This window comes from Corvus moneduloides, chromosome 20 (assembly GCF_009650955.1).
Source record: "Corvus moneduloides isolate bCorMon1 chromosome 20, bCorMon1.pri, whole genome shotgun sequence".
NCBI classification, from domain to species: domain Eukaryota; kingdom Metazoa; phylum Chordata; class Aves; order Passeriformes; family Corvidae; genus Corvus; species Corvus moneduloides.
In genome coordinates, this window is record NC_045495.1 from 7,254,304 (window position 1) to 7,376,049 (window position 121,746).

Sequence of the window (121,746 nt, forward strand, 5' to 3'; positions counted from 1 at the left end):
CACTGTACATGAAAGAAGTTCTTCCTCATGTTGAGGTAGAACTTCCTGGGCACTAATTTCTGCCCATTGCCTCGTCCTATTTCTTGGCACCACTGGGAAGAGCCTGGTCCATCTTCTTGACATCCTCCCTTCAGATAGTGACAGACATGGATGAGGTCCCCTCTCAGTCATCTCTTCTTGGGGCTGAATGGGCCCAGTTCCCTCAGCCTGTCCTCCTTAGAGAGATTTCCACCAGGTGCCTGGGAAGAATTGATGTGATGTGAAAATATTAACTCATAATGTGCTCCTGGCCAGGGGCACAGAGGACCTGATGCAATAGATCATCCCCAAAACTTGGGAGCTGCCCTCAAAGCAGCTGCTCTGGCAGGGATGGGACAGGACCCCTCACCCCCCAGCCTGCAGCCCATGTGGGAGCCCATGATAGGCAGCTGCTCAGGCCTTGTTAGCCTATTTCACAGCAAACATGCTGCTCTTAGAGCAAGGCTTTTGGAAAGAGGGTTCTTGGTGTCCTCCTGGGTGTGATTTAGGCGAGGTCCTACTCCACAAACTCCCTCACCTGCAGAGAGAAGGTGAGGGTCTGGTTTAATGCTCATTGTACAGGTAGAGAACAGAGACAAGACACAGATAGCTCAAGCTGTGTGACTGTGCATGTACCACCTGGAGACCCTCATTGCTCTCCCCAGCGTCTCCTGACCCTTTTGTCACGTTCTCCCACACTGGCAGTTCCTCCAGCCCAGCAGTGTCCCACTCCACACGTGAGTCCCTACCACTAGGTCAAGTGCAGGGTGTTGTTCCTTCTTCTCCCAGTTTCATCGGATGATGCCAGTCCTTGTACTGGAAAAGAGCACGAAGGTGATGTCCCTGCTGCAAAGGTTCAAGTTTGACATGGCTGGGAGTGATTGAGGTGGGAGTTACAAAGGGAACACCTGGCAGCCCTGGTAACAAGACAGCGCCATCCCCCCCACCTATAATTAAGCAATCCATAAAAACCATTAGCGACCGGAAGTGGTAAATTAGTCAGTGAGGGAAAATGGACTGAAAACACACTCAATATTGCAAGCAGACATCCCGGGCTGTGGAGGGAGCTGGGCTCCATCCCTGGCAGTCCCTCGAGTTTGGGGGTTTCCCTTCTGTAGCAGGTCAGCCCTGAAACAAAGCGCAAACCTCCTTATTTATCTTGGCTTCCCCCACGATAATAACTTTTGGAGGTAGACAATCTTAAGAGAGCCATAAAAAGAAGAAAGGAATGGGTTTAACACCTCCCAGGCTACGGAGGAGTTTTTTTTGCCGTGGCTGCAGTGTGGGAGGAAGAGCAGGACCCAGCCAGGGCTGACTGAGTGCTGAACAAGACATGGAAGTCTACAGGCAGTTCTGATTTTAATCTTGCTTCTACAAAAGGAAATCAGGAGTAATTCTCCCCAAAGCTGTGGATTTGCACTGCTCTGCTCCCTGGCTGGGGGTGAGGGGAGTGGGATGGCTGGAGCCGCCCCAGAGTCTGTCGGAGTCAGCAGAGAGGCTGCCAGCGGCGCTGAACCGACGCCACGCTCCTCACTCCAAGGATTTTACAATCCATGGAAGATGAATCTTTTGTCTCCACTTTGTTCCTCTGAGATGGGGAAAAAATTATGTTCGCTGGAAAGGCTGAGAGAGCAGCCTGTGTGCTGGGAACCAGCGCCAGGCTCCGGCTCGGCTCGGCATGCGAGGCAGCGATGGGCAGCAGGCGCTAGCGGAGCCCGAGCGCAGGCACGCCACGGGTTTAAGGACTGTCAGCGGCAATTGAGGGGAAAGTACAGGGCTTTTAGCTGACTATTTCATCCTCTTTGTTTCTGCGCCAACGCGGTTTAGCGTCCACATCTCCCCACCTCGCTCAGGTCAAGTTCATCTTAATCCAGAGGGCGTTACAAGTGGGCGGCAGATGCAGGAGCCAGCCCTCGGATGGGCATTTCGCACCTTTTCAGGGGTCTCATTGCCACCCCCTGAGCTCACCACAGCTGCACGCCCGCAGGAGAGGAGCCGAGAGCCCAAGAAGAGCGAATTCAGGGTTAACCACCCCAAACAGAGCTCCAACTCTCTCCCCTGGCCCCAGGGCTGTCACACTCAGGGGTATTAACTAATTAGAGGTGACAGTGCCACTGCCATTTGTCCTGCTCCAGGCTTCCTCTCACTGCCTACCCCAGTTCACAGACAGCAAATGCCCATCCACAAAGGAGAATCAGGAACGGCTTTTTTGTTCCACGGCAGCTTAGATATTTGCTTTTCCTACGGAGAAAAGAAAATAATACTCCTTGAAATAACAGTTTGAGGCTTTTCTAAATGTTACACGCCAGGTGACCTTTCAGAGCCAGGCTTAGGGGTTTATTTCTAATCCCCCAGCTAGGACTTGCAGCAGCTCTGGGTCTGTCCTGCTCCCTGAGGGCTCAGACATCAATCCTCACCACCACGATGCCCAGGACTGGAGCTCGGTGCTCCCACCCTTCCTGGAAATATATTCCCGTGGCTGTGCATCCTGTGCTGCCCTGTGAACCTTAAGGTGCTGTGGGAGTGTGGTTACCAGCGGGATTTGGCTTCTTAGAGCACAAACACACCCACTGAAGGTGGCAGGGAAGCACCAGGCCTGCCATGCATCCCAGCAGGATGCAGGGGATGATGTGGATTTGCAGCACAGGGCTGCAGCAATCCCAGCTCTGCAGAGCCCACCTGGGGCCATGGATGAGAGAGATGGACATCCTGGGAACACCTGGCCAGCACAGGATTTTGAGGCAGGCAGGATGTTACGTCTAGGAAAAACGAGGAGGAACAGTCTGTCTGGACAAGGATTTTCTGTGGGAGGCCATGGCTGCATGAAAACAGAGCAGTCACCCTGTTTCCCAGCTCTGATCCCACTGCAAATGGCTCTGAAAAATAGGATTCAGTAAAGTGTCAGACTTTTACAGCAGCAGCTCTAAAGCATGTGTTTTGGGGTTTTCTTCCATGGCCCTGTCCACAACTAAGCTGGAAGTGGAGCTTTCCCAAGTGCAATGCCCCATCTGGGGCATGTCTGGAATGGTTGCCCAAACTAGATTTGAGCTTGGATCCTGTGGTGTTTCCAAACTCCCCGGCATTTTCCCCCAGCAGCACACTTAGGAGCCTCTGTTTATGAATCCAGACCTGTATTGGCCCATTATTATTTTTTTTTAACTGTATTCCAGTTCCTTTCAAAGGCAGGAAAATACATTAATATCCATTAAAGGGGGAACACCATGACCCTCCCTCTGACACTCAAATGGGTTTTTTCCTGATGCAAAATGCGTCCTGGAAAAAAATGTGCCTTTGTGGTGTGTCATTCCTGGGATTTTGCTGGAGTTAAGGAAACAGAGAAAACAAATAATACAACAGGAGGCTCCTGGGCAGCGCCAAGAATCCCTCACATACCTGGGGCTGGGCTGATGGTTGAGGTGTTTAATTCAGCCCTCTCCCTGTGGGCAAAATTTCACTCCATGTTTCCTTCTAGCAAAAGCAGAAGCCAAAAGTGGAAAAAGGTCTGGTTTTCACCAGGCAGAAGGAACAATTCCTGCTCTCCATGGAGATGTGATGTTCACCAAGGGGAGGGTGAGGGCTGGAGACTTGCATGGCCCTGGACCAGCATCACCAGGCTTTGCCTCTCTCTTTCATATCCTCAGCACTTTCCTCTCCCCTGCCAAGCAGGAATTGCAGGATATCACTACACCAGGAACTGGCCCCCTCCGACTGCTTGTGTCCATTGTCAGGGGACAAACATCACAGTGGCTTGGAAGCCAAAAATGCCCACAGGATGTGGGGATGTAAACAGGGGCGCAAACCAGCCTCATCCCTCCTCATCCTGGCCCATGGAGGGTGGGTGCCCTGGGGCTGGCAGGAGGGTGCTCATCCCAGCACGGAGCTTTGGAATCCAAGGGGACATCAGCACCCAGCACGCTGCATGGGATAATGAGCTGGTTTTTTACCACGTAATTTCTTTTTAAGACTGAAGAGTGGGAAAAGGGGAAACAGAGGGGTTCTGACTGCATGAGTCCTCCCTGCAGTTTCCTAGGAGATTGGCTGCCCACACTGAGGCACGCTGAGGACAGGACTGGAGCTTGTCCCCTGCCCTGCACCTGTCTCCTGTTCCCCTGCAAGTCACCAGGGTCACCCTGCTGAGACCTGGGGCTGCCCTGACCCCAGCCAGTAGCTGACCTGCACAGCACAATAATAATAAATAAGTAAAATTTAAAAATACTTAATTTAAAAATAAAACTTAAAAATATTTTTAAGGAATAATTAAAATAACAAGATTTTAAAAACAAAAATTTAAAAAGTAATTTGAAAAATATTTTTTAAATATTAAAAATAGAAATGAAAAGCCACTGGGGGGCCAGGCCCTGGGCACCAGCCAGCGTGGGAGAAAGGGAGTCTGGATGTTCCAGCTTCATCTCTCCAGCTGCAGAGATCCCACCAGGGCTGTCACACCCTGACACCCAGGAGAGCACCCTGGATGTGTCACTAGGATGGAAAATTAACTCCATGCACAGCCTGGAGCCGAGCTGGGCAATGAGCATCCTGCCTTCCTCCAGGCTCTTTGCTGCCCCTGAACCCTCAGAAATGTGCCCAAACAGGTCATTTGTGACATATTTGCAGCAGTGGGGCTCAGGGAAGTGACCTTCAGCGAGGCTGGGAGCCCTGGCCCTGCTATTTTTAACAGAGCAGCAGGCGGGCAGCAGCGCCTTTCCTTCCTCTTTCTCCTCCATGAGCGCTGAACAAAGGGAAACCAGATAAACCTCCACAAGCCCTTGGCTTCGGGGCAGGGAAGCCCTCGAGAGACAAAAAAGGCAACCCAGCACATTGCTGTGCAGTGTCAGGATGGATGGTTCAGGCAGAGAATTGGGAAAACACAGCAGTGACTGTACAGATATGTTCGTAGCCAAAAAAATACAACTGGGTGTAAAAGGGACTGGTTTGACTGAGGAATCAAGCTGGAAGAAGCAGGGAAAAATAAAAGCAGCAGCATTTTTTATTCCAAACGTCCCAGGATTTTGTTCCAACACTTCTTAAGGAAAAAAACGGGATTTCTTCTCGTTTTTTCCCATAGCACTATATAAGAAGGGGAGGAATCCCAAATGATAAAAATCATGGGACTGTTTGGGTTAGAGGGACCAAAAGGAAAAGTTTTATTCATTGTAGCTCCCTTTACCAAATTTTTTACTGCATTTTTCATCTTGAAAGGAGAAGCCAAGTCACCACCACCCCAATTTGACACCCACACCAAGAAAATTTCTCAACCATCTGAAAATCTGCCATGAATTATCCAACACACTGCTACAGCTCCAGGAGACCTTATTCTTCTGGGTGCATTGATACCCAAAACACAGGGGCCACATCCCTGCGCCATTACCCAGAAAACACAAAGGTGTTTTGCATCAAAATCTTGGAGGATGGGCTGTCAGTCAGTGTAATGACTGCACTTACAGCTTCAGAGGGTGTCTGTGTTTTGCAGGTAGTCTGCAAAAGAAGTGGAAACAATATGTGGAGGGAGGTATATAAGTGTGGGGCTATTTATAGCTCGTAAATATATCGAGTGCTACCTACACGCAACATAAAAGAAGTCCTTTGCCAGATACTTCACATGCTGCTGTCAGCTTCTCCATTTCTCTTCCCTGGAAAAAAAATCTCCTATATTAATCAGAGAGCAAATATATAGCCTGACAGGAACAGCTTTTGGCTCCACAAGGAAAAAAATGTGTGTGATTGCTCAGTTGGTTTCGGTTTGGATTCTGAGCCTGGAATTGCTGACGGCTGTTCACACCAAGGCTTTTGTGGGAGATGTAAAGCCTTTTTTCCACCATTTTTTCCTTCCAGCTTGAGGAATTGGTGATGGTTTCCCGGCTCCAGACATTACTCCTGAGCATCCCTCCAAATCAAGTTGCTTTAGTTGTTCTTGCTGGGCTTGGGCCAAGCGGGTTCAGGCTGTGCCTGCGGCCAGAAACCAGGGATAAAGTAGGCAAAAATAAAGAAAACAACCTAGAAAAACCAACCTTTTGAAATTCTCCTCTTTACATTGCTCTGGGGACTGAGGCTTTGGGAGAAAACACATTCCTGAGATCAGAGAACCATGGAATGGTTTGGGTTAGACGGGACCTTAAAGGCTGTCTGATTCCAACCCCCGTGCCATGGGCAGGGACACCTTCCACTAGGCCAAATTGCTCCAAACCCCATCAAACCTGGCCATGGACACCTCCAGGGATGGGGCAGCCACAGCTTCTCTAGGGGGAAATGCCACATCTCATCCTTCTGAAACCAAGGGCCAGCTACTTGCCTTTATTTATTTCATGTGTTTTTTATAAAGGCACAGCTCGCTTCGCTCTCCTCACCTAAGTGCAGAGGCTTGTCCGGCTGCTCCATCCCAGCGGGCTCCTTCTATTCCCAGGTTTTCCCAGAGGAAATGTTCTGGCTTGCACACCATTCCGTGCCGTGGCAGGTGGCTCCCAGGGGCCTCTGAGGTGCCACAGCTCCTGAGCCGTGCATGGATGAAAGGGAAGAGCTGGCAGCCAAGAAGATGTGTCCACCTTCCCCATGGTGACCAAGGGGCTGAAAAGCACATTCTCAGCTGAAATTTGCCCCCAGTCCCCAGCTTGTGGGGCAGGGGTGAGGGGAGCTCTGGGATGGATGGGATGGAGCCAGGCTTCGCTCACCAGCCCTGGCACCAGCACGCAGGGGCTGCCCTCGGCGTGGCGTCACTGCGGTCGGGACGTCAGGAACAACCTTCCCACAAAAATTGAAGCCGGGAATCTGGAAATAAAAATATCACAGATGATTTCAGGCTTGCTGAAAGCATGATTGACTGTTTAATTCCCCCACACACACACTCCTTTCCTCACGACCAGGGTGACTCAGCCCTGGCATGGACGTGGAGGCTTCTCCTGGCTCCTGCCCTCACCGCGGGAGCGGAAAAGGTCCCCTCACAGGCGCCGGCAGTGAGGATGGATCCCGGCACCTGGGGGCCCAGCGGCCACTGCCAATCCAAACAGAGCCAGCGGCTTTCTCCCACACTTGGCCTGGGTGGCAGAGACACCCACTGCCAACAACACCTTCTCCATCGCCCCGGGATGCCACTGCTCCCACTCAACCCCAAATCACCAGGGGACTGAGGCTGCTGAGCAGCTCTGCTGCTGGGCACAGGACATGGTGGGGTGGGAAAGCCAAACACAACGGTGTTTAGAATGTCACTGGGCCAGAGCGCTGGTGCCAGGGGATAGCCTCTAATTCCAGTAGTGGCCATGGGAAATGCTGCCCATAAACCCATGCCTGTGCTGGGCTCAGCAGGTCCAGGCACGTGGAGGAAAATAAACCCCACAGCTCAAGGGAAAAAGAAGAGCCCCTCAGGATAACTCATCTCCCAAAGCCACTTCTCTTATTCCTGGACAAAGCTGTGAAGAGGAACGGCAGGAAAAGCAGTCCAGTGGGGACCAGCATTGGTCCTGCATTGGGGTATGAGAAAAGACACTGTCAAAGGAAAATGGGCTCCTTTGGGGCTGGCTTGATATAGGGCTGCCTGCTCGAGGGCCATTGGGGCCAGCATGGTTTTGGTCCACATGGATTATTTTTAGTATCTGCACCAAGCACTAAGTACAAGCAGCCCTACTAGAGGTAGGGAAATCCTCCCTTGGCTGGCCCAGCTTCCCTTCCTGGCAGCAGGGATCAGGCAGCGATTTTCAGGCTCACCTTGTGCCAGTGGTGCTGCAGTGACTGAGCACAACCCCAGGGATTAAACAGAGCTGACCCCAACCTCCCCTCTCACTGCTTCATTCCCCACTCCCAGCTGGTTTTTGCTGTTTCTGTCCCTTTGTCTGCAGCCCCCAGTGCAGGATCCTCGTGGCACCTGCAGCCCCACAGCATTTTGGGGCTGCACCCTGTCCCCTGTGTGGGGGACAAGTGGTTTCATGTGAGTTGGCGTGTGCTGTGCCTGCCTCTTCTCCTGGAGTCTCTCATGCCAATCTTGGCTTTTATGCTATTTTTACACTCCAAGTTTCAAGCTGTAGACATGCAGCAAGTGCTCTCCAAATATAAACCCCAGGATGCATATATTTAGAATCCAGCATTTCTTTAAAAGCAAGGTTTGGTTGAATTTTTCTTTAAGGTCTAAATTCACAGCTCTGGAGGAAGGACCACGCAGGGCATCTCCTGGTACTGGTGGGATGCAACTGTAGGACTTGGCTTCCTTCCTCCCACCCTGTGAAATGACACGTGCCTGTTTTCCAGCTTCCCTGTGAAGCCAGAAGCTCTCTCCCCTCAGCCAACCTGATCACACAAGCTCATGAGTCCCCAAGTGCACTTTAAGTAAACTAAAAGAGCCAAATCAACATTTAAAATACAAGAATCCCCAGGTGCATAAAGACTAAGAGGGTTTGCAAGCCACGCAGCTGCATCTCCTGAAGATGCAGCAGAGCTGAGCCCTTGTCTCCTACATCAGAAACAGCCTAGGATAAAAAGATTTTTTAAAAAATCAAATCAAATCAAAAAAAATCACAAGAACATTTGCTGCTGGAACTGTTCATTGGGAGGGCGGGATGTCTGGAAGGAGCCTGTGTGCACAACGTGTGCCAAGGAAAGGGACGAGATGTGACGTCTCTGCATCCATGCCCAGAGAGATGCAAGGAGTACCCCCTGCATCTGGGGCCACCCCGGGCTCCTGGCCAGGCACTGTGGTGCCCACCACGAGCACCCTGAATGCCGGCCCTGGGGAAGCACAAACCAAACAGTTCAGAAAATTTGATTTGAAGCCGGTGTGGAGGCGGCTCTCTGCAGATGGCATCAATCCCGGCTCCACTGCCAGCTCCACGGTGTGTCATCGCTTCTGCTCAGCCTTAAGAGACGCAAATATAGAAAACAATGTCATTGTTGCTAGGATTTTCATGCTCCGACTGCCTGGCCAGGCTGAGAGCCCCGGGCTAGGCTGGGGAAGGACAGCCACCAGGAATGGTGTTATTTCAGCTGAAGAGGAACATGAGTAACTTTTCCAAAGGTTGAGTCCCTTCAGAGCACAAATGAATTTTTTAAATGGCTCAGATGATCAGTAACACTTTTGGCTCCTGTAGGTCTCCAGGACATCAAAGTGTGTCTGCTCTGGGGCTTGGGATGGTGGCAAGAGTCACCTCGAGTGACCCAATGCCCTGGGTTTGCTCAGCCCTGAGCTCTGAACTCATGGAAACATCTCAACCTCAGTGCACAAACTGACCAGAAATTGGCATTTATAGAACACCAGACATTCTTATTTACCTCTGAAACTCTCCCTCAGTGTCACACTGACCACAATGCCGGGGCAGCAATGAGGGGCGAAGCCCTGTTAAACCCTTCTACGCCTTCCCACTGCGTCTCACCACGCGGCTGACACACAAGACAGGGCACAAGGCCATGCACAAGTTCCTGTGGCAGTGACTCCATCTCAGCTTTTCTGCCCTGGCAGCAGCAAGGACACAGGACAGTGGCTTTGTCATCTTCTGCCCATGCAGCTGCCCCAGTGCTGCCTCCTAGTCCCTGTTTTTCAGGGGGAGTTGTGGGCAATACATTCACTCCACTCAAAACCAAGGTTTTTCTTTTAAAAGCTCTGTGCCCAATGCATTTGTGTGCCCAAGAAGGGCAGTGGAGCTGGGGAAAAGTCTGGAGCACAAGTCTGATGAGGAGCAGCTGAGGGAGAAAAGGAGGTTCCAGGGGGACCTTCTCACTCCCCAGAACTCCCTGACAGGAGGGAGCAGCCAACGCGGGGTCAGGCTCTGCTCCCAGGGAACAGGGACAGGACAAGAGAAAAGGGCCTCAAGTTGTGCCAGGGGAGGTTTAAGTTGGATGTTAGGGAAAATATCTTCAGCCATAGGGTTGTCCAGCCCTGGCACAGGCTGCCCAGGGCAGTGGTGGAGTCACCAACCCTGGAGAGATTTAAAAGATTGTAGATGTGGCACTTGGGGACATGGGTCAGTGGCCGCCTTGGCAGTGCAGGGGGAACAGTTGGACTCTATGATCGCAGAGGGCTTTTCCAGCCTTCATAAATCTGGGAATCTATGATTCTAGGACTACCCACTCCAAAACCCCTCAGGGAGGCACACAGCTCCCAGGGCTGATGCACCCTCCTTGCACACCCCACGCTGCCTGCAGCAGAGTCCTGCTGCAGGGACACACCAGGAAAATTCATTTCCACCTAATGAATTGCTGATCTGCTGTGCAGCCAGAGGCTGCTCCAGCTGGGAACTTCCAAGCCTCTCGTTCCATCCAGCAGCAGCAGGACACAGGGTGTCCCTGGCGCGGGGCCGAGGGGACGGGGATGGGGAGGGAGAGGGGAAAGGCCTCGCACAGGAAAGCCTGGGGTGCTCCATCATCCATCATCTGACATCCAGCCTCAGCCTAACCAGCTTCTCATCCCTGGAAATACACAACCCTGACCTATTTCCAGGGAACATGAGCGCCCTTTTAAACAAATCCCTGACAAATGAAGGCAAGAAACCATTTCCTCCCTATTTCCTTCCATTAGAAACGAAACACTGCCATTAATCACCAATAAAGAAATAAAACTCCTAAATGATTTGCTAGTGACTGGTTGAGTCAGGTCCCTCTCCTCGAGCTCACCACGGACCCAACCCCAGGCACAACTGGAATCATTCTGGCCGTGCTGAGCCAAACCATTGCTCTCTCCCACATTCACTGCATTAAAAAAAATCAGAGCTGCTGTTGGAGGACAAGCTGGGCTTGCTGATGCTCAGCCCTATGTGCACCCCCACTTTATTACTCCAATTATTTTCTTTTTATTCTGATTACTTTTTTTTCCTCCCTCCAGGAAAAGCTCTTGCAAGAACCCTTTAGGAAAAAATCACACCCTGCACCGGGTACAAGTTATTCCTGGGGAGATTCCAGTTGGAAACAAGAGGAAAATTTCTCACAATGAGAACAATCAGCCATTGGAATAATTTCCCCAGGGAAGTGGTGGTTTCCCCAACATTGGGCTGTTAAGATTTGGCTGGATGTGGTGCTGGGCCATCTCGTCTAGACTGTGCATTTGCCAAGAAAGGTTGGACCAGATGATCCTTAAGGTTCCTTCCAGCCCGGGATTCTAGGATTCTATAAAATATCAGGGTCTCTTAGCAAGAGCTGTTGTTTTGCAAACCCTCCAGCAGCCTCCAGCCCCAGTGACTGATCCCACTCCCTGCCTGCCCTGCTCCAAAGGTAAATCCCAGGACACAGCAGGCAGCAAACACCTGGTGGCTGTGCCAGCACTCACAGCCCCAGGGAAGCAGCCGGTCCCGGGGACACCATGTCCCAGCCAAGCACTGCCAGGAGCAGCTTGCTGGTAGATGGAGCAATTATCCCTGGCAAGGAGGAGGGCAGACGCTACTGGCAGAGGGTGCAGGAATTCTTCCTGCATTTCCAGGCTTGGTTTGTGAAGATAACTTTGGGTCGATTTGCTTTTTTGGAGCTGGATTGGAACCCTCCTTTTGCACCACGGGCAGGGCTGTTTACTGATCGCCGTTGGCAAAGCACAGCCCACCACAAACCTCAGTGGCCGTGCTGGCTGCAGCTCCCAACACGTCCTGCAGCATCCTGCTCTGACACAATCACTGGGGCAAAGGGGTTTTCTGTGCCCCACATTTCGGAGATCCCTGAACAGTGGTGCACAGCATGCAAAAAGCTCTCTTTCCGCAGGCAGGTTGGCTCTCACAGTGATGCTGTGGGTGTCAAGCATATGGAGATGTCCTTGTTTCTGTGTCTGGTCAGAGCGATGCTGCATTCCCCTGGGAAATGAGGAGACGTCGTACAGGCATGGAATGATTTGGGTTGGAATGCACCTTAAAGATCATCTCATTCCAACTCTCCCTTCCAAGTGCAGGGACACCTTCCACTATCCCAGGCTGCTCCAAGTCCCATCCAACCTGGCCTTGGACACTTCCAGGGATACAGAGGCAGCCATGGCTTCTCTGGGCACCCTGTGCCGGGGCCTCCCCACCCACACAGGGAAGAATTTATTCCTAATATCCAATCTAAATATCTCCTTTTCCAGTTTAAACTCATTCCCCCTTATCACCTCCAACTTGCCTCGCTGGGGTGAGTGTGGACCCGACCCTGGAGTACTTGTGCTACAATGCTTGTGTTACCTGAGTGGTCACAGCCAGGATGGTTACGTGGCTGCAGAATGGGGATGTTGGCAGGTGCTGCCCCACCTCCTGCTGCCTCCTGCACCCTCTAATCCCACCACAGCCACGCTGGGACTGTTTCCAGCAGGGGATCTCAAAGGAAAGCAGGAAACAAACCCCACCACTGCTGAGGGACTCAGGTGCTGCCCTTCAGCTCCCAGCCCAAGCCAAAGCTCCTCCATCTCAGCATGGAGTGAGACACTTCCTGCTCTGGTGCTTATCTCCATGGCCAGGCGGCTTGAGGAAGCCCAACACCCTCGTGCTGTTGCTCAGTGGCTGCTGGCCAAGGGTGCACTTGTGTTCTGCAGAAACACAGCAGGGCTGGTCCCTCCTGCTCTGAGCACAGCCCCCAGAGTTCAGCTGGCAGCAACCAAGGGTGGCAGCGTGTCCTGCAACCAGCACAGACTGAGAATAAACATTTCTGACCTGATTTCACTCTTACATTACTCAACCCCACATGGACACGTTCTTGCCATGAATCCCAGCCCTGTGCACAAGATGGGATATTTGAGGTCCCAGGATACTGTGATGCACCCCAAGGTGCTGCTGCAAAGCCTTCAGAAACCAACCATCAGCTGCAAGTAAGCTTGAGCCCCTCAGCAAACCTTGGCTGACAACTCATGAACAGAACAACAGGGAATTTACTAAATAAATTGTGCTGGGAGTCATTTATCTTCCTTAAAATACCTTCACACAGGCAGCGCATCCCTACAAGGGGCTGGAGGCACCTCGGGGTGAGGTGCCTGGTGCCTTCGATGTTTTGCACCCTGCAAGTGCATGAAGAAATGCCAAAAACATGCAGAACCTCGATAAGGTCAGCGGGTAGGAAACGTAGCTGAAATCCTTGAGTTTCATAAGGGGCCATGACAATAGGCCGGAGAGCTGCCAACTTTCCTTTCACGGACTGAGCGACAAGTGCGCTTGGAAACTTCAGGCTCTCTGCAAAAAAAAGAGATGGAAGAAGAAGAAATGTTGGAGGAGAGAGTTTTGGAATGGTTTTCTGAATTTCAGCTAGTTTTGCTGTAAGATGGTGAGAAAGGTCCCCTCCAGTACGGCTAAGCTGAGGCAGCCTTTGCTCATCCCCAGCCCAGGATGGAGCAAAGGAAATAAATATGAAATTCATGAGCAGAGGAAAAACACAATGTTTCTAAATAAGTATTCAGGCTTTGCTGTAAACTCCCTGCTGCAATTGCTTCCATCACATCACTTTTTGCATCTCAAAGTTGGGATTTTCAGTGCAAATGCTGCTGAGCAGCCAAACCTGGCCTCTGGTAGGTTCCAGGGGATCATAGGGGTAAGGGCACCCTCTGCTCTGCTGGGATCTGCCACAGGTTTGGCTCCTGGGGAAATCCTCAGTCCAGCTGGAGAGTTGGATGGAGGTGAAAACCCTCTGAGGAATTTGCTCAAGGAGGTGTCCAGATGAAGCTGTTTCTCATCCCTAGTGGAGATGGGGAGCTACGAGGGCTGCAGAGGTGATCACACCACCCTGCTGGGGAAAAGGCAGCTGGAAGCCAAGAGTCCTCACGCAGCAACAGAAATGGGAGGAAAAGCAGCATATTTGGGAGCTGAGCTCTGCAGTGGGTTTGTGCCCTAATTGTGGCTGCAGAGATCCAGCTTCAAAGCCCCAGTGAGCGTTTGGGCCCTGGGGGGATGCACAGGTCACAAAATCCTCCCTGAGCTCCCTTCCTGGGGCTGGAGACTCTGTGTGTCCTCGATGTTGGGCAGAGCCAAGAATGGCCATGGGGCCACCCCTCCCCACCACTCCCAGCAGGGACAGAGGGCCTTCCCAGGGCGGCAAACAGCATCCCCAGCCAGAGCAATTGACATCTGCACAGGTCACCGGCTTTCCAAAGCGTTCGGGATTTGCATTTGATTAAAATTAAGTGTTAGGAAAATAAAGGCAGCCAGCTCCTTACTGCAGCTGGGCCAGGGCAAAGTCCGATGGTGGGACCTGTATGAGGGAAAGAGAGGGGATAGGGAGGACAAAACCCCCAAACCCGGTCTAAAAGGGGCAGGAGGAGGGCTGGGACTGGGGGATGCTGAATGTGGCCAAAGCAAACACGCCCCGGACACCTCACAGAGATAGTTGGGATTTGTCGCCTCCGCTCTGACACAGAATTTGTATATGGAAAAAACATGCCAGGCGCATGACACCGGAGCTGCTCCATCTGGATAAATAGTTAACTGAGTAGTCAAAATAGCCGGTGCTACAAAACAGCTGCTGGGACAGGAGACAGCAACAGAAGCACCGCTGGAAAAACGGGATGGGAGGAAGGAAGTGATTGAGTGAGAGGATGTGCCAGAGGAGAACAGGCAACAGGCAGCAGCATAGAGCCCTGTGTGAGCCAAGACCCTCCAGCACTGCCAAGGCACAGCAGTGACCCACACCAGCCTCCCCAGGGCTTTGCTGAGCCTCTTCCCTGGAGCATCCCAAAAAACAGTGCTGAAGAGGGTGCCCATGATCCTGTCTCAAGCACTGGTACCCAGCCCATGCCACGGGACGAGGACAAGAGGGTGTCTCACAGCACCCAAGGGGGACACAGCAGAAAGCCTGGTCCAGGGGTTCAGCAAACCTGCTCACCAGGAGAGCTGAAAGCAGGAGATGCAGGGTGGGAGGCGGTTCTGGACCTGCTGGAAACAGAGGAAGATCTCACACAAGAAATGCTGCACACCCCACTGTGGGCAGGACATTGCACATCACCAGGGCTGTGGGCTCCCTGCAGAGGGCTTTAAAGGAGGGACTGGACCTTTTCCATTCTGACTGACTAAGCAGATCTTAGCCCTGTTGACACACCTGAACCAGCTCCCTACACCTGCAAGCCTGGACTAACTTTCCCCACTGCTGCACAGGGCGTGGTGTCACCAAAAGGGAAGGTTTCCAGCAGAAAGCTCATGGATACTGAGGTGTTTGTCCCACAGTCCATCCCCTGCACCCCATGCAAACCCTCCAGCCCTGGGTGAGGAATGAGCTGGGAGCCAGGGATGCCATCAGGACCAGTTTCCCCGGCCAGAACTCCCAGCTGTGCTCATTGCTCACCGTGGGATGGGCTCAGCACCTCAGCATCAGCTCTTCCCAAGCACATCCCTGAGAACAGGGAGGCTCATGCTGCTGAGGAGGGGCTGGCATAGCTCCCCCATCCCCAGACCCCTGCAGCAAAGCTCCCGATGAGAATAGCTCTGCAGGATGAAAGGGATGGAACCTCTCCACATCCACGGGTGCTGGGATGCATCGCAGCAGGCTCTGACTGCAGCAGGAGAGTGGTTGAGGTTGGAGGAGTTTGTGCAAGAGCCAAAGGAGATTTTGGGAAGGAAAGGGATTACAAGCATTGTGACCCTAGAGCTACTGCCCTGGGGACATGTGTGGTGTCACCAACTTTGGGATGCAAAATGCTTGTGTCCACCTTGCTGCAACCCACAGAAGAGCTATGGGGACAGCAGCGCTTCAATGCGTCTGTAATCCCAAAGGAAAACCCCGAGGTAAGACTGGGTTTGGCCATGACGTGATGCCACACGGTGGATTAAGAGACACTTCAGAGCCTGAAGCCTTCCCAGGACCTCTCCCATCCCTCACCTCTTATCTGCTTCTCCCACCATGGGCCGGGATGTGACGCCCCAGCCCTCCCCTGGCCCTGTTAGCTGTGGTTGTATTCCCAGCACCGCTCCATCCCCTCCAGCGCAGGGAAAACACCTGGAGTGATGCACATGCCTGGAGGGATGTTACAGGGAGAAAACACACCTGTGCTCACCCAGCCAGAGATGGGTTTGCCATAGGAGAAGATTTTCTTTTCAAATGCTATTTGCATGGTCTCTAGGTGTGACCTGCAGTGCTCATTTGTTAACGATTTCTAATTGATTTACTCAATCCTAGCAGTGCCACTGGTGGGCGCAGCAGATGCTCCGGGTGGGTTTGAGCACAGTGATAGGAAGTGCTGCAGATGGCTCCAGTCCCCAGAACCAGGCAGTGCAGGATGGATTAAAAAAAATATTATAAGATTTATTAACCCTTCAAGAATAATTTTTCTATGGTACAGCTGGAGAAACAGGGACAAGAGCTCATGCTGAAATTTCCAAGCTGGAAAAGGCCCCAAAATGTCAATGCTCCCAGGAAAAATTAGGGGGGAAAAAAAGTTGTTCTTCTTTAGCCAAAACATCATATTTCTGCAAAGTCACTTTGTTTTCTTTGTGATTTGTCAAAGCTGGTAACAGAGTGCAAAATAAAACAAATTATTTCCAAACAAGAGTAACTTTACAATAAAAAAATGTAAATATTTGTCCTGACGGAGTGAAAAGGGCTGCTCCAACATTTTCAAGATCTTCCCCAATCCCGACTTCCCCACCCAGCATGTTTTGCTTTAGTTTTTACAAGAAATCAACAGCTGGAGAAAGCTTTTGGATTTTCCAATGGAAAAGAGCTGGAGGGACACTCTTCCTACAAGTTCCGCCAATTAGCGCCTGGCTCCCCAACACGCGGCTGCGGTGAATTTTCCACTGCTGGAAATCCTAAATATCAAAACTGGCTGTTTTCCTCCAAGACAAATGGGACTGTGTGCAGGGCAGCTGCTGCCACACGCTGCTCCCTGCAGCCCTCTGGGCTACAGGAATGTCCAGCTGAGCGTGACCCATTTCTCCTGAAAAAGCTCATTTTCCACCCAACAGCAGCTTGGTTTTGTCTGCCTGTGGGCAGGGGGAGAGCCAGGACATCCCTGAAATCCTCCAGCTGTTCCCCTGCCCTTCCTCCTTGTGCACACAAGCACTGCTCTGTCCCTCCCGGAGCAGCTGGCCAGATGTGCCTGTGCTCCAGATGTGCAGCATCACTGCAAACCTGCAGCAGTGCGTCCCCACAGAGCTGCAATTGGGGACATGAGTCATGTTACATCTTGAATTTCAGGCAAGACCTGACAGCTGGAACACGGTGCCAGGGATCAGAGCGTGCATGGGGGCTGCCCAGCACAGGGGCAGATGAGGTGCAAGGCCTTAGCGGTGTTGCCGAACCCAGCCTTGTTTTATTAAGAGCATTAAAGGTCATCTTTTTTTCCCTTTTAAGACTATGACCCACACAACACGCACCAAATACATCCCATTAATCAGAACTACAATTCCCAGCACATTAAATATTTAGAAGCGATGCCAAAGCAGCAGGACAATAAAGAGCAATAACATTCAGGTGGGATAAGGAGGTCGCATTTAAACATTTTGTTGCACAAAGTAGGGCCACATCCTAGGAACTGCTCCTTGCCCCAGCCCATCCTTTTCACCAAGACCATCAGGTGTCCGTGCCTGGCTGGAGTTGTGCATCCTGAGGTGTCTCCCTGCTCTTTGTCAGCATCACTTTGGGTGCCAGGAGGAAGCGCTGGGGCTCTGGCCCAGGGGGATTGAGCCTTGCAGCCCGGGGGTGGCTTTCTCTGCCTGCCTGCAGAGGCTTCCCGGAGACGTCCCGGTGATGCCGGTGCGGCGGTGAGTCAGCAGCAGCGGAGAGCATGACTCAGCCGTGCTCAGGAGCAGAGCAGGGAGGCAAAAACAGCGGATCCTACGGCCTTAGTGATGCGATCAAACCTCAGCTACATCTGGAAGGGGAAGAAATGAAACATGGGAAGACAAAAGCAAGGACTCCTGTGGTTAAGTCACCCCTTAAAGGTCACAATAATCCCTCTGCTCATAGAATTGCTGTTGAAACCCATCGCCATCCAAACCTGGTGCAGGAGAAACACCTTGCAAGTGAAGGGCAACTTCCCTAGGATAGCTTCCATCTCTGGGTGTTTTTCTCTGAGAACACAACAACCACAGCTCATGAATGTGGAATATTTTCCTTTTTTAAGTGTCTCTAAAAAGCAACGCAAACCCTTGAGAAGACTCCAGGTGCCAGGGAAAGCCGAGTCCTACAAGGGAAAAGCCTTTCTCCATGCTGTGCTGAACCCAGGGGCTGGGCACTTCCAGCCGCCCAAGTGGACACATGAGGTTGATACTCAAAAAGCAGTAATTTGGGGGAATTTTATGCATGAGGAGAGGAGCATTCAGTGAGAAACCCTCATGATTTATCTGCAAAATCTCTGCTAAGGGGCCATGGGGACATCACCACTCCTGACCCTTCCCAAGGAATCTGCTTCACCTGGGGACCTGGCTGCAAACACCATCATCTCCAGCCCTGCTCCACACAGTAATTTTAAGGGTAATAACCAGAAAACAAAGCCATACCAAGGGTCCCTGGCTGAGCAGGCTGCTTTGAGCCCACTGCCTGCAGAAAACTGATCCCAGGGAAGCAAGGAGTTTCCTTAATCGGGAAGGGCGAGGAGGGCGCAGGACCAGGGCAGGGCTTTTCTCAGCATTTTTATTGAGGTGGCAGAGAAATCTGACGGCAACAGAAAGGAGCTGGAAAAACAAACAGGTGTGTCCGGCAGTAAAGGGGCCGTAGCTATAGCAATGGGACAGGCCCTGTTGACAAAAGGCTGCACAAAGGACCTTCTTGAGAGATTAAAAGTGGTTTATGAGCTGGCAGGGTTTCCCGGGAAGGCGTTGGGGCTGGATCACGGCCGTGGGAGGCAATTGCTGAAAAAGCAGGATGGGGGTACAAGCACTGAGCACAAATCTGCCTCCTGCAACATCCCCCAGAGCCAGAGCTAGGGTGGGGTTTCTCAGCAGCCCATGGAAATGTGTGGGTGTGCACAGGGCTGCTCTATTGCTCCCAGGGCATGGTGGGGTCTCTGCTCTGCAGCAGGCACCCCAAAGGGATGGGTTATTTTGGGCATCACCCAGCTCTGCTTGCCAGATGCTGCTTTTCTGGTGTCACCCTTTGCAGCTGCAGCCTGAGGCTGCTGCTCTCGGGCTTGTAGCGGTGTCCAGGGTTTGGCTGGGGAGTGCAGGTGCCCTGCTCAAAGCTTTAGCTGGACACCACCCTCAAGCCTCCCTTGCTCCCATCCCAGGCACCTGCAGTGGGAGAGGTGAAATGCTGCTGCTGGGTTGTGCAGCTCTTCCAAGAGGCCTGAGGGCAGCATCCAGAGCAAAACCATGAACAACAGCAGGTCAACCCAATACCCCTCACATGGTGTCTGGTGGTGCAGCACCCCCAAACAGCCCGAGGCTCCTGTCTTGTCTTGTTTCTTCTACAACCCCTGCAGAAAGTGGAGCTCTGGTGCAGCAAAAACCTGCTGGGAGGTCCAGGGGCCAGAAGAGACGTGTCTGAGACAGGAGTTTGGCTGTGCCACCAAAGAGAAACTCAGAGGGTCAAATTGCAGAGCCAGGCTTGGGAGCCAGGGACTGTTGGGGATGAGTGGTGGGACACCAACAGCAGCCTTTGCCCAGAGAGATTCACACTCGGGTCAAGTTCTGCCACAGACAGGGGCTCCTGAGTGCCCAAGTGAACCAACTGCTCACCAGCTGGGGTTGGGCTGCAATTGTCTGGCTTAATTTATCCGAGGCTTTCCAAAGGACTAGTTTGTAATTAAAGCCAAGGGTCAGATGCACTGACAACTGTGTGACCTCATGTACAGCCACTCCACTCCACATCAAGGAGAAGAAGTCTTAAAAGGAAAAAGCCAGAGGTTGCCTTGGGCAGATGATGGACCACTGGCACCGGCAGCCCATGCTGGCATCGTTGCTGTGTCCATCAAGGTTATAAAGGGCTGGTGGGTCACTCGTGTGCCACAAGGCTCATCCTGAGGAGAGAACAAACTGGACACAAACCAGGGGTTGCCAGGGCTGCCCCCGAGTGCTGGCCCAGGGTGAGGTGAGGGGTAGGGTGCTGCTTTCTGCGGGAAATCCAGAATTCCCCCGGGGAATGCAAACTCCTCGTTCGCAGGAGCCCAGGAATAAAACACACATTGCAAAAGGCAGAGCTGTCCCAGCAGTGTCCCACACGGGGTTTGCAGCTCGCAGAAGCCTCAGAGCTGCTTTTGGCCAGGGGAGCGGTGCCTCTCCAGCTGCCCCGGGCCCGCAGAGCCGCCGCTCCCCGAGCCGGGGCCCTGTGGCGGTGGCGGCTCCCGGCGCTTGCCGGGCCCCGGGCGGGACACGGCGTTCCCGGCTGGCGAAGCTCCGTGCTCGGCTGCCTGGAGAGGGCTCGGGGTGCGCTTGAGGCAACGAGCCAGGGAGGAAACGTGATTTTAGTGCGTGAAAAACTCCCTAAGAGCAGCAGCCCCTCAGCCTGGAGAGCACCGGCACCGCGGCTGCCCTGAGCCTTCGCTGGCCCCCACAAAGGGGCATCAGGCGTTGGAAAAAAGCAGAGGAAAAAACCCAGGGAGCTGGAGGGATCTTTCTTGCGCCCTTCTAACACTGGTTTTAGCTGTGTGGAAGCCTCGTGGAGCAGAGTAACTCCTACAGTGCACGGCAAGCACAAGCACAGGGGACAGGCCCCGAGACCTCCTGGATATCAGGCCACGCTCCTCATCCATGGATATCCTGCCTCAATTCTATGTCGGCTTAATTAAAGACAAGCTGTAAGCTCCCAGCAGCATCTCTGCTGGTGCTAAGCATTATTAGTGCAAAAGGGAGGAGAGATTTGCTTTACCATCAGAGAGGCTTTGAGTTTCTGGTAAATAAAGCAACTATTTTCAGCTCCCCAGGTTTGCCCCCATAGGATTGCCTTCCTCGACCTAAGGGAAAGGCAGGAGCCAGAGCAGTGAGCACTGAGCACACCTTCCCAGATACCATCATCTCTGAAGAGGCTGAGCCATCTTCTGCAGAAAAATAAGGTGGCAAAAGATCAAACACATCACACTGTATTTTGAAAGTGGCAATTGAGTGGGGGGAAAAGAATGATGTCATTTAAAATCCAGTAGTGTATCCAATACTGACCCCACAGAGGATGAAATGTTCTTCTTAAATATTAACAGTCACAATATGAAGGAACAAAACCAAAAACCAAAACAAGCGAACAAACAACCCCACGCCTCACTCCCCCACCGCTCCCCCCAAAAAACAACATTGATGGGGAGAAAAGAGCCCAACCTGCTACTCAGAGGAATAAAAACCCCAAAGTGTAAGTGAAGGAATTTCCGAGAAACCATTGACATTTTTGATGAATGAGCTTTCTGTGGGTGGTTGATGTAGAAAAGAAGGTTAAGAAACGCAGACGTGATTTATTCTCAAGCAAGATGATGAGACTAAAGGTCTCCTGACTCAACACTTCTCCTGACTCAAGAATTCATCCTTTTGTTTTGTGCCTTTGCAGATTCTGCTGGATGCGAGGGAAAGCCACACGATTTGTGCACCTCCCATCAACAGCACGGGCTGTTTAGGCTCCAAGGCAACAAAACCAATTTAAAGCCTACCTTCAAAAGCTGAACTAGATGTGCTTAAGATTACACCTTAATTCCATATTTAACTTGATCCAAGCACAGTGATGAACTGAAGCCCCAGTAAATGTCTACCTACACACGCACATTGAAGTCCTATCATAGATGACTTACTGGAGAGGAAAATCTGCACAGGATGCTTTGCTGATTAGAAAGTGTAAAATCATAAGGGAAAGCATTTCCTGTGATTCCGCTGGTGTTTTGTTGAGTCTTAGAAATGTTATGTGGTTGAGGAAGTTAAAACCTTTGGGGGCCTGAAAGGCAGCAAGGTGAGAACAGAGGTCCAGCCCACAACACAAAGGTGTGTAAAAGATCAGAGAATCATGGAATGGGATTGGAAAGGACCTTAAAGTCCATCTTCTTCCACACCCTGCCATGGGCAGGGACACCTTCCACTACCCCAGGTTGCTCCGAGCCCCATCCAACCTGGCCTTGGACGCTTCCAGGAATGGGGCAGCCACAGCTTCTCTGGGCACCCTGTGCCAGTGTAAGGGGAATGACTCATTATACAGAGCTAAACAGAATTTAGCGTGGCCTTACCAACACCTCCTGGATGTGATGATCCAGCTGTGAGGAGGTGCCAACAAAGTGTTTTAAAAATGAGCCCCTAAGAGACGATACCACTGACAAACATTTGCAGGCACTTCAATTCACATTTCCTTAGGTTTCATAAAACTGACTTTTTCCATGCAACACAAGTTTAAATATTTGTTATTTGCACTGCAAATGTTAAGAAAAAACTCCAAAATGCAATAAGATTTATGCAGTAAGATTATGGAAAGTCAGACAGTAAAGCGGGGAATGGAAAGAAGAAACCAGCTGAAAAAAAATTCATTGCAGTTGTCAGAAAAGGAATAGTAGGAAAAACTCCCTTGCTCAGCACTTGCAGGGAAAGACCCCATCTTCGACACAGACCAGTTATCCCTTCTCCCCCTCTTTTCCCATGCTCCCTAAACCCAAACATTGATTATTTTTATATTCAAGGAATGGGAAACTCTAAATGCTAAGTACCAGTACAAAACTGCCCAAGATTTCCATCTATTTATCAGGAATGTCTGTGGATGTTTCCAGTTGGAGGAAAAAAGAGTTTGGGGTTTTTTTTTTTCTTGAAGTGTTTATTCCTGCATACCCACATGTGAGGCTGACTGCAGTCTGGGCTGGAGCTGGGTACCAGCTTTTTATTATTTGTTCTTTCTTAGGTAAAAATCAGGAAAGATTTTACTGCAGAATAGACCTGATTACATTAGACCTGACCGTCATGGAAAGAATGAGCTTTAATCTTACTTCCTTCACCTCTTACTTAATTTCTTCCTTATTCACAGTGGATTTCTCTCTTATTCACTTGAATCAGGGTTGACTACTTTGCTTTAAATGCAGAGGTGAGGTGGGCCAGACTTCAGTTTCCCCTTACAAATCCCAGTACAGTTCCTGTTTCTCCAGGCCGTTTTACCAACAGCCATTCTTTGTTCCAGTTATTATCCAGCCTGACCTCCTGGTCCAGTGCTGAAAACCAACCTCTTTACTTATACCAATGTATTTTCCAACATTTTAGAGCTTTCCCTAAAGGCCAGGTCATACTTTTAGAGGCTCCCCTGGTTGTGGTTTGTCCCCTGGAAACAGGAATGATGCTTGTGCTGGTGCCTCCCCAGCAGACCCAACACAATTCACTTCAGGGGGATTCACCATTGAAAAGGGGAAGAATGAAATCAATTATTGGGCCTTGCTCTGCCCCAGGGTGCCCAGATTTTACAGCAGGGTACTCCAGGGATTTGCAGTCATTCCAGGTTTAAAAGGTAAAACCAGGCAGGTCTTGCCCTCATGTTTGTGAAGGTACAAAACCCACTGGAAACACCAGACCTGAGCTGGGCTGTGAAAATGCAGGGATTGGGCCAGTTCTGTTTTAAACACAGCTCAGCCTTCTCCTAAAAGTAGATTTTTAAAAGTCACCCACTTCTAAGCCAACTTGCAGCCTACCTTTGATCTCTTGGAAGAAAAACAGTCTTAATGAACTTGATCTGAAAAGCAGATCCAAAGTGCTATGGATGTGCCCTGTTACATTCCAATGCCTGGCACCACACTGCATTTCAGAGCAATTACACTGAATTTTTTCACATTTATCAGCTGAAACCTCAAACCTCAGGGAACAATCCTCGCTCTTCCACACCCTCAAATCCCATTATTTGTGTTTAATAAAATTACCTAATTAGACCATTCTCCAAGGAAACAACGTGCAGCTTTAGGCAAATACAGAAAGATGTTGACTTCGACACAGCCCTTTCCTTGAGCCAAACCCAAGGCAAACAACCTTTTCAATTAAACCCACTGGACCAGGTAGGCACAAGCACTTCCGCTAATAAATATCAGTAATTAGAATCAACACCTACCAACACAATCCCAGCTTTACTGGAGACATCTGGGGTCTCCAGATGTGCTTTTTAGGTCTCAAAGTAAATACACACAGGCACTGAAACCACTGGATATCCACGGGAAAACTGAATTTTTAGGGTAAGGCCACTGGAATGTAAACAGCAGGGCCAGAATTTAAGAGATGACTCCAGAAGTCTGGTTCCTGCATAGCTCGATGCAGTATCAGATATTTACCAACCACATGGGGACAGGCAGGTTTGCTTACAGGCATGGAAAATAAAGATTCCTAAGAAAACCCTGGATCTCACTGCAAACTCCAGCATTAAACATTCAGTGAGGAGAAGAGAAAAACAAACAAGAAACAGACACCGTGTTGTACTTTTTTTGATTTTATAGAATTTTTACAATATATTTCTCTTCATTTGCATATTTTACCCACATCTGTAGCTTTCTTTTTACATGTTGAACTGAACTGGAATAAATCTAAAGGTCTGATATATTTTAAACAACTGATAAAAATTGCAAAGTAGTAAACCCGTAAGAAAAGAAATTATAAAACTCTTGTTTTTAAGTGTTTAATGAAAGCAAGTCAAATGTATCATTAGGAACAATATGGTTTGTTTTAAATACATCATAGGTGATTCAGGCAGGACAACTTTTTTAGTTTTTCTTATATTAGGCACATTTTTTTTTCAGCATACCTGTTTTCCAGACAGTTTTATACAATTCAATAGCATCATTCACATCCGCTTGGAACTTCTGCATAATTTTCAAAATGTGATTGATCATGAATATTCATTATTGGTATTCTATTCCTCTTTCTTTAGAGCTACCAGAAGAAAAAAAAAATCAGTGTTTCTTGTCTGTTAAAAAATCCATAATTAATGATTTGAGTTATAAGGCAGCAACAGATTCAGTGTCAACTCAGGTCACAGTCCTTCAGTTCCATCTAGTGGGTAGAAATTATATTTAGTGGACACTGTTCCTAGACAGTTCCTTCAGGGCAAGATGACTGACTCACGAGGCCAGTCACTGCTGGTAGAGTAAGTTGAGTGGTAATGCCTAGCAAGGAATTCTGGCCACTCCTGTGTCATCCTTGCAGCCTTATGTCTTCATCCAGAAAGCAAAAGGACAGTCCAACAGAAAAAAACGTGACTATGACAGAGCTGTGACAGGTTCTATGAATGGTTTATTTACAGTCTTCATCCCTGATGTGAAAAAAGAAAAAGCCTTCTTTGACTGAACAGGCAGATCTCAGCAGCTGCACGGCCCAGCACAGCAGCCCATTGCATATCCCTGATTCCCCAGCCACGGATGCCCACAGAGGCAGTGAATAGGAAGTCCTACTGCTCCAGGAAAGCCATTTCCAAGTGCTCACCTGCCCCATCCATACAACTCCCTGGCATCAGTTTAGGAACGTCTCCTTTTGGTGGAGCAACTCCCGTGGCCAGAATCTGCTCAAACAATTACAAGGTGTGAAGCAGTTGGCTCCCCAGGGATCTCTGACTCCCCTGCAGGGAGGCTGCAAACTCCAACACCTTGCTTGGATGTGGGAACAGAATGATTCGTGCGTTAAAGGTACACCACAACCTTGATAATTCCCTTCCCATCATGATGTCTTTAAGGAAATCAACTCAGGATGCTCAAGGAGGGCTTTCAGAGCAGCATCTCTCTGCTGCCTTTCAGTCTTTGACAAATACTACACTTTTCCTGAATCCTGGCATTCTCATTTGCTAAGAGAGCCACTCCATTCCTGAAGGCAATGGCTTCAACATGGTGCTTCTCGTCTTCATTTTTAAGTCTTTCAGGCAGAATACTCATATTCTGATTCAAGCACTTGTTGTGCACTCACCTGGCTGAACAGAAGTCAAAACAAAACTCTACAGCACTAGAGGCCATCAAAAAAAAATCTGAGGGATGTATTACTGCATGTTTCCCTCTCAGAGGGAGACTGGGCCACCCTTAAACTCCAGCCCCAGCTGACAAGACCATCAGTTCAGAGGACACCCCTCAAAGCAGGGCTCCTGTGCACTGGTATTTAGGCACCACTCAAATTTAAGACAAACAGGGTCAATAAATACATTCCCTCCTGACAGAGCCACTGCTTTATACAACTTGCATTCTTTTACTACTAGAGCTATTGGCTGCCTTTTTTTTCCATAGTCCAACATTGGGGCGAAGAAGGGAAGAAGAAAATAATTAGCATTAAAAGTAATCTGAATTTATATTTTACAAGACCAGCTCTACAAACTGTGCAATGGTATACAAAATACACGCCCAAATCTTTCAGTGTTAACTCTTTGGAAAGGGAATAACCAATGTACCTGTGCAGGAAGAAAGCCAATTTATTTCAGCATAGAAGGTCTGCCATTTATTCCATGTTCACTAGGAGGAATGTGGTTATTGCTCTGTAAGATAAGAGTGGATTGATCATTAACCCTACCCTGAGTGCTGGGAGTCTGGGTTCCCAACATTGCCAAGAAGGACCTCCTAAGCCACTAATATTGAAATAACTAAAGGAAAAAACGCCTTGTGAATAATTTCTTGTAAAGATGCGGTTTTTGAGAAACATGTAAGTTCCCCACGTCTTCATATCACCACTGCCTTGTGACTGAGGGCCAGCCTTTGCTCTCTGCACTACAATAATGGGCTATTTGGAATAATACACTGGAGATAAAGCAAGGTGAGAACAGGTGACCCAGATGGATGAATCAAAGAACAGGAGAAACAAAGCTCTTGCACGAGGATGCTCTGAAACTGGAATCCTTCAACTGCTTTGCAAATCACCCACAATTTCTTTTACAACCTGTAGTTTAGTAAGAATTGAAATCCTTTTCCTTGGGTAGTAGCCTCCAAAGCAAAAATGACAGGATTCAAGTGTGGACCATTTCTGCAGCAGCCACCAGATTCTGGTTTGCCTGTTTCACTTTGAAGATGTACAACAGATGCTGCTGATGGCATCACCCCGAGTTCAGCAGTACTTTCTGAAGCTGACGCATTCCAAACGGATCAAGTTTCCTCGGGAGCAGATGATACCAACATGGGGGCCTTCCATTCTCATACTTCAGCTACCTTCTTTCCTTTACTTCCTCTGAATAAAAAACAATATTGTTCTGTTTACTCTAACATGCTACAATATGTGCATACATAACTGTAGGCGACGCGTGAGTTACTTCAGGATGTGCTTTTTCATTGAAGTGCGCTGTTACTTTTACAAATTCTACATCAAGGTGGAAGGAAGGAAGGCTGCAGAGTGCTCATACACTGAAGCTGAAGGAACTTTTCCTGAACGAAGTTAAGATGTTTGTTCCAATGTCCTATGGACAAACTACTCTATCCCATGCACTCCGGCCTGAGCCAGTATTAAACATTCCAGAAACTTGTTGATTTGTTTGGATAGTTAATGGCAAGGCTGATAGCAGCAATGTTTTTCAGGGCCTAGAAGAGAAAAGGAACAACAAAGTCACACCGAATATTCTCCTCAATCCCAAAGTGTAAAGAAATGCTTGTATGAAACTGAACAGAAATAGAAACCCAGAATCATAGAATGGTTTGGATTGGGAGAGACCTTAAAGATCATCTCATTCCACTCCCTGCCATGGACAGGGACACCTTCCACCAGACCACATTCCCCCAAACCCCATCCAACCTGGCCTTGGACACTTCCAGGGATGGGGCAACCAGAGCTGCTTCGGGCAGCCTGTGCCAGGGCATCACTACCCTCACGGGAAGAATTTCTTTCCAATATCCCAGAAAAGCTTTTGTGCACAGTTCACTCACAACTTTCAGAGGCCTGTCAAGGTACTGTAATGCCCAAGTACATTAATATCTCTTTTATAAACTCCACTGGGCAATGAGAAATCATTCAGTGTCTGCCACAAAGATCACAGACCCACCCAGCCCTGTGGCTGTGCAGTCCTACCTGTGCTGTGCAGCGATGAAGATGATCTTCAGTATTTAAGGCAAGCAAATACTCCTGTAGAGATCCAAGCTCCTGCAGCCAGAAAATATGCAATGAACACCAGTGGTTCTGCCAAAGGTGATATTCTACTAATTAACATGAAAATGCTGATCATTAGAGCAGTCCCCGAGAACCAAAGGTATCAGAACTGCACACCAGACTCTCCTGGACTAGAGCAGTTTGTGATCACAGAAATGAGCTCACGACACTGCTCATATTTAAAGTTCAAAATCAACTCAATGAAAACCACATGCAAATACCTTTAAATTAATTATTAAACCAGCATTCCTCTCAGAATAAACAGTGGCTTTAGGGCCTTAATAGTCATGACTATTACTTAAAGTCTCATGATGGATAAGGTAACAGAATTCCCCTCTAATTAGAACTTGCTGCCACACTCCTTAAGAGAAAGTTGTTAATGTTTCTGTAGCTCTGAGGGATAAAGGAAAACTGCAATTAGTGTAACACTGAATTCTCTGTCAATCCGAGCACTGAGGAAAAGAGGGATACAAATACAGGAACTGCTTACAGTAACTCTGTTTTCTGTCACAAAGAAGAGTTCTGCCAGTGCACGATGAAGAGGAAGGAGAATACCAGGCTTGGCTGTATCGTGACATGAATTGTTTTCCATATGGGTGAAAAGCTGCCAAAGTGGCTTCAATAAGGTGAGGTCACAGTCTCTGAAAAAAAAGTAATTTAAATGAAATCGTGATGCAATGGTGAGTAACCACCATGCCCGTTTCTGGGAATGGGGAGGTGGGACAGAAACCAAAACCAAATCAAATTTAAGAGAACAAAACCATGCATTTGTGACAGTTAAAAATAAAAAATAACCACTTTGCTAAATGCTCTTGCATCTAGAGATACTCATGCCATACATACATAAGCTTAAGGACACATATCCCCTCTAAAACTGAATTACAGGCTTAGTGGTACAACTAAAAATAATAATTTAAAATCTATTTACTTTACAGAGAATCAGAACATCACCAGGTTATTATTTCATCCTTACCTTAATTCTGCAGTGTAACTAATACAAAGAGAATAATTTCTAGAAAATTAATTGAAATCTACCTTCATCCTGTTTTGGGGTGATTTTTTTGTCTTTACAACATTTGAATTCATTGGACTTTTTTAAAGGCCAGGAAAGAAGAGAAAGTAATAAATTTCTGCTACCAAAGCACTGTAAATTGTATCCATCCGGCAAATTAAGAATACCTGCTTCAAATTACAAGGGGTTTTTTGCTTCAAAATCGTATCAGTTTAGTGCCTTTTTGTTGCCCTGCCCTTTGCCATTGGTGCAGGGTGTGGAGCAGTGCACTCACCCCTGGGTGCTGCACTGCACTATCTTCAGGAGCAGGTGGATGGCCTTCAGACGCTGGTGACCCGTCTGGCGACACGCCACCCCCACCTGCCACTCCCAGATTTTGGCCAGTGGGAGGTGAGGAATTACCCTTTCCTCAGACAGCATCTGCTTTAGAATTTCAAACCCTGGAAAAAAGAAAATTCAAACAGCTGTTACATTTTGTAGGGGGACATTCTGTTCACATAGTCAGTTTTCTCCATACACCAAGTATTGCTCTGGCAAGCCAGAAATATTGAATTAAAATACCAACAAAGATCTGAGACAATTCTGGATTACATCCTGACATGGCAACTCTTTTCTGAGGCAAAACATACATAAAAATTAGAATCATATCCAACATTAATTTTTTGCCCAAATAAGGCAAACAAAACACATATTATGTGATGTGCAGTAGAGTTTTGCTGATAGCAAATTATCCACCAGCCTCAATTTCATTCAAAATATTTAAACTCTAAAATAAACTAACAAAACATCTTATGCTAGAAATTAGACCCAGAACCATCCTGTTTTAATGGATAACCACTTTTGAAAAATGCAATTACCATTATTTCTGTTTCCAATTACGGAATCCCAGAGTGTTTACTAAATACTCTTTGTAATTACTATCATATAATGAGATTTTGGATGCAAATTACATTATTATAATTGTAATCTCCAAGTCTCTGTGAAGATTTGTATTTCTACCCCAAAGTCACAGGAAGTAAGAGACATCAGTTGAGTTTCAACTTGAACAAACCTGATCGTGTTATTTCTAAGACATTGAATGCAAATTCTAAGTCAAGAAAAAGGGATAACCACGAGTTTCTCAAAGCTCAGCAAAATGACTAAAAAAGGCCTTTTCCAAAACATTCTGAGCATCTCTTACCTGTCTGAAACCTTCCCAGATGACCTGCTGTCACCGTAAACTTATAACCCCACTCAGTGTTGCTCATGTCAGAAGTAAATCGGTAGTAGAGTGTGTCTCCTATGTGCAGGGAAGGAAGAAAGCCCACATTACTACCTTCTGAGTTAGTTTTGCCATCTCAAACACAATTTAAATGAAAACTCTGAAATTAATTCATCCTAGATGTCTTCACTCAACAGAGGTGGTCTTTTATTTTTTGGTAACTATGAAACACACAGAACAGGGTGACAAAGAGGAAGCTGAAGCAAAACCCACAATGGTTTCCCCTGTCTAAAGATACTGGATAGGAAGGATAATGTCTTCTAGGAAGAATAATGTCTTTTACATTTTTGACAACTAAATAGAGGAAATTAAAGAAATTCCATATTCTGCACATGTAACTTCACTTTTCCAATTGTGTTATTGGATCAGTTATGATTTATGAAAAAAGAACCCCTATATAGGCAGCCAAGTTCTTTACAACAACACTCGAATTCATTGGACAAAAGGTTCAAAATATTTGAAAGTAAAATTTTTACACATCAGAAAATTAAATTGAACATTTTCACTCTAGGGAAGAAAACTGTTAAACTTAATCACTTAAAACCAGAAGGACTATCAGAACATTTGACCACTTAACAATCAGGCAAAAAAGATTCAAAAGGTTTTTGTCATTGTAGCATCTACACCTTCAGAGATAAATCCTGGTAGCTGGCTGTAATGCTGCACAAAACATCTTCTTACCTACTGTGCTATGTAATATTAGAGCTGTTAAAACTTAAAATATCTTTCTGCCCCATGAAAAAGCCTGTCACCCTGGGACAAGCAGGCTAGTTTTCACTGGGAAGCAGAATTTCAAAGTTTCATGAACAACAAAAATTTTGAAGACATTTTTTAGGATTTAGAAGGAAATATCTAAAAAAGAATTTCCCTTTTTATCATGAAATGGAGACAACGTTCTCTCCTACTCATAGGAGAAAGCCCTGCAATCAAATTAAAAGCCCAGAAGCCTTTAAATGTCTGTTTTCAGCTAAAACCTGCGGAAATCAAGAGCCTTAACGCAGACAGCCTAGGCTGGAAATGAACTTTCTTAAGGTGAAATTCAAGTTTCACAGCCAAAGCTGCTTTAAACACTGAGCCTCGAAGTTCAGCTCCTTGGCAAACCTCCACAACTATTTGGGGGGAAAAAGAAGACAGAAGTTCACAAAAATCTAAAATATTTCTACAGAACACACATTTGCTTCTAACTAGGACCTTGTAACTCAAACCCAGCACCTTGTAACCCGAATTGGTTTGCTAAGAAAGTTCCTAAATCTCTTTACAGGTGCTGACAGTACTTGGAAGTCAATAGTTTCCTGCAGTGCCCCAGTGCTCAGGGGTTAAAACACTTTAAAATCAGAAGCAGGGGACTGTGCAGTCCTCGAGCTCCCTGGCATTTGCACTGTGCTCTCCCAAATGTGCTCAGAGAATCCAGAGTGCAGCTGGCAGTCAAATCCTGGGTTTTTTCCAGGTGGAAATTTATTCCAGCTCTGTGGCACCAGCTGCAGCCAAGGCGTTGGCACTGGTTCTCTCTGCTCAGAGCAGCAGCAGAGCACGGAGACAGAGATAAGCCTATCTTTTTTTTTTTTATTAGAAAATGTGCTTCCTGTGGAAAGTAAGACAAGGCATAAACAATGTAAGTGAGTATCGTGCAGAACAAGGACTGTGCTGGAACAGAACCAAGATCAAATTTGTTTCCAGTAGCTGAGTGCATGCTTTGACTGAGGGCTGGAAAGAAAAGGTCACAGCACAACAACAGATAAGCCACTTTTGAGAAACAAATGCAAGAGTAGCACGTGAGAGCAAACAGAGTGGGACAAGGAAAGGATTGGCTTTTTTCCTACACATCTCAGGAACATCCACATTTAACTCATCAGGAGTTTCTCTCAGGAGTCCCAGCAATATCCTATATAACCTTGAATCAGGGCATATTCACCTGGAAGCTCAAAATCAGTCCATTTCTGTGGAGACCCACTGAAGCTGTGCCGATCCTGCTGGAAATCACTGCTGCTGGACATGAGCAGCTCATCACAGCCCTCCTCTGTGTTACACTGAGAGTCAAACTTGATGGAGAGGTAGATAGCACCAGGAATGTGAACTTTATCCTGAGAAATAAACACAGCAGCTGTGTGTCCTGTCACACTGTACCACCCAGAACCCACTTAACTTTCACCATACAAACAAGCGAGATATAAAAAATATTACAGCATCTCCGTGAGTAAAAAACTGTTTGATATTTTTACCCGGAGCCAATTTAATAAATGTAAAGCATGGCCTGTTGTTCACATTAGCTGTTAAGCATGTAAAATTAATTGCCAGCAATGCTTTCCTTTTTCAAAAGCAGCAATTGTTGCTGATATTGATCTCACTGCCAGAACCTACGGGGTTATATGCATTTTAAAAATAAAAATCAGAAGAGTCAGAGCAGCAGGGAAAATTAAAATTAAAAATCCCAAGACTGCCCAGAGGCAATAATTACTTATGAAACTATATCAGAAAAATGCTTTCAAACAGTATCAAGAAAAGAAAATCAGAAAATCCCCTGTTTGTATCAGAGGAAGAGTCTCAAATGAGAAATACAAGAAAAGACACCACTCCTACTTTCATCTAACAGCACAAGGGAGTAACAGGCCAACTGAAACAAATCTTTGGATGGAAGGATAGATATATCTGATCATTAAGGCCTTGAAACCATTTACAAATCTGATCTACTTCAAATACATGCACAGTAAAACCATGTAAGTTATGCACTTTTCATATGATTGAATTACAACAAATTGAGCACGTGATTGAACACGTTTCTTTGCAGGGCAAGGCCTCAGCTATCTGACATCAGCCTTTCTCAAGCAAGACTGAACAGACTTCACAGCTGCTTCAAGCACAGGAGTCCCACAGATACCCATGTGGAACTCTGAGAGGCTTCTGCTCCAACTCCTTGGTGATTTCAGCTTCAAGTCATGCACTGCAATCCATGCCTGCCTCACCTCAAAGCTCGTGTTGTTGTTGTAAGGATGCTGAGATTCCCGCATCTGCACTGCCATCCCTGGCTCCTCCATGAACTGACAGGCTGTCAGGGCCATGGTCCCCAGCATGTTCTCCTTGCACCCGTGCAGCACTTTCTGGAGAATCTGGGGAGAAGCAACGTCATGTAAATACAATTTACCATCAAAAGAACATTTACAGCTGTACATGCTGATGGCTGACACGAGTCATGTCCAGCCACACAGTATTTTGCAAGAGGGAATCAATGTACCAGCAAGAAACAAGATAAATTCACAAATGATGCCTACCAAGTGTCATCTCCATAAGCACAGAAGATTTCATTCTGTCCTCTGTTCTGAATCTTTCATTCTTTATTTGATAAAAACATGGCAGATATTGGCTACATCTCTTCCCACAACTGCTAGAATCAAGGCTAATCCATAAAGTAATTAACAGCAAACTAAAGCTGTCATCAAGTAAGATAGACAACTTTGTTAACATACTAAACAGGCACCTTTGCCTTCTGTACCTACAGGTTTTGATTTGAATAGAATATGTCATACATTTTAGCCTTCAAAAATGTACAACTCTGTGCCTATGAAGAAATGATTAAGTATCAATTAGGTGGCTGAAGTTTTGAAAGCAGCAGATGCACATTTTCTGCCCTTAAAACCTCCCAAAAATGCCCTTTAATCTGTATCAGGACACACTAAATATAATTCAGAACCACCTGTGTCTCCCCTTTCCTTACTTTTTCAAAGTGCACAAAAGCCCTGAATGGAGAGTTCTGTCACTTGAGGCCCTTTCAGGTCATCAGAGCAACTCATTACATCTCTTCACCTGCCATCTCCTAACTCCTCCTATAAAATCTAATATACCAGCTCAGACCAGCAGGTTCATCTCCAAATCAGCCAAAAACTGATTTCTTGGGAGAAGGAATTTGAAAACCAAAGGCAGCATGTAGCAGTTCCCTGAATGCACTCCTTGCCTTGCACTTGCAGAACAGCCTAACACAAAGGCTACACTTTTGCATTTAATATGTCTTAATAGATTTTATTCTATCAGTTCATCCTGCCCTTTTCTGAACCCATTAAAACACCCTGGGGCAACAATTCCATGACATACTGTGTCAAGAACCTGTTCTTTTGGTTTGTTTTGGACCTGCCACTTATTACCTTAATCTGACACTCCTTTGTTTTCTTACTGGGAGGGCCAGTGAATAATACTTGCTCTTAGCTTTTGCATGCTATTTACTGCTTTAAATCTACAGAGAAAGAGGAACAGACTTTTCCATTACTCCTTCTCCCTCAATGCCCCACAGGGGAAAGATCCAGAATGTAGAAAATGAGTTGGTTCCTCATACTGAAATTATTCCATGGCTGTAATAACCCCTGCCATTCTTCTCTAGGCCTCTTCCAGCTGTACTGCATCTGTATTTTTTAATGAGATGAGGGAGTCACTGCAGTCCAAAAGACTGCACAGTATTGGTTCAGTGGTATATCAATGCCTTCTGCTTTATTTTTCATTCCTTCTTCGAAGATTCCCAGCACTTGATTTGCTTTGACTGCCGTGAAGCCTTGAGCTGACACTTTCATTACAATATTCTATTGTAATTCCAAGATCACTTCCACCACCAGCTCATCAGTGGAGTAGCAGGTATTACAATATACACATTGAGATCTAAGTAAAAGCAGCTTTTAAAAGGCACTGCCTATTTTACCAGTTTCTCTAGATTACCATCTAGATTGCCTATTTTCAAAACAGACTGCCTATTTTACCAATTTCTCTTTCATAACTGAAAGAGCTCTCTCCACAGAGCTAGTTTTTCCATTTTCTGTTAACAAGATCAGCACATCAAGATACTGACAGATCCCAACTGGTTTTTCAGAACTAATTTAAATTTTGGAGTTTCAATTTAGTTAAAAAAAAGGAACTTCAAGTATTTTTGTTAGTCAGAGTCTCATGGCATGTAGGCACAGGTTTTGCTCACATGTCTAAGTGAAATCCACTTACTCTTTCCCACAGCTGCTTCTCCTCTAGCTGCATCAGCATGTCCAGGATGTATGTCATATGGGCTGGGCCACTGAGGTCTAGGATTTCCTCATTTATTGCCACATCATCAGGCCACTCAGCTAACAAGGATGCCAGCACATGCCTGGCATACAGAACTGCAATTGCCTCATTCACACGATACAGGTAGTCCCTCACAGCCTTTTTACTCCTGGAGTCCAGCTCCTTGTGCAGGAGAATGGAACTCTTGGTGCGTCGCTGCTTGGCATAGCTGAGCTGCAGGTCACTCTCTGTGTTGGTGATGAGTTTCTGGGCAACAGGATTGGTTTCTTCTGTTGCTTTATCACAGAGTACAGGCTTTGACTGCAAGAAGAGAAATGCAAGTTTGAAAACAGGCTGTCAATAATTTACTGCCTTATGTTTGGATATCTGACCAGTCAAACTGCGAGCTGAACTTACAGATGAATTTTCCAAAAAACCCACAAAAGTGGGATCTCTCACACAGCTAGAGGGACATATTTCCTGAGAAACACTGTTTATGTCAGCAGACCTCACTATACACTGATGCATTTGTGCAAACAGCAGTTAGAGTTCTAACCAGAAGCGTTAGCTGAAGCTGACCTACAGAGGCAAAGCTAACCAGGTGCCATGAAATGAGGCAAGTTGGGAGGGACTTTTGGAGATCACTTGGTCCAAATTTGACTTAAGGCTGAGATAACTTCAAAATCAGGGTATTGTCCAGTTAAGTTTGGATTATTTCCAGGAGTGCGTATTTCACAGCCTGTGCAGAAGCTGTTGAAAGGCCTATTTTTTTTTCTTATAATTATGTGAAACTGCTTCAGGAAGCTCCTTGCCCTTAGCTGTACAACTGATAAACAGCTGTGCTGGTGACACCACACGGCCAGGAACGAGCCCCCAAAATAAAGCAGAGCTGTGGGACCCTGCTATTGAATGCAAAACCTAAAGCTTGTGAGTGTAGTGTCTGTCTGCAAGAAAAATTCATTGCTTCCTTGTTCTGCTGAACTTACTGTAAGATAACAATGATATGCTGAAACAGTAGCATGGCATAAGCTTACAGCAATGAGATACAATCTCTCTTGTGTAAGGGGAGGAAATTACAGCCTGTAATCACAATTTGTTCTCCTGACCTGGGAATCAAGTTCTTTCTCTTCCTTAAGGAAGGAATAACAAGGAAGAAATACTTGCTTCTTGTACCTGCTCACTCATTTTGACATAAAACATTGGTAACAGATTATTTCAGATGTTTAAAAAAGATTTCTCAGGTTTGAAGTTACTAAACAGAAGCTACTCAATGCCAAAATTCATTATTTCCCAATTGCTCCTGTTTGTAGAGATGTCCATACCAAACAGGGTAAGATGATCATATCTGTATCCACTGCCTTGGAACTCTGTTCCTCCAGCCTCAAGCGTTTGCTGGGCTGCCACTTCTGAGCCAGCGTCCGGATCCTCTCATCCGTTGTGATTACATCCCCATCAAACCTTAACAGAGGCAAAAGAAAATCAAAAATACACAAATGTGTTTCCAAAGTAATGCAAACTCAGTTAGGGCAATTAAAAGCAAATTAAATCTTCCCACCTTCTGTTTTGGAAGGATTAAACTCTACCTATTTTTATCACGTTAACTTGTTCTAACAAGCCAAAGGATTTAAATGTTACAAAATCACTCATTTCTGTGAGAACATGGTGTCTCTGTGAGATGCTTTGAGTACCAGAAGCCACATGTGAGCTCTTGACTCTTCCTCAGTTCACAGAACTCAGAGCCATAGCAGCTCTTGATATGGGAGCTACCACATAAAGAAGAGCATGTGATGTGTTTCAGAAGATGCTGACTTGCTTCCATAAATACAACTTAGCAGGAGTTTATTTCCTTACTTTTTTAAACATGAAAACCAAATCTTATCCTTGGAAGAATTCCTATTCAACACCGAGAGGATTTTAGATTTTCACCCACCACTGTTCCTCTGCAGCACCCAGACTCTCCGTACCTCTTTTGAACTTCCAGGAAAAAAGAATCTGTTCTTTTCATCTGCAGCTCATACATGGCTCGAAGAATATGGAGAGGTGCATTAAGTGCATCGTGTGTCATCTGAGCAAGGAGCAAAAAGAAATGAAAAAAAAAACCAAACAGCATTAGAGGGGGAAAAGAAAGATGAGTTTCTTTAAGGATGACCTAGGCATTATTCTCCACTTTGTAGGTAGAGAATTAATGAACTTAATATCTGGATTAGCAATAATGAGAAGCAATTTAGCAACATACTGTATAATGATTTTGTAGCATTCATTAGTAGTTCTATTTTATTTTCTTTAAAGAATGATGCATTGAAATCATAGACCCATATTCTGTAAATCTAGAAGAAAAACAACCATATGAACTACCAAATGTTTTATGCAACTAGCAAATGCTCATTTACCCACAAGGAGGTAAAGTAATTTAAATACCAAGAAGCATATTTTGGTGGCTTCATCCAGGCCCTCCAGAGGATCAAGTTTATTCTGCTCTAAATCAACAGGACCAACAACAGGCTGCTCCACATCTTGATCTTGTTCCCTGTCTTCCAGTTCAGTATCCTCCTGTTCAGCCAGGGAACTGATATCTTGCTTTGAGGAATACAGCATTATTGACAAAATCTACACAGAAAAAAAGGTAGCATATAGTGTGAGACCTGTAGGTATGATTAGTTTATTGCAATCAGCATTTTAGAAGAACATTATCAGACTTGGACAGTGCTTAACACATGCTATTTTACAAAGCAGCAACACCTAAAAAGAGAAAACAACCCCCAAAACACAAACCAAAACCATTTCCCACTTCACTAATGAGTTACACCTTCCGTGCTGCTGCAAAGACAACTTCACTGATTAGCTGAAAGTGCAGAGAAAGTTGAGAAAATAATTTTTTAACCATTTCAGTACATCAAAGATTTGAAGATTCCCAGACAAAAACAGAGCAAAGGTAACTATCACCAAAATGCCACTAATGCTCCTACATACCCTTCTCCTTTGAAAACAGCCCTTTGGCTTCAGCATAGTCCTAAATATGAATTAACACAACTCCTGCCTAAGATAAAACATAACTAATAGTTGAACCACACTTACCTTTCAGCAATTAACAACTACCGTGAAAGAATATGCCCACATGTGCATTGATCTCCCCACCTGCACTGCAGCAAAACCTTGTGCAAATCATGCTTTTCATGGATATTTTCTAAATTGAAGAATGGAATTTTCAAGAACAATCTAAATAAAATCCATTAAACAATCTGAGTAGGTGAGGAATGTCTCATCTGCAAATTTTTTTCCAAATAAAATCAGATTAGTGGAAAACCAGTTCCTGTTTCAAAGAATTTAGACTATTACCTACATGATTACGATGGGCAGAAGGAGGCAGATTCAGGGACACAGTTATGTGAACATTTTTTAAATTAGAGATAATTAATTAATTAATTAATTAGAGATAATATTGAGTGTTTCTTCCCAGGAGGGCAGTGCACTGCTATAACCTTTCAGGCCACTGTGTGAAGCCTGATTTTTTACAAAATGTCACTTTTCTTACCTCCAAGTCTCGGAGAAGCCAAGTCTTACTGAAGCCAGTTCCTTTGCTACACTTCTTCACTAGAAGTTTGAGTAAACCAGACTGCAGAAAGGCAGCTTGGATCTCCTTAAATCCATGAATCTGCACACATAGACACACACACAAATAAAGAACTAAGTAAGGAACAATGCATCACAGTGCCTGCAAGGCACACAGCCTCGGGTGAATTTCCTGCCCAGATGAACTACACGAGGAATCTTTTTCTTTCATTTCCCTAAAATAAAAATCACCACTTCAAATCCCTTAGGGGTATCATCTATGACATGCACAGAGTGGTAACTGAGTATCTGTTTTGATCTGACAGTCCAAAAAAAAAAAAAATACTTCAGGAGTGAGAGAAGTGAACTTCACTCCATAAAACGTTAACTCTACAAATTTCTTCCTGCACTCTCCTGAATGGCTGGCCCCCACAGAGGAGAAGCAAAACAGCTTCCAGCTCAGACTCACAAAAGCTATCTAAAGCCCAACAACAACATTTTCAGCTCCCTACAGACTGGGCATAAAGGGATCCAGCTGTGAGAGAAATACCCTTGTGGTAATTCCCCAGTGCGCTCAGTCAATACCCAAGCTCCTGTAGCACAGGGTAGAACATCAGTTTTTATTTCTCTATCATATTTTATGTGCCAGGTACCTTCAGAGTTCTGTAAAGGCCCTTCAGAGCGAGCGACAAGACCCAAGTTGTTTCCACTGCCTCAGCATAGCTACTGTCCATGCTGGTCTGCAGGAGGTGGGTGGAGATGAGGACAAAGTGCTGCAGGTACTGTCTCAGCTGGGTCTGGGAATCACTGCCTTCTTGCCCACATTTCTGAATCAACTGATAGTCTTTCACTACAAGAGAGAGAAAATACAATTCACTTGATTGACTTCAAAATGTTGTGGAGTCATCTCTTAGATATGAGTAGGTTGAGACATGAGACATCCTTACATCAATTATGTTCTAATAAAGGTCTTATACAAAAATTATCTCAGATTCCCTGAACAGTCAAGAAAGTATTTCATTTTTCAGTACAAGTTTCTTAACACCTATTCCCATGTCACTTCTGGCAACAACACATATTTGCAGGTTAGCAGTACAGCATGCAAAGCAGCCCATGTTGTATTTTACAATTCAAATGGGGAAAATTCTGACCTGCAATCAATATGATGAAATAAATATTGCTGACCTTACTGTTTAAAATGTCAATAGTTAAACAAAAAGAAAAGCTTTTATATTCAAATCTTCCTTCAATATCAAAAAGCAGTTTAGTCTGTTGATTTTTCCAAATTTCTTTTACACAACTTCAGTACTCAAATCTTAGGACAACCTTTGCTTTATTAACTTCACAATATTAGGTCATACAAAACAAAAAGCCCTTGCTCCTAAAAATCCAACTGATTTGTTGTATATTAAATGTTTCACTTGGTCTCAGATTTTAGGGATAGCCATACTGTTTTTAAACTAGCAATTATTTTACAACATTAAGCACACGTTTGTAAAGGGTAAGACACAAGCAGTACACAAATATTGAAACAGAAACAACTGCTTCATCAAAAGCCTATTTCTGAGATTTCTCAGTTACCAGAATGGTCTCAACAGTTTTCTAAATCCTTTTCTGAATAAAGATAATTGAAATAATTACTGCAGAAGCTTCGCAATTTGGCAGTGACTTGCAAGCAGAATTTGGTAACCTATGAGCAGAAAGTCAGGCAACTTACTAATAATGGAATTCAAACTCTGCAGACCTGCACAGAGTGGTCTAGTTAACATTTGCTTTTGGGTATCCATAACAAACTGTAAGGAAATACTCTGTGATTCTCTGATAAAACAAAAATGTCACAGAACCTGTTTTTCTCTTTCGGGTTTTGATGTCTACAACCACTGCCCTGTTTTTCTCAGTGAAGTGCTTCAGGATGATCACGTTATGAGGCTCGTTAGCATTATCCATGTACACAGAACGAGTGCCCATACACAGCACCTGAAATGGCAGCAGAACTTCAGTTAGGATTTGGAACACTTATTTACAAATACACAGCCATGTCTTATATTGGTTATATTTGCTTATTCTTGGTATTGTATTTTTTAGCTGAACCATTGCTTGCTGCCAGGTATTTGCTGATCTTTAGAAAATGGCAGTTCGAGTCTATAGAAGAAATGCCTACAACAACCAACTTAATGTTACATAGGCAATGTATCAGTTATGAACATCAAGATGGAGAATGGATTGTTTTGCTTGTACAAAAGTCCTTTTTGATACTCAAACAAAGCTGGTTTGCTTGTAGCAGTTATAAAGAAATGCCAGGCAAAACCAGCTCATTATTCCTCATTAGACCGACGTTAATTGTGCACAAGTGAAAAGATGCAAACTCTGACACACACCAGGTTTTGAGAGTTTATACAGGGTGTCCCCAATTGATGGAATCCAGAGTATTTAGAAAGAGACACCTAAAAGCTTTAACCAATTTCGTTTCCTTTAAGACTGACAGGCCACTTACCTCAGGAAAGCCAACCAGCACCAACAAAGTGAAGATGTTGGTGTGCTTTAGCTGGAAGGGCAGCTGCTTAACGCAGTGGTCAGTGAAAGCAGCAATCACATCGTGCCACTGCGCAGAGGCGTTCAGAGAGCGAAGGATGTCAGCCATGGAGCTCGCCCAGTCCAGACCTACACGACTGCAAAGCAAGAGCAGGCTGCATTAGGAGGGCTGACTGCAGACTTACCTGAAGCTATTTTTCCTCAAGACAGCATATCACTGGTAATCTGGCACAGCTGCAGCTTTCAAATCATTAGGGAACTGTTTTTCTAAATACTTGAAGCTTTCATGCCAGCTGACACATGAATTCTGCTTTGTTTGCCATAGAGCATAAATACTACTCTGTTTTCTGAGAGCACTTACAGTCCCAAATCAAAGTGTGCCTGAACATTGCCACTGTTAATTCTCAATTTTAGTTTAGAATTCAGAAGTTTCTGTTTGGATGGCAGCAAGAGGTTTATTTCCCATGTATGTGACTACCTGCTTACTCTGTGGATCACACAAATAACCTACAGGGACTGGTCTCCTCACACTAAAGTTAGTTTTTGAGAAAATCCTTTCCCTCAGCTTATGATCTGGATATTCTGCCTTTAAATTTCATATGCTTTTCTATTTGTTTATGAACTCCCCCCTGTAAAACACAGCTACAGTAAAAAATAAGTCACATTTAACGGGCATGACATTAATCTCAGAATGCTCGAGTGCTTTCTCAGGATCTTCAAAATCAGTCCCTCCCTGATGTTTCCAGTGCTATTTTGCTATAAAAAACCCTTTCTCTCAAATACTCTCAGACAGAAGGGCCACATCCAGAACTCAGCACTGGTGATAGTTACGTGACACACCCTCGTCCTTTCCCAAGTTACACAAGGGATTTGTAACTATGTGAGAGAAATAATGTCACATAAAAAATAAAGGACTGTATTTTTGGTTTTCCTCGTAGTTTCCAAACCTCACTTCCTCCTCCATGACATGCTGTGTAGGCAAGCACAGGAAATCAGGCCACTCTTCAGCAGCCAGCCTTCTTCTGGAAGGAAATTAAGATTCCCACTGCAACAAGGGCTGCAGATGGTAAGCTCCTCCATGACCAGGGTACAGGTTTAATTACCTTTCTATTAAAAAGCCTCTGTGCACAAGGCACACATGAAAACAACTGTTCAGCAGAGATTAACTAATTGGGTTAAGGTAAGAAGCACCTGTCTAAACACACAGCTCCCAGACTGAACAGAAGATGAGTTGTCTTCCATCCTTCTGGCACTGTAGACCCATCTCCTGGTACAAACAAATTATGTTTGGCTGAAAGGATTTTAGTCACAGCAGCATCCACTTCTGCAGGCATAAGCCTGAGGATTAACTGGCCCAGAAGTCCCAAGGTTAAATGATAAGTTTCATTCAGGTGGCCAGCATTTGAGATTACAACATGAAACATCAGTGGAAGTATTTGCTCCAGGTTGATCAGAGACATTGTGGAGCCCTGTGGAGAGAGAAAAATCTCAGTGAGGCAGGGAAAGAAAACAAGATTTTTAGTCAAAGTCAGCACATGCAAAAGCTTCTGTTCTAAAGGTCTTTCAAATGGGACAAAAGGAATGAGGGACTATGTTCCTACTTTGGTTACTGGCCTGTTAGTGTGACCTGACATGTGAAGCTAAACTGAAGATTTAAACTCTGCTGAACAGTTAGGACACCACCTCACAGATAGAAAAATTCCCTTCCCTCTCCTCCACCCAGAAACAAGCCCTTACACTCCTTAGTGATGTCAATGTCTGATGACATTCTAATTCACAGTTCCTAACATGTAAGCAACAAGGGCCCATATCCCACATTTAATTCCTATGAATTTTATTCATGTTATTTGTGCACCTAGAAAACTACCCAGATGGAAGTAAAAAGAACTAACTGATTTGAAAGGTGGTAACATAGCTGCCAGCAATCCCAGAATCCTCTTCTGAGAGCATTCAGCAAAAACTTGTTCCTGGCTCTGTATTAAAACCTTCTCTGTTGGCTTTTGGGCCAAATCCTCTGAGAGGGAGTCACCTGCTTTTAAATAAAAACAAAAGAAGAAAATCCCCTAAGTGACATTAAAAATAAAAGAAATAAGTGATAGCTTAATTTTTATAATCCAAATCGAAAAATAAATAGAAATTATAAAAAGAAGTATTACAATTTGAAAATAAAGTCTTTATAAAAGTGTAGGGAAGACAGAAGGCAAAGAAATTTATACCATCTAGTAAAAACATATAAAGGACAGTGCTACAGACAGATCCATTTAACTATCATAATTCTTACAATCCCAGTCTTTAACAAGATAATACAATTTCTGCTTCCAAGTGCATCAGAACACACAAATGTTGTGTTAGCCCAACAGGAATGATAATCTCTGTAGATGGATAAATATTTGTGGAAATCTACTCCGATTCCCAGACTCCTTTAAACCAACTGCAAGGCAGTTGTTCAAAGCAATGTCTGGCAGGTTTTCACAAAGCAGACAGACATTTGAAAATACACAAAACTGGATTAGGAATAAAAAGGACAGCTGTTTGTTTGCAGATGAATGGGTATTTCTGTAACAGGGAAAATGAAAAATCATTTTTTACCTGTTGGAGGAACATTCCTATCCACAGACAAGTCTGACTCTTGTCTCACAACAGCTTTCTTTGCAGAGATAGCTTTGATTTCAATTTCTTGTTTTCCTACTTTATCTTCTGGAGGAGACTGGATTTCCTTGTGAGTATCTCCTTTCCCCTAAAAATAAAACAAAAGTACTAAAAGATTAAAACAAAATTTAATATCTGCAGGAACAAACATGGAAAGAAGTCAGTCATCTGCACTTGACAAACATTTTCCTTTGAGTATCAAAACATTTTACTGAAGAATGTATTGATGTATTCATGTCTTAAGCTTCCATACAATTAAATTACGGTTTTTTATTTTGCTCATATCTCTCTGCATAAAATTATTACACTACAATAGTTTTGAACACTGTATAAAAGTGTAGGAAAGTCATTCTCCTACTTAACAGTGCTAACAACCAGGGGAAATGACAGCTCTTTCACAAAAAATGAGACATGCCCCTCTCCCCCAACACTTTTGTGAATCAGTTCGGAACAAGAAGTTTTTGATCAGCCAGATCTAATGAAAAAGACAACTGTCCCTTGCCCCTCAACTTTTACCTATAAATGAAATCATTACTATTCCTTATTTCAGTCCCCCATTCAGAATAGGCCGTTTGAACATCTGAAGATGCCTAATACCAGATCACATATCTGATATCAGTGGTTCTGGAAATAACAGATACTTACACCACGATGCACCAAAGAGCCTGTGCTGGGTTTCTCATCTCTTCCCTTCCCTGCTTCATCACCAGGATGACTTTTTGGAGCACTGTCTGTTGGAGGACTGCCTGAAACAGTGTCATTCTCTGAGAAAGTCTCATCTTCTGGTAACATGCAGAGGAGAGCTAAGTTTTTCAGTCCTGGGAGCATGAAAGTTGTAAAAGTTATTTAGCTGCTGAGTGGTAAGACAGACAAAAAGCAGAACTGAAACACTTTAAAAGAGAACTACAAACTTCTCACACACTTCTTTTGAACATTAACACCATCAAAAACATGTTTTCCATCAGGCTCATATAATTATGTAGTTCCATTAAATACTAGTCATGGACAGGTGGTGACATCTTCCACCTCAAAGATGCCATTGGGGTAGAGGTCTTAATTTAAGAAAGCAGTAGAGTGTAAATTATGAATAGCAAATGAAATTTGTCTTATTTTTCAATCTTCTGACCTCTTGCACAATAGAACTGTATACTGTAAACAGATTAATTAATGAGTGTGCACAAGTATTTGGTAGTGGTGTTATTTCAGCTGTATTACAGCTGCTCACAAAAACTACCAGCAAACTTATTTTAATTTTGGTCTAGAATTTTTGATACATTCACCATAGGTCCCAATTATATCCCCCTATTTTCTGTACCAGATTTTTGTTCACAGAAACCTCCATTTCCAGACAAATGAACACCACTGCCAGAAATTTATACCACAAACACAGTTAAAAATCTCTTCGTAAGAGGTGCAGAACAAAAAGGTTTTCCACCAAGTTATTTGTTGTCCTTCAGCTGTCAGTGATACATTAGTAACAGAACATGAAGCTGTACTGACTGATCCCTTTACAACAGCTAAGATGGAAAAAAAAACAACCACAGACTTGCCAAGTTGTCTCCAATGTTTATGTAAGCATAAAATTAATTTTCTCAAGCACTCGATTTTCCATGTTCCAATGACCCTGAACGACAGTTGTTCTACATTTGCTTTCTACATAAACAGTTATTCTCAGTGAAGTACACAGTAGCTTCCCCTTTCCTTTGGAAACTTTAAAGTGAGTAACCACAGACATTTCTGACACTGGTAGAAAGCATTGTTCAGAGCAGGAGGAGCTGACTCACCTTTTCCGTGCTGTGCTTTCATCAGGCAGTCCCCAATGAGCTGAATGCACTGATGCTGCAGAACTCTGGCATGACTGAGGACCTGGGGATCCAGTTTCTCTCCTTCTACTTCCTCCCCATTTGCCAGATCTGCGCTGTAGAGAGTCAAGGCAGCAAACAGCAGCCAGGAATAATTGTGGACATAGGGCTGGATGAGGCGCTGCCGGTCGCTGATTCGGATGGTCACCATGGGATACACCGTGATGCTGTGGGTGGGCAAGTGGCTGGAAGGAGAAGGGACAACATTTAGGAATGCAAGCTGGTGTTTTGCTAACCAACATAGCCAGTCAGTCAACACAAAACATCTTCAACAGGAAACCACTTAAAACCCAACACTTTCCAGAGGTTCAAACTGTGCACCTGGTTTTTATGACCTCTGGTGTCAAGCACTGAAATTGTTTTCCACAGCAGTGATCATCTCTTCTATCCTGTCATACAGGACTGGTAACTCCTTCTGCAGCTTTCCTAGCCACATCCAGAAAACAATTGCTACCAAGTGACTTCAGAGGTTGAGGCAGGTTTCCAGACTTTTTTGCTGAACTGGTCCTATCTTTGTTTCCCCAAAGGACACCAAGGAGATGTTCTGATGTCAGACGCGGCTTTATAGGAAGCACCGTGAGAATGACTGATTGTATTTAGCTACTAAATATTGTCTTACTGCCACGTGGGGGAAAGCAAATCACATTTTTAATACCTGTCAGAGTATTTCTTTGCATGATAGCATCCATAGCAAAGGTCAAAGTCATCACACACATTGCAGTTCATTCTCCGACCTATGATAACTCCTTGGCAGTGATCACAGGCATATTCCATGTTCACCATTTCATGGTCATCCTCATGTCCTTCAGGTTTAACTCCACCTGTAAAGAAAGATTTCCCTGTAAAATCTTTCTGGGAAAGGCCCTTTCCTAATTTCAAGTTCACATACATATTAGGGAAAGAAAAGTTAAACATTTCCAAAGAAAAGTGTTTGACTTTATTTTGTGTATAATTTACAAGATGCTACTTTGGTTTCAAACACAGGGTTTTGAGGGGTTATTTAATGGTTCTTACCAAGGAAACAAGTTTTACACAGATCCATGTCATTGCACTGCAGACAGCGGTAGCGATGCCACGGTGCAATTTCATCACAGCCATCACAGGATATGTCCACGTTTAACAGGTCACAGTAACGAGCAACAAACATGTGCATCTACAGCAAAAAAATCAACACAGTTACTTGAGTATTATTTTCTGACTTTGAGAAAGCCTCAGACAGAAAGCAGAACACTTCCCCTGCCAAAAATGAAGGGGGATCTTTTAATCATTTTAGACTCTTGAAAGTCTACAGAGATCCAACTCATAAAAATTCATTATAAACCAGATTCCTTTCTCCCCTTTTGGCTTATAGAGGTCTCTTATTTATCCCTTCTGCAGATAAATATACAAAACATGAGGTCACCTTTCTCTGCTTCTCTGGCTCAGCTTGAGCTATCTTTTCATACCAGGTCTCAAACATTACATCCTGACATTCATCCATCCATTCACAGTTTTGCTTGTAGTCTGCAATTTCATCTTCTTCACTCCACTGACTAAAAGAAAAGCAAGCTTAAAATTAAGTTTGAATGCAATCAGGATTCCCTTTAATAAAGCTTTACGTTTTAATGAAGAACAAAGTGCTACAATATGCTAATAAAACCAGAATTATTCACTTGGTTAATAAATGACCATACAGACACCTGCTTCTTGCCTCTGTGACATGCTTTTAAATACATACGGGGACCATAATGCAAAAATCAGGAAAACCTACTCTTACAAAACAGCTTTTGGAATGCTGGCAGATCAGATTAGATGTTTTCAGGTTTTTTGGCCTTCACATTTGCTCATGTGCAAGTACAACTACTATAAAATTGCCACATGAAGGTGTTAAAAACATTTAACATTCATCAAGGCAAGAAACAGCATTATCTACCTCCTGCTACACTGCCAAACAAGCGAAGTGTTCCAGTAGTAATCAGGTTAAAGATAAAATTTCCATGGTTTTTGCACTAGCAAAAAAAAATTCAAATACTTCAGTTAAGCCACTGGATACTGGTCAAAACTGTGCCATACTTGTTAATAGCACTCTTATTGCTTGTTCCAGCACGAAGTTCAGGAGCCTTTCTGGGTAAAATGGAATCAGTATTTAGTAGCATGTGAAAGCTGCACTCTTCCTGACTCACCTAATGACACTGTCATGGATACTGATGTTCTCCTGTGATGTCGTCATGAGGAGATGTGGCAGCTGGATCTCAACAAAGAAGGAAAGATCACTGGGCTCCCAGCTCATATCCAAGAGGTGGAGAAGAGCTGTCTGCACACAGGATAAGGCAGGAAGCAACGACCTAAATAAAAACAAAAGACATTGAAACATGACAGCTCTAAAGCTGACCTAAAGTTGACAGACCTAGAGCTGGAATTGTGTATGGGGAGGAGGGGCAGAAAAACCACCACACACTGATTTCACGCTTTACTATGCATTAAAGTAATCCTGTGGCAGGAACTCAGGTTTATCAAAGTATTCAACTTACACAATTTAGCAAGTACAGACTATGGAATTCGAAATAAAGATGATTTTCCTTCTGGATTCAGTTAAGATCAAGCTAATGCTGTTGCCTGAGCATTAGCAAGAGGGTTTGTCTCTGCAGTACAGCTTTTTTTTTTTGGTATTTGCAGGAATTTGTTCTCTTTGAAACCTTTTTGACAATTTCACGAAACTGAACAAAGGACTTGAAAGTTATTGTCAGAGAGACTGACATTATAGCCATAAAATTCTCATTTCTCTAGGACACCTGGCTGTAAATCCTCCAAATTCTAACCAGAATGTTGCCAAAACATGAGTTTTAACATTAAAGCATGGCTGCAGAATTGCCATGTTTCTTGTGGCATTAGTCTTGCCCAAGTACTCCATGGCAAATTTGCCATTTCTAGTATTTTACTACTAAGCTTCAGCGATACACTGCAGAATTGTAACTACAAAATGCAATAAATGTATTGTGCTTTCCTTTATTCCTTTAGTAATAAAAAGCTAACTTGGCACTTTTGATCACAAGATCAAGGCTCCTTATTTAGTTCTGTAAATAACGGAAAGTATAGTCAAAATTAATTAAGGCTTTAGATGACAACAAATGACAAGGGAAGAGGAGTGGAGGAATGCAAAAAAAAAATTTCACATAAATAAAGCAAGCAATGTACTGTACCTGTCATTAATTGTACTAAATCCCTTCACAGAATTTACCAGGAACAAAACAAGCTGATAGTAGGACTCTCGAATCTCTTTGTGTAGCTCAGCACCACAGCCTTCCAAGTTTCCAAAGTAGCTGCAAATTAAAGAGTCGGCTTAGTAGCCTAGAATTCACTGTGATGTTTTAGGTAGCATGATTGGTGCAAATTTTACAAACAGGCCCTTTTTAACCCCTCCCCAAAAGTGGGAAAGATGTTAGTTTTATTTAAGAACACAGTCTAGAAGTTTCAAACAAAACCAAAAGAATCCTGTACTAGGAATCAGAAGTGATGAAACAAAACAGGCAAAGAGAATATTCTCATAGCACTAAGAAGAGAACATTCCTTTAAATTAAAAAGTTGCTTTATGAAAACCTAATCAAGATCTTAAAGGAAATCAGTGCATTGCAAGATGACCACAAAAGCTCCTGACAAGTGAAAAGCCAAGTGACAGAGTTCTGACAACACTGGCCAGACACAACATAGAAATCAGACCTAAACATGTTCATGGCATGAACAGCTGTGCAACTAAGTCCCACTTGAAAATAATTATTAATTTTGGGGTTTTTTTTTTAATGAAGTACACAAGATATGCCTACTAGCCTGAAAACTAAACCTCAAGTCATATTTTCATTATCCACGTGGATTAAAAAGCAGAACTTTCTACTCTTGTCAATACACATGCCTGGAGGAACACAAGAACTCAGACAGTAAATCACATGGCTGAGATTTGCCTAAATAATTACTTACTTTGTAAAATCTTTCTGACAGGCCAGAAGTTCCAGGAGAAAAAGTACACAGGGTGGGTGAAAGCAGTGTGGCTGCCCAAGCGAGTCGAGGCACTGGCGGATGGTCTTGAGCACTTCCACAATATTCTGTCCTTGGGATTTTCTCAAAGCAAGAACCTTTAAAACACTGAAAGCAAAAAATGTAAGTGAAAACTTCAAAACACTGTGCTTAAAACAACACAAATAAATGACAATTCAAGAAGTGCTTGACTAATTACACAATTGCTTTGTATCTGAATTTCCAACTGTATTTCAGTGTAACAGTTGGAGTGAGTGATAAAGCTTTGAACAGAATCCAGCTCTTCCTGCACCACTCCATGTTTTAGAGCCCCAAACAGACAAGCTGAGAATTGGAAATCCCTCTTTTGATTTGCATTTCAGAAGACCAGGTAATTTAATCAGAGATGCAACTCCTTTATATTTGGTACCAAGGATTGGTAGGAGTGGTACACCACATCTTTGCTGTTCGTAGATAAAAAGCAAAACACATCTCGGGAAGCAAGACAATAAATTGCCAAGTGACTGTTTTTTATACTCTGTTCTATGTGATGGAAGCAAATGAAATGAAATAGTACTCTCTGAGCCCCTACATGCTCGTGAATAACTGAAGTTTGATACGTTCATATACAAAATATTCTGCAATATTATCTTGCTGCTAAAATGCTTTAGCCCACCTGCAGAGGTGTGAAGTCAACCTTCTGCATAGTATAACTGACAACATTTTCAATTTGTTTACCTTTCATGCGAAAGTGATTGATCCTTAATAAAGTCTAATATGTTCTTCAAAATAGGATATTTCTCCTTCACAGTAGGCACAGCTCTTGGCTCTTCCATTGATCTGAACGACAGCAGCCTCAGTCTTCCCCGGCCGAGCTGAGACTTCCGTGTAGGAGTGGAAGGAGGGGATGACACATCCTCTTGCTGTGAAACTGTATTTTCACCAGGCTTACTATGAAATGCAGATACAGCTTCTGCTTGGTGGAGGTCTGGAATTTGTTTAACTTTCAGATCAGACTGTGATGTTTGACCCCCCTCTTTTGAAACAAGGTGAGTTCCTGCACTGGATGACACCGACTGTGCTGCCTGGAAGTCCATGTCCACAGCTGATCCTCGTCTTTGGCATTTATCACTCACATACTGCTGGGGATCATCCAGGTCTTGGGCTTCCAAACTGTCTGAGGCAGAATCTTTCGTCTTTGCTCTTATGGGCAAAAAATTCAGTAACAAAAGGCTCTTCTGCATACAGAGTTTTGCTGCAGCATAAAAATTGGAAGAGTTAAAATCATGACAATAGAACAACAAATTTGCTGTCTTATGCTTAGGAAGAAAGGGATTTATTTCTTCTCAGTCAAGACAGCTAGAAAATACTGTTTTTCTTATTATATTGATCATGATGCTATCAGTTGCTTAAGTTCAGATTTCCAAATGCTAAATCTGAATAATCACACTAAACCATATGAAGTACAGAGTAGCCAATGAGAACACATTAACCATCAGCTGCTGTTCTAACATCAGTTAAATGTGGTAAGAAGTATCTACAAAAACAGATGAACGTAAGTTCAGAACCAGGCGACCCAAGTGAGAGGTCACAACCTGAAGAACTTGCTCACTGTTTTCTGCAAAGAATAGCAGAACACAATCCCAGATAGTTAATCCAATGTACACTAGGTTATCTCTTAAGGTATGAAAAAGTAACCCCAGTTGCTAACTTACCTTTCATGGCAAAAATAATGTCTTCAGCTTTACAAGGCAATGCTTTCCTAAGCTACCTGCAATGCTCCTACATACAAGGCAACACTCACCGAGAGTTTCTGGGTTCACCTCACTTGCTTCTGTGTTCTGCTTCTCCTCAGCATCATTTCCCCTCCCCATCAGGGATTTCTGCTTCATTTCCAACTGTAAACAGGATGTTAATATAGTTAAAATATGATTCTCTCTGTATATCTATACAGCAAGGCAGGATGAAGACTGTAATGACTAAAAGGAATTTAATCTCAGGGATAGATGACAGTAGTTACTATTCCCAACCTCAGAGCAAACTGCCCAGGAGCCTAAAAGAGCAGTACCTGAACTGTCAGAGCAGGAACAGCCTCACCACAAGCTGCTTGAGCTTTGTAGGCTGAAACCATTGCCTGTCTCGTGACTTGATGTGCATCAGTCCTCCAAGGAAAAGAAGGCTTCTCCTTTACCCTCAGCACTCAGGAAAATATATACATCTAGTTATGAGATAGAGTTCTCCAAAAACATGTCACCTCACTAGCGAGCTCTGCCAGATGCAAACACCTGTCCTGCAATGGGTAAAGGCAATTACTCATCTTAACATGCATCTGAACCCATTGTAACTCTAGTACATCAACCTGCCAGGAATTCTTAGGCAGAAAAGAGGAGGGAGAAAGTCACAAGACAATAGAATGATGTTTAAGACACACTTCTTTCTATGATATACCTCAAAAGAACTTCAAATGCAATGTAAAAATCTTTCTAATTTACAACATATGCTCTTCCTGAAACATACCACAAATTTAATTGCTTTTCGGTCAAATTCAGTCCTAACTACTCATGATGACACATCTGGGGCTGAGGGGAGGAGGGGAGTGTAAGTATGCATTAAAACATTTAAGTCCAAAGTTTCAAAGTAAACCTACGTTCTTTCTAAGTGAAAACAGCTGATGTAGAATAACTGAAGGAAAAATTGCTCCACCCTACTCCTTAACATTGCATTGTAAAGTACTAAATTAAATGACATTAACAGAGATCCTCCTGAGTGTTCTTACCATCCATATTCTAATGGAATCAGCCAGGGAATACACTTGTGCAAACTCATCACTCAAAGGCACCTTGCCTCCACTGTTGACTGGAAATGAGAGAAAGAAGAGAGTCCTGTTTATTTACAGCTCCATTTTTATACAGCTACTTAACTAAAATTATGCTACAGCCCTCTCTTCATCTCTTAGTCAATACTTGGAATTATACCTGTATGAAAAATAGAGAATAAGCCTGCCAACTTTCATACGTCCTGAATACATGAACTGCACCTTGACTGATTTATTTACAAAGTTAATTTACGAGTATCTTTCCCATCTCTTCCCAAAAATTGATGCCTAAAGCCATGGAAAATAAAATCCTTCCCTATGCATGCAATAACACTGATGTAAACTTATCAGAAAAATCAACAAATGCTTAGTATTAACCTAAAACTCTATAGATGTATTTGTTTTCTCTACTGTTTTACACTATGAATTTCTGGAATGGACTTTCAATACCAATTTGCAAAAATCATAAATCTGACAAATCAGTTTCTATTCAAACTGGCCTGACAATGACTATGGAGAAAAAGATAGTCTTCCCTCTTCCATTCTCCCTTTCTAATTTTTTTCCTGTATTTTTTTCAGCATCCCTTCTCCAAACTTCCCATAGAACAGGTGAACACGGGTCCTGAAATGAGTCTGCCCCAGCACAACCAGCAGATGAAGATACTGACAGAACAGTGGGATGGATTTCTTTAACAGTCATTAATACTTGTCCGGTTTTCAATGTCACTCAGAAAATTAGCTCAATTATCAGACATACACAAAATGACTAAAGGCAGTAACCACATTAATCATCAAGTCAGTCTTTGTGTCAGTCATTTTTACTCATAACTTTAGAGCTCAAAAAATAGTTCAATCATTCTATGAAAATGTAAAATGTTTAGTGTCAAAATTATGACAAAAAGTGAAAAGCCTAAAATGAAATCCTTCAAAACCAAGTAATATCTTACTACCCAATACTTCAAACATATCAATAGTGGAAAGATGCTGTAAGTCAAAAAGTTGTTCATTTTACCTACTGAAAAATACATCAACTATAATACAATGGCTAGTAAGTTAAAAGCAAAACATTACCTTCTATTAGAAAAAAATGAAATATATATTTTGAGGATGGCAAGGTTGGTTTCCACTGAATGGTATTTTGGAAGATAATTCACACCTCCTCCAACACCAACAGTTAATAACAGAAGTTGTTGTTGGCTTTTTAGAAAAGGTACAACGTAGAAAATGATCCAAGAACCTCTAATAACTGGAGCCACATAGTTCTGAGTTAAAGCCCCAGAGGACATCACTACTCTCTTTAGGTATAGCCTTACAGAATTAGTAGCTTCTGATAGTTATTAATATTTTGCCAGTGCTCTGAAGACAAAAATATATGTTAATAAAAAATAATTACTCTAGAGAAAAAGCTCACCTAGTCTGCCTAAATGATACCTTTTTACAGAACATCTTCTTTAAATTGCCCCACTAAACTGATTTTTAAATGCTATAAACTCAGCTGTAAGAGAGCCTTTTACAAACTTTAAGTCTTCATTATTAAGATAGTCTAATAATATTAGAGTTACCATATTTTTGAAGCTTCTCAAATAAATCTGGAGTGAGATACACCAAAGCAGCAAATGTTGAGTTCACAGCTTGATCAACAGTAGAACCAGCAACTATATCTGTCTTTGGGGTCTGTTTTTTACATGCCTGTATAAGTCCTTTGAAAAGTTCAGATTTTTGCCCACTGAAGTCCTGGGCAGGATCTGATTTTGCAAAGTCGATAAGAAAGTTACGGCAGACCTCGTGGGGAGAGCTCCGAGCCTGCAGAGAAGGATACAACACATTAACTTCAACATTGGCTGAGAAAAAATGTAGCAATGAGCTGCAACCATCAGTCAACTTGCAGTTTATCCACTGCAGCTGAGCAAACTGATCAATGAAAGACATCCCTGCACAAGGTGGGGAGTGAATTAGATGATCTTTGAAGGTCCCTCCAAACCATTTTATGATTCCATGAAAATGGAAACTCATAAAGGGCACAGAACAACAGAAAGAAACAACAGTTTCTTTCCTCCTTGATATTTGAATCCAACAGCACAAATGATGACAAAGATGACACAGCAGCACGTGCTTAAGGGCATTCACACTCCCTAAAGCCAAATGAACCCGTGTGATACACAGGGATTTCATGCCAAGGGAACACAGGCAGTGGGTAAGTACCTCTTTTTTGTCTTGGTGCTTGGTAGTGTTTTGCCTGGTTCCCAGGAGTGCCTCAGGACACATCTGATGCCTGAAGACAGGTTTCCACAGAGGAGAATTAAGAACTGATGTTACTTTCAAAGGAGGCAAGTCTGCTTCACTACCTAATTCTGCAAGAAATTCAGAACAGACCCTTCAGTTACTAAAGAATTTTCTTCATTTTTACAGATTATTGAAAATAATAAATGTTAAACATCCAGTAGGGAAAAAAACTGAAACACAGCAGAAAGTTAATGCAAATAGACTGAACAAGTAATTTAACAATGTTCTCTGTTTTTCTAACATGGTACAGAAAATTGATGTACCCTTTCATTAATGGCAGCATCGACATCTTATAGTGACAGTGTTACAATATGGAAGGATTTTAAACTGAACATTTTCACTGTATTATAACTACAGAAATTTTCTAATTTAAAAGAGTTTAAAAGCTTTCTCTCCTACTAAAGACCTAAATTGTTATATGCAAGCATGCTCATATTAAGAAAGGAAGACAATATTCTCAAACACTTCAATTAGTTCCTTGAATTCACAGGTAAATAGCTGTCTAATTTTCCATGGTAAACATCGACCACCTGATTGGAGCAAGAACTCTTTAGCTTTATTTAATTTCTCTAAAGTGGTGGATGGATTTGGATTTAGGAAGCTAGAGAGAAGTGGTCTTGTTTTTAAATTAAAGAATAAACTTTTTTTTTTTTTAAATTTATTTTTTAAAGTTTATTTTACTTATCTTCACAGGCCCAGATCCTAAGTGTACTTAACTACTGGAACTAACTGAACTTCATTTGTGAATTTAAATTTCATTCAATACCAAATGCTCATGTGGAATTTTTAGAATCACTTGTGTCCTAAGCTCTGTAATTTTTTCAGTTTGTTGGCCCCATATTCACACTCCCAATGTGAGGCGGATGACAGCACCAGGGAACAATTTTAGAAGGAAAAAAAGAAGCACATACTACTTCATAAACGTAATTTAGCTTAGTAGGATTACTTCCACGAGTCCACATCTTCCACGGACTCACAACACAGCAAGTGTTCCATGTTCACGTGAGAGAAACACAAAAGGAACTTCATTTTCCCAGGGGATCCTCAACATAAAGTCCTTGTAGCTCCTGTTTGCATGGATCCCAGCTGTGGGCTGTGGGAGGCACTCACCTCGCAGGGATTTGAGGGCCATGCTTCGGGAAGCCAAGCGCCCCATCAGCCGGGAGACAAGCAGCTGTAAATCCAAGCCCCAAGACACGGCAACGTCTGGGAGGCCGTAAGCAGTGACAGAGAACTTGTAGCCCCACTCATTATTACTGCTGTCAGAGTGAAAGAGAAACTGCAGCCGTGGGCCAGCCTTAAAGGTCACTTTCTACAGAGCAACAAAACAGTCATTTTGCCAAATGTACATGACAGGAAAACATTTCAGGGTAATGAATTCCCTTCAGCAACTCTGGGGTTTCATTATTATGTTCTGGCCATAACAGATCTAATTCCCCCCACCATCTCAATGAGAAACCCACAGTACTAAGCAGGTAAAATTTCTATCCAAGAGCTTAATGAGCAATATTATATATGATTGAGCTTTAAAAGTCAGAGCCACAAACAGAAGAGCAGATCCCATTTGAGGACAGAGCACAGCCCCAGAAAGGGCCACACTTGTCTTATGATATAAAAACTTGCAAGGGCAGAGCAAGTTTTGCCCATGTATTTTGGCAGTTAAACATGATTATTCCTTTTCACTTTAACTGACTGTTCTTTTGATAACAGGAGCAAAGAGGGATTCTTTACCCATTCACTCCTTTTATTTGCAACATTTCAGACTTTCTTCCCCATCTCCTCCCCTCCACCTAAGAAACCTAATAAACACACCCATGCACAAAAGCACACATCCTTTTACATAAAACGTTTCCAAAGGAATCATAAGGACTTCCTAAGACTGGATAAATAATTTGGTTCAGAATTTTAAAGGTGCTCACCTTAGGCCACTTCTCAGTGCCAACCTTTGTATCGTAACGAGTTTTTGCCCCTCTGGCATCAGTGAACTCCAGGTAATCATACCTGTGAAAATTGCAATTCATTACTTCCAAATTTACTTTTCAAGTTTTGGGGGAGAATGTTTTTGCTTTTGGATTTTCACAAGTGCACCCTGTCACTTCTTTCTGAACCACACCTTCATGTGACTGCTAAGGAATTTATTTCATGTTTCAATGCAGAAGTCCCAGCAAACACAGATCTGCTGTCCTGCAGGACTTTGGAATTGGTAATGTGTGCCAAATCCAACATCTGGCAAATGCTTTAACTAAGCAGTAGCCTGATGTGTTACCAAGAGAAACCAAGCCAATAGAAAGAGGGCAAAAAAAATACCACGAGCACAAACTGCGGTGGTCACAGCGTAATTATAAAACAGATCAAAGCCAAAGGAAGCAAAATTCATATGGAACAGCATGTCTGTAAATTTGCCAGGAGAGGTAGCTTTCAGCACAAGGTCATTCAAAAATACATATTGTGTACTGCTCTGGACAATGAAGAAATTGAAATGGCATGTGTGGAGTGCACATTGAAACATGAATTGCCCCTCTGCAAACAGACACTGGAATTCAACACAGCACAAGATTAAATTACCTCCTTTCAGTTTCACATTTTTCATCAAATTCCACCTCAAAGTAAGTTGCCCCATGACACAGGAAGACTGAGACCTCATGGCAATTATTTTCATAGTTATGAGGTGATTCCATTGTCCAGGTTCGCAATACTACAGGCTGCTCCTGCTGCCAGCTTTCCATGTCCATCTGTACAACAAAAATGCATTCTTAGATACAAAGGCAAGAAAAAAATAAATTGCCACACTAGATTTTTGTGTCTATAATTTCAAGTTGCCAGATGTGCATACAAATGGCATTTAAAAGGCTACAGCATTGATTTACTCTGAAACTAGTTCTAAAGACATCCTTTGTAATCATAATTAGGAAGCACTTCTAAAGCAAAACCCACCCAGTCTACTGCAGGAGGAGACTCAGGAGGAGACTGTCTCACCCACAAGTGAGTACAAGTCTCCAGTCATGACAAAAAGAGAGTCTGGATGACTAATGCAGATTTAAACATCTACCCTACAGACATACAGACTTATTTGCATCACCACAAGCAGTGAAGCTAAAAATGTTAAGCATATACTATTTTTAATTTGTTTTCCTCTTCACCCTCAGAATCCCCTCCTTCCTATCTACCTTCCAGGCTGCTCATTCCAGTTGCACTGTCTGATCACTTTGCCTATCTCCCATATCAGTAGATATGTTTCTAGTACTTCACTCAACATTTCACTACACATCCCACACTTTTAGAAGCTTTCCAGCTCTTTTCCAATGCTCACCAACAGAATCACCCGAGTTTTCTATGTCTTTCTTGCAATTTTGCTTTTGTTTCACTGTGTTTAATGTGCCCGTGCCTTTAGTTACCTTATGAGGTTCACTACAAAGGCTTTTCAGTGGTTCTATCAAAGTGCTGAATCCCTGTAGCAGAGTACAGTATGGAATGTCTAAAGTGCAAAAATCCAACAAGAAGATGACCTAGGAGCAAACACAGGTGTCACGAAAATGCCAGAGTCACAGCCATGCCGCCCAGGAACAGGAGAAAATCCCACTGTTCACTTACCAGCTGACGAGTTGCCATAGCAAAGACAGAGCTACTTATTTTTTCTACTATTGTTTTGCCACTATATTGAGATAAGAGTGATTGCAAAATTGTTCTGATATTTGACAGGAACTGGCCCACATCTAAAGAGAAAAAAAAAAAATCCTTAATAGCCACCTTAAGGATTTGCTCCCACAGCCATGACTTCATGAAACATTAGGTGCATGATGATGTGCACAAGGACAAATACAGCAGGAAAGGATCTGCTGCCCCCAAGGCAGCAACACCCAACACTTCAGAGGAAGTTTTCTGTGATACTTCTATTGTGGAAACAAGTCGTGCTTATCAACAATATCACAGAAAAAATGAGTGATGAGTAATTTCATCAAACACCCCAGGATTGTTTCAACAAGCTCCATGGATCCAGCAGCCTCCATACACAGCTAAGAAAGGCAGCTGAAGTAACAAGTGAGGGTAGGAATTTTTAGCTACAGCCGTACTCAATTTTTAAATGTAAGACAGGAACACAGCAATGTATTTATATACAAATAACATAAATATGATATCATTTTACATAAAATTACACCTTTGTTAAGTATTTGGCCCAATTAACTACTCAACACTGAGCTGCTGCATTAAAGAAAACTAACAATCCCCCCCCACAAAAAACCCAACAAAACCCCTTAGGTGTACCTGGCTTCTTAAGCAAGTTCCTTTCTTCTTGCTATTACAACCATCTAGGAAAACACGTGTCACCACACAGGAGTTTACCAAAATGAGGGATGCTAAGACATTAAAATATTCAAATGGAAGTCTGTAACTATTTGTTGTTTGGGGTTTTTTTCAGTATCTAGCCCCCAAAACTTACTGAAATGCTTTCTGAAGATTCTCCCAGCATAAGATTATCAGTACAACTAAAACTCCAAGTTGCTTAATATGCCTTCTAATTACTTCCTAGAGAGATTAGAAAAGCTATGACATTTCTGAGTATGCCTCAGGCAACCTTTGGTGATCCCTAATTATACCACAATTTGCAAAATCACATTTTAAAGTCCTGTATTGCACCATATTGAATTCTGTATTCAATCCCAGCACTTACAGTTTTTAAGTATTTCTACTGCAAGATCCTTGGCTGAATTATCAGTGCCTTTAAGCTGCAGATAGCACCAGGAAAGGAGGCTGCCCTGAACAGACCAGAATAAGGAAGACAAGACTGTGCCACTCTCTTGCTGTGCAACATCCAGCATCATCATTTCACACTGAAAAATAAGGAACACTTATGAATGCAATGGAGCCTCTTCTGCTGCAGCATGACACACAGTATGCACCAAGTAAACTGGGATGGACACAATCATCCCACTCACCCCAGAAAAAGATGAAATGCAAATGACAAGCAGCATGTAACACCATGTAGCAAGTGATGTGCTTTGTTTTGATATATCACAATTTTAAATAGGAACAGCTACATATGAGTCACTCAATGTTCTCAGCAGAGTTTTTCTGCATATGTAAATAACCCTCCTCCATTTCCACCTCCCTTAGTGACATGCCCAATCCTATCCTCTCAAAATGGAATGATTCCTTCTGTAGCCCAGTGTCTCTCCATAGAGTCTTTTCAATGCTATGGAAAAACACCACATCTTACACATTTCCTACTGGAAAAATATTATTCATTTCCTACTCTACTATTATGAAATGTTAATGCTTAAAGGAAAACACTCAACTGATTGGAAAAGCTAATCCTACTGACTCACACAGCCATGAGCAATTGCATCCAGAAGGACAGGGAAGCTGATTCCTTAGCATCCATGGGCAGGCAAGCAGCTTGTGTTTGAGTGCCTACAAAACTCATGACAAAGAAGCAGGAGCAGTGCAAAGCCAGTTACCTCTCTTGCTGCCACAAGCAGAAGGGTGTCCATGACTGACAACACTTCACTTATATCAAAATTTGCAGAAACTCCTTTCTCTGGTAATAGTAAGAGTCCACCTGGATCTTGATCACTACAAAACAAAGATATTCTTACTAACCAACAACAAGAAGTTCCAAACAGTTCCCAACCAGAAATTTAGTATTTTTTGTGTCAAATCTGTAGAGATCCTACTGTATAATTACTATGAAAATCAAAAGTTTGTGTTCTGATGACTCCAGACTAAATAAATCAGTACCAACCATCAGCACTGGCAAACAATCACTTAAAATATTGGAAGACAGCCTAGGAGAAGCCTAAGAGCAATACACTGTGATTTCAGCACCAACCTTGGCCAGTGCTTTATAGAGCTATTCAGTTAATAAAAATATTGAGTAGCAGTATGTCCTTTCTAAACAACATTAGTTGATTACTTCAGAGAATTATTGTTTAGGGGAATAACATTTCTAAAAATGATTAAATACATGCTTATTAACAAATGTGGGGTATCAGACAAACATTTTCAATTTCAGGACCCCTTACCTGAAGTGGGTACACAAGGATCTGAAGGCAAGATGTACAGATTGCTTATGTTCTTGCTCTGTGATGTTTTTCTAGAAAAGGAAAAAGATCTAGTTTTATGATACATTCTGTTTTCCTCCTCTGTGACAAAGAATTCTAATTTCTGTGTTCTATTATTCAGTTTTGGTAAGAAAGGCAGGGTTAGTTCCTCTTTCTTTGGATAAGCTGCAGAGAGAAAAGGGGAAGGGTAAAAAGAAGCAAAGAAAAAAAAGGGTTTTTACTTGAATGGGACAAAGTATATATTATTTGAGAATAACAACTCAGATTTGTCCTCTTTTCTGCATAAAGAAAGCAGGTACTAAACAAACAATTTCTCATTTAATGTTTACCATCATGGTGAAGAGCTGGTGTCGCCTGGTCTGTCTATCTGGGAAAAAAACTGCTGCTCCACTGAGTAAGGTGTTCTTAACTTCCTCTTTCAGCATTTTCATTGGCATGAAGTTACTGTCCCCCATATCCACTACTGCTCATACAAAAAGGAAACAAAATTACAAGTTCTAATTAATACCCCATCTAATATGTTAGAGGCATAACTGAATTAAATGTTAGTCTGCACAACTTCAAGCCCTTGCAATCCCATTATACACACAGAAAATGAGGGGAAACTTTTTAACTTACAGCAAGGAAGATTTATATTAAGAAAGAATATATTTATTCACCAAGTAAATGAATTCTAGCAAGATTATAACTTGACACCCAACAAAGCTAATAAAATTTTCAAGATGTGACAGATTCTATATAAAGTGTTTTCCCTCTAGCTCACTTTGCAGGAGACTCTTCAAATTACACTTGAACAGAGAGTGCCACCCTACTTCCAAAGAAATCTAATGTGTAATTCCCATTCCCTTCACTGGCTCCAGAATCTTCCCTGTGTTCCTGTAAACGTCACAGTCTACTCATGAGCTCATTTATACTGATATGCAGTGTCAGAACTAAATTAACCCCAGTAATGTTATAGTCAAAGGGTCACATTCCCTGATGGTACAAGCAGGTGACACGTTCAAAAGTTTTCTACTGCAGCTGTTTCCAGACCACATTGCCAGAAAGTCTATAAAACCTTCCTTTGAGCCAAGGAAAGTTTCTAGTGATGGACTAATTAGCACACACTGACCTGAAGGAGAAACAAAGGAACAGGAGCTGACTTGGCCTCTAGGAATGAATATCTTTTCCCAAACTTTAACAGACAAAACAGTCAATATACATTGACTAAAAATTACCTTCACACAAATGTCTATAAAGCTCTTCTGCAGCTTCTGTGTGACCAGCTGTTTTGCTCTGAGGAGTTTCTTGAGGTTTAGCAGTTTTATTATCTCCAGTAAGTACAGAGAAGCAGCTCTGGAGAAGCTGCAACAGCAGTGTTTGAGCAAAGATACATTCTTCCCTTGGGCTGTAACAAGATATATAACAAACAGAAGCAAAAACTAGAAAAGCAGCTCTTTTGCACCAAATAAATGTTGCTATGAAAGTCACCATTTCAGATAGATAAAAACCACTGAGTGGAGAGACATAGCCAAAGGAAGTGTAGCTACCAGCTAAATTAATCTACAGCTCGAGCTTCTACATAACTTTATAGTTAAAAGTCCATATGGCAGCAGTAGGGAAATGTTATTTATGTAAATGATGTAGTTTAGGAAGAACAAACTGCTGTAACTAAACAAAGCATATTTTATTTATACACACTGATTAGTGCCTCAGCAGACACGAAAGAAGTAACTTACTTTTGGTGCAGTTTATTGTAAAAATTCCAGAACAGCTGCAAATCAAGGCCTGTGAAATCTAAAAATGACTTGTATTTTAATCCACTCTCCTTCTGCTGAACCTTAAAAAGACAAAGAAAATGCAGGATTGGAAAATTAGCTCTATACAGAACACATTTATAAAACATAAATCCCTGAGCACTGGGCTTAAAGGAAAGCACAGCCAGCTTTCCCATAAATTTGCAGCTAACATGAATTCCAGTTTCTTTCATGGATATTCTGGTGTCTAAATGCGACAGTTCATGCTGAAACCTTCTCCTCCACAGAGCTCTCCCCTCTTTCCAGATTTCTAGGATCCCATCCCTTTTCTCCACCACCAGAAGACTTCATAACCTCTACCTCTCCATCTAATTTGATTGAAAGTAATAAACTGCCAGCAAACATACACAGAATTCTATTTTTCAGAAATTTTTTTTTTTCTCCACAACATGGTTTCTAACTTTGTTAAAAGCACCCCAGCTGTTCTTTGCCCACTCACAACTGCTGTTTGCACCGACTTATTCTTCTTAGGCTGGAGAACAGAGGTTTAAAAAACCCTAAGAAGTAAAAATACCAGGTCCTGTGCCAGCTGCTGGATGAAATGAAGTGTCTTCAGGAGCAGAGTTGTGCCACAAACTGTGTCATCCTCAGTTTTCCTGCACTGCAGGCAGCTCATGGTCCTGCAGGGCTCGTCTCGCAGGGGCCGCAGATAGCCCAGAACACTCAGCCCTTGGACCCCGAGCCGTTCTGCTGAGTCTTGTCTTGTGCACAAGAACTTTATCATCAAGTACTAGAAGGATATAAAAACAGCACAAGATTTGGGTTTAAAAGCTGGTACAAATTGGCCTTTTAAAAGGCATGAGTGGATGTAGGTGAGGAGACCGCAGCCGGAGTTGAGGGGGGAAGCCTTAGTCCCTCGTCTATCACCTCCAGAGGTTTAAAATACTGAGGCTAAGTTTGATCTCTCCCTACTTCCAAAAAGTCACAGGGACAGTTCTATGACCTCTACAGGCGCCTGCAAAGTTCGTTAGTTCATTATCAGTGCATTCATTCTGCACACACTGTTCCTCACTTCCACAGTCACAGTACTCTTGCAGGTTACAGAATTATTAGCTGCATTTAAAAGCAAGCAGAGGATCAATATGTAATATTTAAAACATAGTCTGCTCTCAGTGAGGTGCAGAACACAAAACTGAAGGAACAGCAAGTCCTGCCATCCACACGTACTCAGTTACTCCGCAGCAGCAGTGGCTTAGCAAGCAGCAACAGAGTTAGAAAAAATCCCAGTTGATACAACAATGCCACCAATTCTCTTAATTCCCACAGTGCAAATGGACTGGGGAACTACAGCAGCTGATTCCAGAACAAGGATCTGAAATGCAACATTCCCTACAAAGGCCCTAAGCACTACAAATCAAAGCCATCTTCTGCCATTCTTGAAACGGAAGAGTCTCCATTCCCCAGGGACAGCAGCCTAACTGATGGAAACTCTTAGTAATTGTTTGCCCACTAAAACATGGATTGAAGAACCTGGCTCTGAAAGAATAAATGCTATGACTACACAGTAGTTAAATGGTCTAGATACTAAAATAAAGCAACAATCATATTAAAACCAGTAATCTGCACATTATCACATAACTTTGCATTAAATTGATCATGAAGCACCACTTAACTTCAGATATATAGATATATAGATATATGTGCATACAGAGAAAAAGAATAAAATTCAGAGGACAAAAATTTAATCGTTCATTTAAGTAGAAGCCTATTAATTTTTTTTTTTCTGTCCAGCAGAGTTCTCCCTCACAAAATAGAATTAGGATTACTTCAGTTGGCACAGAGAAGAGCCCCTGCTCATTTTGACTGGGCCAAGGGGTTTTTGTGGGTTCTTACTTGGGAAACTCTGCATTGCTGCATTTTGACATCAACTTCATCCCATTCTTCCTCTACTTCAAACCAGCCAATAGGATCATCATCTCCCAAATCATCACATGAGCAATTGCTTCTGTGTATAAAAGAATGTAAGACACTTTGTAAAGAAAACGTTTAGAGACATTGTAAAGCTGTTGATATACTACCAAAATACTTAAATTTAGCATGTTATGGCTATAAAGATGAGAAGAGAGAAAAGTTTCACATACCCAAAACTCTACCACATGCAAAGTAAAAAAAAAAAAAAAAAAATCAAGAAAATCTTTTTAGTCATGGCCCCTTAACCTCCCCTTACTCCTAAGCAACAGTTCTGAAAACTGATTTAATAAAACTTAACTTTAAAATTTCTCATTGATCTGCACTCCAAGTAAAAGGTTTGTTTTGCTATATCACTTTCATAATAGGCCTTTAAATCAAGAAGCTGAAAACAACAACTATATACATATTTCCTCCAACACATCAAACTGATGGTCATTAAAATCAAACAAATAACAATTAAATGATGCACCATTTTTAAGTCACTTGGAATAATTCTCAGTAGTTCCAGCAGCACTGCAAAAATATCAAATATAACATTTATTTTCCAGGTATGCATTACAAAAAGTCCATTTATACCTGGTTTTTAGAAATTGTTTGAATTTCCTCAGCTTCCATTTGTCGTAGCTCTCAAACCTTTTGAAGTGTTCCTCGGCATGGAACTTTTCTGAGGCACCATTGTAAGCAAACACCAGCCCACACTGTGCCCCAATGGCACCTCTCCGGACCTGAAGGGGTAAATCCACAGCTGTGCAGTCAGAAAAAAGAAGAACTTATGGAAAGCAACCGAATCCTGACAATCCTGGTCTCGGGAATTGCACGGGAAAATGAAACACATTTAGAGAAATGTTATGAAAACTTCTGTAACCCACTGAACTGAGATCATGTACACGGGTATTATTTACTGTATTTATCACCCTGCCAGCACCCTGACATTAACTAGAATTCCACATATTAATTCCCATTGTAATTTTGTCATCTTTTTACATTTAAAAAAATTAACAAAACTAAAATCATGCCTCCTTGTTAATATCACTACACTGCAAAACGACTCACCTGCCTCTCCAGCTCCAGTTAGAATTCACTTGCCAGAAGTTCATTCATGTTTAAGTCTCTTTGACATAAATACATGCATTGTTGCTCTGGGAATTAAACTATTGCTTTGCCTTAAGTAAATAAATCAATTCAGCTGCAGAAACTTCCCTGAAGTTTTGTCTTGGCCATGAGATTTAATCACAAGACCTTCCTTTGAAACCAGATAAAAGTCACAACGAATGTTCAAATGACACTGGTGTCTCTAAATAGAATTTGAAATAGCTTCATTTAATCTGAACTCACATGCTTAGTATCTTGAAACAGAGTCATAAATTTATTTTAAGCACAAGATAAAAGATCTTGCATATAAATCCACACACTTTAGAGAGAAACCATAAACCACAGAGTCTCTGGCTTGAGATATATATTGCAAGATATAGATAGAATAAATATAAAATAAATGTCTTTACTACATGCTTGTGTCTCCCTGGAACAATTAAGGGCCTCCTTTTTCTGAAGTTCCCTGACCTACCCTGAAGAAAAATTCTAATAACAGTATTTCATAATGAATTTAAATTTCAGCTAATTTAAAAAATATCCCAATTCAATTCCACCACTAGGGAAAAAAATAAGTCTTCTACTTCAAAAGCTCACAGGAACTACATACCTTTATTCTAATTTGTGTCACTTGAAATGAAGATTCAGTTCCAGTAGAAAGAATGATACTTGCTCTGGTTTTCCCAGTTTCAGTAAGAAAACCTAAAGCAGCAGTGGGAAGAGAATGAGGTTGGAATGAGTGCTAGTGCAACATGTTTGAAAGAGAATATTGGGACTGTGGGCTGAAGGGGGGAAACAAAACCACAACGCTTTTCCAGTGAAATGCTCATTAGCAAATGTTCCCAAATAAAAGGGACAACTTAAGATTGTATTTTACCAGTATATACACAGAACTCTCCAGGCAGTGTCTCTTTGGGCACTGCAATATCTGCAGCAGTTTCAAAAATATTTTCTCATTGAAGTTTATTAGTAATTCCCAAGTATTACTTTGGTTTGTGGCTCTATTCACTGAACTCAGTGACTAGTCCCCCAAACTATGATCCGCAAAACAACAGAAGACAAGTCACAAAATAACTACAGAATGAACTCAAATAATACACATGAACAAACAGAGGGGTAAAAAAAGCATTTAGAATGTGCCTGATTTTCTGTCACAATGGTTTTCATTTACCAGTAGCACTGCACAAGACAATAAACCATTTAAAAAAAAAAGATTAGGTGGCATTTCACTTAAAAAAGAGGTCAAGAAACACGAATCTCTTTGTTTAGGTAGTATCCAGTACATAAAAGCATTGCATTAACAAAGAGGGGCTTTAAGGGAGAATTAATAGGCATGTACAGTGAGAATTTCAATGATTTCTACAAACCCTCTCCTCAACAATATTTGGGAAACTAACAGTGATTCTGGACTTCAGCCCACAAAGTGTGCTCTTGTAGAACATTCTCATTGCTGACTTCCACGTAGAATATCAATAATTCTCTCCAAAATCCAATCTTTTTGTTTGGTTAGCTTATTTTGACAATAAACTGGTTTATGAGAAATCCACAGTGCTGCAAAATCGAATTTATATAATGTCTTGGTTTTGTTTGTTAGTTTGCCTTTTTTTAATTACAGATCTTCTATAGCATAAAACTATAAAGAACCAAATATATATAAGTAGATATGGAACAGCACCACAGCACTTTTAACAATCACTATGTTTGGTGGAATCGTCTAACTTAAACGATTTCATGATTCTAATATTATGGATTTTAAGTCCAGGTTCTTACCATCCCCAGTCCACGGCTCTACAAGGAGGTTTTCAGGCCCTGATTTATCCTCTTTTCCCTTTACATCACATGCTTGCAGAGTGAGTCGTAAAGGCTTTCCTAAGTAAAAAAATCCACAGGTTTATCAAAGTCATTTAAAATGGTAAAATACATTTTCCAAACTTCTTCATACAGGGAAAAAAATGCAAAAAATTACAATACTATGAGATTTTTTACCACTGTCAGACCCAAAATAGGGGAGGGAAACTGGAATATGAGAAATACATTCTTCTAAAGTAGTTAGAGTTCTAGATACAGACAGAAGGACAATGAAAATCATGACAATTCACGTTCCTTCAACTGTTGCCACACTTTGGAATTCCCAGTCCATGAAATACCACTTGTCTTACAAAAGGCATTAGCTACTCTGGGGAAAATGAACTAATATTCAAAACTTTCAAAAGTAAACACTGATAATTATAAAGTAATTCACGTGCTCTTTGGCACAAGACAAGAAGTACTGACAAAACATACTAAAAGGCAATAAAGGGTAAAATTCTTCATGAGAGACTAATGAGAATCTCAGAAGTTGATACTGAGAAAATACAGCTAATACAGCAAAATCACCACCTGGTGCCACACCATGAACAGCTCTACACTCATGACATACTCAGATTACAAAAACTTAATTTTAACTCATCTTATAACAGTGAAAAAAAAAAAAAAAGAACCATAAAGAGATGCTATTCACATTACATTTAAAATGCATCTTAAATTTCTACATGCCTGCAAGAGAGAGCACTCACTGAGGATCACTCACACAAACAAATGTCTTCTGGAAGAATAAAAATATTTGCAGTCATTTGCCTTTTAAGCAACACAAACACCATCATCACCATCCTGATCCAGGGGCCATGATCTACAAAGTTCATGTTTTTTCTCTTGAGAAGATCTCGCTTGGTTTAACTCTTTGATCATGGAAAGCTGATCAATCATCAGCTTTTTGGGCAGTTCAGCTGCTAGCTTGTGATTTCAGTGACAGTTTTTAATTTAGATTTGGATAATTCTAAATCCCAACAAGTGGAACAACTCAAAGCTGTGTATTTCCTTAAGCATGTACAGTAAAGGATCCAGGATTGTTCCATTACCGTATTTATAGAGCAGGTTCTGTCTGACTGTCGCCATGGAAGAGATAAGAGAGGAAGCCTTGTATGGAGTGTCCAGATGATCAGTGATGGCACAAAGGGAACTCAGCACTTTGGCAACACTCCCCCGGGCTAAGGCAAAGGCCAGGAGTGTCAGCTCCACCTCTGGAGTAGTACAACAACTGTGAAGGAAAACAACAACAGCGTGAAAAGAAAATTTGGGACATTTTGTTTTTCAGTAAAGACAAGCTGCCACAGAATCTCTCAGGTGCCTATTTCTTGAAGTGTTTGTATTTTTCAAGATACTTAAAAAAGAGCATGTGGGTAAAGACGTAAAAGCTTTGATTTACAGACTCTTCTAAACCACTTCCCACTGCATCAACCACATAAGCTCACCTTGTTATTCTGATAAGGAAGCTATCTACTTCTTCCAAAACATTTGGTGATAAGAAGCTTGAAAAATCTGTGGAGCCTGGTGTTAGGGATAGAGGTGGCATGTGCTGCAGTGCTTTCCTAGGAAAAAACGAAACATAATGTCAGGAAGCCAGGCAGAATTGCAGAAAACAGCTTCCTAAAGTGAATTAGACGTTTGAATCTTCATGCTTTGTGTGGGCAGGTCTCTGCAAATTGCTTCTGAGTGCACAAAATCTATTTACACAGAGAATCTCTTCAAAAGGGAACAACAGTATTGCATTCTAGGCAGGGAAAGTTTAATGACTGCTGGGTAATCTTGAATCTAGTCTCAGTCACAGATTTAATGAGACAAACGTATCAAGGAGTTTTGAATTAAATCTGTGACAGCATTAGAAATAGCTTAGTGTCCAAGCACTGCTCCATTTTAATTTGGTCTAGAATTGAGCAAGAGCCTATGAATAAAGGGAAAATTGATTTGAAATTCCCTCAGAAGAATTAGAGAAACTAGGAGAGACACTTGTTAGCTCTAATCAGAATTTTTCTGAATTTCCAAAGACAATGTGATAACCCCTGAAATTAGGAATTCTTAAGCAGTTTCACCAAAGTTATTCTATCCAATACTGAAGTTATCCCATCCAGTACTAAAGTTTGGGGGTTTTGCTTTATAATTCTAAACACTGAATCTAATTCCTGAAAGCATGATTTTAGTCAGGATTTCTCCTTCATAATTCTTTAATGCTTTATTAGCTCAGTGTTCATTTTATACTTCTAAAAAATATCTAAACTTGACCAAAACTGAAGGTCCTCAGTTTCAGCAAAGCCTGCAACTATGGGCCTGTCTCAGGTGTGAGCACGCATGACGTTATCTAAACTTTAAAGAGATTTCACAGATGACATAAATTAAAAGATAGGCTTAGTGGACTTTAGCCTACAGGATTCATCAACCTAATGACAGCCCTGCTCTTCAGTGGGGTGACATCGTGCTAACTGAGCTCTATAAAAGCTGATGTGGGTGTGGAGAGGTTTTATTAGGATTCCAATCCTTCAAGTCATCGAGCAGAAGTGTTTGGCAATCAAACAAGGAAACGTTACACAGAAAATGGTCAATCACCACAAGCAAACATTTGCACGGAGATGGTGCATATACTCAACTATATCCCCATAAAATGCATGACAAGGCATCACATGAGCAGAACTCTGCTAAAAATTAAGCTAAATTAAGCTTCAGTCCTAAGGGGAAGATGTTAACTTTTTGGTTATTAATACTGGACAAGAAAAATTAATTAATTTTAGGCTGCTCAAAGTCATTACAAATGCATAGGCGAAAAATCTATTTTCCAGTGTCCATTCAGTCATGGTTTAACAACTAGATTAGATGAAACAGCCAGGAGAATTACAGTTGTCCTAGTACATGCAAATGGATAGAAGAAAAACATCAAAAATCTGAACAATGAGATAGAAAAAGATGTTTAAACACCTTAACGGCAGGAGTGGAAACCAGTTACAGACAGCAGACTGCCTACTAAAGCCAGAAGTGCTTTTTTAAAAAATTAAGAAGTAGATAAAATCACCCCCCATGTAAGTTTGGTACTTACTGAGTATTTTGTAAAATGGTGTGAACGAATGCTGGGTTTGTTTCCATGGAAGCTGTCACCAGAGAGGTCAGCAGGGACCAGTACCAGATGGCCGAGGCGTCGCACACGGACACTCCCACCTTCTTCACTCGCTGGTAGCCCACAGCCCGCAGCCCGTGGATTCTGGTGTCACATCCATCGCTAAGGCAACGCTTGATGTTTATCTGTACATCTGTCAAAACACAAAATAGAATTTTCTTCCCATTTCTTCTGCTAGATTAGAGCTAGAAGAATCCAGATATTCCAAACATTAAATTAGTGCAGGACCTCTTAGAAAAGTAATGGCAGATATGGAACAGCACTGCCTGATACAGACAGCCACACACGCTGTGCACCGTCTGATCTGGAAAATTTAGCCTTTGCATAAATAGCCTGTGGATCCATTACAGATGCTATGGCTAGAAACTAGGAAAAATTGTAATAAAATATCCTCAAAGTGGAAAATACATTGTAGATTGTTTGACCAGTACCTTCCTACCTACATACATAGGAAATGCCTTGGAAGCAAGTGGCTGTGGACATAATAGGGAAAAGGAGCAAAGCCTAAAAGCAAAGTTTAACGTTACATAAAAATTTTCACACAAATTCTTGACCATTTTGCACAGATGGTATTATCCTGACTACTTTTGAGGAACAACATCCTTCCTGCCCACTTCTGTGGCACTGAAACCTCCCCTCAGAGAAAAGCATCTTTTGGAACTGAAGGGACAAAATTCCTGAAGCTGCAGAAACCATCTTAGGAAGGAGCAGCTTTTCTTGATTGATTCCAGTATAGCACCCACAGAGCTACCAGACTCAAAAATAACACTATTTAAAAGCGTAAAACCTGCCTTACATTGGATGAACTTCAGAGTTCCAGCACCAAAAAAGCAGATTTTTTTGCTAGATACTATCAGCCAACATATGCTTTCACTCCGCAAGTAAGGATATTTTAAAACTGCCCCATGTCTTCACACTGAGAGGCTAAAACTGTGTCTTTAGTTATTTTTCTCTTCAACCCTTAGCCCACGTTACAGAGGCCACGAGAAAGGCTCGGAAGACTCTCTTACAGGCTAGAAATTAAACTAGAATCAAAACAATTTCTCTGACCCAAGGACAAGGTCCAAAATGTCACCCCTGGTGACTGACACTGCAGCACATCTCTCCATCATCTACCCAAGCTTTCACCTTCCAAAAAGCACCAAACCAGTATCCCAATGGTATCTTTATTGACTCACACATCTGACTAATGTTAGCGTTTTCCAACAGTGTTACGTAGCCAGTGATATTGCTTGGAATGTGAACATCTCGGACCTCCTGGAGACTGCTGGCATTCCTTCCCACTGCCACTGTGACTTGCTGTGGCATGTAACTCTGGTCATTAGCTGCCACTGCAATGGACAGGTGTCTCAAAACCACATCTGGTTTCATCTTTAAACTGCAAAGCAAAGAGGATAAAACAGTTCTTGCAAAGAGAAGGTAAGTCAAGCACTGTGCTTTTATTATATATTATATGTATGTATATATAATAGGTATTATATTATTGTTCACTCATTTTCCACCTCTACAAACACAAACACATCCTCTGAAATTTACCTAATGCTCCACAGGTGTTCTTAACCCCATACCATGGTGAACAAGTTAAAAAATTTTGATTTAGAAAACAGTTGCCTCTGAGAGACTGTAGAATTTTCTATTTATATTTTCAACAGAGAATTTGTTCCGCAGGAATAAAAATGCAGCATCAATAATGGCCAAAATGAGATTTTTTTTTTTTTTTTTCCTGAAGCACACATTCTTAGACGCTAAACATTTCTGTTTCATTGAGCATTTCTGTTTCATGGAACTTCCTGGACAGTGGCAAAGTGTTTCTATTCAAGTACCAACCACTGCATCTCTATTACAGCTTGGAAAGTTTCTCCACACCACAAGGCTGTGTGTCACCACAGCAGATAAAGGCACTTCACAGGTGACCTTTTATTTGGTGGTCAGGCTTTTATATTTTATGCAGCCATTAGTGACTTCTGCTTTTACCTGTATTCATACGTCACTCATTAATTCCAGTCGTTTTCAATTACACCTGTATTGGGTTTGTGTGACAAGGTTTTAGCAGTGGGGGGCTACAGGGTGTGAGAAGTTGCTGGAGGCTGGACCTGTGGGGAGAGCAGCCTGCACTGGAGGAGGTCTGCTGGCAGGATTTGTGATCCCATGGAGGACCTATGCTGGAGCAGCCTCTTCCTGAGGGACTGATCCCCACAGGGGCCATTCACTTAAGGTCTGGACTTGATGATCCTTCCAACTCAGAATATTCTGATTCTGTAACTGCTTGCCATGGGAAGGACCCACATTGGAGCAGTTTGAGGGGGAATGTCTCCCATGGAAGGGACCCCACGCTGCTGCAGGGGAAGGGTGTGAGCAGTCCTGCGCCTGAGGAGGAAGGAGTGGCAGAGCTGGCATGTGATGAAGGGACTGCAGCCCACATTCCCCATCCCCCTGCGCCTCTGGAGGGGAGGAGATAACTTCTCTTCCGTTTTTCTCTAAGCCTGGGAAGAAAGTGGGGGGGAAGGGGGAAGATTTGGTTTTGTTTCTCCTTACTCCACTCTGTTTTACTAAATTGAACTAAATTCCCCAAGTCGAGTCTGTTTTGCCTGTGATGGAGTTGCTGAGAGAGCTCTCCCTGCCCTTGACCCAAGAGCCTTTCATCACATTTTCTCTCCCCTGCCCGGCTGAGGAGGGGAGTCATGTAGCAGCCTTGGGGACACCTGGCATCCAGCCAGGATCAATCCACCACAACACCCCACTGGCTGTCAATCTCAGGACTCACAGCCCCAACCCTAAGCTCACCGTATCCAGTGGGATCGAGCACTCCCATCTGACTGCCAGAAGGAGGAAGTTTCTCCATTTGTCATCTTGTCGATATCGGCGGAATTGGAGGAGGTTTCGATGTGTGTGTAGCACTTTGTGACAGATTTCAGCTTGTCTGACTCCTGATTACCATTCAGATCACTGGGGTATTCTGCAAAGAAATCACTCAGAACATTCTTCTTTGGCCTGTTTTGAGAATTGTTATACCTTTGTAAGAACTATCTCACACAAATTAACTTGTTGGCACAGAACACAGCCCCTGAAGGACTGTTTCTGACAGAAACCAGGAGATAGCAAAGTTTCATTTCAGATGAAATTGCAATAATCTCCACCTATCACTCTCAGTATAAAAACACCTCCATTCCCTTGAGTTCAATAGCCTTTATCTATCCCTTTCATTACTTGCCTCACCAGTGCTTTATTATTTTTATACCCAAATACAAACAAATGAAAGGGAAAAGTAAATTATGATGGAGAAAACTTCAATTCATGTACTCTAGGGAAGGGACAAAGCAGTCTCTTTCCCAAGTAACTTGATCTATTTCAATAGAAGTACAGAAATCCGAAAATATCTAGTCAAGCTGTGAAGAAAAGGAGCCCTTGCTGCAGGGACCAGGCCAGTCCCATCAGAGATACAGTAAGAGATTCACCACCTCCAGTCCAAAATGATAAAGTATCTTTTAATATTGAACAGTCAACTTCAGAAAACATTCCCCTTCACATGGAAACTAAGTTTCCAGCAACTAGTAGAGACTGAATAAAGAATACCACAAATGAGTAACCATCGATTGTGAAACAGGCCAGGAGAAAGATAAGAACATTCCAGAGTGTTACTCAGATTGCTGGGTAGTTCAGAAATTAATTTATGTGTTTCAAAAACCAACAAAAATCCATAGAAGCATGCAGATCAACTTTATAAAACATCAGGCCTGTTGGAGGTAACATAGCAAAGAAAGCTTTTTATCTCTAATCTCTTTTTCAAAGCCATGGTTACACTACCCTCCTGAAAAAAAAGGGAAGACATTGCCTACCTCTCTCTTTCAGGAGAAGTCGATCCAAAGAATCCTTCAGCACAGACGAGCGCATGGTGCAGATGTTGTTGAAGTATTCCAGCACTGGGTAAGGGATGGCAGTACTGGAAATGCGGTTCCGGTGCAAGAATCTCAGGATCATTGAGGCATGAAGGCCCAGGCGCTCCTTCGATTCAGAAAATATATCAATAAACCCTAGAAAGAGACATTATTTCCTTGGGACCACAATGCAAGAAGGATATAAAACTATTAGAGAGAGTAGCTCAAGTCTGCAACCTCTACAGCAGGGAAAAGTGCAGGCAAATATTGTTGCCAGTGACTTGACATGCCTGAAGGAGTTGAAAACAATTACCAAAAATCTTATGTTTATTTTGCTGCCCCAAACCCTTACCTTCAAAATCTAAGGGAAGCAGATGCTACTTGGTTAACAAGCTCAAGTATTTGCATCACTCACCCTGAGCTACACTGAGCCTCTCCCTTTGGCACTGTGGATTATTCCCAAAGAGGTGCCTAATGCTCTCCATCAACGTGGTGAGAAATGTCAGCTTCCTGAACAGTGGTACTCTGAATCCCAGAGCATTTACATGCATAGAACAGTACTCTCTAAGTCCTCTCCTCTGACTTATCTGTAGCCAATTCTAGTGTTTCTTGTCTGATCCTTTAAGGCAAATCCCCTTTAGCCACTTATCATCAAAAGCTTGAAAGGAAAGCCAGTAACTGATACTTATCCCAGAAATCAAATTCTGCAAACTGACACTTTCTGAACTATAAACCATAAAACCTGAATTATGTTTTATCAGGATTTCAAATGCTGAATAACAGTGTAATAATAATAATACTAAAATATGTGACTCATGCCCTGGAACAGACTCCATGGAGGATTTATTCCTCCAGTTACCAAGTGCATTAGCTGGGTACTCACCAAAATTCTGCAAAGAACACTTTTCTGTCTGTGAAATAAACCAAACGGGGATAAGAGACTTCCCCAGTGACACAGAGAAGGAAACAGAGGCCATTTGTGAATGAAGTTCTGCATGTAATGCTGGGAAATTTTTTATTTACAGCAATTCCACTTGCTTGACACTAGAGAACCAAGAACCTTCTGGAGGATGGTTTTGATAAGATTAGGATAAGCAATGCTATTAAAGCAATTTATTGAAGCAGCACCTCTTCTATAGGGCAGGGCTTGGGAAACCCTTTCCTCCACCATTCTGCCCTCATACCTGGCACCAGTGAACAAGCTTGCAGTTGCCTGATTACATGGCTCAGCTCCCCCTGAAGATTTGCTCCACTAGAATTCTTGAGAGCCTCCAGCATATTCTCCACATCTACAGTGCCATCTCCTTCAGCATCAAATTGTGCAAAGGCCTGAAGGGCAACAAAAAAGGAAATTTATTATTATTTATTATTTATTTTTTTTTATTATTTTTTTTATTTATTATTTATTATTTATTATTTATATTTCCTTAAAGCAGAAATTCAAGGTATTTCACAGAAACCAGAGCAATAAACATTGTAAGACTATTGAAACAAAACCAAAAGACTCCACTTTCCAAAGTACTGAATTCACGGTAACAGGAAGCAGCCTGGCTGGAAATCTGCAGTGTTTAGCAAGTTTGAAGGTATTTGCACTGCCTTCCTATAAAAGTCAACTGGAGTCATGCTTAGGTGGAGACAGCCCATCATATACGCCAGTGAATCAGCAGGATCCATCCACGGACAGCTGGGACTGTGAGGAAGGTGCTCACAAAACACCAAAAAGCTCCTCAGTTTAAGGGTGGTTTGGTTCCAGAAGCCACACCTTCGATTACTCATCACTGCTGCATCCCTCTCTCACTGCATCCACTCAAATTCCTTCAGGGTTTACATATTTTCTTTATTTAAGAAATAGTCCTAAGAACAGTAATATTTTTTCAATTGGATTTTCCTCCCATAAACTGTTCTCCTACACAAAATACCAGTTTAATATAGTTTGTCTAAGTATCTGTGAAAACAGTGGAGAGAGTTAGAATTTTTTTTATTGAAGAGAACCACTGGCAGTTTTATTAACTTTGACCATAATAAAATTTTTAATATAAAAAGTTATGTTGAGCATGTACAAAAAGCAACTCACATAGCATTTCAAACTTCGAACTAACAAAAGTACAAGGTATTTTTATTCAGCTGAGCCTATAAAACAGAACTAAGCTCATAAATGTCACTTGCTTTAACTAACCAATGCAGAGAACTCATGATCCAGTGACACACTACTATTAAAAATCTGGCTATATTTTCACAATCAGATTTAATTTTGAAACAAACTTCTGTTTAATTGCTAAAAAAGTGGAACTTGTTCCAGTATTTCAGGAGCATCCACCTTTTTCATATAAATTAGGAATGCACTTACAAAAGATATTTCCTTACAAGCAGGACTTGAGTCTCACAGCCCTGAACTTTGTATTTCAAGTTCAGCCACACAAGCCAAGTAAATTTGGTCTCTAACAACAGATGATCTCACAAGTGTCTGAGTCAAGGGATCTCTGCTGCTCAGGAGGAAGCTCCTGCTTCAATTTCTTGGTTTGTTACCTGATTATCAAACTTGATGTACCATTAACAGAGCTATCCTAAAGAGCAGTAACCCGAAATGATCAGCTCAAAATAACCTGCCAATTAACCATGACATAATTACACCAGTAAAATGAGAGTAAAGTCCTCAGAAGACAACAGAATCGAAACACAGCGTTTTAGCTGACTAAAGCTCTCATGGCACTTCTGTGGCACAGAGCTGAATTTCAGCTTGGAAGCTTTATAAAGACGTCTTATACACACAGCTAAACCCAAGCTAATAATGATCACCCTTAAAAAGTTATTTTGAGTGGCAAAACTGGTGCTGAACATCCAGCAGGCACCACAGCCAGTCCAGCCCGGACACTGGGCTGATCCCGAAACAAAAAGCCATCACCTCTGCTTGAGGACAACAAGCCAGAGGGAATTAATTCTAACAGACATAACTCAGTTGCCAAAACAATTCAATGTACAGTTTCACACCACACCATTCTCACCGTTTTTCTTCAGATTTGAAGTCGAACTGCACAATTACTAAACTACAAATTGAGCAAGTTTTGTGATGTTACTGGTGACAATAAAACACAAGGCAACAAGGCTGGATCTGCTGACACTTACTTTAAACCAATTTTTTATACTCTCAGGTAAGAAAGGATTACTACATATATGCTTTTCTTCACATCTTAATGCAGTATTTTGTTATTTTATTTTTAAGCTCTTCCTATGATCTCAGGAGATTGCACCAAACCTAGAACTCTAAAATTATTTTTTGACTGTTCAGTATAACTTAAACTCTGTATTTGACAAAAAACATACACAATTTCCACTGCTGTCCAGTGTAATGGGGGGAAAAAAATAAAGTGGGGGGAAAAAACTGGAGCATCAACCTGTACTCAAAGAATTTTTGAGTTTGTGTGCAGGACTGGGACATGATACAAATTCAGCAGCTCATCCTACTCCTAAATAAAAGCAGTAACTCCACACAGTTCAACCCTGAACATGAAGAAGCATGTAAGAAACATCTTTCTTAGGAAATGATGGGTGAGAGGATTGCTTGGAAATACGGCACATGGAAAAATCAGCCCCTCATCTCACAGCTCAGGAGCTGGATGGCACAACAAAGTATCTGAAAGGTGACTTGGGAGAACTTTGTATCTCACCCTCTGCTCTCAGCAGCATTAATGTTGCCAGCCAAAGCTGGATACATGACATGACAACTGCTGAAGCAGTACCCAGAAGGATTCAAAGGTTCAGTTTATCTAGAGAACAGATTTTGCGTTTAAACATTGCTCATAAAGCATTTGAAGCCTGTGCTCAATGCCCTGCACTGAGAACAGAGAAACTGAAAGGGCAGATCAAATCCTGGGCTGCTCCAGACAGGATTCTATAAACATTAAAAAGTGAAACCTATTGACCTGCCAGCCCCAAATTGACTTCTCATCAGTGTAAAACACACCCAGGAAAGCTCAAACTACCACAGCTCATGGGTTAGTGCCAGCTACAGAAACTTTGACACCAAGGTTTTCCACAGAACTCTCAACATCTCGACTTTGCTGGACAGACCAGATGTGACCACATATCCGCGCCATGGTAAATCCTGTGACAAGCATTTTCCCCACTCCCTAGAGCAGGAAATGAAACCAAAACAAATAGATTCTTCATGCAGAGGAGGACGTGACATACAGACAACCCTCAAAATATTTCTGCAGCCCGCAAAGCTCAGCTGTTTGTGCTAAAAGAAAGAACCCCAATGGACTAATTTCATCCTTGCTGTTGTTACAAATGAAGATGTGTTTGTTACTGGCTCTTCTTGAAAAGGACTGGAAGTGGAGGCAGTAGTTTACCAAGCTGCTTAAACCAGTCTGGTAGAAACACACCTATCTGTACAGGACAATGAATCTCCTCCCAGTTTCCAGGAGCCTTGTTCACCTGTCAGCACTGATTTGAGGCGCGTGTGAGTGATTTAACAGTTTACACAGTTATTCTGCTACTCGGGAGCAAAACAAAGACAGCAGGAAGTGACTGCTGAGCCTCAGGAACTGCTTGCACTAAGGAATTCAGACACAGCCACTTTCTCAAGTGAGTGTGGAATTCCCAGCAGGGTATTCTGCTGCATTTTGGACTGCTACAGAGCAAAGCTAAAGCTTAAGTGTTCTAGATATTAAATTCTCCATATCCTTTCCCACAGAAGGGGAAAACTGGAAATCCCAGCGGAGAGGAAACTACTCTCTTCTATCCTTAAAAGCTGCCCTTAACACCTTCTGGCTGTGGAAGGGGATCTCTGTTATACTACTTTCTTGCAAGTTTCCCAAAAGTTCTACTTTACAATAAAAGAGATACTTGACAATTTCACTGCTGGTTTTAAAAAGCTCCAGTAAAATTAAGCGTGGTAAACTTTGACTTGCTGATAATGCTAGTAAGTATCAAGAGGAATTACTCAGGCAGAATTTCCTACCTATGTTCTCACCACACCTGTGCTCTCAGCTGCTTCAGCAGTAGCAACAGCAGAAATATTGCTGTAAATACCAGTTTTATTCATAAGTGGCTGCTGAGCATGATCACTGATAAGTCACATAAGTTTTAAAGGGATATCTAGTAGCTGACATATCAACTGCAGCAGCCGCTTTTCCAACCTTGTGCAGAACCCTCTGGCCTGGCCTCTCCCCAGGTACCAGGACGGGGTCTCCAGGGTCGTGTGGATGGCCACGGAGCCGGTGCCACCGCCCACACCGAGGGTTCGGGGAGACCGACCCCCAGCAGCACCCCGGCGCTTCCCCCGCCTCCCTTCCCCCGATCCCGACCACCCTCCCGGCCCGGACAGGCGGATCCCTGTAGGGGAGCCCCATCCCTGGAAGTGTCCACGGCTAGGCTGGACGGCGCTCTGAGCAACCCGGTCTACTGGAAGGTGTCCCTGCCCGAGAGAGGGGGTGGAAGGAGATGGTCTTCAAGGTCCCTCCCTGCCCAAGCCATTCCACGCTCCCTGCGGACGGCGCTTCCTGCCGGCTCTCACCTCCTCGCTCTCCCCGCGGGACCCGGCCGCCAGCCGGGACACGCTCTCCAGCACCTCGCAGAACTGCTCCAGGCTCACGGCCTCGTCGCCGCGGCTCAGCCGCTCCTCCAGCCATCGCACCAGCGCGCTGTGGTGCCGCGACACGAGCGGCTCGGGCAGGGCCGCCTCCCGCAGCCGCGCCGTGGCCTCCCGCAGCCGGGCCTGCTCCAGCAGCACCTCGGCCGGCGGCAGCGCCGGCACGGCCGCGCCGGGTTGGGGCGCGCCGGCCGCCCCCTCCATGCCCTCTTCGGCACCCTCCTCCTCCTCCTCGCTGCTGTGGCTCACCGCCGTCCCCATGAGCCGCTCAGGAGCCCCTCGCAGCCGCCGCCGGTGCCGCCGCTCCCGCCGGTCCCCGCCCGGCCCGGCCCGCCTTAGTCAGCAACTTCCCGCCCGCCGCACCTGTCAGCGCGGAGCCGCCACACCGCCGTAAAGCGGCACCCGCGCCACACCGCCGCAAAGCGCCACACCGCCGCAAAGCGCCGCCCCGGTGCCGCAAAGCGCCGACCCGCCAGCCGCCGTGGGCCCGACGGGGAGCGAGGGAGCGGCTGCGGAGGAACCGGCGGGGGCGGCTCCTCAGCGAGGAGAGACTGCGGGACATGGGCCTGGCTGCGTGGAGAAGACGTAGAGGGGGTTTCATTAATTCATAGAAATATTTCCAAGGGGTGCCAAGAGGGCGGTGCCAAACTCTCTTCAGTGGTGCGCAGTGACCGGATAAAGAGTAACGGCCGTGAACACATTTCACCTCAACTCGAGAAAAACTTCTTTACGTGAGTGTGGCAGAGCACTGGGACCGACTTGCGCAGGGAGGGCATGGGAGTCTCCCTCTTTGGAGAGATTCCAAACCCACTCGGACCTTCCTGTGTCAGCTGCTCCAGGTGACCCTGCGTTGGCAGGGGTTTCGACCGGGTGATTTCCAGAGGGCACCAACAACCCTAACGATTCTGTGATTCTGAGAAGGTCTTTAGGAATGACATCATTAAGAAGAAACTTTTCCCTGTCAGGGTGCTGAGGCCCTGGCCCAGGTTGCCCAGAGGAGCTGTGGCTGCCCCATCCCTGGAAGTGTTCGAGGCCGGGTTGGACGGGGCTTGGAGCAACCCGGGATCGTGGCAGGTGTCCCTGCGCAGGGCAGGGGCTGGAAGGAAGGAAGGAATGAGCTTTATGGGCCCTTCCAACCCGAACCGTTCCATGGCCGCTGCCACACTGCCGTAAAGTGCGCCCTCGGGCCGGCCATCCTGCGCACGCGGCGCCGGCCGTGGTTGGCCGCCACGCTGCCGTGCGGCGAGAAAACGGTCGTGCAAGCGTCGTGGTGTCGCGGCGCGATGTGGCGGGGCGCGGCCGCGGGACTGCTGTGCCTGGCCGCCGCCTGCCTCTTGCGCCACGGGTTCGAGCCCCGCGCCCGCCTGCTCAGCGCGGCAGAGCTGCGCCGCTACCGGGGGGCACCGGGCGAGCCCGGGCTCTACCTCGCCCTGCTGGGACGGGTCTTCGATGTGGAGCGGGGCCGCAAGCACTATGGGCCCGGCGGCGCCTACAGCAGGCTCGCAGGTACCTCTGGTGGGGCGGGGAGGGGCTGGGTGTGGGCCTGGCATGGCGTGGCTGGGGAGGGGATCATCCCCGGGCTGGGGTGTGTCTGTCTGTGTGTGTCTGTGTGTGTGATCGGGTCTCACCCCTGACTGGGGGGTTCACTCCGTGCCTGGCGGTCGCAGCCCCGGCTGGGAGGAGGGAGGGCTCACCCCGTGTTTGGGGAGCCCACTCCATGGCTGGGGTCGCACCCCGGGCTGCGGGATTCACTCCATGCCTGGGGGGCTCATTCCGTGGCCGGGAGGGTTCATCCCCTGGCTGTGGAATTCACTCTGTGACTGAGGAATTCACCCTGTGGCTGGGGGGTCTCGCCACCCCCTGCCCCGCAGGCAGAGATGCCACCAGAGCGTTTGCCAGCGGCGACTTCACCCCGGCGGGGCTGGTGGACAACGTGTCAGGGCTGTCGCCCCCGGAGCTGCTCTCCATCCACAGCTGGTTGAACTTCTACCGCGACAACTACGAGCCCGTGGGTGCGTGTCGCGGTGGGTGCGTGTCACGGGGCGGGCTCACACAAGGGCCACGCAGGTGGATGGTGGGAGGTCCAGGGCAGGTTTCACCTACAGGGTGCCACCACGGTAAGGGTCTCTCAGCTGTGCCCAGCGTCCTGAACCCTGTGGGGACCAGCTGGAGCTGCAGCCACACCAGATCTTCGAGGTCTGCTTCCCTCCAAGGGAAAGTTTAATAGTTTTCCCATCTGGCTGTTGCCCTGCTTTGATTGTCTCTGCCGAGCAAAAAGCATGGAGCCAGCCAGAAATCACCAGGACTTGGGAGACTATAGGAGCAGCAGTGCAGGGAAACTGCTTTGGGGAAGGAGGTGCATGGGTGGGAAAGGCTTCTGGGTTGTGCAGCTGAAACTGTCTTTAGTTTGCAGATCTTTAATGAGTCTGTGCTTAAGCTTATCCTGCATGGATTTATTAATATGGGTAAATTGCTGTGTGCTCCATGGGGTTGAAGGGATGTAAGCTCAATTGGGTTCTAAAATTGGGCCATGGTGCCATCTCCTTTTATTTTTGTCTTTAAATAACAAATTAAAAATAAAACCCCGCCAGAATGATGCATCTTCCTTGCCTAGAAACACTGGTCTTAATTGATCTCCTCTCCCAGGGAAGCTGGTGGGCAGATTCTACGATGAAAATGGGGCACCGACAGAAGCCCTGAGGGAGGTTGAGGCTGCCATTGAGGAAGCTCTCAAATTCCAAGCAGAAACTGAGCAGAAGAAGCAGCAGTTCCCACCCTGCAACTCTGAATGGAGCTCCACTAAAGGCACCCGGTTCTGGTGCTCCAGACAGAGGTAAACTTGTACCCTTTGGAGGAGAGCATTCCTGTCCTTTTTGGGTGCCCTGTGCTTTGTTCTTGCCTCTCCTGGCAGGAGGGGTGTGGGAAGCTGTCCTGGCTCCTGCAGCCACTGCACTCCATAGGTAGCTGAGGTCTGTGACCTGGCACAGTGTACAGTGGTGCTGCCAGGGCTGGAATATGCCAGGCATGGACTCTGTCCCTGTCTAAATTCATAGGGTTGTTCAGGTGGGAAGAGCCCTCTGAGACCACCAAGTCCAACCATTCCCTCAGCACTGCCAAGGCCAGCACTAACCTGTGTCCCCAAGGGCCACATCCACACAGCTTTTAAATCCCTGCGGGGATGAGGACTCCACCACTGCCCTGAGCAGCTGTGCCAGTGCCTGACCACCCTTTCCATAAAGATATTTTCCCCAATATCCAACCTAAACCTCCCCTGGCACAACTTGAGGCTGTTTCCTCTTACCCTGTCCCTTGTTCCCTGGGAGTAGAGTTTAACCTTCACCTGGCTCTAAACTCCTGTCATGGAGTTGTAGAGAGTGAGAAGGTCCCCCTTGAACCTCCTTTTCTCCAGGCTGAACCTCTTCTGTAACACTGGAATCAAAGAATTTGCCACATGTGCACGTGATCCTCCTGTTCTCAGCAAAACAGGACAGAATTCCCAGTAGGACTGGGATTCAAACAGGTTCTGTCACCTATCAGAAATACAAGCATTAACTTGCATTTTTCAGACAGTTTCACAGCCTGATACCACAACATTTTCACTTAAACCACATAAAAATGAGGTTAAGCTTTGGATAGTCATTTCCTACTTACTTTCCTGTTAGTTGTTATCTCTCAGCTCAGGGACTATTTTGCTTGAAGGTGAAATCATTTCACAGACCGCACTGCAAAATGCTTGGGCTTCATGTCAGCCCACCAGCAGCACTGTGTACCCCAGGGATCTGCTTCTCTGTGTGACTGAGCTTGGGGACAGCCTTGGGACCAGGTGTCATGTGGCAGTGACTTGTGTAAGAGGCTTAAAGGCTGCAGTGGTTGGGGAACAGGCAGGATTTGGCCCCCAGAGAGACACTTAGACATTAAGAGACATGATGAATTAGCTGGGGAAGTACTTTTTCTTTTGCCCCAGTTCTCAAAATCACTGTGTTTAGTCAAGGCACAGAAGGCCTAGAAGAGCCTGGTCTAGTGGAAGGTGTCCCTGCCTATGGCATGGGGTGGAGTGGATGATCTTTAAGGTCCCTTCCAACCCAAGCCCCTGTGATTCTGTGAAGATGTGTGATCATCTGTGAGCAATTCGGTACCTCCAGAAAAGGCATTTTGCTGTGCTACAGAAGGCTGTGATTCCTTTTCCAGCAATGGATGCATGGAATGCAGAAGCTGGTCACTCTCAAAATGGCAGAGCCTGTAGCAGCAGTGATGAAACCAGGTTCAGGCCACAGGTTTCTGAAGCACAGCCAATAAGAAGGTTATCAGCTGTGGGATGGTGGCTGCTGGGAGCAAAGTCTACCTCAGTGAGTGTATTGTTAGTTCAAGTTTTCCCATATTGTCTTAGTTGTGTTCTAAGGATTCTCTATTGACTGGAAGCATTTTCATGGGTTTGAATTGTAATTTATTTTCATTTTCCATTCCTAGTGGGGGAGTGCACAGAGACTGGGCCGGAGTCCCTCGGAAGCTGTACCGCCCTGGCTCGCAGGGGAGTCGCTGTGTGTGTGTGAGGAGCACAGGTCCCCCCTGGGGCCAGCCAGACTCCTCCCAGCACAGCGACAGAGGGGACCTGGATAACCCTCACCTGGAGCAGTATGAGGGCTGCCATCCCCTGGCTGAGCAGTGTGTCCTCACGGGCTGATAGCAGGCGCTGCATTCCAGGGCAGGGAGAGTCCTGCGGTGAAACGTTGCACTTTGGGTGGGCAGCTCCAGCTCCATCCCTTCCACCTATCTGTGCAAAGGGAGCAATAACAATCTCATGGTATTTGTGATGCTTTTTAACGTATGGAGATGGAGTTGAGAGAAGGGGAAAACACTTCAGCCAGGTTAGTGGCTAAAAATTCAAGTAACAGGATGCTTGCTTTATTTCTATGGTATTTTTACACCTGGCAACAAACTGTAAGATGCAGAGCCTGAATTGTATTTTAGAACTGCCTTCTTGTGCAGTCAGGAGATGGATGTTTGTGTGCACAGTGGTGGGACAATGTGCTGTGGTTTAAGGCAGCGAGGTCAGTGAGCACAGGAGCTGCTGCAGCATCACTGCCCCCAGTTCATGCACAGTCCTCAGGTCCTGCTGCAGGGCAGTGCTGATGCTCCTTCTCAGGCACCTGACTCGCTCCAAAGAGTTTAAAGGTAGCAGGGAGAACCCTGAATTTCTTCTGCAATTAAGATACACAGTATCTAGGAACTTGTGCAGTTTAGTTATACACAAGCTTTATCAAATTCTTGGAGTAGAGAAGGCAAAGGCCAGAGCTGTATTTCCTCATTCAGTGTTTGCATTAGATACTGTGCCAAGATATTGAAGCCACCTGTGAGGATTGCTGTTTGATACTGACCTCGCCCTCCTGGTCTGTGATTCACCACTTTCAAACTGCTCTCATCAGGAATGAGTAGTTCTAAATAGCTTTTTTTGTTGTTGCTGCCTGGGTGGCAACACAACCATCCTACTGTAATCTGGCTCCTGTTTCCATTCTGGTATAAGACTTGCTGCCATCTGGTCTGTGCCTATCAGATTATAACCTGAGCTGAATGTGCCCTCACAAGACCCAGCTCCTTTAAAATCCATATTTACTGTGTCAGAGCTGGCAGAATTCAGCAATATGAGTGACTCCCAGAAATGCAGGGCAGATTATTACCATTTCTGGGTGGGGCTAAAAGGGAGGAAGGAATACCTGCACAGGGTTCAGGCACTACAAACCTCAAGCTGCAGGGAAGCAGTTGCTGGTTTTAATGGAATCTGCTGTTAAAATCAGTTTTGGTGTAGCCAAGCTTTGAGAGAGACACGCAGATCATGGTCCAGTGGTGGCACAGGTCCCTGCTGAGCTGTGGTCAGTTCTTCTCCTTAAGGCAGTTGTCACCTATGTATAAGTAGCTGGAAAGTGTATATAAACTGATTTTTAGCTACCATCACCTCTAAAGAGACGCCCAGAATCTAAGTGATTAGTTAGTTAATTGGCAAGTTTACACGAGGCACCATTCACTCCCTTGCAGTAGGACAGGTGACAGCACTTCTCACTGATAAAAGCTTAGAGGATGCTACAGCTGCCAGGGCCGAAGTCATACAGCAGTTTAAACGTACATGTTTGCACATGCTTGTTGTAACATTGCAGGGGGGTTGTGGTTTTGGTTTTGGGTTTTTTTACCTAATCATCATCCTGAAGAGAAGCTCTTCCAGACACTGCCCTGCTGTGCCAGCTCTTAGCACTCACAGGGAGAGTAGGATGTGTGGCAGAACCGAACCTCATCCCTGGGCTTGAGCCATCTTTGGGGGTGGAGTGAGCAACTCATTTCACACAATGCTGAAGATCAAGCTGTGTAAAAGGTGCAGGAAAGAGCTACAAAGCAGCACTTCACTGCCTCCACAACTTTGGCCTTGACCACATTTAAAAAGACATCACCACTTTAAATACAATTTCTTGTTAAAGTGGTGAAACCATCCCCCCAAATGATTGGCAAGTGCCTTTAAAAGAACTTTTAAGAGCTATTTAAAAGTTGCAGCAAATTCCAGACTATTAAATGCTGTAAGAAGTAGTTTGTGAGGGCAAACCAGTTCTAGTGAAGGTGGACCAGCTTGACCTTCTAAGCAAGTTTCATCTTGCTGTAATACTCAATCACTATGCAAATAGTGCTGAGGGGATGGTTTTGAGTGCAAGAGCTACACAAAAAAAAATCAAATTAACTGCTGCAAAAAGGCAGGGCAGGAAGGTGGTGGTTTAAGTTAAAGTTGGTTGAAAACCACAAATATTCCTGTTTAGTGTTTGAAAATATGGGGGGGGAGGGGGGGAAGAGTTTGTCTTGCACTAGGAATGAGATATCTATTAAAGCAAACAAGGAGACACCCTCACTTGACCTGAAATGCTCCAAGACTACTGTACTTGTAACTCCAATTCAGCAGCTCAGCTGGATTCTCCCAAGGTGGAAAAGGGTGGGAAGAAAACAGTGACAGCTACAGAGGGCTCAGGTCACCACAGACAGTGCTCTAATAAAGCTTGCCATTCATCTGTACTTCAGTAAGTTTTATTAACAAAAGACTAATGCATCACAATCTCACCCAGAAGTCTTGGCTGGGTTTGCTGTTGCACTGAAGCTTTCCTTTTCCTCAACTGAAGCTGCAGGAAGGAGCTCTCTGCTCTCCCAGGGGGCTGAGCTGCTTCCAGAACACAACTGAGTGCACCAAGTGTTAATAACTTGAACTGATGAACTCCATGAACCAGCTCTGGCCCATGGGGAGCTCGGATTTGTTTCACAAGACTGATTATAGGTAAGTCTAGTATAAGGCATTCGAGATGACTACATGGTACAAACTAGAACACCAGACCTTGACAGCCAAAAGAACAGTTGTAGCAGTTCCACAACATGAAAATGAATACCTGGACTCATTTCAGAACAAAGAATAAAGTTGTTATGTCCAGTTGGATGTTGGATCCCTGGTTTTCTTCGTGGTCTGTAAGGATAGCTTGCAGAGGGGCAGCTGTCTCTACAGGAGCAGATACTTCCTTAGCAAGGTTTCACCTCACGATGCATCATCTAGTTCTGCATTTTATTACAAGTAGAATCATTACACAACAAAGTAATGCATATTGGAAAAATACATTTTTACGACGACTCCGGACAAACATTGCAGATAAAATGCCATTGTTCTAAGACTTCCTTTTCTACTTCACAGAGGGTATTAGAAGGTTCAGTTACTTCTGTCACTCATACAAGCTTTGATTTTTCTAAAGACAAGTTTGCTGCAGTGACCACCTCTGCTGGTTACAGAAAAAAGAGGACTTGCCTATTAACATTTGATCTACAAAACAATCCAGCCTTGGCCTCCCATACTGTTACATGTTAGTTTATGAGCAGTTGGACAAGCTGTTATCTCCAGCAAGGGAAGTCATTAAGGCATCTGTCAGCTTGTAGCCAGCAACTTACTCTGCTCTGTTACCCTCAACAGCAACATTCTCACTCCACTCAGTGGTGTGAAACAGTGACTGCAACTTTTACAGACACAAAATTTCAGCCAGACCACAGTTTGTGCTTGTGTAAGAGTGCTGGACCATGGAATTTGCTTGTGTAAGAGTGCTGGATGACTGCAATCAAAAGGAATCCAGTCTCAGAACAAAAAGCTACAGCATGAACCACCCAACTTCCCATGTGTCCCTGCTGAAGTGCCTGAAGCCTCGTGTGACAGCAGCACTTCCAGGGACACAAACTGATTTTCCATTTAACCTTTTGTTCAGTGCTTGGCAGACTTGAGTCTCGAGTTAATAGATACCACTAAAAAACAGCAGGGGTAAGAGGGGTGGGGGGTTTGGTCACAACTGTGTTATGCTACAGAAAGGGAAGAGCAGTTTGTTTAGAGTTAGAAATGTGATGACCACCACTACATTACCAATTGCTTCATTCACATTTGTACCCTGTAGTGGAGCATTGCCAGCAAAACTCCCAAAAAAGTCTCATTGGTCTGATAGTTCAGACCAACACTAGGCAGAGTGTGTAAGGAATTGAGTCCCACCAGTTGTCTGGCAGGGTCAACTCCTCAGCTGAACTAGAAAAGAACTAACTTGGGTTTTGGTTCAAGTGAGCTTTTCCCCTTTAGCTCTGGCAGAAAGCTATTTAGAGTTAACTGGAAGGAAACTATCTCAAAGGCACTTTAAAAGGATCGAATTTGCTGAACTTAGTTGCTTTAAATTTAATGAACACCTCAGGCTGTACATTTAACAATAACCTTAACTTTCCTTTCAGACTTCAGTAAGAAAGCTGGGACAGTACTGGCTGTAAACAGCAAAGTGGGAGCACTACCAATGGTTTCCCAGATCTTTCCCAGAGTTTTACAGTTATAATCAATATCCTACTTTTCAGAAGACCAACTACCCAGCCTTAAACTTGCCATTCAGTTAAGCTGAATTTTCACCAGATCCACATTTTCCATCATTAAAAAACTTGCTTCATCTGTTAGAGCTGAGCTCCCTGTTCCTTTGCCCCTTCCATCAGAGAAGCCACTGAAAAAAGTGATGTTTAAATGCTTTGGCAATTACATGCTGTGCAGTTTTCCAATCAGTTTGAAGCCCATAGGCTGTGGCCTTGGAAAACCCCTCCTCTGCACTGTCTTTCAGCATTCTGAGCACACTCTTATCCCTCTACATCCCTGCAGCTCCAAACCAAGAAGGAAAAACAACATGTTAGCATGGGACTACAATCAAAACTTCATTCACCAAATGCACTTTCTCTCCATCGTTATCTTTCACTGCTAGAGATGTGCAACCAGTGACACCCTGAAATATCAGAAGGCAATGGACCAGAAGTACAATGTTTCCATCATCTATTTCACTCAAAACCCCCCAAACTGTAAATTGCAGTTAACTGACACCATTAATTACTGTAGCTAACATTAACTGACACCACTACTTTCCCTCATTCACCTGCAATATTATGCCAGAGATTCACCATTTGCTTTAGTAACTGTGTTAGAGACCAGCTGTGTTACCCAGAGCATTCTGTTGGAACATGACAGCAGCAGACATCAAACAGTGAGGCAAGCTTGTATTGTCATCCATTGTTCTTCCCTAGTGGTACAGGGGTGATTCCAGTTACAATATATGCATAGTGGAAGATGAAAGTGCAGATCAAGTGAGACTTGATGTGAAATTAATCATGCAAATGTCAGCAATTGCACCCTCTCCTATCCTCTCCTTGTACAAGCTTGAGAAAAACTGAGCAAGTCTCCCATAACAGCAGCAGTCTGGTTCATCATCTCATCTTACTCTTTAAGATGAACAAGTCACTGCTCCAAACAGGGCAACACATCATCACCTGTCCATCCTGTTCACTGGAAGTAACAGTCATTAAAAAATGCACACCAATTCATGTAGTAAAGATGAGGAATGCTGAATTGAGTCTATACTAGCTTTATCTCTTAGAATAAAAACAGCCTTAACATGGCATGTAGTTTTGCTTAAGTACCCATTTTTTCTAGCTGAAGCCTTTGCCCACCAAAGCTGGTCTACCAGCCAAGTACTTTCGTGTTTACCTAGACAATGTGGTGGTTTCTACAGATTCAGCATGTTTAAGAGAGCACAACCAGCCTAGATTAAAATACTGCAGCTTAGTATAGGAAGCCTCCACATAACACTTCCATTCACCAGCAATCCTGCTGAAAATGGACCCAAGTTTAGTGTCTAGAGGTGCAGCACATTCTACACTGGTAGGGTTACTGACTCTCCCACAGCAGTTCAGGCTCCTTAAACCCAAGGAAAGTGCTACTCTCCCTCCTGGGATTCCTAATGCACTTCAGCATTTATTGCTGTACTGTGAGTTAGACTTCACCAGTTCTAGTGTTTCTCCTTTAGCACATGCTCAGGCCTTTCAGCAAACTCACGGTCATTTATACAAGTTCCATGAACTGGAAGGACCAACAACGTAAATATGAAAGTGCAACGAAGACTGACAGTTCCAGCAGGTATGAGCAAGAGCATTTCCTAAAACAATCTTGCACTTCTCTTGAACATGCTAAAGCTAATGAGTCGTTTGCTGAGGAGGTATCAAGACGTGGATCTGCAATTCTGACTGCTTCGCATCAGATGTTGTAAAGCTTTCTGTTACTGTAAGGCCACAATTCTTGAGCTATACTTAGAACTACCCCTGGGTCTGAAGAGTTTCTTGAACAGTGGTTGCAACAGCTCAGTTTAGCTTCACAAGAAGTCTTCTCTAGAGAAGGGGAACGTTTAAGACAAAGCAAAGAAAGATACCTGGTTACCCTGAAACTTAATGCCATCTCTACTAAGCAGCCTGAAAGCCACAGGACTTAATAGAGTTGCTCAGTGCAAAGCACCATGTCGAGGACAGACCTGTTTTATGCCGATTCAATCAGTATAAATTTCAGCTTCCATACCCCACTGCAACTAGAAGAGGGTCTAAATTCTTTTGTCACTTGGTTTCAACAATCCACTGATTCCTAGTGAAGTCTATCGCAGCCCGATACATTTACAGTCATACAAAATCATTTATACCAGAGTATATCATAACAGGGTCCTTAATTTGTTCAGTCTATTGCAGAAGACATGTATAGGCCTCCTCTTCCCTATCCCGAGGGCTTGTAAGCAGAGCTGCTGTCAGGTGCACTGACTGGGAATCCCTTTACTTCCAGAGCATACTAGGAGACTCCTCCCAGAGTCAGGACATCAAAGCAGATGTTGCAAACTCGAACTGGCTTGTTCAGATCAAATTTTATGATAGGAATCTCCTTTGTTGAGCACTTATGGCAGAGCAGGCGTCCACAGTGTCGGCTGTAGATAGAAGAGGGGTGGGAGAAAAGTGAATTCCCTCCTAGTGAACACCAGGATGTTACTGTTTGACATTCTTTATCAATGATAGCATCATTAAATACACACTAGCAATTGAAATGCTATGATTGTCTTGTATCTTCTGGTATTTGTCATGGAATAATTTACTAATGCCGACAGCACATGCTGGTTCTGTACTAGTGAGTCACCTGGTACTGCTTCAGCTGATGCACGTGGAGTTTCTCTGGCATACTGAGCTAAGAAGAATCTTAGCTTAACACCCCTCCAACCCAGCATGTTTTGTACAACTTCAGACTAGTTAAAAAAGGCAACTCCTATCTACACAAGAGCAGCTCATGTTCATCTTCAGCCATTTCCACACTACAAACAGCATCCCAAACCTGAGCTGTCAACACCTGCCCAAATCTGCCACCTGTTTTGGAGCAGGTCTTCCCACCACTGTGGTGGTGGTGTGCTCCCTCCTGCCTTTCCTGGGTAAGCCACAGCCCCAGCTGTTGCCCTCTGAACCTCATGCTTCCACAGGAAGCTCTCCCAGACCCCATCCTCTCTGAAGGAAATAATCAAGTGCACCTTTGCCATCAAGTTCCGATAAACCATTGCCACATTTACCACTAAACTTCTGTTATTGTTGCTCCTCTGTGGAGTGAAGTGCATCACTTTCTTTCCCTGACAACTGGGTATTTAAATCCTGTTTCACTGGAATGTGGACATGATTCCTCATTTACAACCAATCAGAATATTAAATGCACAAGCTGCTTAAAATATGATTTCAGTCAGACTACAAGTTTCTGATCTAAGACAGGATGGAATGTTTCAGCTGGGTTAGTGGTTATACACCTACATTAAACTACTGGAAGGAACAAGCCTAGCTACATTTGGGGAGGAATCCATTTCCCGGTAAGCACAGCAAGGTGGCTCATATTACCAGTGATGCTTTCTTGTTGTGACTCCAAATTTGGCAGCACATTCATAGCAGTTGGAGCCATCACACCAGGGAGGTTCTTTTGTCAGCATATCTGTTAGAGGTAAAAATGTGAAGGCAAAATGAGCTCAGACACGTCTTGAGTACACTAAACATGAAGGTTTTTTCCAGTTCTAGGTTGCACCCAGTATAATGGATTTAACTACTCTTGCAGGAGCTGGAGTCTTGTTTGTAGGCAATCTGTAGTTGCTTTCAATCACATTGTCCACAGCAACAGTACAGCACCAGTTAAAAAGCAGTGTGTGTTTTGGACCATTGGACTACACAACCAGCCAGGAGTTTCCATGTCTATCCTTCCAGAAAAAGTAGTATCTGACAATCTGCATTGTACAACTTTTCAGCTAATCACAAAAAAAAACTAGTATTCCTACCCCCCACTGACAGTAGTATAAAATTCACAAGTTCCACCTCTCTGGAATTACTGTCATCTAAGTCAGATGTCCAGAGTTCTTTCCTCCAAAGTATCCTGGAAGCATAAGCCAGAAGCACTTTCCCACTGCAGCAAGAGGTACTTACCCAGCAGTCTGAAGAGAAGCTGTTTTGTAGCAACTTGATAGTTGAAGATATTGACTCCCTGGTTGTTGTTAACTCCCAGGCGAGCCCCAGCTCTCACTATTGCACGACACAAGTTCGCATTTCCCTTCATGTAAGCCAAGAGGAGCACTGAAAAACAAAAGCCAAACAACTCCTTGCTAACAGAGTGGCAGATTGTGTTATATTCAGTCCGGACCAGGATTTTTAGTTTTTAAGTTTCTGTGTATTGTGTGCCTCGTACTGTATTTAACATACTACTGCCAATTATTCCAGCTTTAAAAGTGACGTACCACGAATACAACTTGAGTGACTTCCAAATTTAGTAGTCGCTGAGTCTCACCTACCTGTGTTTCCTTCAGCATCAGGTTTGTCTAGAGGGTATTCTGGCATACACTCCAAGAAGAGGTCACAGATGGCTGCTGCGTTATCTTTCCCATATTGTCCCAAAATATGCATTGGTGACTGGCCTCTGGGGAAAAGAGTTTGTTATCCTGATCAAAGTCTGCTTGCTACTGCAGTTACTCATCCAACTCTCCTTGCTTTCAAGTTTGGTTCAGACTTGAACAATGCTACATCTCTGCAACTCAGTACATCATACACAACTCCCCACTTTAACTTTCCTTTCTTGGTGCATACGTATAATCTGCACAGAATTTAGACACAGAATCATTTGCACACTTCCAAATTCATGTATAAATAATATAATACAAGCCAAATATATTTTTTAAGCAGCATATCAGCACATTTTAAAATACAAAGCAGTTCTTTTAGTCTGTTAAGACTGTAAGTAATTACCTGATATTAAAGGCTTCTGCATCTACATTGCACTCTGTGAGGAGGACCCGGATATTGTTCAGACGGCCATGCATCACTGCCAGATGCAGAGCTGAACAGTAAAAAAAAAAAAAAAAAGAAAAAAGAAGGTTCAAGACTCTGAGCATCAGCAATAATTACAGCCTAATAACTAAATTAAACACCCTCCTTCCACTTTCCCAACCTTCCTTCTCAAACAACTCCTTCTGTCTGTTTTCATTTCCTGCACTTTTATTCTTTCACCTTTGCAGAGCAAGCCCATTCACAGTGAGCTCTCTAGCACTAGGAGACACCATTAACAGACCTACTGAAGTGTTTTGCATTTACTTGTGTAACTTAAAGTTTACCGTTATTTCCATTTTCATCTACAGCTGCAAAGTCTACTCCATTCTCCAGAAGGACTGAACAAATGGTGGGCAGGTCTTGCTGGGCTGCTAAGTGAAGAGCAGTCTGACGGTGCTTGGTCAGTTCATTCACCTGGGCACCTGCAAGCAGCTGTCAAGATGCAAAAAGGAATATGTTCAAAGATGGTTTCAGGGCTATTTTAGCCAACAGCTCATTTCTGTGAATGAAGCACGCAAGACTCTGGTGTACAGAGGTACTTCTAGGCCTCCAGCGTGTATAAAATGGTATCATGACTGACTGGCTACAACTTGTGTTTGTGTTCAAATGTGCAGAAAGCACAAGGAAAGATTCTTTAAATTGAGCCACACTACCTAGTGATTGCCACAAACCCAACATGCTCAAGTGAAGGCTTCTGCAACAGCTCAGCTAACAGTACAGGCTACGGGAACTTTCTGTTTCAGAAAAAGTGGTGTCACTCCCACGGGATTGATCAGCCTGCAGGCACTGTGCAGTAAGGCAGAATGCACATTTTTAAGCAGGGGAACGGTGACTCTCCAGCACGCACCAGATTGCGCACAATGATCTCCGAGCCAGCCTGCACTGCCAGGTGCAGAGGGGTCAGTTTGGAGGCATCCTGGACCCGGGAGTTGACATTGGCCTGCACACTGATCAGGAACAGCACGCTCTCGATGTCCGAGTTCTGAACAGCCACATGCAGGAAATTCCGACCTTTATTATCAACCTGTGGCAGAAAGGGCATGTGAAATTAATCCATTAATCCTGCAGAATAAGGTGTTTTATGCAGTAGGACATGTTTTCACTAAGAGACACTTGCTCCCTCTACTTGAACTGTAGAATCTCGTTCCTTTCCCTCATTGACATTAGAGACTTACCTGATAGATGTGACTATCAAATAACCAAACTGAGAAATTATCTGCTGCAACTGCTCGGTCCAATCTGCCTCACACTAGTTTATTTCTATATTATAACCTTGTCATTTCTTGACCCCACACTGGAGAGTATTGTTAAACAGACAAAAGATTAACAGCTGTTGTAGTTAAGTACTGAGCAGCAGTTAATGATAAACTCAGTTAAATGACACAAGCTTGAGTCTATCTGGCAATTAATCCAGGAGAAGGAAGCAACATGGAATCCTGCCACGCTGATGCAAAGTGTATTCACAGAACCATAGAATGGCTGGAAGGGACCTTCCAAGGTGATCCCATCCACCCCCTGCCATGGGCAGGGACACCTTCTGCTATCCCATGTTGCTCCAAATCCTGTCCAACCTGGCCCTGGACACTTCCAGGGATGGGGCAGCCACAGCTGCTCTGGGCAACCTGAGAATTCGGTTTTTTTGCTTAATACCAAGTACATGTTGTTCAACTTCACCTTGCAGCTGACCTTAAAGCATATTTAAACTGGCTGTATTTGTAACCATGTTTTACATATATTACAAGAGCTCACTAAGTACTCAAATATTTTGCTAGTAATTAAACTTACACAGGATAGGAAGAACCTCCTGAACAGCTGCCTGAAGTGTCACACCAGAAGCCTGAAGATACAGTTGGAGGTTTTATAGTTCAGCAGGGCAGCATAGCATCTATTATTCAGTTATTTTAGGTCACGTTTTCTGTTTTGGATAGCTTTAGGAGAGCTGGGTAATAGATTATTTCTGCACTAGTCCAGCACAAGACAAGAGTAGAGTTAGAATTTCCTCCTTATACATACATATGCCTGTTTCTCAGTTCAGTATTGACAAGATAAGAAGATTTGACAAGATACTAACCCTTAATGTTCTTACTCACACATATCACATACACACCTAGTTTCCTAATAAATCCTGCTAAAGAGAACTGGCATCTGGCAAACGGATTGCATGTAAAGCCACAAAAGGATAAAACAGAACCAGCTTGTGGAACAGCTGTTACCACAAACTAGTGCAGTAACAAAACCAGCATGGTTTGAACACTCCCAGCTTACCTGTTCTGCAGCTCCTGGTTCCCTCTTCAAAATTGCTTCAGCTGCTTTATTATTTTTATACGTCATAGCGCAAGCAAAGGGAGTCATTCCTTGCCTGTCACGTACATTCAGCTTAATATCTGGATGTGAAATCATCAGCTGAATGATAACGTTATGTTGGTTGCTAATGGCAACATGGATTGGAGTTCTTCCTTCTGCATCCTAGAAGGAAACCAGGAAGTTTGTTATATATAGACTCAGTAGTACACAAATCCTTCCCTAATTTTCAAGGGTCAAACCAACTTAGTAGCTTAGTCCTGTGACCTACCCAGCTTCCTTCAGCATGGTCACCAAACAGCTGCAGGGTGAGCTCAAACCCACAGTGTAAGAAAAGCAAATTGAGATTTGTTTCTCCAAACAGGCTGGCCTCAATCCTGTGCTACATGGCCTTTTAATAGCTCACCATAACATTTCCCATGTAGTCAGTCATTCTGGGAGCAGAGATTAGCACTCAAATTTAATAGCAAAGTCAGCTGAGGTGTTTAAACATTTGTTCACATCAAGCAGCAGTTTACAGCCAAGGCTGCTTTGTGACTGTGTTCTGTGATTCATTTTAATGTCACTTTCAACAGCACCAGGACCTAGAAATGTTATCCATTCATCTCTTTTGTTGTTATTTATAAAGCTTCTGTTTAAGGATTACTGTGTAATCGAAAATGAAATGTAACTCAAATCACCTCAGTTTACTCAATAACAGAAGATATTTCCCAAACATACTAACAAAGTAGAGTACTCTGGAGTTTTACACTATAGCTGATTTAATGATTAATTGCAGCACAATACAGCCCTGCTCCTGGCTTTAATTCACACTAGGGACAGAAGACACTGAATCCCATAGTTATATGAGAAAACTAACACTGCAAGAAGTTTTCTGTATCATTATTTTCCTTCAGCATAGCTTCCTGAATTAACCACCATACGGGCAGATAAGCACCAGGTCTGGTAAAAAGGAACAGGAGAGAAAGCAGAGCTTCAGGCAGTCATTGCATTGGCTCAGCTCTAAGAGCAGGATTTTCTTTTCTCTATCAAGCAAAATACACAGCTGAGAGGAAAGTTTGTTTTCACTACGTCAGAGGCAAAGAATCTACTTTAAAAAATTGTGCATGATTTGTTCGCACACCTGAGCATTGACATTGGCACCAAACTCCAAAAGGCACTGGATCACCTCCTCTAGTCCCCAGCAGGCTGCCAAGTGTAGGGGTGTCTGTCCATCATGGGCTTCCTCTTCTCCTTCTCCATTTGGGCCTGGCTTTCTAGGACTATTCACATCACACCCACTAAAACAAACACAGTGCGGTCAATTTATTATGTTTAATCCAGATTTAAACTGCTTGAAAAAAGGTCACAGAAAAGATTACAAGAGCTGATCCAGCAACTGCTGACACATTCTACAAAAGCACAAGTTCCTGGTTTTAGTTTGACTCTTGTCATCAAGAACACGATGCTATTATAGGTAACAGAATGTGTATTTAGGATTGGTCAGAATCTCAAGTGTCACCCACCCAACCCAGCAAAAGCCTAAGGAAGCACATAGCTGTTACTGACTCAAGATAGCATTCAATTAATTTATGCCAGGGGCATCCCTACATGCATGTTAGAAGGTTCGTATCTTGGAAGGGGTCTGACCTGCGGATCAGGAAGCAAGCAATCTGTTCACTGTTCTCATCAATAGCTCTGTGGAGAAGGGTTTGTGAGCAGCCACTTGGTCCTGACCCCCAACACGTTGCATCACAGCCATGCCTAACCTGGAAGGAGAAGCACAATGACACAGTGAAGGTTTTTTTCAACAGGCTCCTACTATAGTCCCTGACTAATGCTTCTGGAACATTATCCCCTAGAGGTAAAACTTGAGATGCCTTGTCTATTCCTGTGACAGTCACTGAATTTCAGGAAGCTACTTTAAAGTCTTCCAGACCAATATTTTATTGTTTACTGTGTAATCCTTAATTAGACGGTATTTATTAACAATTTAAATATTCATCTATATACTTTGATAGATCTTAAGCAGGATGGACTAGTTACCTCACTTTCAGCAATGACAAGCACCTACAGTAAATCAAGCAGCATCAGCAGACATTGCCTTTGAAGGTCTGGCCCATTTACCTGCTTTCTTACACAATCAACTAAACAGAGAGAGTTTTTTTCCAGGAATTGTTTGCTAATATTTGTATTCTTCTACTAGAGAACTACATACTTGAGCAATGTGGCACTTAAGACTTGTTCCACTCCACTTTACAAACTATTTACAAGGTTTAAACATGAGTAGTTAAGAGTGTTGACTCCATAAATGTTCTTATCCAATACCAGCACAGTCAAGAACAGTTACAAGATGTATTTCTCAGGTCACAAGCAGAGTTTTTAAATAGTTGTCTCTAGCAGACAACTGGACAAAGCAAAGTAACTTCCTTATGAAAAAGACACAAGGAGGTCTACTTGTATCTCCTAGGAAATCTCCTGCTGTATCACCCATGCCTGAAAGTAAACAGTCTTTAAAGTAAATATAAGCTTTTAAAGGCCTTCTTGGTTCAACTTTAAGATGCAATAAAAAGCAACATATACACTAAAGCATAAAATGAGTATTCAGTTTTATTCAGAAAGCTGATCATTACACAAGTCGTGTATGCTACAGACTGATCTAAGCAGATACCTACTCCTTCCAGATCAAGAATCCAGACAGCATATTCTACGTTTTTATTAAAGTGGCTGCAAGATATTTGGTTATGCAGACTACAGTATTTATAAGATTCCTGCAGTAAAGAGGAATTTGTGGTGAAGAAAAAGACCTCCAGAAATTAGTAATATTGGACAAGTCTGTTCTCTTCATGCATTGAGTTTGTTTTTGCTGATGAAACCTTTTTTTGCTAGCAAGATGAAAAAAAGTGAGACTAAACCAACTGACAGTCTTACCAGAGTTGATGCAATATCTTCCAGGTTGTTTTCCAAGGCAAGCCATAAGGGAGGATTTCCTTTCTCATCCGGCACAGACATGTCTGCTCCCCTGGTACAAATGGCATCCACCACAAGTGGGAGCTGGTTTTGGATGGCCAGCTGTAGGGCTGTCTCTCCATCCTGGGTCCTGCAGCAGGGACACTTGCAAGTGTTACAGGTGCATCATAAAGTTCAGCTACAGCACTTTATTGGGAAAGCCAAGAATTATCTCCTCTTGTATGTATTTTTGCTGTGGTAAGACCATCACAAACACACCATGTATTTCATCACAGCTCTGCAGTCTACCTTTCTTCCTCCCTTCACTTCTAGCAAGTGATTGATTTCTAAAGTTGGAAAAACAAGTTAGTGTTCTTAGCTCAGAGACACTCAATTCCTTCAGTGCAGCCATTATTTGCACAGAGTTCCTTCCAAGCCAGCCTGCTGCCACAGAAGCAAACAGCTTTGTCTGCAACGTGGCAACACTTCAAGCAACAGTCAAATACCAACTGTTAAAAAGTTGAAGTTAGCACAGCAGCATTAGGCAGTTTGTACCCATGACATTCATTACAGTACAGCTCGCCAAATTTAACAGACAGCCTGTCAGTCATGTAAGCAGACAAATGTTCTGTTAAGTCTAATATCAAGTTGTCTAGGAGATACTGAGGAGGGAAGTTTATCAGACTCCTGTTGCTGGATCTATATCTAATATATTTTAGATAGTAGCAAACATGCAGCTCTAACAAGCTGGCAAATGGATGAGACAAGAGAAGTTCAGTGCCTCTAGGCCTGTCTCTAGGACTTCAGTCTCCTACAGAGGATGCTGTTTTACCTAGAATTAAGTAGCACCTCCCTCTGCAGCCTCAAGAGGAGGTACTGACCAATGGAGCTACACATAGGTCCAAGTTAACATATGTAATCCCTCAGCCATAACTAGTGCCACAGAACAGTGCCAAACTGTGTAAATCACAAACTGAAACAAATCTCAAGCCATTATACAAAGGCAGTCACCACCTGCTCCTAGATACATATGCAGGTAAGTGCTGTATCAGTTAGGATCTTACCTGACATTTATATCTGCCTGATGCTCCAGCAGGAAGAGGGCACTCTTACTGTCCTGTCTCTGGATTGCCATGTGTAGGAGCGTCTGTCCGTCTGACATGGTGTCATTGATGGATGCCCCAGATCCAAGCAGCTGAGCTGCTATTGTGTGCATGCCTGAACAGTTCAAACTCATTAGTATTTTACCTTCCATTCTATAAAACGGAAACACTGAGACTAATAGAACCGAGTTAACGTGCACAGACAATACAGTGATCTGATATGAAAGCTGCTAGGGAGTTCACACAAGAAGAATTCCACAGAACTGCAAGTACAGTTCTGGGCAGAAGCTGTAGGACTAGAAATCTTTCACTAAGTCATATGTGAACACGAATTTTAAAAGATGAAGAACCATCTAAAGCCCTCCTTGACAACTCCTCCCTAGCAGCACAAGCCAGAACATGAACACACACCTGCTGTTTTATCTTTAAGAAAATCTTGTTCACATCATAGCTTCCCTATCATTGTAAAGTCTCATCTTGAAGGGCACATACCTGTCCAAAGAGCCAATCCCAGCACAGTCTGGTCTCTTGAGTCCTTTAGACTAAAGTCAGGAATAATTTGCAAGTTGTTGGTAGCATGAAGAGCATTAGCTACAAAAAAGCATAAGGAATTAGGGCATTCCTGTACTTGACCTGCAGTCACAGACTGAAAGCTGCAGCAGTAATGTCACATTTTGTAGAAGGTTGTTCCTTTAGCAGTCAGTTTTTAAGATCTGACAAAGTACCTTCAGCTTCCCTGATGTGACACTGCTTAGCATTCAGACAATATTGCCACTACTGCCTAATCTTAACACATATACTAAGAAAAATTCAGTTTTCTAGCTAAGAGGCTTAACCTGTCCCTTTCTACCTGCAATTCCAAATATACAAAGCATATACAAAGCTCTGAGAATGAAGAATGGAGGCTCCACAATAGAGCAGCAGCATCCCTCCTTCTCCATTTCCTGGGATGGACAATATCTACCCCAGTTCACCTAACTCCTTCTAAATCCCACTTATGGTAGGAGACAAAATTGGCCCTGCTTTGGCTGTCAAACTCCCATCCTGCTGCTAGAAAGAAGCTGACTAGTAGGATTAAATGAACTCATCTGCTGATATTTGAGCACTCACGTTTCAATTCTACTATCATTACCAGCATTGCTCTGTATAAAGTCCTCTTACTAAGGAGTTGAGGTAGGCAGAAGTCTCACCACAGAAAGATGCCTTTATCCAAAATTGATTCCAGCATTCACCTGAGGCAAATGCTTTAAAGCGATCTCAGTTGTACAGCTAGAACAGAACCTGAGACTAACTGTTCAAGCCCATTATCTGCAGTGGAGAATTTACAAACACGCACAGACAAAATAATTTTCTAGTTTTAACAAGCAGATGATTGGAGTTTAAGACTACTTAGCCAGTCTTATTAATTGCTATGCTTAAATACTGTTTACAGGAAGACATGCTTTCTCAGTAGTTTGTCAAAACACAACTTGGATCCCATCCTGACACACCAATTCACAGCAGCATCAACAGTCTGGACCAGCAAACACCTACCTTTTTGTTCTAGGATGACTGACACTACATCTGGGTGATTGTAAGCAATAGCCATGTGAAGGGGGGTTTGCAGGTGAACATTCTCTGCTGATGGAGGAGCAGATGCATCCTTCTGCCCAAGAGCCGCTTCTGCCGTCTGGATGTTGGGATTGGCTCCTTGCTGCAGGAGTTCTGCTGTCAGATTTGCTAGGCCGTGCCTGCAGGCTGTGTGTAGTGGGGTTTCTCCCTTTAATAAACAGGGTGCTGGGTTAACAGCTTGAGACATGAAGAGGAGCAGCTTTTAAATTATTAAAACTACAAGAGCTGGTGTAAAGAGTTTCACTCTTAGAAGCTGAAGCTCATTAGGAGTTCCAAACTACATGAGTTAGCTTTTACTAAGGATTTTATTACACCAGGCATTGCAGTAAGTGCTAAAAGCATGTTAACAACTGGTGATTCTGCAAGAACAGTGCCACAAGAATGCAAGTGATCGCTAGTAAATACCTGAAAATATGCAAAGGTTCACAATGTGCTCCAACTTGCTTTAAGCTAGCTACAAGAGATCTCTGCTATCTTATTTCTGAAGAGAAGTAAGGAAACTTTCAGACTATGTGTCTGCTTTTACCCATTTGTTTTGGTGGTTGACTTTTGCTCCATGAGTTGCTAGGAAGAGAGAAGCTGCCTCATTTCCTGCACCAGCTGCTCTCTGAAGTAAGCAGTTTCCTACAGAAAAACCATGAACACTGTTAGAGTGCTACTCCAACCACACTGATAGTAAGTCTGCTAACACCTTCCCCACTACCTTACAACATTACACTTTGAAGCCAACAAGGAAAACCCTAGGTACTAGCAGTCCCCTTCCAACACTGGACTGTCACATGCACTTTAATTTAGTGATTACACATCTTGAAAGTGTAAAGAGGATATTAGAATCTGGCAATGACTCCATATGTTCTGTCACTTCCTGCAAGTCCAGCTCAGCTTGGGACTGTCAGTGTGCCAGCTGTGGGTAAAGCAACTACCACCTACCATTTATTATGGAGAAAATGCTGCTGAAACCTCATCCAGCTCCTCCAAGTGCAGTCAGCATCAAGCAATTAACTTACAAGCCTTCCACCTACAAAGAAATACTCTGTTTTACCTGTTACTGTGTCTGGAGCATCTGTATTGCTGCCTCGCTGGATCAACCTTGCTGCAAAACTGTTCTCATCAAATGAGGTTCCATTCACAACAGGGGCATCCTCAAAAGGGTTCACAGACTGATCAGATGATACAGTGATATACTGGACTGCAAGCCACAGAGCTGTGCTTCCTTCATGATCCTTCAGCTCCAAGTCTAGTCTAAAAATAAAGAGTTAGAGTCCCCAATTTATACCTTAAAAAGTGGTTCCCCAACGCAGCTTAAGTTTCAAGTGTCTGAACAGCTGTACTAGTTCATCTCATACATCTCTGACAACTTTTGCTTGCCAAGAAGCCTACTGTAGCTCCAGTTACTTCAGAGAATTTGTGAATACTCTAAAACAAGCACAGCACCTTTCAATGACTACTAGATTCAAGCTCACTGCTCCTAGGGAAGTGTAGAATCCCTGGTAGATTTGGACTCCCACTAAGTGTAACGAAGAGGCAAATCCCCTTGAGTAAGCTGCGTACAAGAACTGCAAATTCAGCTGCAATCAAACAGAGTCAAAGGAAGTGTTCTGCTTCACCACCCTAAGAAGTCACCAGTGTCAGCTTAAAGCAGAACCCAAGCCGAACTCAAGAACATACTAAGGTATTTCAAGAGTCTTACTACTCCTTTTAACTCCACTACAAATCAAGCTTCCTACATTACCTCACCTTTGAAATTATTTCAGTCTCTTTGAAAAGCACAGAGATGCAATTTGCTGCTTCTTTACAGTAGAGCAAAATCTTACATGGCTTCTGACATGGTTTTAGCATCTTCACTTATGCACAGCCTTTACACTTCTGCATCCAAAGTTATTACTAGTCTTATTGTAAGGCAAAAAGGCACAGAAGAGTTGTTAAACCAGTTTCCGTATCTTCACTATACAGGTAACCTCAGTGTATTTTACATTCAAGTGAGACTTACTGCTTGCATTGCAGGAGCTGACTGAACACAGGCTCATTCCTGACCACGATGGACACATGTAACGGGGTCCTGTAATTGCAGCAAAGAACAGTTACAGCAGGAATAAGCAAGGCACTTCAGACTTTGGCCCCAGTCACCAACACACCCCTAGGGAACCATGGCTTAACTTTCATCTCTGCTTAAAGGAGAAAGGCACAAGCACTTCTTTTAAGAAAGAGAAATCTAAACTTTTAGTGAACATGATTCCAATTAATTTGGTAGTAAGGAACTCATTAATGTAAGAAGTAACTTTACAGGAAGAAGTACAATAGCCTCACCTGTCAGAACTGTGCAGCTGATATATCCCAAGTCTTCTATATTATTTTATGAACTTGCTTGCCAGCCCAACCTAACCTGTGAAAAAGCTTACAGGCCCTACACTTCAGATAAACAAACTGCAGAAACTGGCGATTTTTGAGAACATTTTAGTTTCCCTGACAGCTTCAGGTATATTATTTGTCATCTTAGTTAGCTTTTACCATTCAATGATTCAATAAAGGCAATTTAACTGTGTACCATGTGTTCTAACACTATCAACTCACCCCAGCTTTCTGTAGATGGGCTACATTTAATTGGCCGTGAAGGGTACCATTCAGCCTGCACAACTTTCTACTTTGAGTGCTACCAACTGGTCTCAAACCAGGTAAATGAATTCCTGGTTCCAGGATCAGCTGTACTTTGCTGAAAGACCTGAAGAGGTTCTTAGGAGGCTGCATCTGATCACCACAGCATTGTCTGTTACACTTGTAGCAGACTTTACATCCCACAGCATTTACCTGCCTTTGTTGTCCTGCATGTTTGGATTGGCTCCTGCCTGCAGGAGGGACTGTGCGATCTGTGCCATCTCTGCCATGACATCCGGCGAGTGCTTCTTGGGGCTGTACGATGCCACAAGGTGCAGAGGAGTCTCCTGGTCTCCCAGTGTAGCAGCATTCACACGGGCACCATTTTTAATGAGAAAGTTTGCAGCAAATTTATCTCCTTTTGTGAAACAAAACCAAGTTATTAATGGATATATGTACCCTATATGTTTTATACTCCAGGAAATGGATACACGTGACTTCAATCCATACCATACACTCATTCCAACACAAGTGTCTGCTCCTAAAATGCCTCAGCAACAGGCAACTTCAACAGTGCTTCACTGCAAAGTCAGGATTAAAACACTTCACAGCAAATCCTTTGAAGAAGTGTTTTGCCCACAGGTTACCTGTGACTCAAGTTCTCACACCAGCTTATTGTTATAGTGATACTGACTTTGCTCATTCCTCTATCAAGATAAATCCATTGTTCCTTTAATAAAACATTGGACAAACTGTGATACTAAACATACAAGTATTTTTTGAACAAAAGGTACTATTTCAAGGCATAAGTCAAAAGCTTCCAGTTCAAGTTAGCCTGTTGAGTCTTACTACATAAACAGGAATAACACAGCCTTTGCTCTTGGAAATTCAGGCCCTCATATATATACAGGGTAAGGGCTTCAGCAGTGCAGACCCACCATGCACAGCATTCCCAAGAACTCCTTGAGAGCTTCTCAGGAGTCAGAACTTAGACCCACTTTCACATATGAAACCTTGTACTTGAAACACCAATATGCAAAGAATAAATTCAGGAAAATACTGGCTGCTCTTGCTTCAAAGGCTATTTTGCATAGACATATTCACATTTTGCTTGGCCTGAATGCAAGAGTGGAGAACAAAGAACAGTGTTTTAAATCCATATTGCTGGATTATCTCTATCAACAAAAACAAAAGTCCCATTCTGATCTCCATAGATGACATTCCCCCACTTTTCAGTGATTGTAAGTAGTAAGAATCATGTGGCAAGTGCAGACAATTTGCTTTAGCTCCATTTCCAGAACATGTGGTTGTTAACTGTGATTAATTCACTGAAGTTGTGGTTACTGAAAAGCAAGTGTTCATTCTCAGAGCTCTAGATCAGACTGAAAGCAGACATTAGAACTAGGGACAAATGCCAGTATTAAGTATGAAGAAGAGCCTGCTGCAATTTTTCCAGTGTTTTATATGGCTGCAGCCATCACAACACTGACCTATGCCTACAATGTCTCCTACTCCCGTGGCTGAAGTCTCACTCACAGGATCAGAAGCCAGCATTACCCTGTGTAGACATGTAGGAGATGAATTTAAATTTTGTGAGTTTAAAATTCAGCTCCCAACTTCTTCCTTTACTTCTAGGGGTCCGAGACAGTTTGCTGGTAAAAATAAACTTATGCTTGGCTTTCTGGAAGAGAGCTGCCAAAGACATTGCAGAAATAACAAGCAGCACAAGGTGTTCGCTGCAGATTTTTACCACACTTTGACCACAGGCCAAGATGCTGCTGATCCAAAGCCTTCAGAGTACTGTGGCCATGGCAACCAGAACCTGCTGTGCTCCAATTCTCATAAGATGCATTTTCCACTCTAAGGTGGGGAACAGCTCAATATAATCATGTAGTTGTACTCAGACACCACTCTGGTAACTGCACTGGAGCTTTGGAAATATTCAGACTGGACAGTCCAGGTACCACCACCTGCTCCTCATCTTCTTTCTGTCAGATTTTCCTGTTCTGAAACTGCTATGCAGTGGCAAGGACCCTTACTGTTAACCATATTTCAAAGAAGCATATGCTGCATTCAACCCAAGTCTAGGAAAGGACTTCTTTGTGACCCTTATTTTGTCATGCTCAATTCAACTATTTGTCAGAAAGAATACTGTTAAATTAGAATATTCCCAGTGTCTCCCTAGATTTCTTCCTTTAGCAGGCAATGTTCTACTAGATTGCACCTGGATGTCACATAGCATAAGTTTGCCCAGCCAGCAAACTGGCTCTCAGATCTCAAATAAGTCTGTTTGCTCTTATGTCTTAAAAAAAAAGAAACAGGACAAAGTTCATACTTCACTACAATTTTCTAACTGCAGTGTCAACTACAACATGACACAGGAACAGGCTTTGAAATATGTATTCCACACTGGGAACAACTGGAAGTTAACAAAGCTTCATATCACATCTCCTTACCTCTCTGGATGGCTTTATGGAGCAGACTCCAGCCTGTCTTGTCTGCCCTATCTACATCAGCCTTGTGGTTGACCAGTGTAGTTGCAATACTCTCCAATCTTTGGGCCAGGGCTAGATCCAGAGCAAGATCTCCATTGTGATCCAATTCATTGAGCTTCCCAGGAAGCTACAACACAAATACAGCCAACTGACATTACAAGTACTTGAATAACTCTTCCTTGCCTCTTGTTGGGAGACAACTTATTTGCTAGTTGTTTAGAGTTTTCATCCAAGCAGAACAAATACCTGTTACTTCAGCTTTCAACAGAAAAGTTGTCCAAGGAAATGATTCTTACTGAACAGCCACGAAGCAGCAAAGTTGGCTATTATAACCATTCAGCTTTAAATGTACATAGCAATATCAGGTAATGGATTTTATTAGATATATTCTGTTGCATGAAGATGTTTTTAAGTGTTACAAATCACTTCTAAATTATGTCTTCATGGAGCTACTGCTAGATAGACCTCCATTACCTACACAGAAGTAGCTGTGGCAATGCTGAACATGCAAATAAGAATTAGTGAGAAAAATCACTAACGAGGTTCAGACTGGTACTTAGGAGCTAGTTACTTGAAACACCAAATTCTAGAAGATAGATCAAGTCAGTCTCACTATACCTGTGAATCCATTTCAATAAGATACAAGAAGACTACATCTTCTCTCTCAACTTTAATGGCCTTATGCAAAGGATATTCTGTCTTTGACTTGAACATTTTATACAATAGCTGAGCACTCATGCTGCTGAAGTCTTCTTTACGCAAGTCATCCTAGAAGCAATAAAAAAGAGAAGGGTAAGCAATACTCCTGTTATATTTATAGACAAGGCATTGTACAATGTAATTTTGAAGTTCACAAAACAAGTTCAGTTAGAAGTTCCATTTTGATAACATTTTGGCAGGAAAAATCCCAGATAGTCTTTTAAGATTAGGAAGAAACAATCAGGAAGCTTTGTATCTTACATTTTAATTTCAAGATCAGTCAGTGAAATTTTTCTTCCTTTTTGTCTACAGACATGGAAAACTAGCATTTTACCAGACACTATGGTGGATTAACATCTAGTCTTTAAGATAATCCTCTACTGACTTATTCTTAACTTTGCCGAAAAGTCCTACAACTACTGAAGACTGATTCATAAAATTATGAATAAAAGTAAACAGAATCTTCGGAATAAGAAGGCCTTAGGTCTCAGTTAGTGCTCATTTGACTAAACAGAAGCAACTTCATTTCCATGTAGAGCTGAGCATCAAAAGTTAGGAGTCAAGAAGAAAGTTGACTGCTGACCCAAAGGTTCAGACATAATAATCTTTTTTTATGTATTAACATATCAAAACACTTCCCTTTGCCTTAGCATTAGCCAGAGAAAGAAACATCCACATCTAGAGCATGAATTTTAGATTTAGAATAATCTGAAGCCCCCCCGCCCCAAGTTTACTGTTGACAAGTCTTATTTTAAAGGCTAACTCATTACTCAGTTAATCAAACTTTCTTCAAAATAAGAGATCAGAGCAAGTGAAACTTCCAAGCTGGTTGCAAGACCGGCTGCCTCTCCCTCCATTACAGAAGATAAATTTCCCTGGCTTCCATGAATTATTTTTAGAAGTAAAAGCAGGCCTGGGATTTGTGATCTGTATAGACAGAGACCAACTATGGATGAACTTCTAAACACTTTGGAGTCCAGATTTGATAAACAACTCTCTTGCTTATTAGAACACAGTCCCTTCTATTTGGGTCATGTTTAGGAAACTAAGACACTTTGTACAGTGAAGTATTTCCAATGAACAGAACAAGTTACTCCCCCCTACCAAGACATTCTCAAGACAATTGACCAACTAACTGAGGTTAGACAGTGTGGTAAGGTAAGCAAAATTCTACTATTACATTCTTATGATGTCCAAACATTTTTTGTCTTGCCTCCTTGTGCCAGAACTCACCCAGTGGCTAGCAATAATCTCAGCACAGTAGTTGAGGAGTGTGCTGGCACTGAGCTCCTCGGCAGTCTGATAGAAACGGATGCAGTTCCTGACATTAACGAGTGACATAACTCCTTTTTCACATCTGTCAAAACAGGAAAGCCAGTGTCAATAACCAAAAAGCTTCACTTAATCACTCTCCCATGCTATAATAGAGTCCTAAGACTCCTTTCTACAGATACCAGTAGAATATAGCAGGGACTTGCTTTAATAAGGCTAAACTGCATAAACATACTTTTGTCAGAAGTCCTAGAAGACTTCTTCCATAAAAGCAGACTTCTATCAGAGCCCACCTAGCCAAGGTCCATAATAACACCACACTGCAGCAGTCTGCAAGTAGAGATCCATCCCAGTTCTCCCAAGGGCACAAACTGCAGTTCATTCACTACCATGAAGTAGGGAAGATGTGTATCTCTACAAGTACAACAGTGATCACAAGCAGGGGTTGTAGAGGTTGGATATTAGGAAAAATGTCTTCACTGAAAGGGTGGTCAGGCACTGGCACAGCCGCCCCAGGCAGTGGTGGAGTCACCATCCGTGCAGGGATTTAACAGGTGTGTAGATGTGGCACCTGGGGACATGGTTAATGATGGACTTGGCAGTGCTGGGCTGCTGACCACTCTATCTTAGTGGTCTTCTCCAGCTTAAACAATTCCATTATTCAATGATTCTGTAACTACAAAAACATCTCATAATTATGAATGGTATCCTACACATCGACCAGCCAACTGCTAAGTTCACACTACAACATGAGGGCAGCTTTTGGGCTGGTACAAGGCTTGAAGCAGTTTTAGCACTGGCCTTACAGATTTCAGCTTCTCTGGTCAGAACACTTGACAGCAATTTAATTGCTTCATGTTGAAGGCATACAAATCATAGATTATGAATGTACTGCTACAGATACCCCTTGGGCAAAGGATTATTCAATTAAAGGGTACTTTGACTAAATTCAAGGCTTTGAAGTTGTACAAACTTGACGAGGTTTCAATTTGTACATTCAGGCTTCTCACTAACTCCAAATGGTTTAGAACACTCTGTAATTCAATATAACAACCTAGCCCCTAATACCATGGTGTAATCACAGTCTCAGAACGTGAAACCATTGTACATTAACCCTACTTCTGAAGAAAGGTTGCACAAGATGCACAGAAGTTACAAAACTTTCACCTGTGCCACTTTAATACCAAGCTAATTGCCATTGACTTCCTAGCATTCTCTAACAATTCCTTTCTTGCAACTCTCCTGAACCTGATGCTATTCTACTATCTCCTCTCAACACCAGATTAGGGTTATTAGTTTGACTGGGAGAAGAACTGCAAAGTAAACATAAAACTTATGAGAAATCTGCTACAGTTTAACTGTAGCACAATGCTTCATTTCCCCTGATAAACTGAATGTCATGTTGTATTATTAAAAGCTCAAGACTTTGAAAAAAGTATAATTTTATCCAATTGCCAGCAGCTATCATCTTATTTCTGTTCAAACAAGGTTTAAGAGTTCAGGTATATTTACTAAGACTCACCTTTCCCTAAGCAGCTGGAGCTGAAATTTATTAGCTAATTTCATAAGCTCCGTCAAGAAGATATCATCTTCTCTTAGCTCAAGTTCATCTGTGTAGATCCACCGCAGCATTGCCATGGTTACCTCTGGGTCAGCATCTGGTACAGGGAGCAACAGGATTAATAAAGTACCTAAAAGCAATCACCTATCCTAGTAGTTGCTCTTCCTTTGACTTCTGAAAGTCACAGCTACCATAAAAAGATGGTCTTGTTTTGAAACTGTACTTAGTTCAAAATGTTGAAACTGGTCAGAAGTGGAATAACAATGCTGGCACCAAGCAGGAAAACCTTCTTGCACTGGGACACTGCAGAATGCAGGGAGCTATCTGCTACACCCACGTTGCATATTTAGGGACCAGTGATGCCCCTTATGCTCCTTGGTCCCTCACATATGGCCAAATGCACATCCACATCTGACAAGAACAATCTCCCTTTTTGATTTGACAGCCATATGTTATGAACTGCTGCATTCCAACAAAGGTATTTACACCTTGTTACACTTTGGTAGTGACTACAAAGCACTTCAAACTGCTGGCAGCCACTTCTAGGAAAAGTGCAGAAGAGCCAGTTTAAGGAGCTGGTTTTATTTCAGGTGTTTACAAGACTGATCACAAACTGATGTTTTTATGCAGTGGGAGTAAAACGGAAAATCACATCATGGGACACTACTCAAGCCCAGTGGCCAAGGACCTTTGTCACCTACTCACAATTAAAATGACAATCCATTTTACAAGGATGTAGGTAAGAATAACTTCAGGAGATCAGATCAACAACAGAAATACCATTCATTTAAAAAATTAACCTTAGTCCTCTGAGCTGTTTAGTTTTTCTAAAAAAAATTTAAATTAAAAACCTTAAAGACACCAGAATACCCATCCTAAAACATCTCCTTTAGATGGAGGGTTGGCCCAGATTATCTGCAGAGTAGCAGCAGTACTTGGCATGCAGACTGCCTCCTAGGAATCACAAGGTTTTAGTAAGACAAGTATTTTTTGCCAAACTTGAAGCAATCAGAAAACCTACTTGAGATGTACTATCAGCTCTGCCTTGGCAGAGGTAAGAGTGCATTTTCTCCCTCTCAGTAAGAGAACATGTGTTCATCTCTTTCTACTCTTTTAAAGATTAGAAAATTCTGCAGATTACACGAACTCTAAAAACACTCAATCTCAAATGCTGCCTGCATTCTGAAGATAGGATTCAGGCAATCTTAGCTTGCAAGTTCTTAAGAGAACCTCTTAAGAAAACCATTTCCAGGGAACAGCTTGTTGCTTGCTCCAGCTACTTCATAAGGTAATCCTTGTGCCATTTATCAAATTTATTAAAAAATCAGTAATTCAATTTTACAGTGGAAAGTATCATTTACTAGCACACATTCAAGTAGTGTTTGCACTGTTAAACATGTAAGACGGCAGTTACATTTGACATTCTCAGACTAGCTTAGACGTGGAGCTAGAAACGCTTCGGACTGCCACTTGGAATGACACTCCAAGTAACATAAGAGCTTTTTAGTAATAGCTTTTGTTAGCATAGCAGTTTCAAAACTCCTTGGCATCTGTTTTCTTGTGCCTGCAGAAAGATCCACAAATCATGTTGCACGGAAGCCCACGCTGTCTCATAAAACCAGCTTGCTGTGACTTGCTACTTTCCAGTTTGTTTGTACTTAGAATTCATGATAAGATTAAGTGCAGAAGTGAAGCCAGTGCTTAATATTCAACATGCCAGTCAGCAAGCCTGCTTAACTTCATACCTGGTTTTATTGCTCACAAATTAATTGTATAAGGCTGTCCTACACTGTTAAGTACAGAAAAGCCTGTTGAGAGTTCAATCTGCAGAAACACTGCTCAGTGTAAGTACATGCAAGAAATAGCTACAGCAAACCAAAATGCTCATGTAGAAGATGGTCTTTTGGAAAACTTCTCTTCCTCACCTGTTTTACAAAGGTATCAAAGTGCCAAAGCAAACAATTCCAATAACACATCAGTACTTGCATTCACTTCCCACACACACTGTGTTAACAAGCAGCAAGGTATTTCCATGACACGCTTCAGAGAAATTATGCACACTACCTCAAAAAGCCCTGTCCTTCCTCACAAAGGAAGAAGTCAAGCTCCTCCATATAGATTTGTTTTTCATTACGTTTAGTTGACTCTAGAAAAGACAAACAGGCCACCAATCTCAACCCCTGTTTGTTAAAGAGAAAGAAGGCAGGTTATTGACTTAACTACCCCTAGCACACAGTTCACAAGCTCACTACCACTTTTCAGAACGAGAGCTCCATAATCAACAGATTAAGCACCACTTTGAGTGGACAGCACTAGACTGAAAGGCACTTAAGCAACCTTCTCCCAACAGGCCCTTTCACAAGTCACCCTAAAGACAATGAGGCATCACATTACTCAGCAGTGACTGACCTGACAGATCCAGCTCCTCTGTTGAGGCAAGGTTGGCAAGACTCCATGTATCACTGCGTGCGGCCAAGACAAATTTGTGAGCTCTGATGTGCCTGTCCCCAACCTTTATCTTCAGATCACTGATAGGAGAAAAAAGCACAAACACATATTATGCAGACTTCCCCTGCACTTAGGTATGTATAGATTCAGCATCTCCACAGTATCTATGTCATGATATCCACGATTTTGGTTCAAGTTGTTTGGGACATTAAAACACAATTGGTTAAGTAAAACATGTTGTCAAATGGCAATCCATATTTTTCTAGGGAGAAATGCAGTGAGTCATTAATACTTCAAGTACTTGGTTGGGTTTGGGTTTTTTTACCATTTCAGAATAAACAGCAAGAGAATTATTGTAGAAGTTAGGAAAAGCCACCAATCTTGAAGTTAAATATTTATGTCACAGTGTCCATACTAATACTGTCAGCTAAGTACCAACGCTTTCAGGCAAGACCAGCAAGAGAACAACACTGTTTGACAGTAGTCTGAGTGCAAGGCAGAACCTCCAGCTCCCCGGAGACCAGCTGTCAACAACACCCATTCCATCCTGACCGTTTATACCAGGTTATCCACTGCAGTTAGAAAATACCTGACCTGCTCTTTTTGAAGTCCCATGGCTTGCAAATGTTCTCACTGTGTAGGTGTGCTTTCCAGACCATTTTCCAAATCAAAGTACTGCTATAAACTACAGCACAACACCGAGATGTTACTTAATGAAACCTGCACTGGGACCTGCTACCTTTCTCATTCTGTGATGTGTAGGCCCTTTTAGACAACTATTCTATGCATTTAAAGCTAAGAAGCTGAACAGAGATAAAGTGCTGCAACTCTTCTGACATACACTATCTTTCAAATCTTTTACCCAGCAGGCTACAGTAAATTCTTGCAGGCACAGAGCCTTTTCTCAGGGAGGCTCATGAAGAGATGCTGGTGCAAGGAAATTTTAACTAAAATAGATTTTCCCTTACATGACTAAACTTCTTTACTATATTGGCACTGCTTTCAGTAACAGCAAAGAAATTGATAAATATCACAACAGTCTCAGAACTGAATCAGCTCAGAGATCTAGAATACGGAAAGGATCCTTAGTATGCCTACAGAAAAGAAAACATTAACCATAACTTTGTGTTGAGATTCAAAAATACAGTGCATCACTAAGTCACATACATCACCAATACAACCAGACAAGCCAAATTAATCAGGCTTCTACACACACCACTGGAATACAGAACTGAAAATGTTTTAAGGACAAAGCCTTTCAAGAAAGGAACAGTTTTTCAGACACACTGTGTAATTAATCCATCAACTAAGTATGGTCCAGGTCAAAACTCCTTCTGTTCAAAGGGAGCTTTGCTGCTGACAGTGACCATTGTCAGTTTTCTATGAACTTGTCTGAGAAACAAACTTCTGCTTAAAGCTCTCGATTCAAGAACTGGATACAGAATGTCACTTGATTTTAGCACGCTCTTCCATCTACAGCTGCAACTCAGGACGCTATTCACACCAGGCAGCGAAGAATTTTCCTCGTCTAAGACCAGGACCTAGTGCAGTCAATAAAATCAAAGGTTCCTGGAATTCCCCTTTCCCCAGAGGGGGATTCCTTACCTGTACTGCTCCTGCTGATAGAGTTCAGCTACAATGGTGAGAAGTCGACTGATGAAGGTGTCGCTGGCATTGCCCTGGTTGGACTCCACAGCCAGAAGGTTGCACCTCCTTTCTGTATCAACAAGTTTCTTCTGCAGCTTCACATACTCCTGGCGGAGGAGCATCAGATGCTTTTCCAGCTTGGCCACCTCCTCTGCAAGGCACACAGTGTTACTACAAGGTTGAGACATGCACACCTTTTTCTGGCATCTGAGGATAACTTAAACCCTCAGATTACACATGTAGTTTAATTACACAACACTCCAAGGACAGCCTCTCCTCTTCCACATACTAGAGCATCTCACCCCCTGTATTAAACCTTCTATTCTATATCATTTTCATAAACACATTGAAAAATCATAACACAGTCACAGAAGTCACTTACAAAGAAAGTTCTGAATTTTGTAAATTTACAGGAATGCCGTAAAGCTCCTAAAGCCATGGGAGTCCATTTCTGTGGAAATTGTAGTTGGGGTAGAGGACTAAGTCTCTGGTTCTTACCCATATTTTCAGCATTAGGTAAGATGCTATTTGACTTGACAGCTGATACTTAAACCACAAGTGAGCAGGTTGCTGATGTACCATATCTACCTCAGAGTATTTAACTGACTGTTTAGAACTCCTCAACCTGTCAGCTAAGAAACTCCCCAAAAAATGGCCACAGTGGAAAACAGATTGTCCCCAGAATCTACGTGCTAAAGGCCAGTCAAAAATATATAAAACTACTTCCTGCTGACACACACACTCCTCCATTGGAGGCCCTCCACTGACAAGGCATCACATATGGAGTCAAGTCCATGGTGGCTATTTCAGTTCAGAAGCAGCAAAGCAACAGCACCTGGGAATCTGAGCCTTGAACAGGTACTTCCATCCCATTGCAGAACTCACTTTTCCACCACACTTAACTGGTTACTCCATAACATGCTGGGGTAAGTTGTTCACTGAACTCAACCCAGGCCACCTCTAAGAAAAACCTCTACACTTCACTGCTAGAAGGAAACATCTGTACAGCTGTTTAAAACCAATCCAACTTATGGGTCCTTATTTGTGGATTAGTTGCAAAAACTATATGTTTGCTATTAATCACAGTTCTTTATTATTTTCCCCCCACCACTACGTTGATTTTTCAAGTAAGGCCAAATCCCAAACCAGTCCTAAAATAAGAGGGGGCAGGGAGGATAAATTTGTAAGCTAACCAGTGATTTTAGGTGGGAAAGTTCCTACAAGATTACTCCCTACCAGTTAAGAATTCATACTTCGACGACTTTTCTCAAATATTTACTAAATGTCACTAGTACAAACAATGAGAAACTGAGCTCTGTTGATCAGTGTTTTCTTCTTGCTTCTGTAGAAAGTTCAACAGCACAGCTAACCTTGGCTTTGCTCTGACACAGGTCCCCAGGGCAGAGCATCAGTCTCTGGCTCTGCTGCAGACAGAACACCTTGTTTAGCCTGTCCTCTACAGACCTGGCAGCAAATGCTTCCTCATAAGTCTTTTAACTTAACAACTATTGTAATGGATAAACAAAAGGCAACATATCCCATTTTATTTTTCAGTTAATACTACTTAAGCACGTTTGGCAGGTACTTCCTTCAACAGCCTTTTCGTTAGCTTCATCCTTTGAAATTTCATAGATACCCTCTCCTTTGGGATACCTGTCTTTTTCTACTGAAATGTACTCTGATTTCAGAATTGTGCCATCAGCACCACAGCAAGCCTCAAGGAGGGTTTGAAATCCTGCTGTGGTCAGTCTCTCTATCTGAAGATGAATGCAGTTTTGGTGTTCCCAGAACTAGAAGGACATGTCCCTTGAACAACTACTCCTTCCTCATTTCTCCATGAGGAGAGTGTTGGGAGGGCACAAAGCAAATCCTACTGTTACAGCAGGGAGAGCAGGAGTCTGACAGGAGCCCAGAGTGAAAGACACTGAGAACTGCACCAAAAATTAGTGTATGAACAGCACCACTGTTCATCCAGTGAGATTTTTAGAGGCCATACAAATTCAAATGCTAGGAATAAGCAGCTGCCTAACGAAGCTCATTGCATGCACCACCTTACAGAAATACTGCATCTTCCAGTCAAACCATGGGAGTGTGAAGGTGGAAATAAAGAATCCGTACCAGAGGTAACATCGTAAATACGGTCATTTTACCAAAGTCAGCTCATTGGCTCCAAATTAGCCTGAAATCACTAGGATACAATGCAGAACTACCTTAAACTCCCAAACAGCAGTAGCTGAAGCTTTGTGCGTGACCCACAATCCAGCTTGTTACTGTTGCTTTCAGGGCAATCCCAGACAATCCCTACCAGCAGTGAAAGTACCTCAAAGAACCGAAGCTTTGAGAACTCTTGTTTTCAGATTGACACCATATGCTTCCTGCAAATTCAGTGAGAAGGACTGATGGGTATTTGCTTACTGTGCCAGTTACAAGAATTGTAAAAGAAAGTTTCTCTTATTCTACGTGACAACCTGCACAGATGTTGGGTAGCAGCTACACTTGACGACAGTATTTGATCTTACAGCACATTTCAAATGCACATTCAAGAGAGTTCTCAATGTCCAGTTAATAAACATCTACAGCACAAGGGCAAAGCCTCAGTTTTCCCTGTAAAGTGCTCACTTAAAGAGTGAGCAAATAAAATGCACAATTACTGCAGGCACACACACACACACTCTTAATGCACACACTTAATGACCATCCTTGCCTCAAGACACTGAAAGTACAGGCTTAGTAAGATACCAGTAAGCCTCCGGCTAAACATCAATCCAAATGCCTCAGCCGGGTTCAGCAGAGAGGAAAATACAAAATGCCTCTCCTTCTAAGCCACAGTCCAGGTAAATAAGAGCAGTGTTTGTTAACAGCTTTCTGGCAGGTCGATCAGCATCTCACAAACTGGCAGAAGTTTATACTCCATATCAAAGACATTGAAGAGGATTTCAGGAAAGGCTACTGCTATTTTCTTACAGGAGAAGGCACAGAAGTACTTGAGAGCAAACAGCTGAATGCAAGTAGGGAGGCAACAGGCAATGAGAGACAGATAACACATATCAAACACCAGAGGGTCTAGTGAAACCCATCACACAGCCCATCCCACCCATCCAAAGCAGTCCCAGAAACCATACAGACAGACTTTTTTTACTTATGAAGTGGACCTGGGTGAAGTATTTCAGAAAACCAAATTACTTCCTTATCTGCTCCACTGCTCCACACTCTGACCCTTATCACCCCAAGGCTGTACAAGTCACTGCTTTCTTGTTCCTCCTCACTTTTGATCTTTACCCTGCCACCACCCCAAAATTCTACAGCTACTGCTTCTTTACACTCAAGCATTGATCCAACAATTCTTACCCATGCCTTCTTGTAAACCTCTGGAATTAGCGGTACAGAACCCAGAAATTAGAAATGCCAACTTGGCTCTTGTCTTACTAAGCTGTTCAGTCAATTTGCAGGTAGTAATTGCAATAAATCTGATTCAGGTTTTTTGTAGAAGAGGCAACACTTCCTTATGAGAAAAAGCACTTGGCTTCTGAGCAAATAACCACAATTTGACAAGCTCCCTTCCTTAATAGGCCTTCACTTTTCAGCTGACTCAACCGTAGCTCTTAACTAGAGAAGTGAGGCTGCAGGTTGGTACCTTGTTTGCAGGGACAAAATGAGCCCCTCTTCCAAGACATCCCAAGGAACCGAGGAGGGTGACAACAACTCCAGCTTGCTATTCCTGTTCACACAGGATCATTCACTGGTCATGTGCTTTCTTCAGCCAAAAGATCAGAGAATTACTTAAGCTGGGAAAGAATCTCTGAGAAGTATAGATTGTATGAAACAGGGCTTGTATTAACTGCTGGTTAATTCTGCAGAGGAGGACCCTGAGCCAGAGCCTCACATCCTTGAGGGTCTGACTGGGGAAAGTTTCACTGCCTGAAGCCAACCTGGACATCTAAAGCCCTCCAGAACCGGGTCACCAAGGCTTAAAAGCAAGCATAAGAGGCTGGTCAGCTAAATATGAAGCAGTGGTATTTCAGCACACAAGAAGTCAGGCATTGCTCTAGGGATTGATCAATCCAGCTTGACTGCAGCATCCTCTGAGGTGATGCATGCCAGTCCATCAGCATCTGTTCCATCTTAAGTCAATATTCTACAAGTGTTCCTAAAATTTCACCACTGTCCAAGAGCCGGACTTCAAGAGTTGAAGGCTGTGCTTTCGCAACTCTAACTTTATTTCCTTTGTAACTTTGAGCATTTAGCTCCGTTTGCCGACTCCGTTTTCTCCGAGAACAAAAAAGAGGAAGCTTGTCCTGCAGAAATGAGTAGAACTGTAAAAATCCAAGCGTCCCTTCAAATCGCATTAGGTTAAACGGTGTCACGTACAGTCTTCAAGCAACACAGCAGCACTCCAGGAACTCTGCAGATCTCACCTGAGCCTGACAAAAGGACTCGGCACAAGTGACCGGGAGGCTGCAGCACAGGCTCCCCGCGGCGACTCGGGTAGGGCAGGCCGGGATGAGCCCCGGGACGGCGCCGGGATGAGCCCCACGGGACGGGCGGGAGCCCCCTGCGGCCCCGCCTGACCCACGGCCTGCGGGGAGAGGTCGGCGGGACGTCCTGGCCGGCTCCCACCGCCCACAGCAACCCCAAGCCCCCTCCTGAGGGGCAAAGCCGCCCGCGCCAGACCGGCCCCACCCGGGGGTGTCCGCCCGCGGCCCCCGCCATCTCCCGCTCACCTCGGGGGCGACCTGCCCCACCCACCGCAAGCAGGGCCGAGCCCGTCCCGCACGGAGGAGCGGCGGGAGCCGCACACTGCAATGCCCCGGGAGCGGCGGAGTCCCCCGGCCCCGCCCGGCCCCTCACCCGGGCTCCCCCCCTCACCTTCCGCCATGTTGGCTCCGGCACCGCAGCTCTCGCGAGACCGCCGCGCTCTGGCGCTGGGGCGGGCGGCGGCTCTCGCGAGAGCAGCGCGACAGCGCCCGCACCGGCCGCGGCGCTGGGGCGGCCCGTCTCACTCCGCGTTATCCCGCCTTCTCCCGCGTTATCCCGCCTTCTCCCGCTTTATCCCCGGCTCCTCCCCGCCTCTCCGCTGGCACCGACAGCCGGCTGGCGGCACGGCACAGCCCCGCCCCCCCGGCAGTGGGCAGCCGGGTGTAGCCGCCTCCGGGATGCGCTTCCCACGTGGAGGACTCGCCCGGTGATCCCGGTGATCCCGTCCGGAGCGCTGGGCTGGCGGTGAACAGCAAGGCGCCGACTGGCACGGCTGGGGAACGCTGGAAAAAAACCGCCCAGCACCGGGGGAAACGCACCTGTGCATCGAGCGCCGTCCCGCGCCGCCCTGAGCCCGGAAAGCACCTTCTGCCCGGCCAGTGCCCGCACGGCTGCAGAGCCACAGCGACGGTGTTCGGGGCACGGGCGCTCCTCCGCGCGCTGTGCTCACTTAAATTCCTGCTTTTGTTTCAGAGCCAACAATCCTGGACACTGGATCTGTGCCCCCTGGACACTGGATTGGTGCCCGGTGGGTGACAAGTGGTTGCGAGTCGACAGGCAATGGCCAAGTACCAGTAACAGGATCGTTTTCGCAGCCATGTATGCAACACAGCTGCCGCCTCGGCTGCTGTCGTTGCTCATCATCGCTCCTGCTTAGGTGCAACAGAAATGCCAAATACTCGATGCTGGTCCAACAGCAAATGTTTTGCTTGCTTTAAGGAGCAACTTTCAATTAACCGTTTGAAGACTTCATGCACAGTATTGTTTTACAGACATAATTTTTTCTGGACTCTGCCATGAAGTGACCTTTGAAAAGTTGCTCTGCATCATATTTATTTTGGTGTCGGATAAAACAGCAAATACAGAGCTAGGCCCGGGAGAGCCACAGACTGTAGTTTTCTAGACATACCATGAAACAACCTGTCTCATTTTGCACAGCTCGATGACAGCGGTGTATGGCTTTGCTGCGTAGCAATTACCCCACTGCTCATGGTGCTATTGATCCTCTTGAGGAACTGCGAGGAAACAGTTACTGCTCCCTGATCAGATTTAGTTTGATTTCTCACTAACAACAGGAATCAGATTTCAAACTACTGCTATGTTTTGTATCAAGGGAATTGTAGTCTCTGAGGAATTGCCTGGGCAGGAAGCCGTTGTATGACAGTCTCTCTAAACCCCAACCAGCCTCTGATTTGGTTTAGAATCCCTCGTGCTGCTTCTGAAGGGCCTTGTGTTGCTGCTCTGTGTGCAGTGATGGCACTGCACCAAGAGCAGTGCACCAGATGGTACAGGCGCAGTGGAGTCCACCCCCCATCAGCCTACCAAAGCCCAAAATACACTTCTAATCACTTCAGAATTTATGTGCTCTGCTTATTGATCATCCAGTTTCAGTGTTTCCAGGCACTGCAGCAGAAGGAATTTTAGAGTGACAGCTGACAGCCTTTCTGAGTTTTAGAGATCTTCTCTGGTGCAGCATGGAGAAATAGAAAAAATGAATTAAGATGGCCACACTAGTTAGACATCATTCATATTTGATGCTTTTCCTTTTCCCCCAGTGATGCAGTGATATCTGGAATGCAGGGCAAACCATGTTGGGGCAAAAATCAGCTCAAACTCTCAGCCAGGGTAACAAACGCCTGGAGAAGCTACAGTGTTAACTGAGCATCCAGAATGCCAACAGCCTGCACAAATCAAACCAGATATAAGGCCTTGCTACAAGGAAAACTGAGGAATGCTAGTTTACTGCCTTGTTCATCAAGAATCCTCATACTACTTGTCAATACTGCAGCTCCTCAGTGGTGTTCCCATCTGATTGTATCAGTAACAGCTTTCTACCAGTGCCCCTTTCAGTGTGGGGCAGGAACAAACAAAAAGCCAACTGTAAGCACAGAAAAGTGAAATAGGCCATTTCCTTGCCTGCCAGAGGATTCCTACAACCTGGACACTTGGCATCAGACCCTGAGCTGCCTCTTTCATTCAGTCACTGGGCATTAGCATACCTGCAGCTTGTAGATCTTAGCAGTAGCCCATGGTAACGCTCCTCCCTGGGGAATATCTGGGTCAGGTGGGATCACAAACCATCTTGGGTAAGCCAAATATATATTTGAATTTACAAAGAGGGGAATGAGTAGTGCTGTGGAATTCTCATTTCTTCCATAGCACTGAGGCAAGACAAACAGTTCCAGGCCTACCCCCTAAAGAAAAACAAGCAGCAATTCTGGAGAGCAGAGAAGTAAAACTTTTAACTGTTTTGTGAAGTTACAGGTGAGTCTGTGGTGAACTGTGTGTTATTTAGGAAGACAAAAGAAGAGACCACTGT

The 121,746-nt window shown here is 43.6% G+C and overlaps 3 protein-coding genes across 7 annotated transcripts; 1 reads left to right on the forward strand and 2 right to left on the reverse strand.

Annotated features, from left to right (window-relative positions):
* Positions 1-24,188: 24,188 nt before the first annotated feature.
* Positions 24,189-80,377, reverse strand: ZZEF1 (zinc finger ZZ-type and EF-hand domain containing 1). Of its 2 annotated transcripts, none has more exons than XM_032129758.1 (55): positions 80,002-80,377; positions 75,671-75,815; positions 74,448-74,642; positions 73,396-73,567; positions 71,790-71,989; positions 70,534-70,744; positions 68,921-69,037; positions 68,528-68,706; positions 67,401-67,499; positions 66,241-66,332; positions 65,118-65,266; positions 64,464-64,575; positions 63,145-63,360; positions 62,553-62,653; positions 62,052-62,221; positions 61,164-61,297; positions 60,796-60,866; positions 60,232-60,346; positions 59,445-59,604; positions 58,367-58,488; positions 58,171-58,281; positions 57,341-57,507; positions 56,695-56,776; positions 55,886-56,087; positions 54,695-54,843; positions 54,055-54,295; positions 52,454-52,533; positions 51,482-51,575; positions 50,416-50,932; positions 49,642-49,806; positions 48,870-48,989; positions 47,853-48,014; positions 47,093-47,222; positions 46,705-46,843; positions 46,346-46,511; positions 45,613-45,875; positions 44,474-44,646; positions 43,769-43,916; positions 43,072-43,208; positions 42,371-42,648; positions 41,142-41,316; positions 40,492-40,624; positions 39,301-39,497; positions 38,631-38,750; positions 37,517-37,705; positions 37,063-37,163; positions 36,421-36,556; positions 35,060-35,419; positions 33,049-33,192; positions 32,001-32,169; positions 30,008-30,106; positions 29,102-29,267; positions 28,306-28,456; positions 27,738-27,809; positions 24,189-27,253 (listed from the first exon to the last, which is right to left on the reverse strand). In XM_032129758.1, exons 1-55 carry the CDS (start codon positions 80,335-80,337, stop codon positions 27,179-27,181), a joined length of 8,907 nt encoding a protein of 2,968 aa, XP_031985649.1. In that variant the 5' UTR covers positions 80,338-80,377; the 3' UTR covers positions 24,189-27,178. The 2 variants fall into 2 exon arrangements, with proteins under 2 accessions (XP_031985649.1, XP_031985648.1); XM_032129757.1 differs by having other exon boundaries at positions 43,072-43,211.
* Positions 80,378-80,526: 149 nt separating this feature from the next.
* LOC116453983 (neuferricin) lies at positions 80,527-89,621 on the forward strand. Of its 2 annotated transcripts, none has more exons than XM_032130033.1 (4): positions 80,527-81,582; positions 81,948-82,088; positions 82,723-82,909; positions 83,486-83,612. In XM_032130033.1, exons 1-4 carry the CDS (start codon positions 81,360-81,362, stop codon positions 83,577-83,579), a joined length of 645 nt encoding a protein of 214 aa, XP_031985924.1. In that variant the 5' UTR covers positions 80,527-81,359; the 3' UTR covers positions 83,580-83,612. The 2 variants fall into 2 exon arrangements, with proteins under 2 accessions (XP_031985924.1, XP_031985923.1); XM_032130032.1 differs by lacking the exon at positions 83,486-83,612 and adding an exon at positions 84,544-89,621 and having other exon boundaries at positions 80,529-81,582.
* ANKFY1 (ankyrin repeat and FYVE domain containing 1) lies at positions 87,117-119,423 on the reverse strand. Of its 3 annotated transcripts, none has more exons than XM_032130031.1 (25): positions 119,319-119,423; positions 114,411-114,603; positions 112,767-112,885; positions 110,319-110,454; positions 108,758-108,881; positions 107,444-107,593; positions 106,787-106,952; positions 104,544-104,748; positions 103,729-103,797; positions 102,781-102,980; positions 102,265-102,362; positions 101,661-101,886; positions 100,620-100,718; positions 100,089-100,242; positions 99,007-99,175; positions 97,726-97,844; positions 97,220-97,376; positions 96,061-96,261; positions 94,643-94,819; positions 94,080-94,227; positions 93,715-93,805; positions 93,264-93,388; positions 92,902-93,048; positions 92,329-92,419; positions 87,117-91,385 (listed from the first exon to the last, which is right to left on the reverse strand). In XM_032130031.1, exons 1-25 carry the CDS (start codon positions 119,326-119,328, stop codon positions 91,253-91,255), a joined length of 3,507 nt encoding a protein of 1,168 aa, XP_031985922.1. In that variant the 5' UTR covers positions 119,329-119,423; the 3' UTR covers positions 87,117-91,252. The 3 variants fall into 3 exon arrangements, with proteins under 3 accessions (XP_031985922.1, XP_031985919.1, XP_031985921.1); XM_032130028.1 differs by lacking the exon at positions 119,319-119,423 and adding an exon at positions 118,868-119,166; XM_032130030.1 differs by lacking the exon at positions 119,319-119,423 and adding an exon at positions 118,087-118,170.
* Positions 119,424-121,746: the final 2,323 nt, after the last annotated feature.

Bases quoted from the DNA above. Each gene is read 5' to 3' on its own strand.
- ANKFY1 (XM_032130028.1), bottom strand. From the start codon at position 119,162: ATGGCGGGGGCCGCGGGCGGACACCCCCGGGTGGGGCCGGTCTGGCGC. The intron at 107,594-108,757 runs GTGAGTTCTGGC...TATTGCTTCTAG, and splicing joins AGATTATTGCTAGCCACTGG to GATGACTTGCGTAAAGAAGA. The intron at 99,176-100,088 runs GTAAGATCCTAA...TCCCTGCTGCAG, and splicing joins CAGGCAGATATAAATGTCAG to GACCCAGGATGGAGAGACAG.
- ZZEF1 (XM_032129757.1), bottom strand. From the start codon at position 80,337: ATGGGGACGGCGGTGAGCCACAGCAGCGAGGAGGAGGAGGAGGGTGCC. The intron at 41,317-42,370 runs GTGCTTCTTACC...CTTGCTTTGCAG, and splicing joins GGAGCTGTGTGTTTAGACAG to TCGTGTAGGTCTGGACTGGG. The intron at 38,751-39,300 runs GTACCTGGCACA...CTATGTGTGCAG, and splicing joins GCCTTTACAGAACTCTGAAG to ATTCATGGATTTAAGGAGAT.
- LOC116453983 (XM_032130032.1), top strand. From the start codon at position 81,360: ATGTGGCGGGGCGCGGCCGCGGGACTGCTGTGCCTGGCCGCCGCCTGC. The intron at 82,089-82,722 runs GTGCGTGTCGCG...CTCCTCTCCCAG, and splicing joins CGACAACTACGAGCCCGTGG to GGAAGCTGGTGGGCAGATTC. The intron at 82,910-84,543 runs GTAAACTTGTAC...TTCCATTCCTAG, and splicing joins TTCTGGTGCTCCAGACAGAG to TGGGGGAGTGCACAGAGACT.